The sequence below is a fragment of the Xiphophorus maculatus genome, chromosome 14 (genome assembly GCF_002775205.1).
Source record: "Xiphophorus maculatus strain JP 163 A chromosome 14, X_maculatus-5.0-male, whole genome shotgun sequence".
NCBI lineage: Eukaryota > Metazoa > Chordata > Actinopteri > Cyprinodontiformes > Poeciliidae > Xiphophorus > Xiphophorus maculatus.
The window spans coordinates 27,645,319-27,789,497 of record NC_036456.1 but is presented as its reverse complement, the minus strand read 5'-3'; the positions used below and the strand labels follow the sequence as shown (position 1 = coordinate 27,789,497).

At 39.2% G+C, this 144,179-nt stretch overlaps 6 protein-coding genes across 14 annotated transcripts in view; 4 read left to right on the top strand and 2 right to left on the bottom strand.

Annotated features, from left to right (window-relative positions):
• The first annotated feature begins 38,580 nt into the window (after nt 1–38,580).
• Nucleotides 38,581–49,369, top strand: LOC111611101 (interferon-induced very large GTPase 1-like). 5 transcript variants are annotated; one of them, XM_023346741.1, is made up of 7 exons: nt 38,581–39,100; nt 39,489–39,553; nt 39,818–39,856; nt 39,953–40,064; nt 41,258–41,359; nt 41,442–41,654; nt 43,726–49,369. In XM_023346741.1, exons 3-7 carry the CDS (start codon nt 39,851–39,853, stop codon nt 48,414–48,416), a joined length of 5,124 nt encoding a protein of 1,707 aa, XP_023202509.1. In that variant the 5' UTR covers nt 38,581–39,100; nt 39,489–39,553; nt 39,818–39,850; the 3' UTR covers nt 48,417–49,369. The 5 variants fall into 5 exon arrangements, with proteins under 5 accessions (XP_023202509.1, XP_023202510.1, XP_023202508.1 ...); XM_023346742.1 differs by lacking the exon at nt 39,489–39,553; XM_023346740.1 differs by having other exon boundaries at nt 39,489–39,856.
• A 4,488-nt stretch (nt 49,370–53,857) lies between these two features.
• LOC106700401 (up-regulator of cell proliferation-like) lies at nt 53,858–93,458 on the top strand. 4 transcript variants are annotated; one of them, XR_002753879.1, is made up of 4 exons: nt 53,858–54,073; nt 54,461–54,517; nt 54,610–55,467; nt 55,951–56,871. XR_002753879.1 is itself a non-coding variant. In XM_023346745.1 (4 exons), exons 2-4 carry the CDS (start codon nt 54,512–54,514, stop codon nt 92,788–92,790), a joined length of 4,743 nt encoding a protein of 1,580 aa, XP_023202513.1. In that variant the 5' UTR covers nt 53,890–54,073; nt 54,461–54,511; the 3' UTR covers nt 92,791–93,457. The 4 variants fall into 4 exon arrangements, 2 of the variants coding, with proteins under 2 accessions (XP_023202513.1, XP_023202512.1); XR_002753878.1 differs by lacking the exon at nt 55,951–56,871 and adding an exon at nt 55,552–55,818; XM_023346745.1 differs by lacking the exon at nt 55,951–56,871 and adding an exon at nt 88,127–93,457 and having other exon boundaries at nt 53,890–54,073; nt 54,610–54,682.
• A 3,648-nt stretch (nt 93,459–97,106) lies between these two features.
• Nucleotides 97,107–99,850, bottom strand: LOC111610821 (GTPase IMAP family member 7-like). Its single transcript, XM_023345781.1, has 4 exons — nt 99,699–99,850; nt 99,286–99,336; nt 98,513–98,623; nt 97,107–98,103 (listed from the first exon to the last, which is right to left on the bottom strand). The coding sequence occupies exons 1-4, from the start codon at nt 99,718–99,720 to the stop codon at nt 97,304–97,306; spliced, it is 984 nt and encodes a 327-aa protein (XP_023201549.1). The 5' UTR covers nt 99,721–99,850; the 3' UTR covers nt 97,107–97,303.
• A 411-nt stretch (nt 99,851–100,261) lies between these two features.
• LOC102223872 (up-regulator of cell proliferation-like) lies at nt 100,262–111,039 on the top strand. The gene is made up of 4 exons (XM_023346499.1): nt 100,262–100,374; nt 100,469–100,569; nt 104,077–104,631; nt 105,772–111,039. The coding sequence occupies exons 3-4, from the start codon at nt 104,094–104,096 to the stop codon at nt 109,422–109,424; spliced, it is 4,191 nt and encodes a 1,396-aa protein (XP_023202267.1). The 5' UTR covers nt 100,262–100,374; nt 100,469–100,569; nt 104,077–104,093; the 3' UTR covers nt 109,425–111,039.
• Nucleotides 111,040–121,809: 10,770 nt separating this feature from the next.
• On the top strand, nt 121,810–132,852 carry LOC102233296 (interferon-induced very large GTPase 1-like). Of its 2 annotated transcripts, XM_014475400.2 has the most exons (6): nt 121,810–121,892; nt 122,009–122,088; nt 122,887–122,965; nt 123,063–123,311; nt 123,746–124,006; nt 127,372–132,852. In XM_014475400.2, the coding sequence occupies exons 2-6, from the start codon at nt 122,044–122,046 to the stop codon at nt 132,048–132,050; spliced, it is 5,313 nt and encodes a 1,770-aa protein (XP_014330886.2). In that variant the 5' UTR covers nt 121,810–121,892; nt 122,009–122,043; the 3' UTR covers nt 132,051–132,852. The 2 variants fall into 2 exon arrangements, with proteins under 2 accessions (XP_014330886.2, XP_023202373.1); XM_023346605.1 differs by lacking the exon at nt 123,063–123,311.
• Nucleotides 132,853–142,889: 10,037 nt separating this feature from the next.
• LOC111611243 (GTPase IMAP family member 7-like) overlaps nt 142,890–144,179 on the bottom strand; it is a 17,872-nt gene continuing 16,582 nt past the window's right edge. Inside the window, exon 4 of the mRNA XM_023347137.1 lies at nt 142,890–143,870. Within this exon, the coding sequence (XP_023202905.1) occupies nt 143,104–143,870 (767 nt within the window). The 3' untranslated portion in view covers nt 142,890–143,103. The remainder of the gene's footprint in view (nt 143,871–144,179) is intronic.

Genomic DNA, 144,179 nt, shown 5'->3' with positions numbered 1-144,179 from the left:
CTGTCATAAACATGACATAACATCTGTCTTCCAACTTTTAAAGCAACTTCTCATTAAAAGTGTCATTATTTGCGGAATGACACGCCATGACACCTGTTGGTATGTTTCTAACAGGTGTTATAACATGTTTATAACAGTATCGTGTCAGTCTTATTCACACCCCGTCAAATAAAGTGTCACCCACATTTTTCAGGAGTACATTGCCAATATAACAGAATTGTACTGACTCTTAATACATTTAAAGTTTACAGACAACATGCTTATAAAAATTAGCACAATAAGACAATAGGATCACTTTAGAGGAAATGTGAAAAATATGTCACCAAGGACAGAGTATTGTTTTAATACGATGTCATAGTATCACAGTGTTACTGCAGACAAACTGACATTTCTCCTTCCTAAGAGCAGTTAGACTACAACTAACCACAAGGTAGTTAGTTGCACTTAACTACCTTGTAGTTAGGTACAACTACAAGGTAGTTAGTGTCAAGAAAACTGGCATGGGGTTGTGAGATCTTTCCCGGTACATGCAGAAAAGGCGCATAAAGGCCTGAGCGAGAAAGCAATCTTGTGTTTTGATTAAAATAATAATTAAGTTGAATATATATATATGAAGAACAATTGGTAAAATGAGTATGAGTAATCACTGAATAATTTTCTGTAATGTAATTCTGAACAATGATTTATAACAAGCAAGAGATGTGATTAATTCTGACAATGTAATGGTTAATGATTTACAATAAGTAAAGAGTTGTGATTAAGTCTTAATGAATATCAAAACATGTGATGATTTGAAATTAATTCAAATGTTTGAATGTGTTTAATGGTTGTAATAAGAGAAAATAGTGAGTTATAGCAGAGAGAGGAGAATAAGGTTAAGTCAGCAGGATGGGTGTAGTCCTGCTGGCAGGAGATGTCGCAAGTTGGGGAGAGAAGGGACTTTCCATAAGTGTCAGCGAAAATAGGTTGGGAAACGACGGGGCTTTCCACCAGAATCAGGAGATGGTCAGGAAGTTACGTAGACCAAACTGTCCGCACCCACGTATAGTGGAGAAATGTATAAAAGAGGGCTGAAAAGAGGAAACAACCGTTCTTAGTCCGCGGCGCCGAAGACGGGTTGACACGGAGAAGCCGATTGAGAAACAGCAGAGGACCGCACCTTAGAACCACGGGAAGCCGAGACTTCGCGCCGCTAAGAAGGGACAAGATCCTACTGCCACAGCCCTGGTTCCTGATTTGACCTTCGGTCCTGACTCAGCTCAACGATCTCAAAACTCTGCAACAGACTTGGAGAAAAGACCAAGATCCCTGAGGGATAAAGAGCTGGGTTTTTCAAAGGATTTGAACCCGTTCTGCTTGCGTCTATTCTGAGGAGGATTTTTCCACATAAGGATAAAAGACTCTGACCAAGGACTCTGGACGTCTCTGTTGCCAAAGATCTATTATCACCTGGGTGTGAGTTGAATCTGCTCCCTAAAATTCCATCTCAGAACTTGCGACATAGGTTAGGGAAAAGAGGCAGGGTAGTATGATTATACATGTTGATTTTATTACACTGCTTCTGAATTATATACAATTGATTATTGATTTGTATGTCACATATCCCTGCTTAAGCTTGCTTAATAAATTTATACTATAAAATTATAATGAGGTTGGTGGACAATTGAGATTATTCGAGTCATTTAACTATTTTTCAGTTCTTTTAATTGAGGTAAAACTAATGTACATGATTCCAGTAAATAGGAGGCTTCATAATTTCCTTTGGTGAGGATAAATAATGACCCTGGGACTTATATCCAAGTCACTAAAATTAATCTAGCCGGTTCCAAGTACAAGTTATATATTAGAAGGCGAGCTACCGTTAACAGAAGTGGTTATTGGAATTATGCAGCTGCGAGGGCTACTCAGTTGATTGTTTCTTAACTGTAAAGGGTCGTAGCTTCTGGATTGGAGGTAGTTAGAGCTAGACGAATCGCTTTCGCCACCAGTTTGAATAGATTATCTCTTATAGATCTCTTACAGGGTAATACCCAGGGCTCAGAGATTTTCCGGACCTGTTAGACAGAGAACTGGTCAGTAGTCAGCCCAGAAGAGTTGTGAGCAGTGGGCGGGGCTGGCTATTGCGCAATAACAGACATTAGTTAAAACAGCTTCGTAGTTAATGCCAACATCAGCTGATTTTATTACATGTATCAAACACAGAAACACAATGCAACATAGAATCAACAATCAAAACACAGCATTAAGTCAAGTTCCATCAATAAATTTGTAATTGATTACATTTCAAATACAATCCTAAACAGGTGGGTTTTCAGTTGAGATTTAAAAGAAGTCAGTGTTTCAGCTGTTTTACAGTTTTCTGGAAGTTTGTTCCAAATTTGTGGTGCATAGAAGCTGAAAGCTGCTTCTCCTCATTTGGTTCTGGTTCTGGGGATGCAGAGCAGACCAGAACCGGAAGACCTGAGAGCTCTTTAAGGTTGATACAATAAAAGCATATCTTTAATGTATTGTGGTGCTGAGCCGTTCAGTGATTTATAAACTAACAACTGTAATTTAAAGTCTATTCTTTGAGCTACAGGGAGCCAGTGGAGGGACTTTAAAACTGGTGTTATGTGCTCTATCTTCCTGGTTTTAGTGAGAACGCGAGCAGCAGCATTCTGGATCAGCTGCAGCTGTTTGATTGATTTGTTGGACAGACCTGTGAAGACGCTGTTGCAATAATCAATATGACTGAAGATGAACGCATGGATGAGTTTCTCTAGATCTGGCTGAGACATTAGTCCTTTAATCCTGGAAATGTTCTTCAGGTGATAGAAGGCCAACTTTGTAACTGTCTTTATGTGGCTCTGGAGGTTCAAGTCAGAGTCCATCACTACTCCCAGGTTTCGGGCCTGATCGCTGGTATTCAGTTGTAATAACTGAAGCTGTGCGTTGACTCTAGATCGTTCCTCTTTAGGTCCAAAAATAATAACTTCAGTTTTGTTTCTGTTCAGCTGGAGAAAGTTTTGGCACATCCACACATTTATCTGTTCTAAGCATCTGTTCAGTGATTGGATGGGGTCAAAGGTCACCTGGTGACATCGTAATGTAGAGCTGTGTGTCATCTGCATAGTTATGGTAGCTAATATTATTTCCTGTTATAACCTGGGCTAGTGGGAGCATATAAATATTGAATAAAAGGGGTCCTAGGATTGAACTTTGGGGTACCCCACATGTGACCTTTGACCTCTTTGATGAAAAGTTTTCAATTGAAACAAAGAAATCCCTGTTCTTTATGTAAGATTCAAACCAGTTGAGCCCTGGACCAGAGTCCGACCCAACTCTCCAGTCGATTCAGTAATATGTCATGGTCAACAGTGTCGAAAGCTGCACTGAGGTCCAACAGAACCAGCCCTGTGGTTCTCCCACAGTCTGTATTTATATGGATGTCATTGAACACTTATACGAGGGCGGTCTCTGTGCTGTGGTGAGCACAAAAACCAGACTGGAAGGAGTCAAAGAGGTTGGTTATAGTTAGGAAGCTAGTTAATTGTTTACACACAGCTTTTTCAATAACTTTGCTGATGAATGGGAGGTCGGAGATCGGCCTGTAATTCTGCATTAGTGAATTGTCCAGTGATCCTGGAATATATGTTTTAATTCGTTCCCCTATCAGGATTTTCATTTGGATTATCTTCTGTTATTGTGATTCACTGACAGCATGCATTAGCAAGCTTTTGTTATTCATGATTCTAGTCATTTTAATTTTCCCTATTTCTTCCTCTATTGCTTTGGTCAGCTTTATCGGGTGAATATATCACCTATCTTGCTTGCATTCCACCACGACTTTGAATTCAACTTCTATAGTAAAGCCATCTTGTTCTCATGAACTCGCCTGTTCGTTTGTTTTTGTCGTTTTGCTAATGTATGCTCTTGCCTCACTTTCTTCTGACCAACTTTTTGCCCTTTCTAGTCTCTTCCTAAGTGCTCTTTTCATTCATGATGATCTTGATATCATCCATTTCATCTCTGTTATGTTTGGAAGCTAGGACGAGGTAGAAGCTCAAGCAGACAAAGAACCCCTAACAGCTTTTATTCATAACTCGCTCAGCAGTACAGTAACATCAAGTATTCCTTTCCTCCATCTTATCTCTTCTTCTTCTTCTCTCTATCCTATTCTCGTACACCACCTAGTGGTAGACACAACATTCCCCCCTTACTTGAAAATATTGCATGTACCCATTTAGTACAAGAATGAACATCAACCTCATTTAACAGTTTGTATGTCACAAATATAAATTTAGCTGTAATCAAAGTAGGTAATTACTTAAGTACACACAACCAAACAAATATATTCAGCAACCCTGTACTTTTTAAACTCTAACACTTGAAGTTACTATGGAAAATAATTACCAAATGTAACTATTGTAAACATAAAATCCAGGTATTTGTAACCAGTTTGTACCATGAGAATTAGTTCACCTGAACCCTAAACATGTAACACACAATCATTTATGCATTTAGTCATCTTTTGTTTAACCTGGTTGAAAGTCCTTGAACCACACAGGTCGAGCAGAAGTTCTAGCACTTTTCCTCTGAACCACAGGGTCATGCTTTTCTGGTTTTGTTGTTTCACGTGGAATACCTGCAGAATAGCGTGAAAGTCTGGCAGCATTCCACCTTTTATTGTCACTGAGTACATAAGTACTTCCTCCAATCTGTTTTTCAACAGACAGCGGTGAAGTAAATCTTGATGAGCCTTTGCGAACATGATCAGGTCTTTTTACCCTCAACATGTCTCCAGGTTTGAATGTTGGTGTCTTTGCTCCACGGCGCTTGTCAGTATACTGTTTAGACTTCTCTTGTTTCTGTCTAACTGTTTCTTGGACTGTAGTGCATTTTCTGCTTGTGATGGAGACCACGGGTTCCATCCCATGTTGATTATTGATATTATGTTGTTTTCAGTTCAAATGTGTTTGTATTAGTTCTTTGTTTAGTTATTTTGTGACATTTGGTGAACATTCTTTGTGGGTGGGGAGACTGGCCATCTTTCCTGTTCGGAGAATGTGGGGGGGGAGGAAATGTCAGTTTGTTTTGATTTAGATTAGTTCAATTTGAGTTAATTGAGTATTTGCCTTTCTGGGTGTGTCTCAGCAAGGTGGATCAGAGAGGGAGACGAATGCTCCTGGAGCATACCAACTTCCATTAAGAGGGGGAATACTCTGAGGATTTATATTTAGTTATATTTACTTTTGATTGACTTTAGATTAGTTTAATTTTAATAATTTGCATGCATGTAAATATTTGTTGGATCATTTATTGTTAGGTTTGTGTAAGTATTGTTTGTTTGTCTTTTCTTTTTGGATCACCCCTTTACCTGGTGTAAGTGTTGGAACTTACCTCAGGTATAAATGTCAGCTTCTTTGTTTCACTAAGAGAGGAGGGTGCTGGTGTAATGAAGATTTGGAGCTCCCAAATAAATCCACCTCAAAGACATTTGTTGCCTCACTTCCTTCATTAAACGCAGAGCCTCCGCCGGTCAAAGTGACAAATGGTGTCAGAAGTGTGGCTTTTGGAGGAACAATGAGACGATGATGACAAGAGGTGGTAAAAGAAGTAATGAAACTGAGAATCCAGAGAGTAGTGCTGCTATGAGTGGAGCTGAAGCAGCTACTGGTGCTAGCGCTGATGACAAACTGGATCAGCTGGCTAGCCTCGTCAAGTCACTGATGCAGTCTCAAACTGCCCGAGACCAGCAGATTGAGAAGGAATCAGCACGCCAAGAAGTAAGATGGAAGAATTTACAACAACAGTTTCGACAACTCCAGACTCATGTGGAGGAATTGAAGGAGGAACGGCAACATGAGGGTGACTTTTTGGAGGAGGATCCTCACACTCATGATGACGACGGCGACAGCCATGATGATGGACGAAGTCAGATGTCTTTCCAGCTTCCAGCCACACAGAGGGAGCCAAAGCTGCTTCCATTGGCTTCTGATGATGATGTGGAGCACTTCTTGACAACTTTTGAAAGGATAGCTAAGGTCTGTCATTGGCCTAAAGAGGAGTGGGCAGTCCGACTGGTTCCGCTACTTACTGGGAAAGCACGTAGTGCTTATGTGCTGATGGACATTGCTGATTCTCACATGTATGACAAGGTGAAAGATGCCGTTCTGACCAAATATGAGATAACTGCCGACACCTATAGAAGGAGGTTTCGATCCCTGGACATTCATCAGGGTGAGACGCCGAAAGAACTTTATGTTCGGCTCAAAGACATGTTCTATAAGTGGGTTAAACCAGAGACTTCTACAGTGAAGAACATTTCAGAACTGATGATCATGGAGCAGTTCCTGAGGATGGTGAATCCGGACTTGGAGGTGTGGATCCGGGAACGAGCCCCAACATCTGCAGAGGAGGCGGCAAGTTTGGCAGAAGTCTTCTTGTCAGCGAGGACAGGGACCAGAAGAGCCCACTTTGGCCGTGAAAACTTTCCTACGGGAAGAAGTAAGTCTGATGGGGGTGAAAGGGGTGGTGCGCTAGGTCAGACTAGGAGTTATTCAGCTACAAAGTCATTTTCTGTTGCTAAACCCAACCCTGCTAAGAACTACTCTTCCTCAAGACCAGATGTCAGGTGTTTTCAGTGTAACAGAATGGGTCATACACAGTACACATGTCCTGCCACTATACGAAGTAAGCCCTCTCTTCTCTGTTCGGTTCCCAGACCACCCTCCCCATCCCCTGCCCCTGAATCTGCTCACACAGTCCCTGTGTTGGTTAATGGTCAACGTGAAACAGCTTTGTTGGACACAGGAAGTTTTAAGTCTGTGGTCCTGTCTAGCTTAGTGCCAAGAGAACTGTGGGGTGATGCTAAGACAAAAATAAGTTGTATTCACGGTGATGAAATGGAGTATCCTGTAGCTGAGATTTATCTAACTATAGGCGGTCAGACATTTCTATTACCTGTAGCATTAGCTTCAAGGCTTCCTTATGCTGTCATTTTGGGCTTGGATGTCCCCACTTTGACTGATTTAGTGTCGAACACAGCAGCTGGACATTTGACTCAAACTGATGGCCATGAGGGATCCCAGGTCAGGACTCAGAACACTACACTCTTCCAAAAACATGTCCCCATAGTGGCAGGAGCAGAACTTTCCTCTCCAATCTGTAGCTTGGTCACTACTAGAGCCCAGGCAGTACAGAACTCACTTAAGGAATTACCATTCTATGATGTAGAACTGGAGGTGGGTGGTGTAAAACCATCCAAATCCAGAGCACAAAGAAGAAAGGAGAAGTTTTTGGGTTCGGCCAGAATGGAGGTGGAAGGTAAAATGAAACCTTGCCCTTTATTTGACTTTGATATTCCTTCAGATATTTCTGCCCATCAGAGATCAGACCCAACATTAAAACCATGGTTTGATAAGGTTACAGAAGTAGAGGGAAAGAAGCAGGGTAAACTAAATGCCTTGGAAGATGAAACTTATGTTGTGAAGAATGGTGTCCTTTATCAGGTTAAGGGTAGATCGGAAGCCATTGCTTTACCACAGCAGCTAAGGGGAAAAGTGATGGAACTGGCTCATTCAGTTCCTTGGGCCGGGCACCTGGGATTTCAGAAATCCCTTCATAGAATAGCGAGTCGGTTTGTGTGGCCAGGCATGTACACACAGGTGCAACAGTTCTGCTCTTCCTGTCACACGTGTCAGTTAACTACGAACAGAGGTGTTTCTAAAGCACTTCTACAGCCATTACCTATCATAGAAACACCATTTGAAAGGATAGGAATGGATGTTGTAGGTCCCCTGGGGAGAAGCTCCTCTGGTAACCGTTACATTCTGGTTATCTGTGATTATGCTACAAGATACCCTGAAGCTTTTCCTTTGAGATCAGTGAAAGCTAAACAAGTAGCTAACTGTTTGCTTCATCTGTTTTCACGGGTAGGCATTCCTAGAGAGATCCTTACAGACTGCGGGACTAATTTCCTGTCAAACCTTTTGAAGCAGGTCTATCAGTTGTTGGGTATAAAGGGTATAAACACCACCCCGTACCACCCCCAGTCAGATGGACTGGTTGAACGTTTTAACCAAACACTGAAGAACATGTTGCGCAAGTTTGTTTCAGAGACTGGCACAGAGTGGGACAAATGGTTGCCCTATATGCTTTTTGCATATCGAGAAGTTCCACAAGCGTCAACTGGATTCTCTCCATTCGAGCTGCTGTATGGACGACAAGTACGGGGGCCGTTGGATCTTCTTAAAGAGCAATGGGAAAGCCCAAGTCCATCGGGTGAGCATGTGGTGTCTTATGTGATAAAAATGAGAGAGAGACTTGAACAAATGGCTGTAATGGCACATCAACACATGACAACTGCTCAAGCAAAACAAAAAACCTGGTACGATAAAAAGGCCAGGGAGAGGAGTTTTCATCCTGGACAGAAAGTGGTGTTGTTGCTCCCCACCAGTGATAATAAGCTTCTCACGAAATGGCAGGGACCTTATGAGGTCACACGATGTGTTGGGAAGCTTAATTATGAACTGTATATGCCAGACAGGAAGAAGAAACATCAGACTTTCCATGTTAATCTTTTGAAACAATACCACGATTCACCACAACAGTTTGCAATGCCGTCTGTTTCTCAGTCATCTCAACAGGTCTCAATGCAGAATAAGGAGCATGCAGACACTGTTGTACCGCAACTCTTTGTGCGTGTGGTGGACGATGAGGAGGAAGATGAGCTATTTTTTCCAGCCTGTAGCTCCGCACCTGTTGCAATTTCTCTCTCTCATCTTCAGCCATCCCAACAGCAGGACATGAAACCCCTTTTGGATCCAGAGTTGTTTCAGGAAAAACCTGGGTTTACAAGCCTGATGCAACACAGGGTTCACCTCAGAGACGATGCTGTACCTCGCAGGAAGTTCTACAGGGTTCCGGAACGTCTCGTCCCACAACTCAAGAACGAGATACAGTTCATGTTGGAGCTGGGGGTCATTGAGCCCTCTGTGAGTGAATGGTGCAGTCCAGTAGTGCTAGTACCAAAAAAGGATGGCACTTTAAGGTTTTGTATTGATTTTAGATACCTAAATAGTGTCTCTAAATTTGACCCTTATCCAATGCCTCGCATTGATGAACTGTTGGAGAGAGTTGGGAGATGCAATTTTATTACCACACTTGACCTCAGTAAGGGCTACTGGCAGCTGGCCTTGGCATCAGAGGCAAAAGAACTGACTGCGTTTAAAACACCATGTGGGGTTTTTCAGTTTAGGGTGATGCCCTTTGGCCTGCAGGGGGCACCAGCGACATTTCAGCGCCTCATGGACCAGGTGCTGAGGGAGGCATCGGACTTTGCTGCGGCATACCTGGATGACGTGGTGGTTTTCAGCCAGACGTGGGAGGAGCATGTTCATCATTTGCAGCATGTTTTACAGCTCATTAGATATGCGGGCCTTACCATTAACCCTAATAAATGTAAGTTGGCTCAGAGGCAGGTAGAGTACCTGGGCTATGTGGTGGGACATGGCCAAGTTAGACCTCAAGTGGGAAAAGTAGAAGCGATTCATGCATACCCAGTTCCTACGACTAAAAGGAAGGTCCGTGCCTTTGTTGGGTTAGTGGGGTGGTATAGTAAGTTCATTCCCCATTTCGCAGACAGGGCTGCTGTTCTTACAGATTTAACAAAAGTCTCTGCACCAAATAAAGTACAGTGGACTGAGGGGTGTGACAGAGCTTTCAGGGACCTGAAGTCTGCAATTTCCAGTGACTCTGTTCTCTACAGTCCGGACTTTGATGAACCGTTTATATTGCAAACTGACGCCTCTGGAGTAGGCCTTGGTGCTGTATTGCTGCAGGACATTGATGGTGAGAGACATCCTATTGTTTTCCTCAGTAGGAAGCTTCAAGACAGAGAGACCAGGTATTCCACAGTCGAAAAAGAATGCCTTGCAGTTAAGTGGGCTGTGGAATCACTGCGGTACTATCTGTTGGGCCGCCATTTTACCCTGGAGACAGATCATCGGGCGCTGACATGGCTACACCAAATGAAAGACTCTAATATGCGCATTGCAAGATGGTATCTGTCACTACAACCTTTTGATTTTACAGTGCAGTATCGGTCAGGGAAGTCTAACCTTGTGGCTGACTCTCTGTCCAGGATGTTTGAGGACTGAGTACTGTTGTCCTGGGTGACGGGGGAGGAAATGTGATGGAGACCACGGGTTCCATCCCATGTTGATTATTGATATTATGTTGTTTTCAGTTCAAATGTGTTTGTATTAGTTCTTTGTTTAGTTATTTTGTGACATTTGGTGAACATTCTTTGTGGGTGGGGAGACTGGCCATCTTTCCTGTTCGGAGAATGTGGGGGGGGAGGAAATGTCAGTTTGTTTTGATTTAGATTAGTTCAATTTGAGTTAATTGAGTATTTGCCTTTCTGGGTGTGTCTCAGCAAGGTGGATCAGAGAGGGAGACGAATGCTCCTGGAGCATACCAACTTCCATTAAGAGGGGGAATACTCTGAGGATTTATATTTAGTTATATTTACTTTTGATTGACTTTAGATTAGTTTAATTTTAATAATTTGCATGCATGTAAATATTTGTTGGATCATTTATTGTTAGGTTTGTGTAAGTATTGTTTGTTTGTCTTTTCTTTTTGGATCACCCCTTTACCTGGTGTAAGTGTTGGAACTTACCTCAGGTATAAATGTCAGCTTCTTTGTTTCACTAAGAGAGGAGGGTGCTGGTGTAATGAAGATTTGGAGCTCCCAAATAAATCCACCTCAAAGACATTTGTTGCCTCACTTCCTTCATTAAACGCAGAGCCTCCGCCGGTCAAAGTGACACTGCTTTTCTCTGAACTTGGAAAGATGTTCACTTTTGTTTTCATCTTCCTGTTGTGCAGTAGTTCTGATGGAGATACTCCAGTTGTGTTATGTGGCGTTGGTCTGTAGTTTTGTAGGAAATCAGTCACTGTAGTTTTCCAGTCTTTCTGCATGTGTTCAGCAGTTAGGATTGTCTCCTTAAGAACTCTATTCCATCTTTCAACAGCACCATTGCACTGTGGATGGTACACACTTGTATGCAGATGAGATATTCCCCTTTCTCTGAGAAAATCTGCAAAAGAGCTGGAAAGAAACTGCGGCCCATTATCAGTGACTATGTAGTCAGGGTTCCCCTCTCTGCTGAAAATAGAGCGTAGAAATGTGAGAACAACATCAGTAGTTACAGTGTGAGAAAATGCCACCTCTGGCCATTTACTGTAATAGTCCACTAATGTTATAGCGAATCTACATGAAGAAGCAGCAGTTTCAAAGGGACCCACGATGTACAGAGCCACTTTCTCCCACGGTCTGTTCGGCAGTTCAATGGGTTGGAGAGGAGCAGGAGCAGTTTGAGCAGATTTGTCGTTCATTTGGCAGGTCATACATGAAGAAATAACAGACTGAACCATTTTGTCCATCTGAGGCCACCAGTAGAGGTCACGAAGTCTCTGTTTAGTGCGAACAACACCTTGATGAGTTTCATGTGCCAGATGAATGACAGTAGCACGTAAAGCAACAGGAACGATGTATCGATGTTCACCTCTCATGACCAGATCCTGAGATGCAGAAAGTTCATTCCTGATGTGGAAGTATGGTATTAAGACAGGGTCCACATCCTTCTTGCACTTTGGCCAGCCCTTCTCTATCTGTCCACGGAGGAGAGTGAGTTCATGGCATTGAGAGGAAGCAGAAGTGAACTCAGCAACAGACAGAGCTGACACAATGGATGCAACCATGTCAGGTTCATCTACAGGAGTAGAGTCCATAGGGAGTGGCAACCGTGACAAGCAGTCTGCAGCCTGGTTTTGTGATCCAGGCCTGTATTCCAAATCGTAGGTGAAGCATAGCAAACATGCAGACTAGCGTGCGACTCACATTCCAGCACGCCCAATGCCTTTGGTAGCGAGTAGTGTTGTCAGTGCCTGATGATCAGTTCTTAGTGTGAAACGTCGGCCCCAGAGATAAGACCTCCATTTTTCCACGGCCCACACACAAGCAAGAGCCTCCTTTTCCACTGTAGAGTATTTTCGTTCTGTAGAGGTCAGAGTTCAAGATGCAAATGCAACAGTTCGTTCAGTATTATCTGGGTGTATTTGGGTCAACACACCACCCAGTCCGTAGTCTGAAGCGTCTGTAGTGACAATGGTTGGGAGAGATGGGTCAAAAAGAGCCAGAACAGGACTGTTCAGTAAAAGCTCTTTTAATTCCTTAAAGCTTTGATCAGCCCCTTCAGTCCATATGAAACCAGAGTCAACAGTGTCTCTCAGTACAGCCCGCATTGGTTCCACTACTGTGGCAAAATTAGGAAGGAATTTACTGTACCAGGAGATTAAACCCAGGAAGGAGCGCAGAGATGGTAGATCATGTGGTGGTGGGGCATCACGGACAGCTGCACTATGGTCTGGATCAGGAAGGATGCCATCTTTGGAAATGATGTGGCCAAGAAATCTGAGGCTGGACTGTCTAAATGTACATTTTTGCATGTTGAGTGTCAGACCTGCATCCGTAAGACGCTGGAGCACAGCACGCAGGCGTCTGTCATGTTCCTGTAGAGAAGATCCTGCAACAATTACATCATCCAAGTAATTGTGCACACCAGGTAGCCCTTTAAGCACAGTTTCCATCATTTTTTGGAATGCAGATGGAGCAGAGGCCAACCCGTAGGGGACACGGCAGTAGCGGAAAAGTCCTTTGTGTGTAATGAAAGCCGTGAGGTCCCGACTGTTCTCATGTAGTAGAAGTTGGTGGTATGCAGATGCCAGATCTATGGTGGAGAAAACATAGGCACCCCTGAGCTCACTTAAAAGCTCATCCATGTGGGGCAAAGGATGACTGTCTGCAACAATAGCTTTATTAGGTTCTCTTAAGTCAACACATAGTCTTGGTCTGCCTTCCTTTCTTGTTGTGACCACAATAGGAGAAATCCAGGGAGAAGCATCAATGTGTTCGATAATGCCTTCCTTCAGAAGTAGATCCAGTTCCTGTGACACAGCTTCTCGTACTGCAAATGGAAGTCGTCTGAGTTTTTGCTGAACTGGGACTGCATCCTCACGTACTTTAACTTTGTGCACAAACCCAGCAACACAGCCAATAGAAGCAGAGTCTGTTTTTGTTAGCAACACAGGTGCAGCAGAAGAAGCACGTTCAGGAGGTGGGACATGGATTGAATCATGGCTAAATGTCCATTTCAGTGCTTTTATTAGGTCCATTCCGAGTAATGCAGATCCTCCTTTCACCACATACAAAGAAGCAGGAGCAGTGTGGTTGTCAAGGGTAACTGTGGCTTCCAAACATCCTATTACAGGAATGTCCTCTTTCAAGTAAGTGACTAATTTCACATGAGGTGCAGTTAGATCACTCTCAGGAAAATGTCTGTTGTACAGAGTCTCTGGTATGATAGAAACTGATGATCCTGTATCAATCAGTAATTCACAATCAGTAGACTCCCCTGACACAGCTTTAATGTTCACTTTGCAAAGCAGTCTGTCAGTAGAGTTAACTTCTTTTGCGGTTAACATGAGCACAACCACTTCAGGCATTACTTCTCTAACTTGTTTAGCAGAGCAGCAATGTCCGTAAAATGTCCAGTCTTACCACAGCTGTTGCATTTTGCTGCGGCTGCAGGGCAATCTCGTGCATTTGCCAGGTGATTTGTCGATCCACAGCAATAACAAGCTCGCGCTGTCTGCTGCAAGGTGAGTGTGTGGCTATTTTTAGAAACGCCTTTCCGGTTAATATCCTTGCGTTGACTAAGTCCGCGCTGGGCAACCGTGTGAACAGCAGTAGCTCCACTGAGGAGTTTGGACGACTGAAGAGCATTTTCCACTTGACACGCCAGCGTGATAGCGGTGTCCAACGTAAGTGAAAATTCCAATAAAAGTCTGTTTCTCACCTCCGGTGCATAAGCCTTCTCAATAAGCTGATCCCGTAGCATCTCCTCTTCCATGGTTCCATAAGCACATGTGACAGCCAACTCGCGTAAAGCAGCCATGTATTGAGGCACAGTCTCATCCGCCATTTGCGTTCTCTGTCGGAATTGGTGTCTTGCCACAACAACGTTCACCTTCGGTGCAAACTGTAGTTCCAACGCCGTCATTGCCTCATTATATGAAGTACCAACGTTAGGCAAGGTGTAAAATAAAGGTTGTCCCTCGAAGCCAAGTGCATGAATTAGTAGAGCACGGCGTCTAGCATCGGACCAGGAATTTCCAGTAGCATGAATAGCCGTTAAGTAGTTCTCGAACATCTTCCGCCACGTGGAAAACAGGGCAGGAACGGTGCAGGCATGGGTACAGACGTCATCGTCGCCAATTGTTATGTTTGGAAGCTAGGACGAGGTAGAAGCTCAAGCAGACAAAGAACCCTTAACAGCTTTTATTCATAACTCGCTCAGCAGTACAGTAACATCAAGTATTCCTTTCCTCCATCTTATCTCTTCTTCTTCTTCTCTCTATCCTATTCTCATACACCACCTAGTGGTAGACACAACAATCTCATTTCCACTATTTCCTCCTGATGTAGAAGCCATGTTGCTACATGGCTTCTAAATCCTACTGCCTTCGTTTGTTTGCTACATTCACTCGCTTCTTCTTCCGCCTTTCGCTCCTGCCTCCTCCCAGAACCTTGTTTTTTTTCTGTGTGTTAATTTAGGTTTTTTGTCATTTTCAGTTAATTGAGTCTCCGTGTTGTCCTTTCCACTCCTTGATTGTCACCTGCTGTCCCTTGTTTCTCCTGATTACCCACCTGCGTATTTAATCCCACCTGTGTTCCTTGTTGTGTCCTCGTCTTATCTGCCATCTTGTCTGTCGTTTGGTTTAGTTCTACCTAGGCCTGTCGCGATAAACGGTAAATCAATTAATCGTACGATAAATTAAAACTATCGACGTCATTTTAATTATCGGCATTGTCGTCTCTTCCGGCCTTGTTCTCTTTCTGTTGATGACACCAAATGAAAAAAGGCTCAACTCCAGTGCTCTCCATAGACTCCCCCCTTCCTCATTTCCTTAGTGTAAAGCCAAGCGCACAAGATCTTACGGCCGATTGTCGGCCCATTTTTAAAACCTGACAGACCACACATTAGCCGACAGAAATCCTAGGTATAACAGTTCGGTCCTGCCCTGTGGTGTCCAACAATGGGCACAAAATAATGGCTACAAGTCCAGTGAACTAATTTTAAAACCAGGCATTAATCAATGCTTTACTACAATCTGCCTGCAATGCATGTGGCTAGTGTCAGTCCTGACTGAATGAAAATCATTATAACCTATTTATGTCACATTAACGAAGAACAGCTGAAAAGTTACCGGGTTTATCAACTGCGGTAGTAATTTCGCTCCAACTCCTCCTCTTGTCATTTCTATATTCTTTGCATGTTTTAATGTTAATGTCGTTTCCACATATCTTCTCCGATGTCTGTTGGACTTCGGCTTGCGCCGTGTCAGCTGTTTGGGATTCCCTTCTGTAATTTCCCATCAGAAAACATGGAGGAGAATCCGCGCTTTCTCCTTTGATCTTTGGCATAAATTAGGGGGAGTTCGAAGTTTCTCTGAGTGTCCAAGGTAGCTTCCAGTTGGTCAACCAGAGGTACGCCTTAATTGAATATATTAAAAAGGAAAGACACACCTTCAGTATAAGACTTTGTGCACAGGAGTAATAATTCAGAAAGCTGCCACTATTTTGCTTTTTTGCATCAGCTCTCTCCAAAGACGCGTCTTTGCCTTTTCTTTCTCTATTTTTTCTTGTCTCAGGTAATGAATGTATCTCTGTTCCTCTGCAGTTTGTTGTTAATTCATACGTTGCTTTGTATGGGATTAAATTCTGTAACTCTGTGACGTTAACACGCATTGTTGTTTTTCCTGGTGGCCGCACGTCGCCCGCCGAGAGGACCCGGGAGTTTGAGGAAGAGAGAGAGCCAAACTTTTTTCCAAAGTTAATTTATAAATTATTCTTCCTTAACACTAGCAAACTGAAGCCTTTTTTTCTGGTTAGCCTTACTGATTAGAGGTTTTCTTACGGCTACACAGCTGTTCAATCCCAACCCCTTGAGTTCCCTTCGCATTGTGCGTGTGGAAATGCTTTTGCGTTCACAATTAAACATACTCCTGAGTTCTGCTGTTGTTTTTCTTCGATTTGATTTGACCAAACGTTTAAGTAATCGCTGATCACGATCATTCAGGATTTTTTTCCGACTACATTTCTTCCTGGAAGACATTGGTTCCCCACCATCCTTCCAGTTTTTAATGATGCGTTGGACAGTTCTTAACCCAATTCTAGTAGTTTCTGCAATCTCCTTAGATGTTTTCTCTGCTTGATGCATGCCAATGATTTGACCCTTCTTAAACAGACTAACGTCTTTTCCACGACCACAGGATGTGTCTTTTGCCATGGTTGTTTAAGAAATGAGGAGTTACTCATTGCATCAGCTGGGGTTAAATAACTTGTTGCCAGCTGAAAGATAATCGCCTATGCAGTACTTATCCAATAGGAGGCTTGTACCTATTTGCTTAGTTAAATCCAGGTGGCGACTTTTTTTTGGCCAGGCAGTGTATATAGACTTCATAATCTTTTGGTTGAATGCAGTATTTATTTCCACTTTGGCTTTATGTTTAGTTTATTTTTTCAAGTGAGTTTTTTGTTAATGGAGTCTGAGAATCCATTTTATTTTTGTTTTTGGTTGTTTTGTTTATTTTGTTTATCAGTTCCAGTGTTAAGTGTTCTTTTGAAAATAAAGTGTATCTATCTTTGGCAGGAAATCGCATGCATTATTACGCCATTTCCATTAAATCAGTGTAAAAAGGTCTTCAAACAATATTATCGTTTATCGCAATAATGTTTGAGACAATTAATCATTGAGCAAAATTTGCTATCGTGACAGGCCTAGTTCTACCAGTAGATGAGCTTTAGCCTTCCGCTCATTTCTTTGCTGCCTGGATTTTTGGACTTTGAATTTTGTATTTCTGACCAATACAAAATCAGAAATATTAAAACATTATTCTTTCATTCCAACCTGGGTCCTCAGCGTCATCCTCACCATCCTCTTCACTGCAAATCATGACACCTCCAGTATAAATTGGCACTTATTTTATATTCTATACAAAATGCAGAAAGACTTGAGATTAACCAAACTGTTGGAATATATAGAAGAGTATACTTAAGGTGATATTATTTTCACTGTAGAAGTTACTGCAAGACATAACTAAGATCCATATCTTCCTCTGTCATTTCTTTCCATCCTCAGACTTCAACATTTCTTTGGGGATTTTTCCTTAAAGTCATTTTTCAGTCACACACATAGTTTGCATTGTTTCATTTTAGTTGTCCTTGAACCAAACCCAAACAAACTGGGTGTTTGTTAAACTTAGGACTGAACTGGTTGTTTTCCTGCCTGAGTTTTTCAGTCAGATATTGCAAATGTTTATGTTGTGCTATGTTATGACAGAAATACATTGAAAATAATTTACATATTCTAGGATTGAAGTATTTCATTTTAGTTATATTACTTCAGAAACACTTTTTTAAAATTATTTTAATTTGTTTTAGGATAAGTAGTTTTCATTCCAAGTTTTGAAAGTTTATTTGAAGCTTCAGGACGTCTCCACTTTAGGATTCACGGGCTCATTCCTTGTCCAAGAGAGGTTAAAGGTGAGAGTTGTTGTGCCATACAGCCAGAGATTCGGATAATAGATGAACTGAACACAGAACAAAGGAACTGGAACAAACTCCCCAAATCCAAACTATTAAAACGCTGGCAAGATGATTCTCAGGATGAAGTGCAGGTGCTCATCAGGGAGACGACTCCTGTGTGCAGTTTTGTTAGTCTTCATCACTGAGAACAGCCTCTCACACAGATATGTGCTACCAAACATGCACAAGGTTTGAGCCGTATGTCGACGGAGCTGGGCATTGCTGAGGGAATGGAGTGAATAAACTCTCCGGGCCTTGCAGTGTCGTACTTTGCCTTTAGTGTCCCATTACACTGCAGCTCAATCAGTTCCATCTGAATCTCCAGTCCAGTTTCCACGACGACGACGGCAAATGGTTTGCGAAGCAACTTGAATTTTGTTTTTTGTTCTTCAAAGTCACCAAAGCGCCGTGCGAAGTCAGTGTGCTCAGTTCATCAGCAAAGTGCGTATTTTTAAACACCTTTGTGCTGACTTGGTTCAGCAATACTTGGCAACGGGGAAAGTGTCTCTTAATATCACTTTCTCCTGTGAATGTTCAACTGTGGAGTACGCTGTGGTGATTAATCTTTCTTTACTGTAACTCTCTCAAAGTCGGGTAATAGACACAAGATGTTCTTCATTTTACTGCCGTTTAATTGCATTAGTCTGGCCAAAGCCTTCCTGTGCTATTCTGCTCTATGGCTATAAAGCAGAATAGCTATTGAGCAGAATAGCTACTCTGCTCTATAGCTATATAGCAGTGTAGCTATATTGCTATATATAGCAAAAAATTATTTTTCTGCTCTTTTTCAGAATTGTAGTCTACCTCTAGATTAAACGATGACAGCAGAGGAAGTGAACAAAGCCGTTCAGTGCGTGATGGCCACGCTTCCAAATATTAATTTAACATTAACAACCGCCTCATTCAGATCGGCCCGTCTGTCTTTACAGTGGAAGATGGTTGTCTACAGTGCAGGGAATTTCTGGTAAGCTTCATAGTGTCACAGACAAATGTTAACGATCAGGTAAAATTTATAACTTCAACAGAGTTTACACCTCCAGCAAGCAAATTGTTTCTCAATCTCCAAGAGGTCAGATCAGACTCTCTTTATGAAGCAAAGTGTAGTACACTGGTATTGTTTTCACCAGGATAATTGGACATGTCACCATCGATTCTTTGAGAAAAACAAATCACACTTTCAAAGACATTTATCCCTGATGCTGACCAAATGTATGCAAACTTCTGAGTTCAAAGGAAATTATAAGGAAATCTCTAAAAAATATTCAAAGATTTTTGGCACTAAGCAAATAAAAGTAATGTTTGGTAATTCTGACTCACCTAAACAAAGGGAATCTTGGTCTGATTTAACTCCAGACAGTGAGAAAAGAATGTTATGTCTTTTTATTTGGCATATGTACATTTCTGGTTTGAACTGTATATTTGGAACATTTTGTTTTTATCATTCCAAACAAGTCACAGATTTACCAGACTCAACAAATATGACATTTAATCAAAATTATTTATAAAACATAAGTGGAATTTTTGAAGATTTTACCATTCTGCTGATTTGATAAGATGTAATTCCGCATGTCAATATTGGGGATTGCAACAAAATTGATGCGTTGGAATGAGTTAAATTAAAAGCACTGAAATGACGCATTTTAACGTAACTGTTTTGAATTTGACCTGGTTTGTTATGTTATGCATGTGACCACTGACTTCTAACTAGCCAAATCATAGAAATGGACAGGACACCCCGGTTGTAATTAAAACAGGTTTGCCAGTTTCTGTTCTAAAGTATCTTGATTATAAACTCAGGTTAAGAGTCAAACTGCTTTGAGGCAACAAAAGCCAGAAGCTGGAGTTAATTGCATACGGCTGAGGCAGGTTTCCTGCGAAGTAGCAACATTCTCCAGGCGTAAAGACCGGTCCAACCAGAATTCAACTGACAAGTACTGGAAAACAAAGTTACGAAACAGTGGAATGATCTCAATGAGGAAATAAACTGCCTTCTCAAGTCTGGACACCTGTGAAGAAGAAAGAGCACAAAAGTTCCTGTGTGGGGATTTATCATAGCCACAAGGGGGAAAAGAGATGAACTGAACACAGAACAAAGGAACCGGAACAAACTCCCCAAATCCAAACTATTAAAACGCTGGCAAGATGATTCTCAGGATGAAGTGCAGGTGCTCATCAGGGAGACGACTCCTGTGTGCAGTTTTGTTAGTCTTCATCACTGAGAACAGCCTCTCACACAGATATGTGCTACCAAACATGCACAAGGTTTGAGCCGTATGTCGACGGAGCTGGGCATTGCTGAGGGAATGGAGTGAATAAACTCTCCGGGCCTTGCAGTGTCGTACTTTGCCTTTAGTGTCCCATTACACTGCAGCTCAATCAGTTCCATCTGAATCTCCAGTCCAGTTTCCACGACGACGACGGCAAATGGTTTGCGAAGCAACTTGAATTTTGTTTTTTGTTCTTCAAAGTCACCAAAGCGCCGTGCGAAGTCAGTGTGCTCAGTTCATCAGCAAAGTGCGTATTTTTAAACACCTTTGTGCTGACTTGGTTCAGCAATACTTGGCAACAGGGAAAGTGTCTCTTAATATCACTTTCTCCTGTGAATGTTCAACTGTGGAGTACGCTGTGGTGATTAATCTCTCTTTACTGTAACTCTCTCAAAGTCGGGTAATAGACACAAGATGTTCTTCATTTTACTGCCGTTTAATTGCATTAGTCTGGCCAAAGCCTTCCTGTGCTATTCTGCTCTATGGCTATAAAGCAGAATAGCTATTGAGCAGAATAGCTACTCTGCTCTATAGCTATATAGCAGTGTAGCTATATTGCTATATATAGCAAAAAATTATTTTTCTGCTCTTTTTCAGAATTGTAGTCTACCTCTAGATTAAACGATGACAGCAGAGGAAGTGAACAAAGCCGTTCAGTGCGTGATGGCCACGCTTCCAAATATTAATTTAACATTAACAACCGCCTCATTCAGATCGGCCCGTCTGTCTTTACAGTGGAAGATGGTTGTCTACAGTGCAGGGAATTTCTGGTAAGCTTCATAGTGTCACAGACAAATGTTAACGATCAGGTAAAATTTATAACTTCAACAGAGTTTACACCTCCAGCAAGCAAATTGTTTCTCAATCTCCAAGAGGTCAGATCAGACTCTCTTTATGAAGCAAAGTGTAGTACACTGGTATTGTTTTCACCAGGATAATTGGACATGTCACCATCGATTCTTTGAGAAAAACAAATCACACTTTCAAAGACATTTATCCCTGATGCTGACCAAATGTATGCAAACTTCTGAGTTCAAAGGAAATTATAAGGAAATCTCTAAAAAATATTCAAAGATTTTTGGCACTAAGCAAATAAAAGTAATGTTTGGTAATTCTGACTCACCTAAACAAAGGGAATCTTGGTCTGATTTAACTCCAGACAGTGAGAAAAGAATGTTATGTCTTTTTATTTGGCATATGTACATTTCTGGTTTGAACTGTATATTTGGAACATTTTGTTTTTATCATTCCAAACAAGTCACAGATTTACCAGACTCAACAAATATGACATTTAATCAAAATTATTTATAAAACATAAGTGGAATTTTTGAAGATTTTACCATTCTGCTGATTTGATAAGATGTAATTCCGCATGTCAATATTGGGGATTGCAACAAAATTGATGCGTTGGAATGAGTTAAATTAAAAGCACTGAAATGACGCATTTTAACGTAACTGTTTTGAATTTGACCTGGTTTGTTATGTTATGCATGTGACCACTGACTTCTAACTAGCCAAATCATAGAAATGGACAGGACACCCCGGTTGTAATTAAAACAGGTTTGCCAGTTTCTGTTCTAAAGTATCTTGATTATAAACTCAGGTTAAGAGTCAAACTGCTTTGAGGCAACAAAAGCCAGAAGCTGGAGTTAATTGCATTGGGCTGAGGCAGGTTTCCTGCGAAGTAGCAACATTCTCCAGGCGTAAAGACCGGTCCAACCAGAATTCAACTGACAAGTACAGGAAAACAAAGTTACGAAACAGTAGAATGATCTCAATGAGGAAATAAACTGCCTTCTCAAGTCTGGACACCTGTGAAGAAGAAAGAGCACAAAAGTTCCTGTGTGGGGATTTATCATAGCCACAAGGGGGAAAAGAGATGAACTGAACACAAAACAAAGGAACTGGAACAAACTCCCCAAATCCAAACTATTAAAACGCTGGCAAGATGATTCTCAGGATGAAGTGCAGGTGCTCATCAGGGAGACGACTCCTGTGTGCAGTTTTGTTAGTCTTCATCACTGAGAACAGCCTCTCACACAGATATGTGCTACCAAACATGCACAAGGTTTGAGCCGTATGTCGACGGAGCTGGGCATTGCTGAGGGAATGGAGTGAATAAACTCTCCGGGCCTTGCAGTGTCGTACTTTGCCTTTAGTGTCCCATTACACTGCAGCTCAATCAGTTCCATCTGAATCTCCAGTCCAGTTTCCACGACGACGACGGCAAATGGTTTGCGAAGCAACTTGAATTTTGTTTTTTGTTCTTCAAAGTCACCAAAGCGCCGTGCGAAGTCAGTGTGCTCAGTTCATCAGCAAAGTGCGTATTTTTAAACACCTTTGTGCTGACTTGGTTCAGCAATACTTGGCAACAGGGAAAGTGTCTCTTAATATCACTTTCTCCTGTGAATGTTCAACTGTGGAGTACGCTGTGGTGATTAATCTCTCTTTACTGTAACTCTCTCAAAGTCGGGTAATAGACACAAGATGTTCTTCATTTTACTGCCGTTTAATTGCATTAGTCTGGCCAAAGCCTTCCTGTGCTATTCTGCTCTATGGCTATAAAGCAGAATAGCTACTCTGCTCTATAGCTATATAGCAGTGTAGCTATATTGCTATATATAGCAAAAAATTATTTTTCTGCTCTTTTTCAGAATTGTAGTCTACCTCTAGATTAAACGATGACAGCAGAGGAAGTGAACAAAGCCGTTCAGTGCGTGATGGCCACGCTTCCAAATATTAATTTAACATTAACAACCGCCTCATTCAGATCGGCCCGTCTGTCTTTACAGTGGAAGATGGTTGTCTACAGTGCAGGGAATTTCTGGTAAGCTTCATAGTGTCACAGACAAATGTTAACGATCAGGTAAAATTTATAACTTCAACAGAGTTTACACCTCCAGCAAGCAAATTGTTTCTCAATCTCCAAGAGGTCAGATCAGACTCTCTTTATGAAGCAAAGTGTAGTACACTGGTATTGTTTTCACCAGGATAATTGGACATGTCACCATCGATTCTTTGAGAAAAACAAATCACACTTTCAAAGACATTTATCCCTGATGCTGACCAAATGTATGCAAACTCCTGAGTTCAAAGGAAATTATAAGGAAATCTCTAAAAAATATTCAAAGATTTTTGGCACTAAGCAAATAAAAGTAATGTTTGGTAATTCTGACTCACCTAAACAAAGGGAATCTTGGTCTGATTTAACTCCAGACAGTGAGAAAAGAATGTTATGTCTTTTTATTTGGCATATGTACATTTCTGGTTTGAACTGTATATTTGGAACATTTTGTTTTTATCATTCCAAACAAGTCACAGATTTACCAGACTCAACAAATATGACGTTTTATCAAAATTATTTATAAAAGATAAGTGGAATTTTTGAAGATTTTACCTTTCTGCTGATTTGATAAGATGTAATTCCGCATGTGAATATTGGGGATTGCAACAAAATTGATGCGTTGGAATGAGTTAAATTAAAAGCACTGAAATGACGCATTTTAACGTAACTGTTTTGAATTTGACCTGGTTTGTTATGTTATGCATGTGACCACTGACTTTTAACTAGCCAAATCATAGAAATGGACAGGACACCCCGGTTGTAATTAAAACAGGTTTGCCAGTTTCTGTTCTAAAGTATCTTGATTATAAACTCAGGTTAAGAGTCAAACTGCTTTGAGGCAACAAAAGCCAGAAGCTGGAGTTAATTGCATTGGGCTGAGGCAGGTTTCCTGCGAAGTAGCAACATTCTCCAGGCGTAAAGACCGGTCCAACCAGAATTCAACTGACAAGTACTGGAAAACAAAGTTACGAAACAGTGGAATGATCTCAATGAGGAAATAAACTGCCTTCTCAAGTCTGGACACCTGTGAAGAAGAAAGAGCACAAAAGTTCCTGTGTGGGGATTTATCATAGCCACAAGGGGGAAAAGAGATGAACTGAACACAGAACAAAGGAACTGGAACAAACTCCCCAGATCCAAACTATTAAAACGCTGGCAAGATGATTCTCAGGATGAAGTGCAGGTGCTCATCAGGGAGACGACTCCTGTGTGCAGTTTTGTTAGTCTTCATCACTGAGAACAGCCTCTCACACAGATATGTGCTACCAAACATGCACAAGGTTTGAGCCGTATGTCGACGGAGCTGGGCATTGCTGAGGGAATGGAGTGAATAAACTCTCCGGGCCTTGCAGTGTCGTACTTTGCCTTTAGTGTCCCTTTACACTGCAGCTCAATCAGTTCCATCTGAATCTCCAGTCCAGTTTCCACGACGACGGCAAATGGTTTGCGAAGCAACTTGAATTTTGTTTTGTGTTCTTCAAAGTCACCAAAGCGCCGTGCGAAGTCAGTGTGCTCAGTTCATCAGCAAAGTGCGTATTTTTAAACACCTTTGTGCTGACTTGGTTCAGCAATACTTGGCAAAAGGGAAAGTGTCTCTTAATATCACTTTCTCCTGTGAATGTTCAACTGTGGAGTACGCTGTGGTGATTAATCTCTCTTTACTGTAACTCTCTCAAAGTTGGGTAATAGACACAAGATGTTCTTCGTTTTACTGCCGATTAATTGCATTAGTCTGGCCAAAGCCTTCCTGTGCTATTCTGCTCTATGGCTATAAAGCAGAATAGCTATTGAGCAGAATAGCTACTCTGCTCTATAGCTATATAGCAGTATAGCTATATTGCTATATATAGCAAAAAATTATTTTTCTGCTCTTTTTCAGAATTGTAGTCTACCTCTATATTAAACGATGACAGCAGAGGAAGTGAACAAAGCCGTTCAGTGCGTGATGGCCACGCTTCCAAATATTAATTTAACATTAACAACCGCCTCATTCAGATCGGCCCGTCTGTCTTTACAGTGGAAGATGGTTGTCTACAGTGCAGGGAATTTCTGGTAAGCTTCATAGTGTCACAGACAAATGTTAACGATCAGGTAAAATTTACAACTTCGACAGAGTTTACACCTCCAGCAAGCAAATTGTTTCTCAATCTCCAAGAGGTCAGATCAGACTCTCTTTATGAAGCAAAGTGTAGTACACTGGTATTGTTTTCACCAGGATAATTGGACATGTCACCATCGATTTTTTGAGAAAAACATATCACACTTTCAAAGGCATTTATCCCTGATGCTGACCAAATGTATGCAAACTTCTGAGTTCAAAGGAAATTATAAGGAAAACTCTAAAAAATATTCAAAGATTTTTGGCACTAAGCAAATAAAAGTAATGTTTGGTAATTCTGACTAACCTAAACAAAGGGAATCTTGGTCTGATTTAACTCCAGACAGTGAGAAAAGAATGTTATGTCTTTTTATTTGGCATATGTACATTTCTGGTTTGAACTGTATATTTGGAACATTTTGTTTTTATCATTCCAAACAAGTCACAGATTTACCAGACTCAACAAATATGACGTTTTATCAAAATTATTTAAAAAAGATAAGTGGAATTTTTGAAGATTTTACCATTCTGCTGATTTGATAAGATGTAATTCCGCATGTGAATATTGGGGATTGCAACAAAATTGATGCGTTGGAATGAGTTAAATTAAAAGCCCTGAAATGACGCATTTTAACGTAACTGTTTTGAATTTGACCTGGTTTATTATGTTATGCATGTGACCCCTGACTTCTAACTAGCCAAATCATAGAAATGGACAGGACACCCTGGTTGTAATTAAAACAGGTTTGCCAGTTTCTGTTCTAAAGTATCTTGATTATAAACTCAGGTTAAGAGTCAAACTGCTTTGAGGCAACAAAAGCCACAAGCTGGAGTTAATTGCATTGGGCTGAGGCAGGTTTCCTGCGAAGTAGCAACATTCTCCAGGCGTAAAGACCGGTCCAACCAGAATTCAACTGACAAGTACTGGAAAACAAAGTTACGAAACAGTGGAATGATCTCAATGAGGAAATAAACTGCCTTCTCAAGTCTGGACACCTGTGAAGAAGAAAGAGCACAAAAGTTCCTGTGTGGGGATTTATCATAGCCACAAGGGGGAAAAGAGATGAACTGAACACAGAACAAAGGAACTGGAACAAACTCCCCAAATCCAAACTATTAAAACGCTGGCAAGATGATTCTCAGGATGAAGTGCAGGTGCTCATCAGGGAGACGACTCCTGTGTGCAGTTTTGTTAGTCTTCATCACTGAGAACAGCCTCTCACACAGATATGTGCTACCAAACATGCACAAGGTTTGAGCCGTATGTCGACGGAGCTGGGCATTGCTGAGGGAATGGAGTGAATGAACTCTCCGGGCCTTGCAGTGTCGTACTTTGCCTTTAGTGTCCCATTACACTGCAGCTTAATCAGTTCCATCTGAATCTCCAGTCCAGTTTCCACGACGACGGCAAATGGTTTGCGAAGCAACTTGAATTTTGTTTTTTGTTCTTCAAAGTCACCAAAGCGCCGTGCGAAGTCAGTGTGCTCAGTTCATCAGCAAAGTGCGTATTTTTAAACACCTTTGTGCTGACTTGGTTCAGCAATACTTGGCAACAGGGAAAGTGTCTCTTAATATCACTTTCTCCTGTGAATGTTCAACTGTGGAGTACGCTGTGGTGATTAATCTCTCTTTACTGTAACTCTCTCAAAGTTGGGTAATAGACACAAGATGTTCTTCGTTTTACTGCCGTTTAATTGCATTAGTCTGGCCAAAGCCTTCCTGTGCTATTCTGCTCTATAGCTATAAAGCAGAATAGCTATTGAGCAGAATAGCTACTCTGCTCTATAGCTATATAGCAGTATAGCTATATTGCTATATATAGCAAAAAATTATTTTTCTGCTGTTTTTCAGAATTGTAGTCTACCTCTAGATTAAACAATGACAGCAGAGGAAGTGAACAAAGCCGTTCAGTGCGTGATGGCCACGCTTCCAAATATTAATTTAACATTAACAACCGCCTCATTCAGATCGGCCCGTCTGTCTTTACAGTGGAAGATGGTTGTCTACAGTGCAGGGAATTTCTGGTAAGCTTCATAGTGTCACAGACAAATGTTAACGATCAGGTAAAATTTACAACTTCATCAGAGTTTACACCTCCAGCAAGCAAATTGTTTCTCAATCTCCAAGAGGTCAGATCAGACTCTCTTTATGAAGCAAAGTGTAGTACACTGGTATTGTTTTCACCAGGATAATTGGACATGTCACCATTGATTCTTTGAGAAAAACAAATCACACTTTCAAAGACATTTATCCCTGATGCTGACCAAATGTATGCAAACTTCTGAGTTCAAAGGAAATTATAAGGAAATCTCTAAAAAATATTCAAAGATTTTTGGCACTTAGCAAATAAAAGTAATGTTTGGTAATTCTGACTAACCTAAACAAAGGGAATCTTGGTCTGATTTAACTCCAGACAGTGAGAAAAGAATGTTATGTCTTTTTATTTGGCATATGTACATTTCTGGTTTGAACTGTATATTTGGAACATTTTGTTTTTATCATTCCAAACAAGTCACAGATTTACCAGACTCAACAAATATGACGTTTTATCAAAATTATTTATAAAAGATAAGTGGAATTTTTGAAGATTTTACCATTCTGCTGATTTGATAAGATGTAATTCCGCATGTGAATATTGGGGATTGCAACAAAGTTGATGCGTTGGAATGAGTTAAATTAAAAGCACTGAAATGACGCATTTTAACGTAACTGTTTTGAATTTGACCTGGTTTATTATGTTATGCATGTGACCACTGACTTTTAACTAGCCAAATCATAGAAATGGACAGGACACCCCGGTTGTAATTAAAACAGGTTTGCCAGTTTCTGTTCTAAAGTATCTTGATTATAAACTCAGGTTAAGAGTCAAACTGCTTTGAGGCAACAAAAGCCACAAGCTGGAGTTAATTGCATTGGGCTGAGGCAGGTTTCCTGCGAAGTAGCAACATTCTCCAGGCGTAAAGACCGGTCCAACCAGAATTCAACTGACAAGTACTGGAAAACAAAGTTACGAAACAGTGGAATGATCTCAATGAGGAAATAAACTGCCTTCTCAAGTCTGGACACCTGTGAAGAAGAAAGAGCACAAAAGTTCCTGTGTGGGGATTTATCATAGCCACAAGGGGGAAAAGAGATGAACTGAACACAGAACAAAGGAACCGGAACAAACTCCCCAAATCCAAACTATTAAAACGCTGGCAAGATGATTCTCAGGATGAAGTGCAGGTGCTCATCAGGGAGACGACTCCTGTGTGCAGTTTTGTTAGTCTTCATCACTGAGAACAGCCTCTCACACAGATATGTGCTACCAAACATGCACAAGGTTTGAGCCGTATGTCGACGGAGCTGGGCATTGCTGAGGGAATGGAGTGAATAAACTCTCCGGGCCTTGCAGTGTCGTACTTTGCCTTTAGTGTCCCATTACACTGCAGCTCAATCAGTTCCATCTGAATCTCCAGTCCAGTTTCCACGACGACGGCAAATGGTTTGCGAAGCAACTTGAATTTTGTTTTTTGTTCTTCAAAGTCACCAAAGCGCCGTGCGAAGTCAGTGTGCTCAGTTCATCAGCAAAGTGCGTATTTTTAAACACCTTTGTGCTGACTTGGTTCAGCAATACTTGGCAAAAGGGAAAGTGTCTCTTAATATCACTTTCTCCTGTGAATGTTCAACTGTGGAGTACGCTGTGGTGATTAATCTCTCTTTACTGTAACTCTCTCAAAGTTGGGTAATAGACACAAGATGTTCTTCGTTTTACTGCCGTTTAATTGCATTAGTCTGGCCAAAGCCTTCCTGTGCTATTCTGCTCTATAGCTATAAAGCAGAATAGCTATTGAGCAGAATAGCTACTCTGCTCTATAGCTATATAGCAGTATAGCTATATTGCTATATATAGCAAAAAATTATTTTTCTGCTGTTTTTCAGAATTGTAGTCTACCTCTAGATTAAACAATGACAGCAGAGGAAGTGAACAAAGCCGTTCAGTGCGTGATGGCCACGCTTCCAAATATTAATTTAACATTAACAACCGCCTCATTCAGATCGGCCCGTCTGTCTTTACAGTGGAAGATGGTTGTCTACAGTGCAGGGAATTTCTGGTAAGCTTCATAGTGTCACAGACAAATGTTAACGATCAGGTAAAATTTACAACTTCATCAGAGTTTACACCTCCAGCAAGCAAATTGTTTCTCAATCTCCAAGAGGTCAGATCAGACTCTCTTTATGAAGCAAAGTGTAGTACACTGGTATTGTTTTCACCAGGATAATTGGACATGTCACCATTGATTCTTTGAGAAAAACAAATCACACTTTCAAAGACATTTATCCCTGATGCTGACCAAATGTATGCAAACTTCTGAGTTCAAAGGAAATTATAAGGAAATCTCTAAAAAATATTCAAAGATTTTTGGCACTTAGCAAATAAAAGTAATGTTTGGTAATTCTGACTAACCTAAACAAAGGGAATCTTGGTCTGATTTAACTCCAGACATGAGAAAAGAATGTTATGTCTTTTTATTTGGCATATGTACATTTCTGGTTTGAACTGTATATTTGGAACATTTTGTTTTTATCATTCCAAACAAGTCACAGATTTACCAGACTCAACAAATATGACGTTTTATCAAAATTATTTATAAAAGATAAGTGGAATTTTTGAAGATTTTACCATTCTGCTGATTTGATAAGATGTAATTCCGCATGTGAATATTGGGGATTGCAACAAAGTTGATGCGTTGGAATGAGTTAAATTAAAAGCACTGAAATGACGCATTTTAACGTAACTGTTTTGAATTTGACCTGGTTTATTATGTTATGCATGTGACCACTGACTTTTAACTAGCCAAATCATAGAAATGGACAGGACACCCCGGTTGTAATTAAAACAGGTTTGCCAGTTTCTGTTCTAAAGTATCTTGATTATAAACTCAGGTTAAGAGTCAAACTGCTTTGAGGCAACAAAAGCCAGAAGCTGGAGTTAATTGCATACGGCTGAGGCAGGTTTCCTGCGAAGTAGCAACATTCTCCAGGCGTAAAGACCGGTCCAACCAGAATTCAACTGACAAGTACTGGAAAACAAAGTTACGAAACAGTGGAATGATCTCAATGAGGAAATAAACTGCCTTCTCAAGTCTGGACACCTGTGAAGAAGAAAGAGCACAAAAGTTCCTGTGTGGGGATTTATCATAGCCACAAGGGGGAAAAGAGATGAACTGAACACAGAACAAAGGAACCGGAACAAACTCCCCAAATCCAAACTATTAAAACGCTGGCAAGATGATTCTCAGGATGAAGTGCAGGTGCTCATCAGGGAGACGACTCCTGTGTGCAGTTTTGTTAGTCTTCATCACTGAGAACAGCCTCTCACACAGATATGTGCTACCAAACATGCACAAGGTTTGAGCCGTATGTCGACGGAGCTGGGCATTGCTGAGGGAATGGAGTGAATAAACTCTCCGGGCCTTGCAGTGTCGTACTTTGCCTTTAGTGTCCCATTACACTGCAGCTCAATCAGTTCCATCTGAATCTCCAGTCCAGTTTCCACGACGACGGCAAATGGTTTGCGAAGCAACTTGAATTTTGTTTTTTGTTCTTCAAAGTCACCAAAGCGCCGTGCGAAGTCAGTGTGCTCAGTTCATCAGCAAAGTGCGTATTTTTAAACACCTTTGTGCTGACTTGGTTCAGCAATACTTGGCAAAAGGGAAAGTGTCTCTTAATATCACTTTCTCCTGTGAATGTTCAACTGTGGAGTACGCTGTGGTGATTAATCTCTCTTTACTGTAACTCTCTCAAAGTTGGGTAATAGACACAAGATGTTCTTCGTTTTACTGCCGATTAATTGCATTAGTCTGGCCAAAGCCTTCCTGTGCTATTCTGCTCTATAGCTATAAAGCAGAATAGCTATTGAGCAGAATAGCTACTCTGCTCTATAGCTATATAGCAGTATAGCTATATTGCTATATATAGCAAAAAATTATTTTTCTGCTCTTTTTCAGAATTGTAGTCTACCTCTATATTAAACGATGACAGCAGAGGAAGTGAACAAAGCCGTTCAGTGCGTGATGGCCACGCTTCCAAATATTAATTTAACATTAACAACCGCCTCATTCAGATCGGCCCGTCTGTCTTTACAGTGGAAGATGGTTGTCTACAGTGCAGGGAATTTCTGGTAAGCTTCATAGTGTCACAGACAAATGTTAACGATCAGGTAAAATTTACAACTTCATCAGAGTTTACACCTCCAGCAAGCAAATTGTTTCTCAATCTCCAAGAGGTCAGATCAGACTCTCTTTATGAAGCAAAGTGTAGTACACTGGTATTGTTTTCACCAGGATAATTGGACATGTCACCATTGATTCTTTGAGAAAAACAAATCACACTTTCAAAGACATTTATCCCTGATGCTGACCAAATGTATGCAAACTTCTGAGTTCAAAGGAAATTATAAGGAAATCTCTAAAAAATATTCAAAGATTTTTGGCACTTAGCAAATAAAAGTAATGTTTGGTAATTCTGACTAACCTAAACAAAGGGAATCTTGGTCTGATTTAACTCCAGACAGTGAGAAAAGAATGTTATGTCTTTTTATTTGGCATATGTACATTTCTGGTTTGAACTGTATATTTGGAACATTTTGTTTTTATCATTCCAAACAAGTCACAGATTTACCAGACTCAACAAATATGACGTTTTATCAAAATTATTTATAAAAGATAAGTGGAATTTTTGAAGATTTTACCATTCTGCTGATTTGATAAGATGTAATTCCGCATGTGAATATTGGGGATTGCAACAAAATTGATGCGTTGGAATGAGTTAAATTAAAAGCACTGAAATGACGCATTATAACGTAACTGTTTTGAATTTGACCTGGTTTATTATGTTATGCATGTGACCACTGACTTCTAACTAGCCAAATCATAGAAATGGACAGGACACCCTGGTTGTAATTAAAACAGGTTTGCCAGTTTCTGTTCTAAAGTATCTTGATTATAAACTCAGGTTAAGAGTCAAACTGCTTTGAGGCAACAAAAGCCACAAGCTGGAGTTAATTGCATTGGGCTGAGGCAGGTTTCCTGCGAAGTAGCAACATTCTCCAGGTGTAAAGACCGGTCCAACCAGAATTCAACTGACAAGTACTGGAAAACAAAGTTACGAAACAGTAGAATGATCTCAATGAGGAAATAAACTGCCTTCTCAAGTCTGGACACCTGTGAAGAAGAAAGAGCACAAAAGTTCCTGTGTGGGGATTTATCATAGCCACAAGGGGGAAAAGAGATGAACTGAACACAGAACAAAGGAACCGGAACAAACTCCCCAAATCCAAACTATTAAAACGCTGGCAACATGGGCTGAGGCAGCTTTCCTGCGAAGTAGCAACATTCTCCAGGCGTAAAGACCGGTACAGAGCTGAGGCGTGTGGCTGAACAGGTTGAGCTCGGCTGGAGAGCGAAGGACACTGTCGGTGAAGGTCCTTATCAACTGGGACTTGGACAGTGATTGGATGTGACGAGGCTTGGTCCAGCGTTTATAGGCCGACGTCTGTAGGCGGGTCACTTCAATTAACGGGTCCCGGTGGGGAAAAAAGAGTTTTCCAGTCTGAATTTGCACCTACGCTTCATTTCAATCTGGAGAGACTCAGAAGGAGAAAAGAACACAATTAGAAGAGTTTATTGATATACAGGAATTAAAGTCTTTGGCGCTCGGGCCCTGCTGGGGATAACGGTTATCGCAGCGTTAGCGATAAGCTTCAGATGAGCATTCCCGATGCTGATAGGAACCTCATCCCCCAAAAAGAGGCTGAGGCCGGGAATATAAGACAGAAAGTAAAGGGGGAAGAAGTTGCTGACTATGATTACTAATTAATAACCTAACAGGAGTGACGTGACAGCTAAAGGACAGGGAGAGTGGGAAAGGGAAGTGAAGACTAGCAGGGAATACTGCAGGCCATAAGGTGGTAAAATACACAAAACACAGGACATAGGGATGCTGGAGTGAGAGCCGGCTGGGGAAACAGCAGGGCGAGGGAGAAAGGGATGCTGGAGGGTGACGGCCGGCTGGGGACATAGCAGGGCCTGGGGTAGCAGAACGCAGGGCTTAGGGATGCTGGAGGATAAGCCGGCTGGACATGCTGCAGGGCTAGTGGAAGGGACGCGGGCGGGCGATAGCCAGCTGAGGACGTGGCAGGGCATGGGGTAGCAGGAACACACAAAACGCAGGGCAGGGGGATGCTGATAGAAAAGCCGGCGAGGAATGCGCAGGGCGAAAGTGAAAAGGATACAAGCGGGGCATAGATGAGGGGATGCTGGTTAAAAAACGCCAGCATGAACTAATGCAGGGTATAGGTTAGAGGGAGCGGGTCATGAGATGATGGGAAACTGGTTGAAAAGCCAGCATGACTACAGCAGGGGAAGGAGCAGGACAAGGGATGAGGGGCAGCTGGCTAGAAAAAGAAGCCAGCCGGAAACGCAGCGGGGCATTGAAGGAGAGAGGCAGATGGCTGAAGGACAGCTGGGAATGGTTTGAGGCATAGGGTGATGTGACACTGGGAGAAGAGTGATTGCTGTGGGTGAGCGGGGACACAGCGGGGCATGGGCTGCTGGTAGAAAAAGGCCGGCAGGGGACACAGCAGGGCAAGGGAAGGTGGAATGCTGATAGGTGAAGGCCAGCAGAGGTGATATAATGATACTATGGAGTGATATTACTGATAGAGAATGAAATGCCCCAAAAAGGAGCTGAGGCTGGGGCCGAAGCTCAGAATTAGAGGCAGGAAGTAAGAAAGGCAGGAGGAGCTAGGCTAACTCAAAACTTACAGGCTGTGTCTCGAGGAGTAATTAGAAGATAATATTGCAGAGATAGAGGTAAGTGATGAGAAGCTGGTAGATGAAGGTGAGCAGAGGTGATGTGGATGCTATGAAAAGATATGTTAGCTGGAGGAAGGAAGCTAGCTGTGAGATATTGCGATAGCAAGAAGAGGATGGGAGAATGAATAGACTAGAGTGAGAAAATGACTGTCTGCTACTGGAGATGGGATGCTGACGCTAGGATCAGACTCAGACGTTAGAGGAAAGTGGCGAGAGACAAGATCATTCTGGAATAAACCTGAAAATAAAGGTGTGAAGGACGATGAGGGGAAGGACATGCATCGCGTTTGCTGCATAGGAGTGTGCACTTTTGCATGAGGTTGACCAGCCACCACCAGTGGATCATGCAGTGCTCATCTGGCACTGAGGGAAGCTGCGAATACAGAGGAGAGATACTTACTACATAAAGAGAATGCTGAAGATGAACTGAGGATTTTTATATATACACACCTACTGTATATATAAATTATGTAAAATGTTTGCACTTATTAGATTAAAGGACTAATGACTCAGTCAGATCTAGAAAAACTCATCCGTGTGTTTATCTTGAGTCGCATTGGTTACTGCAACGTAACTTCACGGATCTTTCCAACGAATCAATCGAACGCTGCAGCTGATCAAAAATGCTACTGATCGCGTTCTCACTAAAACCAGGAAGATAGAGCACAAAACACCAGTTTTAAAACCCCCGACACTGGCTCCCTGTTGCTCAAAGAATGGACTTTGAAATACTATTGTTAGTTTGCAAATCACTGAACGACTTGGCACCACAAAACAATGAAGATCTGCTGTAAAGCATCAAACTCTCAAACTCCTGAGGTCTTTCAGTTTGAGTCTGCTCTGCATCCCCGGGACCAGATCAACAAAGAGAAGCAGCATTCAGCATCTAAACCCCACGAAATGGATCAACTCCCAGGAGACCTTAGAACAGCTGAAATGGACTTTGATGAATCTCGACTAAAACCCGCCTGTTTAGAATGTATTAGAAACATGCTCAATTACAAAGTTAATGATGGAATTTGACTTGACGTCATGTTTTGTTTGTTGAGTCCCTATGCATGACCTTGGATCTTGTGCTGTTACGATATTAAAGCACTTGCGCTGAAAATACCTTGCTGCTGAAAAGAGCTATGTTGAGTTAGGTCTTTAAATACTACAGCCGCCATGAGCATCCGGTAAGGGATGAGAGGAGAGATTTCTGGTTCGAAATTTATTTAATAGAGCTGAGAGTGGTCTACAAGAAATACAGAAGAGGAAACAAATGAAAGCTATTATTTTCACTCGCAATGAAGTTTTTTTTTTTTGTACCAGCAGATGGCAGCAAGAGACCACAAATAAACCGCAACAAAGTTATCGTGATGATAACTCTTTAGATTGCCATGTATATATTTAAGTTGCATGGATATACAGATCCTGCTTGAATACGGAGAAAACTTACTTTCATTCGTTTACCCGCTCCCGGTCTCTTGAACAAACAACTCTGAACGGCCTCTAAAGATTACTTCATCAACTTCCTGCTCACCTAACGCTGAACGTGAGCTCTTACAACAACGGCTGTTGCAGCTTGAGAGTACAAGGAACCAATCAAGGTAAACGTGAATCGGACGGTTTCCTGAGCTCTTAAAGCACAGTTATGTTAATCCATTTACGACATGCTATACAATTAGAAATTTGATTGATTTGACTGACTAGTTGAAAAGAGCCATGCAACTACTTGATTTGGACCCAGGCGATGATGAGGGGGTTTGGTTCCTCTATATAAGCCGTGCTTCAGGGCGGCTTGCAAGTGCTGATGGCCATGTTAACGAATCCGTGAGGGAGACCAGAAGGTGCTTTATGATGATTAGTTCAGAAGCGAGACGGAACGAACGCGTCTGAGCGTGGAACCTGAGTGAGCTAGCGAACAGGTTGCTTGAACTAGGAAGTGGCAGAATAATCTGAGAAATAATGGTATGCAGATTTCAGACGATTTTCGGATGAGAGATGAAACGTAAAAGCTCTGGATGGGACATGAGCTTGAAATATGAGAAAATGGGACAGCTTGCTTATTAGCGGAGAACGGCCCTGGCTCCGGATAAAATTTAATGGGTAGGGGGAAATGAATCTACGAGGCTGAACATGTACCACAACAGAGGTAGCCTGCAGGCTACTTGTTAACAAGCTTAAGGTATTACTAGAGTCACCTTTTAGCTATCTGTATTACTAGAGTCGCCTTTTGGCCATCTGTATTACTAGAGTCGTATTAAGGAAGAATAATTTATAATTAACTTTGGACAAAACGTTTGGCTCTCTCTTCCTTAATCTTCCGGGTCCTCAACAGGCGACGTGCAGCCACAGGGAAAACAACAACACTGCGTGTTGACGTCACAGAATCACAGAGTTTAATTCCATACAAAGCAACGCATGAATCAATCAACAAAGCTGCAGAGGAACAGAGATATGCATTCTTTACCTTATACAGACAAAGACAGACAAGACAAAGACAAACAAAAAACAAAACAAAGACACGTCTTTGGAGAGAGCGATGCAAAAAAGCAAAAATAGTGGCAGCTCTCTGAATTTTTTACTCCTGACACTAAGTCTTATACTGAAGGTGTGTCTTGTCTTTTTAATATATTCACTTAAGGCGTTCCTCTAGTTGACCAACTGGAAGCTACCTTGGACCATCAGAAAAACTTAGGAACTCCCCCTAATTTACGGCAAAGATCAAAGGGCCATCTGGTCTCTGGTAAAACAAAAGAGCCAACAGCCGCGTCCCGGCCCCCTGGGCTCCACAGTCATTTGGGTAAAGAAAAACCTGAGATAAGATTTCACAGATACTTGTGAAATCCGAAGTCTCTCCCGTTGTCTCTCCTTACATAGATTCTCAGAAAAAACTTAAATCCAGTAATTTTTTGTTCAAGGAAAGGTTATCTTCAGTAAAACCCCGTTTAGCATAAATCCTGAGCAATTTTCTAATACTACACAAAACATTTTCATTCAAACAATTTCCATTTGATTCTGATATAGTCACAGATAGTACAATTTTCAAATACATTCATCATTTACTAGATTAGTAGTTTTAAAATGAGATAATACAATCTTCAATCAAAACATGGTATTAATACTTAGAAAAATGTCTTCACACCATCCCAGATGTTGGTTTCTGGCAGGCTTTTGATCTGCTGTGAACAAAACAGGCTTCTCTCCCCCAAGCTCCAGTGATTCTGCCCTGCGGGATATGCTAATTTTATGGCCTCCTTTGCTCTGACCGCACAGCGGGAGGCCCCATTGAGAGATCTGCATTTGGTCCCTGTTGTCTGAATGCTTGCTCATCTGGTTTAATTTTGAATGCTTAACACAAACCTGTTCAAAATAAAGAAATTTGCTCAAAATAAGAGTGTTGAATATACCTTTTACACATGCCGTAAGATTAACTGTATTAAGCACTAAAAATAATCATTTTTCCTCAACAGTCGCCTTTTGGCCATCTGTATTACTAGAGTCACCTTTTGGCTATCTGTATTACTAGATTCACCTTTTAGCTAACTGAATTACTAGAGTCGCCTTTTGGCTAAGATTACCTGTATCAAACAGCCCTATTCGCCTCAGTCGGTTGGTTTGGAGAAAAATTGTGCACGGTTCTTTGCATTTGCTTATTGTTGCCGAGGTTCTAACGCGCTCCTGCGCTCTCCTTCGCTGCCCTCGGGTGCAACCCAGCGCGAGCGTCTCGGCATTTATGATGCGTTTAAAGGCGGCTCGGAGAACCAGGTTACAACATGAAAACATCAGATTAAGCAGTTTTAACTGCGAAAGAGAGCGAGAACACATGCATGGGAAGTGCGGAAGCCCCTAATGTAACAAATTGATGTAAGAATAATGAAGTTCGGAACAACCTGAAAGGCGCATGCAAGTAGGGCCTGCGAGTTCAGGAAAGGGATAAACTAATAAAAGTTCCTATGTTTTGTAGCGTTGTAAAAAGTGAATGAGGCACGTGAAGGCTACATCTTTCCCCGAAGCCCGAGGCGAGCGTGGCGTGGGAAGTCCGATGGGAGGTGCTGATGAGCGGGCTGACAGCGGCCATGCGGATTTGAGCCAAAGCGGGGAACCAGTGGGAAGGCGATGAACGCTGGCGGTGGAATGGAAAGATGGTGGACAATGAGCTGGGAGGGAACCGCAGCGTAGATCGAAGCAACGAGACCTTGGCGGCCCCGCCGGGGCGGAGAAAGACTGCGAGGGGACGTATGCAATGTAGATGGTGGGATTATGTGTCTACTTGCCAGAGACGGATCGTGAAGTGGGTGGCATAGGAGCGAGGGCCGGTAGATCCCAGATCGGCGGGCGAAGCTGTTTGGAATGAATGAGGAGGAATTCTTCTTCCATCTGAGGAGCGTCTGAAGAAAAAGAAGGAGCCGAGCACGCGGCTAAGCGGCTTTTATGATGGACATTAGATAAGATAAGATAAGATTTATTTGTCATTGTCATCAACAGATTACAACGAGATTGAGATTTGCTCGACTCGAGTTAAAATGCAGGTTATGTGTATATACAATATACATATCTACATAAAAAAGATAAAGAAATAAATAGTACAAAATGAGAAATAAATAGACATCAGAAGACGGTTGCAGCGCCTGGAGGTGTCGCAACAGAATTTACATTTTTAACAAAGTGGTGTCAAGAGCAGAAGTTCTTTTGCCTTTGAATTTAGTGCCATGATTGCCATAGGGTAAAAACTGTTTTTTAGGCGATTTGTCCTGGTTTTTTTTGCTCTGTATCTCTTGCCTGATGGCAGCAGCTGGAAGAGACCATGGCCAGGGTATGAAGAGTCATTTAAAATGTCCAAAACTTTCTTGTGGAGCCTGGAAGTGTAAATCTGTTCTATAGTGGGGAGGGGGCAGCCTATGGTTCTAGAGGTGGAAGGACGACCAATCACGAAGAAAAGGATCTGGTGAGATGGCTGACTGAGAGCTGAGGCGTGCGGCTGAACAGGTTGAGCTCGGCTGGAGAGCAAAGGACACCGTGGGTGAAGGTCCTTATCAGCTGGGACTTGGACGGTGATTGGACGTGACGAGGCTTGGTCCAGCGTTGACAAGGCCGACATCTGTAGGCGGGTCACTTCAATTAGCAGGTCCCGGTGGGGGAGTGGAGGGGGAAGAGTCTTCCAGTTTGAATTTGCGCCTAGGCTTCATTTTGGGATCTGTAGTTTTTTGTGTTACCAGCATTTCATATCGCCGGGCCATTAGTAACAATAATATAATGATCTTGCGGGCTGGATATAATTGCAAGCCAGGCCTGATGTGACCTGCGGGCCTTGAGTTTGACACATATGGTCTAACAGTCTTCTATTGACTACTGGTTAGTATCTGACTCCTTAAAAGCCAATAACATCATTGTCAATATTCTTCCCACTCTGCTCACAGATCATAAAGCAATATATATTTAGATAAATCTGTCTGGTAACCATTCACAGAATAGGAAAGCCTACTGGATCCTAAACAACTCTTCACTTAAGTTAGGAATTGATCATCTTTTTGACATTGCTGGATTTTACATGCATTATGATTTATGGATTCTTTCATTATAACTATCATCACACTGTCTATAATGATAAAAGTTGATGTTTTAATAAAGGTGCTGTGATGGTCCAAATGTGTGCACTCTGATGTTCAGCTTATTAAGTTGCCATGGCACCAATGCAGTTAAACTTTAAGCTAAATGTTTATTCTTTTCTCTTTACTTTCAGGACTGATAGACAGTTTTTATCTGTAAAACAAAGACAGGCTCAATGGTTCTGCTGCCACGACCCTGGTGGGTAAATGTCCCAGACAGACACCTTATATATATATATATACAGTATGTATATACTGTATATATATATATGCATTATAATAGCAAAAGCTGTAATGCTCTACTTGAGAAAGTGCATCTATTCAGCCTCTCCTTGACAATCATTCAACAATTCTGAGTGCCACACTACCAGACAGGAAAAGAAAAAATAGGAACTGGAAGATAAAGCTGCTACTCTTTCACTTATCAAAACAAATGCTTCAATATTTCATCCTTTTCTTTCAGAGAGAAGCTGAATGGTTTAGAGTTTGACCCACAATGGAGGTACATAGCCACATTATGAATGTCCAACATATAATGAAAATTATATCACCGTCCATCCTTCTACGTGATACTTAAATTATATATTTTTGTTTTAAGGAGCCCAGATCTGACAACTCAGAGGATATTTATGGTGAGGAAGACGAGGGCCCTCCTTCAGCATACACTGACTGTGAGGCTGACTATCAAAAGGCTGCTACAGATGATGAAGGTCAGTGAATTTAATTTGAAAATGACAACCACATTAAGAAGTAGACTCTGTTTTTTCAGGCAGTGGCATTTTTATTATCCTCATCTGTTGTTACTATCACAGCCCCGCTGAGTCGGTACTTTGTAGAACTGCCTTTTGGGGCGGGTCTCTACCAGCATGTTTGTTCACTCAACACTAAAACATGCAAAGGAAGCTTTCTTTGCAGATGTCATAAACAAAAACATTAACAATGCTCGAGCTTTATTTGCAACAGTTGACAGGCTCACAAACCCTCCTGTGACGTTACCACCTGAATTTCAATCTAATGCTGCCTGCAGCAAGTTTTTCAGGTTCTTTGCAGAGAAAATTTTAAAAATCAGAAAATTAATCTGCACATACACTAAAGCCAATACCAATGCTGTGCCCAAACAAAACAAATACAGGAAAAATGATGAGGTAGTTTTACAACCATTCCCACGACCACTAAGGGTAAGTTCTGGCACTGGGTGTAACACAAAAAAAGTATCCTAAACAGTTGGTGTCAGTAGCAAAATATAGTTTAATTTACAATTGAAGTAAAATCTCAATCACAGTAGACAACAAGCACAGGGAAGCTTTAAGCTTCAGGGTCTCCCAGGAAAAAACAACCAACAAAACACCCCCCTTTTAATTATAAAATAAAAACACTTTAGAAAATAAAAACACTTTAGAAGAGAACTGAAAAAGAAAGTACAATACCTGAACTCCCTGACTAACCAAAAAACAGGAGAAAACAGTTAAACAAAATGGCAGAGAACCCCTACCAGCTTCCACTGTGAATAGAAACAAAACTTTAGTTAGACACTTGATGCTTCACAAAAATGCTCACAGCAAAACCATCCAAAGTCTCCACAAACAATCAGCTCACAGACAAGATCACATCAGGAAGGAAAGAAGAAAAGAGATCTGACATCTCTGGTTGTAGCTCTTTATGATGTGGCTGACGAGCTCCAACACATTGCACCTGTGGCAGCCAGGTAAAGCTGAAACACAAAGAAAAAGCTCTCTCATGAAGAGAGCCCCTAGAGGACAGTGACTGTAACAAGTAGTATTAGAGTCATTTTCTACAATGGAGGTGAGCAGCTACTTTGTAGAAAAACGTGATGAAAAATATTGTACCCATTATAAGACTGAAAAATATGTAGTCTTATATTTTTATGTTATTTGTACTGAAGATTCATTTGTGGATCTTTACTGTGAAGAAGAAAAGGACCCAGGATCAACAACATGTGTCGACTGTGAAGCTGATTATCATGAAACGGGTACAGATGGTAAAGGTCAGTGCATTCAATTTGACAAAGAACAATGAGCAGTCTGTGTCTTCAGGTATTATTATGACTGTTGTTATTATCTTCACAGCTGTTTGCCGTCATGTTAAGACAACACAGTATAAGATCAGCCATGAGTTAATTTCTCAGCCTCTGGAGACTCCTGTTGGTGAAATGGAGAACCACATTGTGATCAACTGCAGGGAGGAAGAAACGTTACAAGAGACAACAGAGACAAATGACTGGACAGAAATCAGTGACCTGCCTGGAAAACAAAACCTTGAGGAAGAAAGGAAAACACAAAGTAAGCATTATGTGTCACTTTAGCAACAAAGTTGACTGTGAAACAAAACAAAAAAAATACATAATTTATAAATGTATTTTGAACTAAAACTATTTTTTTGCCTGGTATTAAGAAGGGATTGTTGGTCATCCTGCACACATTTGTTAAAAAGATAACCCTAAAAATTGGAAGTGATCTTGGAAATTTGAAATTTATTTAAACTAAAGGCAGTACATTAAAAACCAACAAAACAGATCAAAACCAATTGCATTTGCATTATTCCAAACCACTGAGAATGCCCTCATGCTTCAGAAACAGGAGCTAAACATGTATTCCCTCCATCTGTGATGCATTTAATAACAAAGATCATATCACAACAATGAACGTTTTTGGATTTGGTTAAATTTGAGGGCGAGAGCATGCAGGTACAGAAAACGTTAGATATGTTCATCTGCTTGATTAATGTGTGATGGGATCTGGATTCTCTGTTCAACTTGTCGAACATTAATTAAACCACATAAAACTTTCATTTAAAATGATTAGCCTCTGTCAATATCATTTAAAAATTCAAAGATAAAAATGGAATATGACGGGATATTTTTGACGACGTCAGTCTAAATAACGGACAAGAAAAAAGTCTAGCGCAACCTCTGCTCTCAGTATTCCTTCAAGATCATTTTTTAAAATTATTTATTTAACTTCTATTTGGAATGTTACTACCACATGAATGAACACATTTTAGAAACAGGGCCTATACATAGGTCAAGAGTTGGCAAAAACTAGCACAAAAATGTCACTGAATGCATTTGGATCATATAGTCCTTAATACAAAAATGGCAAAAACAATGCCAGATTGTTGATGTAATAAGATTATTCAAAACACGCTGTACGGGTTAGGTCAGAGGTCTCAAATTCCAGTCCTCAAGGGCCGCTGTCCTGCAACTTTTAGATGTGCCTCTGCTGCACCACACCTGAATAGAATAATTAGATCATTATCAAGGCTCTGGAGAACTGGTCTACACAAGGAGGAGGTAATTAAGCCATTTAATTCCAGTGTTTTGTACCTGTGGCACATCTAAAAACTGCAGGACAGCGGCCCTTGAGGACTGGAGTTTGAGACCCCTGGGTTAGGTCCTTAAGTAGCTAAGAACATGGCTACTCAAGATAAGTAGTTTGTCTTAAGTAGGTATGTTTATGTTAGCAAGGACACAGCACTAGCATAAACAGAAGGCACAATGTTACTGCAATTAAAACAATGGCTAAGTTGTCATATCAACACGCAATAAATTCTTGGCTAAAATAAAGTTTGTCATTTTAGTGTTATTTGCAGCTTATTGTTTGATGTGTATGTCATTTCCATAGATAGAAGGAACGGATGCCCCAATCAAACAAAGTCTTACTCTGAATCTTTCTTCATGGGAGTGGAGATTGCTGAAGTTCTGGTCCTTCTAGTCCTTAATGCAAACAAAGAGAACTTTCCATACTCTTGTTTGTACATTTCCAAGAAAAATAAATTCAACCAGGCAGTTCATAGAGAATATGATGCTGCTTAATGGTGGAATGTGTGAGTTAATATGCCCAACAACCGAATATTCTCATTTATCCACTTACAGCTTTGGCATCATTGAGCCCTAACCCTAAACCTTGGACTTGAAAATTGATACAAGAAATAAAATTGGCATCTTTACAAAATTGAAAACCATGCTAAACCATAACCTTGTTTAGCAGTTCCTCAAAAACTACTGGGACATAATAGTTCAAAAGATGTAATAGCGAATAGAGAAAAATTAACAAATTGAAAAATAAGACCCTAACAGAATATAAATATATCTATGTTGAGATTAAATTAAACTTTTCTGCAATACTAGAGACTCCAAGTAAAAACTAAATTGTAATTAAATGCTAAAAAAATATTTTGCAAGATATGTCCCTTTTACGTTGGCAGATATAACATCATTAGTTTCAATTGTAGAACAATGTTTCTTTTCTACGATGCAAAAATAAAATCTGCAATGCTGAAGTTAAAAATAGTATTTAATTAGAATTCACACCCATACACATTAAAAACTTGATGTATCTTTATCATTCACAGAGACCAACCTTGAGAGGCTTTTGGAAGATTTGGGCTTGGAGCAGTACCACAGAGAGAAGTTATCATTAAGCAAAATACTTGGGATTGATGAGAAGACGATCACTGATGACCTGGGCGACTGTAAATCAAATATCCCGTTGAATTTTCTCAAGAAATTAGTGATGGTTAATGTGACTGCTAGGAACGTAAAAGGTGTATCATGTGACTTGAGTAATGAATCTTCTGAGTCAAACTGTGATGATGAATCAGAGAGTACAGAGAGCAATTTTGAGGACCTGTTTGAGAGCCCAAATAAGACTGAAACATTTAATCCTCTTGATATAATGACTGCTCTCCTTTTGTGTTCTGATGGGTTTGTTCAGCAAGAGTTAGCTCTAAAAATGTCCATGTGTCAGTTCTCTGTTCCTCTGCTGCTTCCTAACTGTGATACACAGCAGTGCACCCTCATGCTGTGGGCCATGAGAGACATTGTTAAGAAGTACAGACCTTCAAATCTTTCAGAATCAAAAGGTTTCCTAGAAGAAAGAATAGTTCTTTCTGAACTTCCAATGATCTCATTTGTGAGACTGGGTGAGTGCTCTCTGTCCAAATCAGAGATCCTCAATAAACTTCTGAGTAACTCTCAGCAATACCATGACACCTTTGTTCACCGTGACATGGAGTGTGGAGACATTCAGAGAAGAATATCCAATGGACTGACTGAAATGACCTGGTACCTTCCCTGTGGAAACAAAAACATGGACATCTTCAGTGAACCAGTTGCTATAGCTAACCTTCGTGGAGACATTGCTTCATTTGAAACTCAATTCTCCTTTTTGTGTCAGACATCTGCTGCAGTTTTTGTTTTCTTTGAGCAGCTGGACGGTGAACTGCTGATGAACATAAACCATAAAGCTCAAATCTTCTTAGTAGGAAACCAACAGAACAAGAGCCTTACTCCAGATGTTCTGAAGAAACTAGCAACCAGGTTGAACTTGACAAAAAACAATATAATTATAAAAACTGACAAAACAAATGATGCAGATTTTGTCAAATCTTTGAAAAAAGTTGTGAGCAGTGTACTTACCAAACCACAGTTAAAGATGTCAGTAGAGCAGATGGCTGATGTTGCATATGAATTAGGAATTCCAGTTGATGAAGATTCTCCAGAGTGCCAGGCTGGAAAGAAAAATGCAGATGCCATCACTGCAGAGATTAAAGACACTTTTCAATTCAAAGAAAATCAGTTTCCTTTGCAAGGTCAAATATGGAAGGAACTGACATTTTTGGAAAAGGAAGAATTTCATCTCCGAAACATTGGTTCTGAAAATATAGAAAACTATAAGAGCAACCTTAAAAAGAAAAAAGAAGAGCAACGTGAAAAACAAAATTCCTATGCAATGTCAAGTGTAATGACATGCTTCATTAGTGCAATATCCAGGCCACATAGAGAAAGGTGTTATTTTCTTAAATGGATGAGAATGAACCTCGACAATTTATCTCGAACAAAACTTTCTGGCCTTAGGGAGCTTTACAAGGAAAAATGCAAAGATTCTGAAAACAAACAGGAGATCAAAGAAATTGACGAACAACTTTCCAGCAGCTCACTGGGAGTTGAGCACTTCTTCCGTGAAATGGGTCAAATCTATGAAGCTTCTCTTTACCTTCCAGAAACAGATCCATCACGTCAACAGCTGCAACATCTGCCCAAACTCTGTGCTCAGTTGTTGCTGGATGGATTTCCTCTTGAGCTTGTAGATGGAGATGCTTCCAACATTCCTCTCAGATGGGTGAGTGATGTTCTCTCTCAGCTCAATGACTTGGTGTCTCCAAAGAACAAGATCCTGGTCGTCACAGTTCTTGGAGTTCAGAGCACAGGGAAGTCCACTCTCCTTAACACCATGTTTGGAGTTCAGTTTGCAGTCAGCAGTGGTCGATGCACTAGAGGTGCCTTCATGCTGCTCATCAAAGTCAATGAAGACGTCAAGAAAGTTCTCAACTGTGACTTCATGATGATCATCGACACTGAAGGCTTAAAGTCACCAGAGCTAGCACAGCTGGACAACAGCCATGAGCATGACAATGAGCTGGCAACACTAGTTGTTGGTCTGAGTAATATCACCATTATCAATATTGCAATGGAGAATTCAACAGAGATGAAAGACATCCTGCAGATAGTGGTGCATGCTTTCCTCAGGATGAAGGCGGTCGGCAAAAAGCCTCAATGTCAGTTTGTTCACCAGAACGTTTCTGATGTTTCAGCTCATGAGAAGAACCTGAGAGACAGGAAGCTGCTGTTAGAACAGCTGAATGAGATGACCCAGGCTGCAGCTAGAATGGAGAAGAAAGAAAAATACAAGAACTTCACTGATGTGATGGAGTATAATCCAGACACTGGGAACTGCTACATTCCTGGACTCTGGAATGGAAACCCACCAATGGCTCCAGTCAATGCAGGATACAGTGAGACTGTCTATGAACTCAAGAAAAACATCATCCAACAGCTGGGAAAGTGTGGGTCAACTTCTAATAACATCTTGGAGTTCAGAGAGTGGATAACCAGCCTGTGGAACGCAGTAAAACATGAAAACTTCATCTTCAGCTTCAGAAACAGCCTGGTGGCTGATGCTTACATGAGGCTCTGTACAGAATACAACCAATGGGAGTGGGAGTTCAAAAAGGAAATGTACAAATGGGTTACCACAGCAGAGATAAGGATATCCAATTTTGGTACAGCTGCTGCATCATCTGAAATATCTGACATGAATGAATTCATGACCGAGTTGAAAAGTGAAGCAATCACAGAGCTGACCAAGTGGGAGACAAAGATCCTTGAAAACCTGAAGAAATACTTTGATCAGCCAGAAGGTCATGTTTATCTGGTTGAAGGATACAGAGAGGATTTCTCCAACAGCATAAAGAGTCTTCGACGACAAACTGAAAGATCGGTTTTGAACCAGATCACAGTAGCTGCTGATATCAAGCAAGGAATGAAAGAACTCGACAAAATCAAGGCCACTTATACAGAAAAAATTGAGAAAGCAGTTTATGCTTTAATTAATGAATGTCGTGAGAAGAAAGTTCAAATGATGGACAAAGAACTTAATGAATGTTTTGACAAGATGTGGACTGAAGCAATGAACACCTTGTCTTTCTCTGAACAGCAGACTTTAAATGTCTTCACCAGTGTGTCCCTTCAGTTGCAGGCAAATCTTTCACCGAAGGGAAGCCATGCATGTGAACTGCTGAGTAAAAAAAACCTCAAAGACTGTGGACTGGAGCCTTTTAAATATACCCCAAGAGGGGTGCATGAAAACGTCAAAGTTGCCATTAAAGGGATTTTAACCTCGAAGAATCTAGTCAAGGAAAGACAAGAAGTTGCTGACACAATCATATCTGCTTGCAATGACTGTGTTTGGGATCAAATCAAGAGAAAAACCAATTATCATGATACTTACATCCAGGAGATTCTTCACATCATTGATGAGAGGCTGAACAAAGCTGATGTTGACACTGACATTGAGTTTGAAGTGTCTCTGAAACAACACATCTGTGGATCTGCAGCCAGAAAGTTTCAGAAAATGCATGAAGAATTTATCCAAGAAAATGATCCTTACAGATGTCTGCAGAAAAACAAAGAAAAGTTCTGCACAGATTTCAAAGATGTGTTTTATGAAAGAGACCAATGCCAGAAGAAAGCTGAAGAATTCACAAACCAATGTCTGAAACCTGCTGTTGAAAACTTCGTCTATCGTTCTCTTGGTCTTGATATTGTTGATAAAATGATGACAAAAGAGGAGTTCAGCACACGAATGTCCTTCCAGTATTCAATTTTATTGGATCTGATTTCAAAAAGTGAATTTGAAAACTTTAAGAGTTACATTCGCTCATATGCAGATTATGTAAAATTGTGGATATCTGGTAGAATAAAGGAGACATTCTCATTTGGGTCTACTCTATGTGAGTTAGAGGACAAACATCTTAAGTTCTGTGTAAACCACATAAATGATGCCATTACAAAGGTAAAAGCAGAAAACACTGACAGTCTGAGGACATTTGTTGAAAATATCTGCAAAGAAGTTGGAGATAAACTGGTAATTTCCCAGGATTTTCTTGATGCCTTCATGGTTCTGAACAAGTCTGACCAGGAACAGTTTGGTCACTGGCTCAACGAGTGTGTGCAGGAAATGACAGAAGCTCTTAGAGAAAAGTTTAAATCAACTGAGTTTGAAACAAAACTCTCACGACTCCACATAAAACCAGAGAATGAGCTTTTCACCAGAGTGATTGGTTGTTGCAAACAGTGTCCATTCTGCAAAATACCTTGTGATGCAGGTGGAGAAAACCACACTCAACACTTTGCTTCTCTGCATCGACCAAATGGTTTAGGTTTGATCAAGTCGAAAGACTCAAAAAAACTCACGACTGACGTCTGCAATTCTCTTGTTATCAGTAACAAACGTTTTCGCTGCAGTGTCACAAACAATGAATGGTGTCCTTACACAAAATATAAGAATTTTTTCTCAGACTGGGATATTCGTGCAGATGTGAGCCTTGAATCATCAGATTATTGGAAATATGTGATGGCCACATACAATAAGGATTTTGCTGAAGCATATGATGCACAACCTGCTGACATTCCTGATTCTTGGAAGACAATCACAATGGAAAAGGCAAAGAAAAGTCTCAAAGAGTCGTTCAACATCAGCTGAAATATAACTCATGTTGAGTTTTAAGAACACAAGTGGTTTTAAAAACCAGACCAGTTTTAAGAACTAGTTTCTATTCTATTACACTCTTAATAAAAACTGGTATTTCTATTAAAAGTATAATAGAAATGCTTTTGCATGTAGAGTATTTCTATTATTCTTCCCCCTATTTTTGAAAGCCTGGATAATTTACACTTAGGGCTCATCCTTTTCACTAAAGACAAAATAAATCACTTTAAGCCTGTTTTACTTTAGTTCCATGTATTTTTTAATCAATAATCATTTCTAATTAATGCATTTTATTGTTCTGTTTTTTTATAAATTTTGTTTACAAAGTATCTTGTCTTACAGTACAGCGTTGTTAGAAAATGGTCCGAATGTGCAACTACATTGGATGGGTGATTTCTTTGGTCATTGCTGGATTCTGTTGTTCCTGTTCTTGTTATCATGATTGTTCTTCTTGGGTTGTGGTTAATTCTCAATACTTCCACCCTATGGCTGCCTTTATCTTGTTGTACTTTGGTGCAACAGGATAAAGGCAACAGGATAATCAATGCTTTCCAAAGCATTGATTATCAAATGAGACAAACAATCTCTCTCTCTACAATATTCATAAAGGGTGAGTAGCAGACTATAAAGAACTGCTGCAATTAGCTTATCAATCAGTTACAGAAACAGCAGCTCAAATTTCAAGCTCATAATCCTGGCAGAGATAACATGACCTCAATTAGAGTTGGTCATGCAAAGTTTTGCAGAAGCCACCTGAATCTTATTTTTCCCATTTCAACATTTGAGCATTTCTTTTTAGATGTGTTTGGTGTTTTGATTTTGATATATTTAATTTGTCTTATTTTTCATTGCTTGAAAGAAATCTGTAAGAGATGTAGCATGTTATTTGTCCAATACAAACCCAGTTAATGTGTAACCATTATGACTCAATAAATGGTAATAAAAAAGTTGCAGTTTGTTCATGCCTCTATTCTTCTGAATCATTTGAAAAGATTACTGGAAACACCTTCATTGATCATTCTGAATTTGCGATTCTATAACAGAAAGGAGGTCTGCATTTTCATTTATCAGGATAACTACATATTTATACCTTTTAAATAAATTAAAGCAGTTTGTCATACAATATGGCATGAATTAAAGCAGAATTTGTTGTCTGCATATTTGTCACAGAATAAAGAAGTGAAATCTGCATTTTTGCTTTGAGTGTTTAAAATTCTTTGATTTAAGCTGTGTGCTTAAAAACCTGAGATGCAGATGCCTCAATTACAATGCCAAGTCCGGCCCGCCAAAACTTTTTATATTGTTCTGCAGTCTCCAAAGGGATAAATAAATAGAATTGTCAAGATAACAGTTGTGCCTAAATATTTTATCAATAAGAACAAAGTTTTATTTGTTTACTATTGTTTACGCTATGTTGTTTCAATCGCTCCCTTCAGTCTTTTGCAGAAATTCATGCAGGATCAACAGATGCACTATTTCACGCTAATACATAATTGTGTTTATTACAAATTTTTTTGCAAAAGTGATCTAAAACAGTAAGTAGTGAGCCTAACTCCCACCTCATTTGATAACATTTATTTCCTCTATTTCTTTTCGGTGTCAGGCTTATTTGATGTCAAGCTTATGTATGAAGCATGAATTGTACAAAGTGGCAAAGCAGAATAATAAATTACATTAGGTAACTAAAAAGTGTACTTCATTAGCAATTACAATAAACCAAAAGTGTAATTGTAGCATACTGTAACTACTAATATATAAAATATGTAATTCTAATATACTGAAAATACATTCTAAACATATTTTAAATGTAATTCAATCACATAAATAGTACACTCAATATATACTAATCAAGCACATTTATATTACATAAAAAGCAATATACTTAAAGTACACTAGGTTTAACTAAAGTTGTCCTTAAAAAGTATGTTGAAGTACACTTAGTACACTTTAAATTGTGCTTTAAAACAATTTAAATATTATTAAAATACTGTTATGGCCCTGAACCTTAAGGGCTGGACTGCAGGTGTTGCTTTGGTCTGTCTTTGTGCTCCTCCCCTTTGCAGGTGTTTCTGATCCGTTGATTTGGAGCACAGAGTTTTGAAAGTGGCCATCTCCACCTTCTGGGTCGCCTTCAGCGTCCACTCTGGCTCTTGATGCTTGTGGTGCTCTGCTGCCAGGCCTCAGCTCCCCTCCTTGTGCACATTTGAGTTTGTCTTTGATTTTGCACTTCAACACTCCCATATGCACTCATACAACACATTCAAGCATTTGCATTACACCACTGATACTGACATCCACAATCTATTGTTGTTTTTGTTAATATTCCTTTTTAATGCACTTTTACCACTGCATGATCTCCCGTTTTTGTTATGACCTTGAGCAAGTCGTAACAACACAACACCAAAAGGTCATATCACTGCTTTACCAAGTGTTCAGGATTCTCCTCATCACATATGGCCAAACAGGGAGAGCCACACCCACAACAACCCCAGCACCATACTCTCATGGGATTCCAACAAAACGTGGGCCAACTCCTCCACCAGAAAGGTCATCTCACATACACATCCAGGCTCAAAGCACACTTTTTCCTTACACTGAACTTAAAGCTTAAACACACCAACCTCAAACAAATTTAAAATTTCTTAAAGTGCTGATCACATTTCCACGTGACACTCAAAGCAAGATCGGAGTGCTCTGCCATCATTATAATTGCTCTTAACACATGTCTACAAGATGGTTTTAACCATTAAAAGCCTCAACCTGATCCATGTTTATAACAGACGAGACAATTTAATGCACAATAAAAACTCTAAAAACAACAAACGCAGTGTGTTCTCGCTAACTGCCTAGCGAAGAAGATTACAAACTCATCCCTAGTCTTCGTGAGGCGTGGCGATGGGTTGTTATGCATTTAAAAACCAGTGGCACGATAAAGGCGACCAGCAGGCTGTCACCCCCTCGAAACCATGGAATGCTCCCGAGCCGATGAAGGGAAAGGGGATAGGGAAGCTCTTCCCGCCGTACCTCCACACTGGGAAATAACGCCGTGAAACCCCTGTTGGGAAACGCCGCTAAAACTTGCAAGGGGGCACCTGCTCAAAAACGTTTTATTAGTGCACATTAAAAACTCGACACTTACCTATATCGTTAAAATTAAAGCCATGGAACAAGCATCCCGCTCCAATATGACAAAAGTGCACCGCACATAATCCAAACCACCTGCATATCCCCCAAGAGCGCACAAGTCCAAATAAGGACAATTATGTCACGGGCTTCCCCAGTCAAAAATTAAACGCACGGAAAATGGGCTCTTTTCACCTCAGCTTCCGCATTCGGGGAAAAGCGGCTCAATCGTTTCCGATCTATTGAAAACGTCTCTTTACACTCAGTATTTGCAGGGCTTGTCCAAGGTAACAATTAATGATGTACATCGATCCGAAGCCCCGACAAGTTGGATAAAGGTTTTAAGATGTTCGCCTCGTTATACACAGATAGGAAGGTAAGTTTTACTTTCTTTAAACTTTGTGGCTAACATTAGCTTTAGCTTATGCTAGACATTTTTCTTGTAAAAATGTGCTTGTTGGTTTACGATCCAAAATCAGACAAGTCCAGCCGTTATAGAGCTCTAAAACTTTTCTTTATCCCAGTTCTTTGCACATTACACTACCATTTTCACACTGACAAACATTCCAAAGAAGAGGGAGCCACCCCTCTGATTCAAACCACCTGGCTTTTAAAGCATGGCCAGGACTAATTAAGAGGCGGAGACAACAATTACATTTCCAGGTAAACAAAAGAACAAACATTTGTGCTAAACAATATTCCTAAACAAATATTCACAGAATTACAACTAACAATTTAACACAAACAAAAATAAGCTGGTACCAAACAAAAAATAAAACAAACATCTCTCCTTCTCAAAGAATGGACCTTCCCAGTAAGGTAAATTGGAAACACCAGGTCCTAGGCATCACTGCTCATGGGTGCGCCTCCATGGCAAAACATGACCTCAAAAGGAAAGAGAGGATGATCAAAACAAAATATTAAATAAAGCAACAATACAGGAAGCACAAAAAAACAACAACACCTGTTGAGGGGGGGTAAATCCCTCACAGTGCTATTTAAGTATCTAAACATTTTTCATCCATTCTAACGGACAATGTTTTTACCTTGTTTTCAAGTATATTACCTGCGTTTATTTTCATTATTGTCAGAGACCAAGTAATGGGGGATTTCACGGTACAGGGTTTTTGCTTCTGAGGAACAACAAGCCCATAGCTTAACAGTAGAGCAGCTCTGGTGTCAGAGTTCTAGTTCAGCTGGCTGTTCAGATTCAGAGTTGTTGCTTTTAGAAAAATATGGCCGTGTTCCTTAAGGTCTCCGTGTTATTTCGCTTTATTAGTTTTTCATGCTTCTTGTGAAGCAGGACGGTGTTTACAGCAGTGTGTACAGGCGGATCAGTTGCTCGGCTGTCTGGCTCTGGTCTGCTCTCTGGTTCCCATAAACTCTCTTTCAGGCTGAATACAGAAGTGATTCCATGGAAATAACAAAGGAGGCTCCTTTACCTTCTTCTTTAGGCTGAAGAAGCTGATCCAGAGTGAAGTGAAGGCTGTAAACGTTGCTGTGCGGCGTTAGCTTTAACTGGTAGCCACGAATATTTACAAGCCACCGTCTTCTTAATTCAGGATCGTTTGGAAATCCATGAAAACGTAAAAGCCCATTATATTAGGAAGACAGCAATGTTCATAGTATTGTTTTATTTGCGTCTGAAATACGACTTTGTCTTTTCTAGCTGTCATGGTAACTCAAAGCGGAAAAAAGAGAGCCACATTTGCGCATGCGGTTGTGACGTCAGCGCGGCAGGTGCAAACAGCAACCAATAGCGTCCCAGAGCCGAATGATAACAAGCTAGAAATCCAACGCAAAACAATCGCGCAAACAACAACGTAATTCAATCAAAACGGTAAGGAAAGCCAACTTACCAAACCAAACATAACTCAGAACCGTTTGAACGAGCCTCCACGACTTGCTCAATGTCATAACAAAAACTGGAGATCATGCAGTGGTTAAAGTGTATAAAAGGAATATTTATTAACAAAAACAACAATAGATTGTGGATGTCAGTATCAGTGGTGTAATGCAAATGTTTGGATGTGTTGTATGAGTGCATATGGGAGTGTTGAAGTGCAAAAACAAAGACAAACTCCAATGTGCACAAGGAGGGGAGCTGAGGCCTGATAACAAAACACCACAAGCATCAAGAGCCAGAGTGGACGCTGAAGGCGACCCAGAAAGTGGAGATGGCCACTTTCAAAACTCTGTGCTCCAAATCAACGGATCAGAAACACCTGCAAAGGGGAGGAGAACAAAGACAGACAAAAGCAACACCTGCAGCCCAGCCCTTAAGGCCCAGGTCCGTAATAATACACTAAACACAACGCTGCTCATATCATAATGCTTGGTCATATCATAAAAACCATGTGATTTCTTGTAAAGAGCAGGGAGGGAAAAGGAAAGTGAAAAAGGTTTTCAGCAGAATATAAAAGAACATCTGAACAGCTGCAGTTCTCCAGTCATCTTTAGGAGAGCGAAGAGAGAGTAAAAACATTTTTGTGAAAGACAGTCGGTCCTCGGGCAGATCTTCTGCAAAGGTATGATATTTATTCTATGTAGTTCAGCAACTCTTAAAAAATATTCAGAACCCAGCTGCTCTAAGTAATTATAGGACTATCTCAAAAATGTATTGATTTTACACAGATGATAATGTACTGCATGTTTCAAGTGTCTCAGTAGAATAGAAGAAGAGCACCTATTCCAACAGATTATATTTCTCTGGTCTTGGAGGATTTGTTGCCATTCTCTGATTTGATGTCAAAACAAATATTATTTCTTTTTTGTATTTTAAACATTTTTAATTAAATGGTAAAAATCTTTTTGTGTTATCAGGTATCTGGCTATGGGAGGATGAATGTTGTTCTGTAGATGAGAGTGAAGAGGAAACAATAGTAATCAAAACGCTTATGTCATTTTTCTTTCAGACAAACTTAAACAATCAGCACAAGTGTGATGCTAAAGAGTCTGCTAGCACAATGGAGGTACACAGTAACATTCATAAAATAATGAAAGTAATGCGACCATCAGTTTATCTATATGTGAGACTTATATATTTTTTGTTAATCTTCTTAAGGGGCGGAGACTTAAACGTGCATCTGTGCCAAATATCGAGGGTGAGAAAGAAGAGGTTCGTACATCAACATCTGGTGAGTCTCATGCTGACAATCAACAAGTTGGTACAAATAATAAAGGTCAGATAAACAAATCTGACATTGAAAATGAATGTAATAAGTGCTCTCTGTTTTTTCAGGCAACATTATTACTATTCTTATTTCTGTACTTACTGTCACAGCCAGTCACCAACTTAATGGTATTGTGTACAAAGTGTCTATGATTAACCCAGTTCAGGAAAAGCTCCTACAACATTCCAGCTGTTATAACAGCACTTAGTGGGCTGCAAGAAGAAATCAGGCTTTCCTTTTCTTCAGGATGTCCTCTCTGAAGATGAGGAGTTTTCATCCATCCAGCAATTGTTGCTGCCCACAAACTCAGGTGGAAAACTGAGTTTGACCTTACTTTTCACGCTCCCACCAGATCTTTACATTACACACAACACGACAATCCCACAACGGACGATGAGTTATCATGGTATGAATACTCCTGATAATGAGTATTCATACCAAAACATGGACAGGTGTCAAGTTATGCCTGACATAATTTTTAAGTAGCCTACTTAAATAATGTGTCTGCTGGAGCTGATCATTTTCAGAAAAACACAACTTTAACAAACAAAATTAGCTGCAAGAAATATGTCTGTTATATGGCTGGTAGCGTTACCTGGGCGTGGGTGTTCGACGCCGCAGGTAGGTTTTATACATTGGTCTTTTTAAGCCGAATGAATTGTGTGTTTATATATTGTTTTATTTGCTAGGGTTGCACCAGATTGGATACACCAAGATTTGATTTGGAAGTGTTGATTTATGCAATGCAGGTAGGCAGTGTTTTAATGTGTTTTAGGTTGATTTGATTAAAATGATTTAATATGCATTTAGTAATTTTTGTTTTTGTTTCACAGTTTTTGTATTGCCTCCTGCTGTCCTTTTTAGCGTTTGTTTTTTTTTCTTTTTGTTAGTCCGCCCAGTTAGGATTGTTTTTTGCTTGTAGTACTTGTGAGGGCGGGCTGACCACTTTTCCATTCATTTTGTTTTTTGTTTATTTTGTGGCACTTCCCTGAATATTTACATTCTGTTTGGTGTGATCCCCATGTTGGGTTGACAACGAACGGATAAAGCTAGCGGGAATCCTTCATGTATTTAATAATAAATATCAATAATTAACTTAATTCCTGTTGTTGATTATTACGCCTTGGCTGGTCTATGCTATAACATTTACTACATCTGTTCCTATGAAGATTATTTAAATTCCCAGATATCTGACAGAATAAAGAAGCATTTTTCTGATGGGTCTATTCTAGGTGAAATTGAAGACAGACATCTGCAGTCGAGTATTAGCAGCATCAATGGTGCCATCAAAAAGACCATAGCAACTGACAGCCTGAAGACATTTGTTGAAGAGATCTGCAAAGAACTTGGTGACAAACTGGTGATTTCCCAGAATGCTCTTGGTGCCTTCCTGGTCCTAAACAATGCTGATCAGAAACAGTTCGCTCACTGGCTCACAGTGTCTGTGAAGGACATGGCAGAAGCTCTGGGGACAGATATTCAGAACAGACCCTTTGAAACCAAACTCAGTCATCTCCATGTAAAACCCCATGTTGAGCTTTTCAACAGAGTGATTGGTTGCGGCCAGCAGTGTCCATTCTGTGCCGTACCCTGTGATGCAGGAGGAAAATTACACACTGAACATTTTGCTTCATTGCATCGTCCACAGGGCTTGGGTGAGCATAGATGGGAGGGAACAGAGCAGCTTATGACTGACATCTGCTCTTCTCTGGTTGTCAGTGGAAAGATTTTTTGTTGCAGTGCCACAAAGGATGAATGGCACCTTTACAAAAACTATAAGGAAATCTACCCACACTGGGACATTCGTCCAGATGTCAGCCTGGAGGCATCAGACTACTGGAAATATGTGATGGCCAAGTACAACCAGGAATTTGCTAAAACATACATGGCAAAACCAGCAGACAAAAAAAACAGTGAAGTCCATCTTGATCCTTCCCACATGAAAAAAAAGAAGAGCGAAGTGGGAGAGAGCCAAATACAACTTATGTAGGACCTACGTTTGTGACCTCAACATTTCTCTCCACAAGACTTTGTCTCATTTGTACGAGCAAAACCATCCTGGTGAAAAACAAATATACTAAGACAGACATCTTACTAAAATGTTAAATTTTAGTATACTAGTATAATTTTAGTATACTTAAGCATACTTTAAGTCAGACTAATCATGTGTATACTTCAAGTTCACTTAGGATTAGTTAACTTAAAGTGTGACATTTTGGAACAACTAATTTTGTGCTTATTGTATTTTAATAGTATTTAAATTGTATTAAAGAACAATTTAAAATGTACTTTTATGTACTTTTTTGGAACAACTTAAGTTACACTTAGTATACTTTACGTATATTGCTTTTTATGTAATATAAACGTTCACAATTAGTATATTTTGAGTGTACTATTTTTGTGATTGAATTACATTTAAAATATATTTAGATTAGAATGCATTTTAAGTATATTGGCATTACATATTTTATATATTAGTGTGACACTGTCATAAACATGACATAACACCTATTGGGGCATGCTGTGGTGGCGCAGCGGGTTAACACGCCCCACGTTTGGAGGCCTTAGACCCGCGGACGTCGTGGGTTCGACTCCCGGCCCCGACGACCTCTGCCGCATGTCCTCCTTCACATACTACCGGCTCAGCTGGCTGCCTGCAGACACAGCTCCTGTCGTGTGCTGTAACTGCGAAATAATTTCCCTGCTGGGATGAATAAAGTAAAAAAAAAAATTATTATTAGGAACATACTAACAGGTGTCATGTTAGTATGTTCAGTAAATAATGACACTTTTAATGAGAAGTTTCTTTAAAAGTTGGATTAGAAGTCCATTAAATGTGCCAACTTTGGGTGGCGCCATGTTGTAAAAGGCAGGAGAAAAGGCTGCTGTTATCATGAATAAATCCAGGTTGTGTCCGGCCGGGTGTGTCCCCGCAGGACAACAGGGCTCTCCTGTGCCCAGTCTTCCCGTCAAGAAAATTTGATCAATTGCATTGAGAGACCAATTGACCAGATCCATAATTTGTAGATTTGCAAATTTGTAGATTTGCAAAGAAAGGCTCCAAAAATATAGAAAAAGACAAGACAAAAACAGAGCAAGCAGGGCAGGGAGGGAGTAGGAGAGGAAAAGTCATACTGAAAATACATTCTAAATATATTTTAAATGTAATTCAATATATTTTAAATGTAATTCAATCACAAAAATAGTGCACTCAAAATATACTAATCAATCATGTTTATATTACATAAAAAGCAATATACCTCAAGTATACCAAGTGTAACTTAAGTTGCTCCAAAAAAAGTACGTGAAAGTACACTTACTACACTTTAAATTCTGCTTTAATACAATTTAAATACTATTAAAATACACTAAGCACATAATTAGTTGTTCCAAAATGTCACACTTAAATTAACTAATCCTAAGTGAACTTGAAGTATACTCATGATTAGTCTGACTTAAAGTATGCTCAAGTATACTAATATTTAACATACTTAGTATATTTATTTTTCACCAGGGTAGCAATGAAAAAAACAACACCTCTACTACTCAAAATCCAAGTCACTAAATTTTAACCTGGGCGAATTCCAAGAGCACGTAGTGAAAAAGAGGAGAGTGACGGTGAATGAGTGTGGTCTGTGGGACCCAACTTCACTCTGGCCGCTAGCCTATGGAATGAAGCAAGGTGTGTCACTCGGATGAAGGTCATCCATCCCAAGTGAATCTCGTCATATAAATCCACTTAAAACTATGTTGAACTCTGAACTCTGTTGTGGGCTGCAGCTGTATTGGGTATTAACTCTCCTCTCACAAGAGGCAAGGAGTTACCTGTGATAACGACACATGCATCAAGTAGAAGAGCAACCACGTAGGGACAGGAATCGTTCACAACGTGATCTGACATAACTTGGGCTGATAAAATCAATAACATTAGCTGTGAACATCGATAGTTACGATATATCTTGATCTTCTTGGTGGGACGGGGCGCCTCCTCTTGATAATAGTAGAGGAAACGCTGGATTGACAAGTAGTTAGCATGATGAGTTAAGCAGACTCACAGCTCCACCAGGTGTTTACTAACTACTGCTGACAATAGACAGGAGGAGCTTAGAAGTGCGTTAAAAACAGGAGGCTTGCACAAGAAGTTTGCATGGTGTATCATCTTGCAGCACAGTTAGACAGGAAGTCAGCACAGGATGCTTGTGGTCTGTGTGCAGGTTCAACATCATTTGCATTTGAAAAACTGTCAAGCGACAAAAAACACCCATTGGCTCAGTGACAAATCAAATACTATGTGCATAGTATGAAACTGAAACTTGAAACGAGGTTCAGCATTCAAACAAATATTTGGCAATTTCATTTTGATGCTAACTGCATTTCATGAAGAAAAACACATGTAGTGCATGTATTTGCCTTTACGACAGGGTATTAGGGTCATACTGAAAACAAAAATGAAAATATACAGTGATGAGAACAAAGTCTAAATTACAGGATTAAAGCCATAATATTCATTTATTAGTTTACTTAATTCTCATTCTCATCATTTTAGAATTGAGGATTTGTGAATAAATGACAAACTCCAAACCTGACATGCCTTAAAATCAATTGAAGTCTGAGCTGAAGGTCTTACAGCAGCATTATAAAAGCCTTAGAGAGTGGTGTGTCTTATTTTATTGATCGGATAGTCAAAGATATTGAGTATGATGGATCAAAGTCTAATTGTCTAACACTACAAAGTACAAAATATTAAAAAAAATACATGCTGTTATGCACTTTTAAGGATGTACTGGGAGGTCAGAAGTGATGTGCACAGGCAAACTTCATGATGTAAATGTGAAAAAGAACTTAAGTCCATCTTGAAGAAAATGGATCCATTCTGGCAACAACATTTCATGGCACTCAGTCCAGTGGATCATAAATCTTGCTGGATTCTATCATCAAGGAGGAAAACACATCTCTCAGGAAGACAAAAAGACCTTTTCATGATTTCAACAGTAGGGTTTGTCAGCCAGTGATGGCATAGTTACTTTGAAAAAGTAACTTTAATCGGATTACTGATTACTCCTTGAAAAGGTAACTCAGATCACTGACTACTTGATTTGGAAAGTAACTAAGTTACATTAAAAGTAACTTTTTTAGTTACTTTCAGCAGCTGCTAACAACAACGCTGTGAAAATTACATTGATTTTTGCCACTACTTAATTGTTAGCTATTTTATATAATGGTAACATCAACAATGTGTCTCCACTTATAAGGTTGAACTGAAGGGGAGATTTTTTTCAATGGTTACAGTACAAAAAAAAAAACTTTAGTAATTTGTGCATGTTTTTGTGTGGTCCACTATTTTCTGGAAAACTCTAAGAAGGATTTTAACCCTAATCTTGATATTAATAATTATAATGGCGTTTAGTTGCACAACTTTACGGACTCGTTCGTTCGTGGCTGTTTTCAAGTTTATTGTGCTGTTCATATTAGTCTCGATGTTTCCAATTTTCTGGATAGCTCAACGTTATTGACAGGTAATATATTAACTTGACATTAACAAAGACACAGTGGGACGGATTATCCGGGAAATGATGGACAGGGAGAGCCTGACTAAAAGTAATTGGAGGTCAGACACATACTGGGGTTTATGTCTTTAAAAAAAAAAAAAAAAAAAAGCCCACAGCCACTTATAATAATTGGACTTGGCGACAGAAACCCAAAGTACAGTAGTTCCTGTTTTTCTACCAACAAAATGTGCATCTCTCTCTCTTTTCCCTCCATTGTTTACATTTCTGTCACTGCTGATAGAGGAAATACAATTTTTTAAAAAATGTGCTTATCTTGTAAAGTGGCTAAATTTATTTCATCAACATTAGACAAATCTGAGGGACTTTTTTTGGAGAACCTCATAATTTTGTTAATTATTTTATTTCTTTCAATTGTCCTAGACTTTTTTTAAAAATTAGAACCAGTTTGCAGGGGTGGGAAGTAAATAACCTACTTTGTTACTGTAATTAAGTACAATTTTCGTGTATCTGTACATAAGTAGATTTAATAATGGATACTTTTGACTTTTACTCCACTACATTTTACAGTAAGTATCTGTACTTTCTACAGACTGATGCTCTGAGGAGGAGCTTTGTGGAAATAGGCGGGGCTTTGTGTGAGCAAGCGCTTAGGCATCCATTTTTCAAACTGTGCTGGTGAAAAGACCTGTTCTTACACCCATGAAAATGTGAAAGACAGAATAATCAGAGTACTTCTCTCATGCTGCAGTTTAATGCAATGAGAACGGTGCCTTAAAGGATGGAGCCACTACCAATCAATCCCAGAATAGGCTTACTAGCTGATTGCTGATGGAGCATTATTTACTTGAATAAGAGGACAGAAACATTATGCTGGGAAAATTATTATCTAAGTTCATTTAAATTATGAGTTTATCTGAAAGGTTATGTTTTTATATTATTATTCTTTCGTGTGTTTTACTAGGCTCCTTTTCCTTTTGGCACATTATTAACTGTTCCAGGAAATGGGGAGATACAGGAAACAATACCATGACAACAGTCACTCTCAGACTTAAAGAAAAGAGCTTGTATTTAAATGCTGTGTAATCAATTAGGCTACGTTGCAGCTGTTTAGAGCTACAATGTTCATGTGATTAGGTCATACTCTGTTTCAATAAAAGGTAGTTGAGTACTGAGAGCCGGCGAAGTTGATCCCAGACAGTGTTTGACTGAGGGTTCCCTGTGTCTGGCATCTCTTCCCTCTTCTGCAGAAAAGCAACTTGTGTTTTTGGTTGATTCCTTGCAGGTTGGGAGCCAAAATAGACCCAACACATTGATCCTTGAAAGATAAACTTTCAACAATATTCTAACTCTATGTACATTGTTATTTTTGCTTATATAAACTAATATGAATTAATATTTATTGTAAACGTTTTTGCTGTCAACTCTTGTAATATGAAATCAAACAACTTAATAAAATCTTTTAGTTCTGTCCTGGGGCTATAATAGCAGTGTTTCATCCCATCTAGCTCCAAAATACTACAGCAAATGTGATTTGGAGTTGCAGCCCTGCACAGTGAACCTGACAGAGAAGGCCCAACGCACAGAGCTGTGACTATGATGAAGGAGGTCCTGAAATATTATCATACATGTCATGTTTTCATTAGCTGTAAGTCAGGGGTGTCAAACTCCAGTCCTCGAGGGCCGCAGTCCTGCAACTTTTAGATGTGCCTCTGCTGCACCACACCTGAACAGAATAATTAGGTCATTAAGGCTCTGGAAAACTGATCTACACAAGGAGGGTAGAGGTTTAAGTCATTTCATTCCAGTGTTTTGTACCTGTGGCACATCTAAAAACTGCAGGACTGTGGCCCTCGAGGACTGGAGTTTGAGACCCCTGCTGATAGGTTTATTTTGTCACAACCTGCAAAGAATCAGCCAGAGACAGAGATTAGGTTTCTTTTGATTTCTTTTCTGCAGAATAGGAGAATTGAGAACAGACGCGACGAATCGCTGTCAAACACTGTCTGGACTCAATTCTGCCAGTTCTTTCTTTGCATTTCTCTTTATTGTATAGAAAAAGGAGGTTGGGCTTCTCTTCACACAGTCACACAGAGAATTGACCAACCGTCTTTACATTCTGAAACCTCCTATGGACATGCCCTTATAAGGGCATGTGGCTGACCACAACTAATCAGTTACAGATGGAACTAATAACACATGAATGTTTAACGTTTTTAGCTTCTAAGCAAACATCCTAAACAAAGTTAATAATATACTACAAAAGAAAGAAAAGTTAAGTAAATAAAAGAAGAATAATATGAGAGTAATAATATAAAAGAATAATATGAAAGAATAATATGAAAACATAACTTGTAAAATAAACTCATGAGTAAATGAACAGGAGGATAATTTTCCTAACACCTGCTGTAAGTGGAAAATCATCATAATAGAAATCAAATCTTTATAATGTGTTTTACTTGGTGAATTAAGTTACTGAATTAAATTAACTTTAAATTATAGTGCAATATATTGAATGTTTCTATATGTTAGCTAATAAACTGATTTGAATTTCATTTAATTCAGATTTTTTTGTGAAACAGACCAAAACATGAGTAACTTTTTCCATCTACAGATTCAAGCATTTTAAGTTTTGCAAGTTGTGCTCAAAGTGGAGAAAAATAATAATGATGCTAAGAGTTTCCCTAAAATATAGAATAGTGATAAGTGCTTTCTAGACTTGGACTTTGCAGTATTAGACCTGACCTTAACAGCCCACGTCACATTAGCACTATTAGCTTACGTTAAAAACAGGAGGCTTGCAGAAGAAGCTTGCATGGTGTATCATCTTGCAGCCGTTAGACAGGAAGTCAGCACAGGAAGCTTGCGGCCTGTGTGCAGTTTCAACATCATTTGCATTTGAAAAGCTATCAAGCGACAAAAAGCACCAAGTGGCTCAGTGACAAATCAAATACTATGTGGATAGTATTTAACTGAAACTTGAAACAAGGTTCAGCATTCAAACAAATATTTGGTAATTTCATTTTGATACTAAGTGCATATCATGGAAAAAAAAACAAGTAGTGCATGTATTCGCCCTTATGACAGGGTATTAGGGTCATACTGAAAACAAAAATGAAAATATACAGTGATGAAAATTAAGTCAAAATTTCAGGAATAAAGTCATATGCATTTATTTTGACTTAATTCTCATGCAACTTTATTCTCTTAATATTATTTTATGTTTTTAGCGTAGTGTCAAGTTAAACAGCAAATGGTGTATTTGTATGAGTGCAATACCATCTCCACCCAGCTGGCACATGGCTCACAGAAAATCAAGCACACCCGTCTCTCCCACTCAGGCCTTCAGGGACCTATAAAGCAACTCAGCACACCTGTGTTTGAGATAATCTCTACAAACAAAGACCTCATCTTCAAGCTCCTGCAGAAACACCACTGGTAGGAACTGAACTTTAAATCTGTATTCAGAGGATCTTGCTGGCTTTACAAAATGGATTTATGAAGTAGTTCATTTTGTTTATTTTCTTTTGATGACTTAAAAAGTAATTTGTACTTTGTGTGTTTGTAGGTTTTCAACCTGCTCAGGTGTCATGTATTGGAAAGAACAGTGATTTAAAGAAAAGAAAAGAAAAGAGAAATAAAATAAAAAGATGACACTGAGGAGAGTTGGTCCTGGATTTCTTTGATGGGAGCAAGCCTTGTCAAGTTTGGGCAGAAGCTAAGGTGTTTTGTAGAGACTAAAAACTTGACAGTTGAAAACCACTTTGAAGATCAGATGAAAGAGAAGTCCTGAGGAAAGAGCTTTGACGAATCAACTCAAGGAGGAACATCAGGTCATCTCATCTATGTTTGAAAAGTCAGTGAAACAATTAAAGCTGGATCGCACGATGGCAAAGTCTTCCTTCACCAAGCAAGCAAACTTCTTGAGCAGAAAAGCTTTCAACATGACAGAGATGGAACTGCGAGAGGAGTTTAAAAAGCTAACTTTTGATGCCAGACATGTAAGTGATTTAAATGATGATTACAAAGCTGGACTATTGGCAGAGGTGGGAGATGAAGCTGATGAACTTGATAAACAGCAAAAAACTGATTTGGAAAAGACTATTAATGACTGTGAATTAAGGTTAGAAGAAGTCACACAAATAGTTCAGTCTAATTTGTGGAAAAAATATGGTCAGGATGAACTCTATACTGCAATTCAAGAGGCTGAGAAGGCATGTAATGATGCTTCTGACATAAAAGTTTTAACTGTGAACAAAAGTGGATATGAAGTGCAGCTGTCCTTTGTGGAGAATGTGATCCAGGAATCTATTAAAAGTTTTTTGACCTGGGAAATGTGGATTCCAGTAGAAGAAAGGGACAATATAGAAGACAGAGTAAAACAAATGAAATTGATGAAAAATAAACTTCAAAGAAGAAAATCACAGTTTGCCATAGCACAAACAATTGCAGAGGAGAAGAAGAAATCGATGATGCGCAATCAGACCTTACGTCTTTTTCTATACGAGCTCAACCTGCACCCAGTGTAAAGATTATACCCATTTGTCTACCAAAATTTCATGGCTGTAAAAGAAACTTTCACAGATGGAGAAAAGACTGGGAAAGCCTGCAGAAGCAGGGAGAACCAAGTGGCTCAGTGGAAGTGAAAAAGTTTCAGTTGTTGGATAGTGTGGATGAAAGAATCTGTAATGAATTACATCTGTCTGCTTATGATACTGCTGCAGATATGTTCCGAGTGATGGAAAATAGGTATGGCGACAAGTTAAGCGTTGCTTTAGAAATTATTGAAGAGCTTGAGTAGACTCCACCCCTGAAAGCAAACCAGCCAAGGAAAGTGATAGATCTTATTCAAGCAATTGAAAAGGCTCTAGCTGACTTAACAGAGTTAGGTAACATTGGAGCAATGAAAAATCCTCTGGTTATTAAATCTCTAGAGAGTAAACTACCTGATGTTATAAAGAGAGACTGGCTAGTTTTTATGGTTAATCCTGCCAATGCAGTTACACCAGATAACCATTTTGATAGTCTTCTCAAATTTTTAAAAACACAGGAGGAAGTTCTAGAGAAATTGGAGCAACTTGGAGTGAGTGAAAAGGTTGAGAAGAAGTTTGAGAAAAGACATGCTTTTACTCGATCCACAAGAAAGAATCATGTCTGTATTGTGTGTGGAGACGCAAGACATGGAGATAAAATATTCTTCTGCAAACAGTTCAAAGCAATAAATTTACCTGAAAAGCTCAACATTGTAAAGACGTTGGACACATGTAAAAAGTGTTTGAGAAAGCATGGAGATGCTGATTGCATCAATACTTACCTTTGTAGAAATAAAGATTGTAAGAAATGAAGCTTTTCAGATCACCATTTCCTCCTTTGCCCAAAGGGTGAGCTTACAAAGGTTGAGACTGTTAAACCAAGAAGGGAAAATAGACTGACAGAAGAGCAGGAAAAATTCATAGCTGGACTTTCACCAGAACTAGCAGAAGAATGCAGAAAAGCCTTTTCAAATGTGACTGCTTCAACAAAAAACACAAAGTGTGAAGCCTCTGGGCTTATGGAGTCATATGGACTAAAAGAGCAACCTGTCATTCTAATGCTATTGGAAGTCACTACGAACGTAGGCCAGAAAATAGGCACTTTGATTGACTTGGCTTCTGATACTAATTACATTACTCATCAAGCAGCTAAAAGGTTGAGCCTAGAAGGTGAAAACATAACATTAGTTGTTCATGGTGTTGGGGGGAATGTCAGTCAAAGTTAGAACAAAGAGATACCTGTTAAGAGTGAGAGTTAAGACCCCCAAAGGGACAGTGAAAGCTCACCAACTCATTTGTTATGGACTTAGTGAAATTGCTAAAGTGCATAAAGTCATTCAACCACTGCAGCTGCAAAAGTTTTTCCCAGATGTTGGCCTGGAAGACCTTAAAAGACCAGATACCATTGAGCTGCTAATAAGCCACAGAGAAGGCAGACTGGCCCCTCAAAGAGTCAAGGTTGTTGGAGACCTGGTCCTGTGGAACAGTCCACTCGGCATGACCGTGGGAGGAGCTCATCCGGATCTTTGTGAAGACGTCGACGTGGCAGCACACAGGTCAGAAACGCACTTTGCTCGTTCTATGCGCATTGCTGCTGTAAAGTATAAAGAAGTCTGCAGTTTCGAAGAAGTTAAAGCAGAAAGCAAAAACACAACTACCAATAAAGAGTTCATTGATTGGTGGAAGTGGGAGAGCATAGGAGCAGCTTGTGAACCAAAGTGTGGTGGATGTCGCTGTGGAACATGTCAACCAGGTGGGAAAGATATGACATTAATGGAGGAGAAAGAACTTGAAATAATTAAACAAGGTCTTACCTATGTGCAAGCAGATAACCACAGTGATGCTCCCCACTGGGATGCAAAGTATCCTTGGATTGTAGAACCCGCTTGTCTTCCCAATAACAGGAAAAGTGTTGAATCAACTTTCTTAAGAACAGAAAGACGATTAAATAAAGAGCCTGAATGGAAAACTGTCTATGCAAACCAGGTGCATGAAATGGTGGTGTCAGGATCTGTGTTTTCTGTGTTCATTTAGAGTTTTTAGTGTCCTTGCGTCTCTTCGTTGTCCTGTCCTCCCCTTGATTGTTCCCAGGTGTGTCTCGTCTCTGTGATTACCCTCCCGTGTATTTAACTCCACCTGTGTTCTTTGTTCCTCGTCGGGTCCTCGTCTATGTGCGTTCGTGTTGTTCCGTTGTCCATTCCTTTTTACGGTTGCTACCGGTGTCGAGCCCTGGTTTCCGCTCGGCCGTGCTGCCCGTTATTTTGGACTGTGTTTTGCTGGACATTCATCATTAAAACCATTAATTTACCACATCCTGGGTCTACAGCATCTGCCTCACCACCTCAACACACCACACCCCATGACAGAAGGACCCGACCAGAAAGTACGGTGAGGCACGCTTTCTTTTCACCATGGACCCGGAGGAGTTTAAGGAGCTGACGGACACGATCAGGGAGTACGAGGAAGCAATGGCCAAGCCGTACGCTGCCGGCCGACGCCTCGGTTTCGCCATCCGCTTGGGACTCCTGCTGGACTACTGGGTTCCTCGTTTTCCGCACCCGGGGTTGGTGGAGTTGCAGAGGGAGGCAGAGTGGGAGCGTATGGCGGCTCTAGCCGTCATGGCTGGCGAACCTCTGCCTCCCAAGCCGCACAGTTTCTCCGCCAGCCCGGATCCTGCTCCAGTTCCGGGACCAGCACCTTCAGCCGGCGCACCCGAGGCCGTTTCTGCCGGCGTTTCAGCCGGCGCACCCGAGGCCGTTCCAGCCGGCGCACCCGAGGCCGTTCCAGCCGGCGCACCCGAGGCCGTTCCAGCCGGCGCACCCGAGGCCGTTTCTGCCGGCGTTCCAGCCGGCGCACCCGAGGCCGAATCAGCCGGCGTTCCAGCCGGCGCACCCGAGACTGAGACTCCCTGTGTTCCTACCGAGACTCCCTGTGTTCCTACCGAGACTCCCGGTGTTCCTTCCGAGACCCCCAGCGTTCCTTCCGAGACTCCCTGCGTTCCGACTCAGACTCTCTGCGTTCCTCCTGAGACCCTGACCTTCTGCGTTCCTCCTGAGACTCTGACCTTCTGCGTTCCTCCTGAGACCCTGACCTTCTGCGTTCCTCCTGAGACCCTGACCTTCTGCGTTCCTCCTGAGACCCTGACCTTCTGCGTTCCTCCTGAGACGCTGACCTCCTGCGTTCCTCCTGAGACCCTGACCTCCTGCGTTCCACCCGAGACCGAGACCCCCAGTGTTCCACCCGAGACCGAGACCCCCAGTGTTCCACCCGAGACCGAGACCCCCAGTGTTCCGACCGAGACCCCCAGTGTTCCACCCGAGACCGAGACTCCCTGCGTTCCACCCGAGACCGAGACTCCCTGCGTTCCACCCGAGACCGAGACCCCCAGTGTTCCACCCGAGACCGAGACCCCCAGTGTTCCACCCGAGACCGAGACTCCCTGCGTTCCACCCGAGACCGAGACCCCCAGCGTTCCGACCGAGACCCCCTGTGCTCCACCAGAGACCCTGCCTCGGGGGGCTCGTCGTCGCCGTCTGTGGGCGGCCCCCGGGACTCATCGCCACCTCCAGCGCCGCGGACGGCCGCCGGACCGCCTCCGTGGTTCCCGCCTCCAGCGCCGCGGACGGCCGCCGGACCGCCTCCGTGGTTCCCGCCTCCAGCGCCGCGGACGGCCGCCGGACCGCCTCCGTGGTTCCCGCCTCCAGCGCCGCGGACGGCCGCCGGGCTGCCTCCGTGGTTCCCGCCTCCGTGGTTCCCGTCTCCGTGGTTCCCGCCTCCAGCGCCGCGGACGGCCGCCGGACCACCTCCGTGGTTCCCGCCTCCTTTGCCTCCGCCCACCCTGTGGGTAGTTTTTTGTTTATGGACTCTTGGCCCTTCTTGTGTTTCCGCCCACGATGGTGGGTAGTTTTTTGTTTTTCTGGACTCTGGCCCCCCGTCCAGCGCCCCTCCGCCCACCCTTGTTGTGTTTTTGTTTTTTCTGGACTCTGGCCCCCCATCCGGCGCCCCTCCACCCACCCTTGTTGTGGTTTTTTTTTTGGGCGTCTGGTAGCCGCCCTTGAGGGGGGGGTACTGTCAGGATCTGTGTTTTCTGTGTTCATTTAGAGTTTTTTGTGTCCTTGCGTCTCTTCGTTGTCCTGTCCTCCCCTTGATTGTTCCCAGGTGTGTCTCGTCTCTGTGATTACCCTCCCGTGTATTTAACTCCACCTGTGTTCTTTGTTCCTCGTCGGGTCCTCGTCTATGTGCGTTCGTGTTGTTCCGTTGTCCATTCCTTTTTACGGTTGCTACCGGTGTCGAGCCCTGGTTTCCGCTCGGCCGTGCTGCCCGTTATTTTGGACTGTGTTTTGCTGGACATTCATCATTAAAACCATTAATTTACCACATCCTGGGTCTACAGCGTCTGCCTCACCACCTCAACACACCACACCCCATGACAGGTGGAGAGAAAAGCAGCAATAAAACTAACAGAAGACACTCTAAACAACTGGAAAGGACCAGTATGGTATGTAAACCATCAGGTGGCGCCAAATCCTCATTCTGTGACCACTCCTGTGCGTTTAGTATGGAACAGCAGTCAAAGATTTGAAGGTCTAAGTATGAATGATATTCTGCTGAAAGGTCCTGATGTTTTAAATCCCATTCGTGCTGTTCTACTCAGGTTCAGAAGGGGACTGCATGCTGCCCTGGGAGACATTAAAAAAATGTATAACTCTGTTTGGCTAGAGGACCTGGAGAGACATCTACACAGGTTCCTCTGGAGAGACGGCTCAGAAGAGGAGATCGGTGAGTTTGCCATTACCAGAGTTAACATTGGGGATCAACCTGCTGGATGTATTGCCCAAGTAGCAATGCGAGAGACGGCAAAACTGCCCATGTTTGACAGCTGTAAAGAGGAGCGTAGGATCCTGGAAGAAGACTGTTATGTCGATGATATTTTAACATCTGACAATGACCCAGAACTTTCCACCTTACAAGAAGAGATCTTACAAGCTGGGGGATTCTGTTTGAAACCATGGGTCCACGTAGGCTCAAATAATCTTTTGTCCAAAGAAGTTTGAACACCGTTATGCCATTTAGAATATAATTACCCTTTGTGATTTCAGTCTGCTTAGGATTCATACAGAGCACAGAACATAGAAATAGAAGTTGTTATGATGTAATTTTCAGGTTTACAGTATAGATACTTTAAATATGTTCTGGTCATTCAGATTAGTGCAAGGCATGCAGTGAAAGGGTGCGTTGTTTTGGTTTTCTTGCAAGTTTTTGGTCCCTACTAAAAAAAAAAGGTCATACACAAAGCATACTATAAGCACCTTGAATATAATGTTTACTGTTAAAAACTCTCTAAAATAATATTATATTTTACTTCTAAAACTGATGACCATACATTAAAATAGCATTTACACAAGCAAAATGAAGCAATCTATGTACTCCATAAGATGTGCTGAATGACACTGAAGTACTACAGAACAATAATGGTCACAATATGACTTTTAATATTTTCTTCATAGTTATAAGCGGTGACTTTAAATTTAGAGTCATGATAGGTTTATTACACCGCATGAAAAAGGGGACTTACGCTGCCGTGTGCTTTGATATTGAGGGCTATCAGCAGGAGTTTTTTGTCAGAATGGGAAACTGTATTGTACTGACTTTTTGTGTCAGTGTTGCCCCATCACCCCACCCCTTGAGCTTAGGAGTGGCTTTCACTTTCGTTCCATGCAGTTTTTTCAAATTCAAATTAAATTCTAATTCAAAAATACTTTATTAATTCCAAAGGGAAATTAAATGTAACTTGTTAATTCTTCAAAGAGTTAGTATAGATGGTGATGGTTGTTGGAAGAAAAGATCTTCTGCAGCTGTCTGTGTTGCACTGAATCTGAAGAAGCCTCTGACTGAAAACACTCTGTCTTCCCAAGACAGTCTTGTGACAGTGGGTTTGTTGAAGCAGGTGTATGATGGCATCCAATTCCACTGCAATAAGCAAACTGCAGAGTGTCTTCATATATACTTGTCTGCTTATTCAGGTGGGACAACAGGAGTTTCTCCAGGACCTTCATGTTGTGAAATATTAGTGTCATAAAATGCGGTGTAGAGGTGAGTGGTGAGGCAGACGCTGTAGACCCAGGATGCGATAAATGAAGGTTTTTAATGAGGAATACTCCAGGAAAACAGAACACAACAATGATCACACAAGTCCAAATCCCTGGCAACACTGCTGAGCGGAAGCTGAGGCTCAACACAGGTAGCAACAGAGAACACAAATGGACTGACCACACACACGGCAGAACAGATGTCAAATGAGACGAGGACCCGACAGAGACACAGGTGACACTAAATACACAGGAGGTAATCAGGGAACGAGAAACACCTGGGAACTAATCAAAGGGAGACAGGACAACACGGAGACACAGATACATAGGAAACTCAAAATAAACACACAGAAAAACACAGATCACGACAATTAGGGCTAAATTTGTCTTAAAATTGAAAGTCATCTCAGTGAGGAAGTATCAGTTTACTAGTTCACTAGTTGTCTGGAGGCCACACACACTACTGAGCCTCATTTAGACTGAGGAATATTGACTGAATCAATCTGTCATGTTATTTTAAACTTTCATATTAAGAATGAATCCAAATCCAGATTTCCAAAATGAAATAATGTTGATTTACAATGATCATTTTTGTGTTATTTTCTGTATTCACCATGATAATAATAAAGATTTTCAATTAAAATATTTAATCAATTGAGTTCTGGAATGTTGTTTTAATGTTCACTTTAATTTTGTGTGCAGTGTATAAAATTGTGTTTGCATAGTTCCAAACATTTTCTTTGTACATTCTCATCATTTTATAATTGAGGATTTGTGAATAAATGACAAACTCCAAACTTTTCATGCCTTAAAATCAATTGAAGTCTGAGCTGAAGGTGTTAGAGCAGCATTATAAAAGTCTTAGAGAGTGGTGTGTCTTTTATTGATCACATGGCCAAAGATAATGAGTATGATGGATCAACATCTAGTTTGTCTAAAACTACAAAGTACAAAATATTTTTTTTAAAATACAAGCTGTTATGCACTTTTAAAGATGTACTAGGAAGTGACACAGGCAAATCTTCGTCATGTAAATGTAAAAAAGAACTTAAGTCCATCTTGAAGAAAATGGATCCATGCTGGCAGCAACATTTCATGGCACTCAGTCCAGTGGATCATAAATCCTGCTGGACTCTATGGCTGCACATCAAGGAGGAAAACACATCTCTCAGCAAGACAAAAAGACCTTTGACCTTTTCATGATCTCAACAGTAGGGTTTGTCAGCAAAGACAAATTGTCAAAATGGGAGTGATAGTGTTGTTAAGTAAATAATGTCAGTGTGAATATGTTGAGTTTTATTAAGTCAGAGAATAAAAGTCAAAAGGTGAAAACTGATTGGAGTCAGAGATGGAGGAGTTAAAGGATTATTGCAAAGCCTTAGAGAGAGGAGTTGTTGTACAGACGGCCAGAGAGGATGAATATTATTACAATGATAATAATAATTAGTCTACTAATAAAAGGATCTCAAAATGTGTCAGACTGTTGGGGATAAAAAACAACAAAATTAAAGTTTTAGTGCAGCTGGTTTGAATTGGACAATGTATATTTTAATAATCATGTACAAACAAAGCTCTTCTGTAAATTAATTAAGTTTACCTGTTTTAATTATGAATTACCTTGATGATAGAGTCAGGTAGAGTCAATTAAAGAACAAAAACCAAAAGCTAATGCTGATGGTATTGAATTGATGCAGGTTTCCTGCTTTGCGTTACAAACCTCAGGCGAAAGCATCGATATGACAAGTAGTGGAAACCAGAGTTACAAATGAATAGAATAATTTCAATGAGGAAGCCTGCATTCTTGAGTTAGGAAAGCTGTTAAAAATGAAGATCATACCATTGATTGTGTTGGGATTTACCCAAGACCCATGGAGGAAAAGGACTGAACTGAACACAGAACAAGGAACTGGTAAAAAATTCAAGAAAAACATTTTGCAGTAAGTAAGATAAAACAATGGTAACCTCGCTAAAGCTGCTATAAGAAATATTATGTGACATGTCTCATTCTTAATATTTCTTCGCTTGACATTTTGTTGCAATAATGATTTTGTTTGTACTTTTTTTTTGTTCTTTTCGCCTTTTTTGTCTTGACCTCTGATTTCTGAAAACTGTCATCAAATTCTGACATAATAAAACAACTCGACGCTATAAGTGATGATCATGTCCTTAACTGTAAACAGATTAGATAAAGTTGTTTCACTTAAAACCAAAAGTGAAAGTAGAATCAAGGATATAAAAGGAGTTGGCTGCTGTTCAGCTCTCAGACAGAACTGCTGCTCTACAGAGTCGCTGCACTACAGAACTTCTTTCAAGGTGAGTGTTTTGATTATATTAATAAAGCATCTCTTTAGAATAGAATTCAACTTTATTGTCATTGCACTGTCACAAGTACAAGCAACGAGACGTAGTTTGCATCTATCCAGAAGTGCTCTACGAGATATAAATATTTATTTACTGATGTACAAGACTATGTATGTATGGACTATAAGGGGTTATAGCAAGAGATATAGATATTGTGTATACATATAAATATAAATATGGGAGCTATATGCATAGATTATACAGAATATACAAGAATGTTAGGGAATGGATTATATATGTATATAATATGATACAAGATAAATAATGGCAGATAAAATTTACAGGTTGTATGTGTGTGTGAAGAAAACAGTCCGTGATGTGTGTGTGTGTGAGGATAGTCCATGTGTTATTGTTGTATGAGAGGATAGGGGAGTAGAGTCCTTATAGTTTATGTTTTATGTCAGGAGGCGTTCAAAAGCGTGACAGCTGTGGGAAAGAAGCTGTTCCGGTGCCTGGTGGTTCTGGTCCGTAGGCTTCTGTAACGCCTCCCAGAGGGCAGGAGGGAAAAGAGTGTGTGTGCTGGGTGAGTGGAGTCCTTTGTGATTTTCCCGGCCCTTTTCAAACACCTCTTCCTGTAGATGTCCTTGATGGCAGGGAGCGGTGCCCCGGCGATATACTGGGCAGTTTTCACCACCCTCTGCAGCGTCTGCCGGTCGGAGACAGAGCAGTTCCCGTACCAAGCTGTAATACAGTTGGTGAGGATGCTCTCAATGGTGCAGCGGTAGAAGTTCGTGAGGATCTCTGAGGACAGGTGGTTCTTCCTCAGGGTCCTCATGAAGAAGAGGCGCTGATGCGCCTTCTTAATGAGTTTGGAGCAGCTGGTCGTCCAAGTCAGGTCCTTGGAGATGTGGACTCCCAGGAACTTAAAGGTGTCCACACGCTCCACCACTGTCCCCTTAATGTGGATGGGTGGATGTGGGTCAGTGTTCCTCCTGAAGTCCACGATAAGCTCCTTGGTCTTCTCGGTGTTCAGCTGCAGGTTGTTTTTGTCGCACCACTCAGCCAGACGGTCTACCTCCTCCCTGTAAGCGGCCTCATCATTATCTCTGATGAGGCCGATCACCGTGGTGTCGTCTGCGAACTTGATGATGGCGTTAGAGCCATGGACAAGTCTGCAGTCGTAGGTGAAGAGGGAGTAGAGGAAGGGACTCATCACACAGCCTTGTGTCACTCCGGTGTTTATGATGATGGTGGATGAGAAGTGGTTGTCCAGCCGGACATGTTGAGGTCGACTGGTCAGGAAGTCGAGCAACCAGTTACACATGAGCGAACTGATGCCGAGGTCTGTGAGTTTGGTAATGAGTTGTGATGGGATGACAGTGTTGAATGCTGAACTAAAATCTAAGAACAGCAGTCTGGCGTAAGTGTTCTTACTGTCCAGGTGAGAAAGGACAGAGTGCAGCGCTATAGAGACTGCATCCTCTGTGCTCCTGTTCTGCCTGTATGCAAATTGGTGGGGGTCTAGTGTGGGGGGGAGACAGGATCTGAGGTGTGCTAGGACCAGCTGCTCCAAGCACTTGGTAATGATGGGGGTAAGGGCTACCGGGCGGTAGTCATTGAGTCTGGTTGGGTTGGGATTCTTGGGGATTGGGACGATGGAGGTAGACTTGAAGCAGGTCGGTACCACAGCGCGGGCCAGGGACAGGTTGAAAATGTCCGTCAGCACTCCTGCCAGCTCCCCAAAGCACGTTCTGAGGACACGTCCAGGTATGCCATCAGGACCCGCAGCCTTGTGGGATTTAATCCTGCTCAGAGCTGCTCCTACGTCAGTGGGGAGCAAAGTCAGTGGCTGTTGGCCTGGGGTGGTAGCTGCTTTGGTTGCAGTTGTGGTATTCCCTCTCTCAAAACGAGCATAGAAGTTGTTAAGTTCGTTGAGGAAGGAGACATCAGTAGAAGCGGGGGTGGCATTGGTGTTCTTGTAATCTGTGAGAATCTGAAGGCCTTGCCACATACGTCGGGGGTTGGAGTTAGAAAAATGATCCTCCACCTTCCTTTTGTAGTGGTGTTTGGCCTTCTTGATTCCCTTCTTCAGCTCAGCCCTGGCTGCACTGTAAGTCTGTGCATTCCCTGACCTGAAGGCGATGTTGCGGGCCTTCAGCAGGAGACGAACGTCTCGGTTCATCCAGGGTTTCTGGTTGGGGTACATGGTAATGCGTTTGCAGGTTGATTCACTTATATTACTGAATATCATTTTTTTTATTTAAATATATCTATATGTATGTTAGAGATGCTACGATCAGGTTTTTGCTGCCGATTATAATCACCCATGAGGGACGATCACCGATCAATGCTGATCACCTGGATTGGATGTTAATTTTTCGCTTTAGGTCTAAATGCTACTACAGTGGTTTGACAGGTGGATTCTATTCATCCTCATCAATCATTTAGAAAATGATTGATTTACCTAATTTAAACAAAACAAGCAAAATACTTGCAGGCACAATACAGCAGACACTCAGTCAAAATGACAACTGAAAAACCTGCAATCAGTTAAATAATATTTGACAGTAATGTTCACAGTGCCCCAAGTTATGCATGAGTCAAATCAATCTCAAAACACTGCCTATATTAAATTCTGTCAAAGTAAAATGCAGGTTGCATCTAAATAAACAATCCAAAATTACTAAATCAAAACTTCCTGAGAGCATGGCTAGCTGATTAATGCTGGTTCTGATTGTTTGTTTCTGACCTAGCTGAGTAAGAGCAGAGGAAATATTTTTTTTATTTTTCATTTCAGAGATTATCTGTTTAATGTTAGGACATAACAAAAGTTTATGTAAAATCTTTTTTGCTTAAGTTACATTCTGCAGCTTGAAGCAGATGTTCGGTGTGAGCGTTCACTGCTGGGTGGAGTTTAAACGGTGCTACATCTGTGAAATATTACTACCAATCCTAACTCGTTGACTTAAATTATTTTTCGGGTTACTTGCTTAGCTTTCTGACCATCATGCTCTTCCAGGTGAATATTTGCAGTTGTGTGCTGTTTTACCTTTTGTCTGGCCGCTCCGGATGTCTTTTTTTTCCTGCATCGAGCCTCAATGTAGCCATACACTTTGTCAAGTGTTTGTTTTTTAATGTCATATTAGATTTGTTGTGTTAATGCATTTTGACCTGCTTCGCCCCCGAGGTATTCTCTGTCACAACATGCACGCTTCCCCATTCACTCTGAGTGTTGAAGTTCCTCATCACATTGCTTAGGATTTGGTTGCCATGCGCTTGCGCAGTGTGAAGGAAAGAGGAGATAAGCTGCATTGGCAGGTTGCGAAGTGACATATAAGTGATCAGTTTTAGTGATCAGCATACCTGTCAAGTCTCCCATTTTGGCCGAGAGACTACCTTAGAAGTTGGGAATTTTTTCTGCAATCTTACATTGTTTCTCCACCATTAACACGACTGCATCACACAATAATCTTGAGCTTTAGTACAAACTGTGCAAGGTAAGGGTGTGAGCAACGCACGGACATCTAGATTGACAGTGCTAAAATCTTCCTCCTGGATTTGATTGGTGGTTTCTGACTGTGCATTTCTGCAGTAGGACCACTGGAGGGAGCCAGAGGACTTTGATGTTTCCAGAGATTTTCTGTTGCTTGTTTGACAGTTTTAACAAATATGCAATAAATACATTTTTATCAAGGTTACTGCAGCTTTGAATGTCCCTGCAGCGATAATACACCAAAATGTCTTAAAGGGTGTCAGAATATTTTAGAGACGTCAGAAGCCAGAAAGACATTAACATGTTTTAAACCTTGCAGTGACCTCTATGACCTCTTAGAATTGAAGATGATCAGCTTTTAAAGAAAGGTGGTGACGACACACCTTAAATGGGAGGTTTGTTGGGTCTAGAAAGTCATTTAGGCGTTAAGCGTTTTAATAAAGATTAATGGATTTTCTACAGGCAGTTAGTACCTAAAAAAAACCACAACATTCAAATGGTCATCAATAAATATTACATAAATATTAGGGAAGTTATTAATGCTGAGTTTTTATTTTTTGTTTTTTTCCCGCACAGCCTGATCCATTCATGTGGAGACAGTAGAGCACAAAATCTGCAGTCAACCTTCGTATCTTCCCAACACCTGATGGCAAAATGGACGACTTGACTCTGATCTCTATCTGTATGGTCTGCATCGCATTACTACTGATAGGCCTATTCAAATTCTGTAAACCCCTGCATCGAACCTGTCAGAATCCAGAAGAAAGCCCAACAGAAATAGCAGGTATGTCTGCTGCAACACCTGCACACATTTGTGAATACAGTAGACAAAAGTCAAAGAAGAGTACAACATATTTAAAACCAACTGTAAACAAACATACATTAAAATGGAAACAAATGAACTTTGATTTATAAAGGCTTTTTAAAATTATGATTAGCTGAAAGAGTTGAATTATAAATGCTGAGGAAACTGGAAGTAATAAATTAGTAATTTCTTAGTGTGAATTAATTTCTGTATTTTTGGCAAAAATTACAGTCTGGATGTACAAAACTGGTGGAGGCTTACCCTAAAATATTTTTTGCTGTAAATGCAGCAAAATATGCCTGATGAAAGTACTGACTTGGGATCCTTAATGTCAGTAAAAGGAGAATTTTTCAGATTTATATTTATGAATAATTAAACATTGTTATTGTACGAGGTGCTCTGCCCTCCACTTCAGAGAGGCTAACACTCTCTCCCTCTGCAGTAATCAGCCATCCTCTCTTAAATCCTCCTGAATCTGAGACTCTTAATGGAAAGACAAGAAAGGAACCTTCATCAACATCTGCTGAGTCTGATGACAAGCCAAAGGATGGAACAGATGGTGAAGGTCAGTAAAATAAAATGAAAATGAAATCAGAGTGCAAGAATGTTTGAAAAACAATGTCTGACATTCATTTGTTCATTTTCATAGAATTTTTATTCATCATTTCCTTTGTCAGATTCAAGTTATTTCTGTCACCATTGTGGTTTTTATTATATTAACAAAGGAGTTCCAACAATTTTGTCAGTGTGTATGTTTATGTTATTTCAGATGTAAACACAGTGATCAGGGAAAATTTGGGGATTTTTAGGATCAACTATGGATTTCATATAAATATTTGAATTTGAGTCCACATTAGAAAAATTTGAAATCAAGGTTTATAGTTTTTTGAAATGAAGAAAGCCTGAATAAACTCAGAGTGCTCAACAGAATTATTTAATTTAGAAGATAAACTCATGAAACAGGCCTGGACAAAATGATGGTTCTCTTAGCTTATGTTGCTCAATGTTTTGAGGCAATAACTGCAATCAAGCGATTCCTATAAAGGCCAATTATACCTCTGCACCTCTCAGCAGGTACAGAGCCTTGTGAAAGTATTCGACCTCCTTGAACTTTTCAACCTTTTGCCGCTTTTCAGGCTTCAAACATAAAGATCCAAATTTTTTATTATTTTGTGAAGAATCAACAAGTGGGACACAATAATCAGGTGGAATGAAACTTATTAGATATTTCAAACTTTAGGGCTGCACAGTGGTGCAGTTGGTAGCACTGTTGCCTTACAGCAAGAAGGTCCTGGGTTTGATTCTTTCTGCACGGAGTTTGCATGTTCTCCCTGTGCATGGTGGGTTCTCTCCGGGTACTCCGGCTTCCTCCCACAGTCCAAAAACATGAATGTTAGGTTAATTGGTCTCTCTAAATTCTCCCTAGGTGTGAGTGTGTGTGTGCTTGGTTGTTTGTCCTGTCTGTCTCTGTGTTGCCCTGCGACAGACTGGCGACCTGTCCAGGATGACCCCGCCTCTCACCTGGAATGTTAGCTGGAGATAGGCACCAGCACCTCCTGACCCCACTAGGGACAAGGGTGTTAGAAAATGGATGGATGTATGTAGTGATCAGGGAATATTTAGGGATTTTTATTATCAACTATGGATTTCATATAAATTTTTGAATTTGAGTCCACATTATAAACATTTGACATCAAGGTTCATAGTTTTTTGAAATGAAGAAAGCTTGAATAAACTCAGAGTGCTCAACAGAATTATTTATTTAAAAAATAAACTCATGAAACAGACCTGGACATAATGATGGTTCTTTTAGCTTATGTTGCTCAACGTTTTGAGGCAATCACTGCCATCAAACGATTCCTATAAAAAGTCATTTATATTTCTGCACCTCTCAGCAGGTACAGAGCCTTGTGAAAGTATTCGACCTCCTTGAACTTTTCAACCTTTTGCCGCTTTTCAGGCTTCAAACATAAAGATCTAAATTTTTTATTATTTTGTGAAGAATCAACAAGTGGGACACAATCGTGAGGTGGAATGAAACTTATTAGATATTTTAAACTTTAGGGCTGCACAGTGATGCAGTTGGTAGCACTGTTGCCTTACAGCAAGAAGGTCCTGGGTTTGATTCTTTCTGCACGGAGTTTGCATGTTCTCCCTGTGCATGGTGGGTTCTCTCCGGGTACTCCGGCTTCCTTCCACAGTCCAAAAACATGAATGTTAGGTTAATTGGTCTCTCTAAATTCTCCCTAGGTGTGAGTGTGTATGTGCTTGGTTGTTTGTCCTGTCTGTCTCTGTGTTGCCCTGCGACAGACTGGCGACCTGTCCAGTAGGAACCCTGCCTCTCGCCTGAAACATTTGATGGAGATAGGCACCAGCACTCCTTCTGACCCCACTAGGGACAAGGGTGTTAGAAAACAAATGGATGGATTTTAAACTTTTTAAACTTTAACAAATAAAAAAACCGCAAAGTGGGGAATGCAATATTATTCGGCCCCCTTGCATTAATACTTTGTAGCTCCACCTTTTGCTGTGATTACAGCTACAAGTTGCTTGGGGTCTCTATCAGTTTTGCACATCGAGAAACTGAAATTCTTGCCCATTCTTCATTGCAAAACAGCTCAAGCTCAGTGAGGTTGGATGGAGAGAGCTTGTGAAGAGCAGGTTTTAACTCTTTCCACAGATTCTCAATTGGATTCAGGTCTGGACTTTGACTTGGCCATTCTAACACCTGGATATGTTAATTTGTGAAACCATGATGCTGTCACCACCATGTTTGACAGTGGGAATGGTGTGTTCAGGGTGATGAGCTGTGTTGCTTTTACGCCAAATATTGTTTTGCATTGTGGCCAAAAGGTTTGATTTTGGTTTCATCTGACCAGAACATCTTCTTCCACATGTTTGGTGCGTCTCCTAGGTAGCTTGTTGCAAACTAAACAAGACTTTTTATGGCTATATTTGAGAAATGGTGTTCTTCTTGCCACTCTTCCAATAAGGGCCAGATTTGTGCAGTGTACCCTCTGACTGTTGTCCTATGGACAGACTCCCACCTCAGCTACAGATCATCCAGAGTGATCATGGGCCTCTTGGCTGCATATCTGATCAGTTTTCTCCTTGTTCGAGATGAAAGTTTAGAGGGACGGCCGGGTCTTGGAGGATTTGCAGTGGTCTGATACTCCTTCCATTTCAATGTGATCACTTGCACAGTGATCCTTGAGATGTTTAAAGCTTTGGAAATCTTTTTGTATTAATATCCAACTTTAAACTTCTCCACAACAGTATCTTGGACCTACCTGGTTTGCTCCTTGGGCTGAATGATGAGCTTTAAATACAACCCTGAGACTATCACAGAACAGTTGCTTTTATACGGGGACTTAATTACACACAGGTGGATTCTATTTATCATCATCATCAGTCATTTAGGACAACATTGGATCATTCAGAGATCCTCACTGAACGTTTGGAGTGAATTTCCTGCACAGAAAGTAAAGGGTTTGAATAATATTGCACGCCCCACATTGCAGTTTTTTATTTATTAAAAAAAGTTTAAAATATCCAATAAATTTCGTTCCACATCACAATTGTGTCCCACTTGTTGTTGATTCTTCACAAAATAATAAAAAATGTGATCTTTATATTTGAAGCCTGAAAAGTGACAAAAGGTTGAAAAGTTCAAGGAAGCTGAATACTTTCGTAAAGCTCTATATTTTTGTCCACTGATCATGAGTTCAGATCTCTCAGGTTTGAAGACGCCTTTTCCAGACTGCAGGTTTCAGCTCCTTACAAAGATGCTCAATAAGATTTAGGTCAGAAGGCCACTTCAAAATAGTCCAATATTTTCCTCTTAGCCTTTCTTTGGTGTTTTGGGTCATTATCCTGTTGCAAGACCTGCAACTGAGAATCAAGCTGTCTGACACTGGGCAGCACATTTCTCTCTAGAATCCATTGATAGTATTGAGATTTCATTATAGTCTGCACATATTTACCCTCCTGTTATGTTCTGGGTCAAATTGACCCATTTTAAAGTTTAAATTTTTTTTTAAACTTTAAAGTCTAGTAGAACAATTTCACACTGATTTTGACTCAATAGGTCACATGACCTAGAAGCTACTGAAGAAAAAAACTAAATTTAAACTAAAACAATAGGTTACAAAAATAAAAAATGAGTTAAAATGGAATGAAAATGTGTGTCCCTCATATATACAGCTTAGTAGAAGAATTGCACACTGATTTCTAGTCAATGTGGCACACAATATGGAAGCTATAATAGAAAACATTATATTATTTAATATTAAAATTATTTAAAATATTGAATATGACTTGACGTTTTAATAGAGGGTAGTGTGTCTCACGTAGAAGCATGAATTACCACTTTGTATCAGTTGGTCACAAGGCAAGGCATTTATTAACATTTGTTTGACAGGAGTGTTTGGAGTCAGAACTTAAGTTTTACCTGCAGGGAGAACACAGCTGAAACCCAGTTACAGATTTCTGCCTATGCTCTGAAGCTTCAACTGAGTCTTACCCTGCTTTTATTAGAATTAGGAACTCCCTAGTTACATGACAGTGTGCAGCCCTGAAGGGAGGGGGAGCAAAAAACAGCTGCACACTCACATGAACACAACTCATTCATACAATCTTCAAAAGCATATTTCATAAGATAAGAATGCCAGTTTGCAGTTTCTCTAGGCCACAGGTGTCAAACTCCAGTCCTCAAGGGCCACTGTCCTGCAGTTGTTAGATGTGCCACAGGTACAAAACACTGGAATGAAATTATTTAATTACCTCCTCCTTGTGTAGATCAGTTCTCCAGACCCTTGCAATGACCTAATTATTCTATTCAGGTGTGGTGCAGCAGAGGCACATCTAAAAGTAGCAGGACAGTGGCCCTTGAGGACTGGAGTTTGACACCCCTGCTCTAGGCCATCACTGCTGGAACGTCTCGTTCATGGTACCCTCCTCTTCACTCCTCAGCAGGCCGCTTCCCACAGTTTCCTGCAGACATCTCTCACAAAACAGACATAGATTCTAACAGTCCTCAAACATAATGATTAGTAACAGCTTCCGAAACAGCTTTTTCCCACTTGCCATCAGACTGCTGAACTCTTAACTGGACTGCACTCAAAAACTGGTCTCCACTTCATACCTTGCACATATACATAGCTAAATAACTTCCATTTTACTGTCAGTCCTGCACTTTATATTTTATATTCATATTTATATTCATATTTTATTCTGTATTTTATTTTATTCTGCAGTAACCTCACAACATTGGAACCTCCAAACATTGTCCTGAGCCGTATGCAACGAAATTTCGTTCTGCATACACCCTGTGCATGCAAAATGACAATAAAGTCAGTCTAAGTCTAAGTATTTATATAGGTTATTATTTTAATTCTATCATTTCCCCCTTGAATAACATATATAAATACCCAAATTCTCGTACCACTTCTCTTTAGATTTTCAACTGAAAGATCATAGTTGAGAGCTCAAACATTAGTACATTCAGAGAAAAAAATGCTATGTAAAACACATGTAATCATTTACTGTTCAGGATACATTTCAGACAAGCAAACATTCTTCACAGTGTAGTTATCATCATCATTAGCGTCAGTGTCACAAAACAATTGTTAGCCTAACAGGAGTACATTTGGGCTCTGCGGTCTTCCACGGGAAATTGCAATCTGTTTAGCAAACAACGCAGACATGGAATACAACAACATCCACATAAAGTAAGAACAGCAGCAAATACTGCAATGGAAAACAGGAACAGAGGAAACTAGAGTGTGATATTTCCAAAGGCATCCATCCACGAGTCCCACATGGACATGGGATTTTCATTTTCCCATTCCAGGGTACAAGCCTCTCACTTGCCTCCGTTAGGCTACTGACTGTGGGTATTATTGTGTTGGGATAAATGTGGAGCTGTTTCACCAAACAGTATACACATTTATTTTTCCTCTTCTTAGGCAGCAGTGTATCAAGGGCAATTCTGCTCTAGAATGCCATGAGAGGTAACAGCAACACTTGTCATACACAGCCTTACAACCTGCCTGTCTAGTTTCCTAATTTCTGCACATCATAGTGGATGTAATTCATTCTGTCTACATTTTATGTATAGTACACCACCAACAAATGGAAGACTTAGAAACCCTGTAGATTCACAAACTTATTGACATGGTTCAAAGTTTATATTTTCTTTTAAAATCAGCTTTTTTACTTCTGCTTTTATCTCAGCTTTATTTTAAGCAGATCTTGTAGTAGAAAATCAAAAACAAAACAAAAAAGGTTTAAAATATCAATGTAGTTGGATAAATCACATTTGACATCAATCAAACAGTGAATATCAGTGTGAATTAACAGCCCACTCTAAATTACCTTTATAGAACAAACTGAATATTATTAGTTGTTTAACTAAAATATTCTATACAATTTCTTCAAAAAGAACTAGATCTGGGTTAATTATAATGTTAATGTATAACTTAACAAATCCAGACATTTTCTAGATATCCCATTTCTTCTCTAGGCCTTTTACTGGTAAGTTTTATTCACAGTCATTTTAAATGGATGTAAACCAAAACAAAATGTAGATTAGAAAAATCATCATAATCCTGCATCTCGGACCCCACCTGGGTGTCATTTTACTGCTTCATTAACTTTTTTTTTTTTTTTTTTTTTTACAAGTTGGTTAACACATGTACCCCATTATCACTATAAATTGGTTCAGGTATACCATATCTGGGAATTATCTCTTTGCAAAGTGCTTTAGCCACCGTCAGAGCATCTTTTAGTGGAGAACAACTCTATCCATTTAGAGTAGCCATCTATTATAACCAAACAATATTTTTCCCTTCATTCTGATTTAGTTCTATGAAATTCATATAAATCACTTGAAAATGATTTTTAGGTTCTGGAAACTTTATTCTTCTTGGTCTTAAGTTTCCCTGTTTCACTCTGGGTTATGTTTAGCACAGATCAGAACATGTCATATAAGTTCCAGTAGTCTAATTAAGTAATATAAAAGGTAAATCCATAATTTATTATCCGTCCCCCCACTCCCCTGATGATGCATTACATGCTAATGTATCACAATTTCTACTACTTTAAATAGATATTTCAATGCTGCCCTTTTATTTATCCACAATCATTTTTCCAATTCAGGCCTTTGCTGTTGTATGTCTCTAAATATCTTTTTGTGCATAATAGTTTGTTTCTCTATATCTAACACTTTTATTTCTGCTGATGCTGCCACTTCTGCTTATTCAAATCAGCTTAACCTATTTCCATTAAAGACTTTATTGATACCTGCTGTGTGTGCTACACACTTACAAATTACTAGGTTAGCTTGCAGTTGTTTTGCTTATAGAAAATCTATTAGCAAAGGGGCATTTTGTTACAGATTTACCTGTGAATATTGTCAAATTTATTAAGGTAAAACACCATTAGATGGCCACAGTTATCTCTTCTTGCTTATTTAAAATGACCATCCTGAAATTAAACCAAAACCTCAGATCCTCTAATTTAATATAAATTTTAATGACCATCAATCAATTAATCCTAGATTAAAAGTTCTAAACTTTAGTTCAGAAATATTACTTTCATTTACTTTTATCAATTTGGAGTAACTAGTTACTTAAAATATCAAAATCTCACATAGCTTTGTATTTCAGATAAACTGGCAATGTAATTCTGGCCACAGTCTTCTGATGTCCGTCCCTCCCGTTGGAAACCGCAGGCTTGTTGGATTCCGGCTCTCGAAGGACCAATTTATGTTAGATCTAAATTCACTCACATGAACACAACTCATTCATACAATCTTCTAAAGCGTATTTCATAAGACAAGAATGCCAATTTGCAGTTTCTCTAGGCCATCACTGCTGGAACGTCTCGTTCATGGTACCCTCCTCTTCACTCCTCAGCAGGCCGCTTCCCACAGTTTCTTGCAGACATCTCTCACAAAACAGACATAGATTCTAACAGTCCTCAAATATAATGATTAGTATTTATATAGGTTATTATTTTAATTCTATCATCTAGTCAGTGTGGAAATACTGGATATCCTGAGTGACGTAAAGAAAAATCAAAGGGAGTCAACAAAATATTCACAAAATACTTTAATTCCTTGTAGGTATCATTATTTATTCTCAGTGAAAAATACAATATAGGCTGCGAGGCTGAGTGTGTGCAAGAGGAATGTTTACTGAAAAATGAGATCAACTCTGGATGAATTGAAACCACAGAAGGAAGCAAAAGATGCTTCTATAAAACACCAACTCGGGCTGAATATAAAATCACACCACACTTCTGTTATGACTGGGCTCAAAGGTCACAACAAGAAGAAACACACACCATGTTTAAGAGTATCTGTAAAACACATTTATTTAGAACAAACTAACCTTAAACTTAAAGATTCTATGAAATTTGACAATCAGTTTGGTATGAGGACAACCAAACTTGCTTGGTGTGCATGAGTGAAAGCTAAATGTGAAAGTGTTCAAATGTGCAATCAAAATAATCCATAATGAACCCAAACTGATATATATATATATATATATATATATATATATATATATATATATACACAGCCATGCGTAACAGACAATAACACATAAAATAAAGGGCGTTTTGATGCTCATTTTTGAGTGTGGTGAACAACAGAAAAAATATTCAGCGTCAGATTTGTTTTGTCGATCTACAATATACTCTTATATATTTGTAATATAATATTCCGAGGCAGCTTAAGTATTGTATTAACAATAAGTCCTGATGAGACTTTAACATAGTTATTTGGTTTGTTTTGTACTGTTTCAGCAATAGCTGTTGCAAAGAAAAGGTAGATGCCTAACCTACAGCTTGACTCTGGAGGAGTTTAGCAGGGGGGGCATTGACTTATTTTGGGGGCAGGAGATGTAAACTAGCTTTTACATCAACATAAATACATAAACAAACTTTTATATAACCTTTCAAATAAAATGAACATGTTTATTAGTACAAAATAAACAATAAGAATTTAAACAGCAACATGTATGAAATGTTGAGTAAATGGGCTCAAATTTGCATACACAGGTTATATATTGCAGAAATCTAACAATGTTTCCAATCTGTGGAGTGCATTTCTTTAAATGCAAACTCAATCTACTTAAGTAAAAGTAGCAATAATAATATTATTCAAGTGGTGGACCGCTTTGTGGCATGGTAGGGGAACAATTATCTCCTCTGGAATGTACGCAAAAAAAGGAGATGATTGTTGATTTCAGGAAAGACACGGTCAGATCAAACCCCATTTTCATCATGGGAGAAAAAGAAAATAAATACCTCGGTGTTCTCCTTGACGACAGACTGGACTGAGATTCAATAGTGAAGCCTCTATAATTAGGGACAGAGCAGACTGGACTTCTTGAGGAAGCTAAGATCCTTCAAGGTTTGCAGCAAGATGCTGCAGATCCTTTATAAGTCTGTTGTTGAGAGCACCACCTCTTCTACCATCATCTGTTGGGGCAGCAGCATCAGAGCCAAGGACCTAAAAAGGCTCAACAGCGTCATAAAGAAGGCTGGTTCTGGTCTGGGGACAGCTGTACAACCTCTAGAGATGATTATGCAAAGAAGATAAAATCAAGAAAATTATGGACAATCCTGACTATCCTCTTCATCAGTCTGTCTTGGGAAGGCAAAGCATCTTCAGTCAAAGGCTTCTTCAGATTTAGTGCAGCACAGACAGTTGCAGAAACTCTTTCCTGCCAACAACCATCACAATCTTCAATAACGATTTGAAGAATCTGAATTAATGACTTACTACAACATTTAATTTCCCTTTGGGGTTAATAGTATTTTTGAATTTGAAGTAAAAGTAAAAAGTGCAGTGCAGTAAAACTACTCTTATTAGTACCTTTTTTATCTCAGAAAGTTTCTCAAGTAAATGTAACCACTACTAGCCACTTTTGAACATTAATAACAAAATTAGTAGACAATACTTGTTAAAAAGCATAACATGATATATTAGCATTAGCTAGTCATCATTTATCTAACATTATCTGCATCCAACAGCATTACTGAACTATTCATGGTTAGTTTGAAAACCTGTGCAAGGTTCTGTGGCTTTTGCTGGTTTGCTGCCATGATTCTAACACACACTGCACAGTTCTGCATGTGTGTGTCTGTTGCACAGGTGTCATAACGGAAAAACACGTTACGACATATTAACTATTGATTAAATTGTTGTAATGGCTGAAAAATGTGTAGAAGCCCCTACTGTGTCAAATCAAGATGGGAATAATAGAAAGTTGGCACCTCTGAAGTAAATTTAAAAATAAACAGCTTCCAGTTCAGGGGAGGACAAGGCTGACTCTGTGGGCAGGCAATGCCCCACAATGTCCTCCTATGCCGCCGGGCCTGTTAATATGAATTGCTCATATGAATTATGATATAGATTTAGTAATTATTTAAAAAACATTTATTATTTTAGTTCTACTTCAGAATTGTGTTATTTTGTGTTGGTTTGTCTATACTTGAAAAGTTGTGGTTGGACTGTGATTTTTTTAAGAGATAAGGGATATAAATAATTTTGCAGGGCACATCATGTACCTTTTGGACTTAATGAAAAACATTTATTATTGGCATTAACAGTTAAAAAACAATGATTTAAGTTTATTGACTAAAGTAATATATTTGGCTTTATTTTAAACAGGGACCAAGCTGAAGACATTTTTGGAGGATCTGGGATTGGATCAGTTCTACAGGGAGAAGCTGTCACTCAACAAGATACTGGAGATCAATAAGAAGACCATCAATGATGAGCCTCCAAAGTTTAAATCTGATCTTTCATGGCATTTTCTCAAGAAACTGATGATGGTGAATGTAACAGCTAGAAAGATAAAATCAGTTTCTATGTCTAACCAAGATGATGAATTAGAACCTGATGAGCTCAGTTTGGATGATCTGCTTGCTTGTACAAATGAGGGTGACTCTGTAAATCCTCTTGATTTAATCACTGCTCTCTTCCTGTGTTCTGATGGGTTTGTTCGTCAAGAATTAGCTCTAAAAATGTCCATGTGTCAGTTCTCTGTTCCTCTGCTGCTTCCTAACTGTGATACACAGCAGTGCACCCTCATGCTGTGGGCCATGAAAGACATTGTTAAGAAGTACAGACCTTCAGATCTTTCAGAATCAAAAGGCTTCATAGAAGACAGAATAGCTCTTTCTGAACTTCCAATGATCTCATTTGTGAGGCTGGGTGAGTGCTCTCTGTCCAAATCAGAGATCCTCAATAAACTTTTAAACAACCCAGATGACACCTTTGTTCACCGTGACATGGAGTCTGGAGACATTCAGAGAAGAATATCCAATGGACTGACTGAAATGACCTGGTACCTTCCCTGTGGAAACAAAAACATGGACATCTTCAGTGAACCAGTTGCTATAGCTAACCTTCGTGGAGACATTGCTTCATTTGAAACTCAATTCTCCTTTTTGTGTCAGACATCTGCTGCAGTTTTTGTTTTCTTTGACCAGCTGGACTCTGAGTGTGAACTGCTGATGAACAAAAACCATAAAGCTCAAATCTTCTTAGTGGGAAACCAACAGAGCAAAAACTTCAGATTTGATTTAGTTAAAAAACTGGCAACCAGTCTGGCCTTGACTCAAAACAACATTCTAATAAAGACAAAACAAACAAATGGTGCAGATTTTGTTAAACTACTGAGGAAAAGAGTCAGTGATGTAATTAATAACCCCCAGAGTAAAATGTCTGTAGAGCAGATGGCTGATGTTGCACATAAACTGGGAATCATAGTTGATGAAGATTCTCCAGAGTGCCAGGCTGGAAAGATGAAAGCTGATAAAATCACTGCAGAGATTGAAGACATACTGAAATACAAAAAAGATCAACTTCCTTTACAAGATAAAATATGGAAGGAACGGACTTGTTTAGAAAAGGAAGAATTTCGTCTCCGAAAAGTTGGTTCTGAAAACATTGAAAATTACAAAAGCAAACTTCAGAGCGAGAGAAAAGAACTGAGGAAAAAGCAAAATGTTTCTGCAATGTCCAATGCAATGACATGTTTCATTAGTGCAATATCCAGCCCACATAGAGAAAGGTATTACTTTCTGAAATGGATGAGAATGAACCTCGACAACTTGTCTCAAACAAAGCTTTCTGGCCTCAGGGAGCTTTACAAGGAAAAATGCAAAGATTCTGAAAACAAACAGGAGATCAAAGAAATCGACCAACAACTTTCCAGCAGCTCACTGGGAGTTGAGCACTTCTTCCGTGAAATGGGTCAGATCTATGAAGCTTCTCTTTACCTTCCAGAAACAGATCCATCACGTCAACAACTGCAACATCTGCCCAAACTCTGTGCTCAGTTGTTGCTGGATGGATTTCCTCTTGAGCTTGTAGATGGAGATGCTTCCAACATTCCTCTCAGATGGGTGAGTGATGTTCTCTCTCAGCTCAATGACTTGGTGTCTCCAAAGAACAAGATCCTGGTCGTCACAGTTCTTGGAGTTCAGAGCACAGGGAAGTCCACTCTCCTTAACACCATGTTTGGAGTTCAGTTTGCAGTCAGCAGTGGTCGATGCACTAGAGGTGCCTTCATGCTGCTCATCAAAGTCAATGAAGACTTCAAGAAAGTTCTCAACTGTGACTTCATGATGATCATCGACACTGAAGGCTTAAAGTCACCAGAGCTAGCACAGCTGGACAACAGCCATGAGCATGACAATGAGCTGGCAACACTTGTTGTTGGTCTGAGTGACATCACCATTATCAATATTGCAATGGAGAATTCAACAGAGATGAAAGACATCCTGCAGATAGTGGTGCATGCTTTCCTCAGGATGAAGGAGGTCGGCAAAAAGCATCAATGTCAGTTTGTTCACCAGAACGTTTCTGATGTTTCAGCTCATGAGAAGAACCTGAGAGACAGGAAGCTGCTGTTAGAACAGCTGAATGAGATGACCCAGGCAGCAGCTAGAATGGAGAAGAAAGAGAAGAACAAGAGCTTCACTGATGTGATGGAGTATAATCCAGACACTGGGAACTGCTACATTCCTGGACTCTGGAATGGAAACCCACCAATGGCTCCAGTCAATGCAGGATACAGTGAGACTGTCTATGAACTCAAGAAAAACATCATCCAACAGCTGGGAAAGTGTGAGTCAACTTCTAATAACATCTTGGAGTTCAGAGAGTGGATAACCAGCCTGTGGAATGCAGTAAAACATGAAAACTTCATCTTCAGCTTCAGAAACAGCCTGGTGGCTGATGCTTACACGAGGCTCTGCACAGAGTACAACCAATGGGAGTGGGAGTTCAAAAAGGAAATGTACAAATGGGTAACCAATGCAGAAATTAGAATTTCCAATTTTGGTTCATTTGCTGCAACATCTGAAATATCTGACATGAATGAATTCATCACCGAGTTGAAAAGTGAAGCAATCACAGAGCTGACCAAGTGGGAAACAAAGATCCTTGACAATCTGAAGAAATACTTTGATCAGCCAGAAGGTCATGTTTATCTGATTGAAGGATACAGAGAGGATTTCTCCAACAGCATAAAGAGTCTTCGACGAGAAACTGAAAGATCAGTGTTCAACCAGATCACAGCAGCAGCTGACATTAAGAAGGGATTGAAAGAACTCGACAAAATCAGGGCCACTTATACAGAAAAAATTGAGAAAGCAGTTTGTGATTTAATTGATGAATGTCGTAAAAGCAAAGTTAAAATGACTGATAGAGAGCTTGATGAAAGTTTTGATAAGATGTGGACTGAAACTCTGAACACCTTGTCTTTCTACGAACAGCAGACTTCAAATATCTTCACCAATGTGTCCCTTCAGTTACAAACAAATCTTTCACCCAAGGGAAGCCATGCATGTGAACTGTTGAGTAAAAAATCTCTGACAGACTGTGGACTGGAGCCTTTTACATACAAACCTATAGGAATGAAGGAAACAGTCAAAACTTTTTTTAAAGGACTTTGGACCTGGACGGATCTAATAAAGGCAAGACAAGAAATTGCTGAGAGGATTATTTCAGATTGTGATGACCATATTAGTGATAAAGTCAGGAGAAAAACTAATTATCATGATACTTATATCCAGGAGATTCTTCACATCATTGATGAAAAGCTGAACAATGCTGATGTTGACATAGACATAGAGTTTGAGGTGCCTCTGAAACAACACATCTGTGGATCTGCAGCCAGAAAGTTTCAGAAAATGCATGAAGAATTTATACAAGAAAATGATCCTTATAAATGTCTGCAGAAAAACAAGGAAAGGTTTTGCACAGATTTCAAAGATGTCTTCCACAAACGAGATCAATGCCAGAAAAAAGCTGAAGAATTCACAAACCAAAGTCTGAAACCTGCTGTTGAAAACTTCATCTATCGTTCTCTTGGTGTTGATATTGTTGATAAAATGATGACAAGAGAGGAGTTCAGCACACGAATGTCCTTCCAGTATTCAATTTTATTGGATCTGATTTCAAAGGGTGAATTTGTAAGCTTTAAGGAGTACAATTGTTCATATGAATCTTACGTAAAATCATGGACATCTAAAAGAATTAAGGAGCATTTCTCCTCTGGGTTGATAATTTGTGAGTTAGAGGACAAACATCTTAAGTCCTGCATCAACCACATAAATGCTGCCATTAAAAAGGCAACAGCAGAAAACACTGACAGTCTGAGGACATTTGTTGTCAAGATCTGCACAGAACTTCGTGACAAACTGGTAATTTCCCAGGATGCTCTTGATGCCTTCATGGTTCTGAACAAGTCTGACCAGGAACAGTTTATTCACTGGCTCAGCAAGTGTGTGGAGGAAATGACAGAAGCTCTTAGAGAAAAGTTTAAATCAACTGAGTTAGAAACAAAACTTTCAGTTCTCCATATGAAACCAGAGAATGAGCTTTTCACCAGAGTGATTGGTTGTGGCAAACTGTGTCCATTCTGCAAAATATCCTGTGATGCTGGTGGAGAAGACCACACTCAACACTTTGCTAATTTGCATCGACCAAATGGATTAGGTCGGTACAGGTTTGTAAGCACTGGGAAACTCGTAACTGACATCTGCTCTTCTCTTGTTATCAGTGACAGTCGTTTTCGCTGCAGTGACACAAAGGGTGAATACCATCCTTACAAAGAATATAGGGAGATTTACCCAGACTGGAATATTCCTCCAGATGTGAGCCTTGAGGCATCAGATTATTGGAAATATGTGATGGCCACATACAACGAGAAATTTGCTAAAGCATATCATGCAGAGCCTGCTGACATTCCTGATGCTTGGAAGGAAATCACAAAAGAACAGGCAGTGGAAAGCCTCAAGAAATCATTCAACATCAAGTGAAACTATAATTAATGTTTAGTTGTAAGAACAAAACTGGTTCTTGCATGTAGATTTTTTTGTCCTTTTTTTGAAAGGCCCAATTTACACGTTGGGTTCACCCCTTTCATGAAAGTCAAAATAAACAGCTTAAGCCTAATTTACTGTAGCTCTTTATTTTCTTCATTGATCATTTAATATTTTAGCATTTTGTCATTTTATTATTTTATTAACTTTTGTTTGCAACATATCTTGTCTGAAAATATCTAAACTCTTGTTGAAAGAATGTATGTTTGCTACTACATTAGATGGATAATTGGAGAGTTTCAGTACAAATTTATTGTTCATTGTTAACGACTCAATGAAATCAATTCTCCATTGTCATTACATCATTCAGTGGGTGATTGCTGCAAAGTCAATCACTGGATGCATTTACTGAGTTTCCTTAGATAGAAAAAGTTTCACCAAATGAAATACCAATCTGAACGCAGCTGATTGGGTCAAATTAGAATATATTTAATTTTAAATCTGTCGATTTGTTGTGGTTGAACTGATTATGTATTTCTGTATATTGTATTAAATTTATCTGTTTTGTATTCCAAATTATCTTGAGATTACATTTGCTATGAATTAGTGCTAGAATAATAAACTTAATTGAATTAAGATTGATGTCAAATTATTTTTGTTTTGGTTATTTTTGCTGTATGGGTGCAGGAATGTTATGAAATAAATGTTCTTATATATATTTAATTTGTGTTTTAGTTGTAATAACTGAAGCTGTGCGTTGACTCTAGATCTATAACTTTAGATCTATAACTCTAGATCGTTCCTCTTTAGGTCCAAAAATAATAACTTCCGTTTTAGTTTCTGTTCAGCTGGAGAAAGTTTTGGCACATCCACACATTTATCTGTTCTAAGCATCTGTTCAGTGATTGGATGGGGTCAAAGGTCACCTGGTGACATCATAATGTAGAGCTGTGTGTCATCTGCATAGTTATGGTAGCTAATATTATTTCCTGTTATAACCTGAGCTAGTGGGAGCATATAAATATTGAATAAAAGGGGTCCTAGGATTGAACTTTGGGGTACCCCACATGTGACCTTTGACCTCTTTGATGAGAAGTTTCCAATTGAAACAAAGAAATCCCTGTTCTTTATGTAGGATTCAAACCAGTTAAGCACTGGACCGGAGAGTCCGACCCAACTCTCCAGTCGATTCAGTAATATATCGTGGTCAACAGTGTCAAAAGCTGCACTGAGGTCCAACAGAACCAGCACTGTGGTTTTGCCACAGTCCGTATTTATATGGATGTCATTGAACACTTTTACGAGGGCGGTCTCTGTGCTGTGGTGAGCACGAAAACCAGACTGGAAGGAGTCAAAGAGGTTGGTTATCGTTAGGAAGCTAGTTAATTGTTTACACACAGCTTTTTCAATAACTTTGCTGATGAATGGGAGGTTGGAGGTCAGAGGTCGGCCTGTAATTCTGCATTAGTGATTTGTCCAGATTGTTCTTTTTTATAAGTGGTTTGATTACTGCTGTTTTCAGAGCCTGGGGGAAAACGCCTGATGAGAGCGATGAGTTTACTATTTGGATCAGATCAGCAGCAATAACAGGCAGGACTTTCTTAAAGAAATGTGTGGGTAAAACATCCAGACAGCAGGAACTGGAGCTTATTTGACTTATAATTTCCTGTAGGGTTTTATAATTAAGTAGTTGAAATTGGGTCATTTTTCCTGTATTTGTTTTATTTGGGCACAGCATTGGCATTGGTACTGACTTTATAGTGGATGTACAGATTAATCCTCTGATTTTTTGAATTTTCTCTGAAAAGAAGCTGGAAAACTGGTTGCAGGCGGCAATACATTGAAATTCAGGCGGTAACGTCACAGGAGGGTTTGTGATTCTGTCAACTGTTGCAAATAAACCTCGAGCATTGTTAATGTTTTTGTTTATGACATCTGCAAAGAAAGCCTCTCTTGCATGTTTTAGTGTTAAATGATAGTTACGTAGTCTCTGGTGTTAGTTACGTAGTCTCACCAAGTCTTCAACCAGTCCCTAGCCCTGTCTACAGTCCCATCCTGCCTGAAATCTTCCACCATAGTCCCCATACCCAAGAAACCTCACATCTCTTGCCTCAACGACTACCGGCCAGTGGCACTAACCCCTGTGGAAAACCAGCGATCAGGCCCAAAACCTGGGAGTAGTGATGGACTCTGACCTGAACCTCCAAAACCACATAAAGACAGTTACAAAGTCGGCCTTCTATCACCTGAAGAACATTTCCAGGATTAAAGGACTAATGTCTCAGCCAGATCTAGAGAAACTCGTCCATGCGTTCATCTTCAGTCGTATTGATTATTGCAACAGCGTCTTCACAGGTCTGTCCAACAAATTAATCAAACAGCTGCAGCTGATCCAGAATGCTGCTGCTCGCGTTCTCACTAAAACCAGGAAGATAGAGCACATAACACCAGTTTTAAAGTCCCTCCACTGGCTCCCTGTAGCTCAAAGAACAGACTTTAAAATACTGTTGTTAGTTTACAAATCACTGAACGGCTTAGCACCACAATACATTAAAGATCTGCTGTTGTTGTATCAACCTTCCAGACCTCTCAGGTCTTCCGGTTCTGGTCTGCTCTGCATCCCCAGAACCAGAACCAAACGAGGAGAAGCAGCTTTCAGCATCTATGCACCACGAATTTGGAACAAACTTCCAGAAAACTGTAAAACAGCTGAAACACTGACTTCCTTTAAATCTCAACTGAAAACCCACCTGTTTAGAATTGTATTTGAAATGTAATCAATTACAAATTTATTGATGGAACTTGACTTAATGATTGATTCTATATTGCATTGTGATTCTGTGTTTGTTATGATGTAAAGCACTTTGAAATGCCTTGCTGCTGAAATGTGCTATACAAATAAAATTTGATTGATTGATTGATTGATTTGAAGTAAAGATGTTGTCAGAGTAGTGGAAGTTATCAGCTAGTATGCACAGTCTTTACCTGACTTCAGCAGTTTCAGAATGCCATGTCAGTGGATATTAATCTAATATTTTAACAGTTTGTTTAGTGCAGTTTTGTTTAGACTCAATATCACTGTTTCTCTGTGGAGGTGATTTGGTTGAGCCTGCTGGCTTGATTGATCAGCTGATGTTGAGTCCCTAAAGATAATTTTCAAATTATGGACACTGGATTGCACAAGAATACATGTTTGATGCTTCTGCACAAAATATGCAGTTTGACACAAAATCTAGTTCTGTTGTACAGGACAAGGAACAGCAGTATTTTATACATACAGTGTGTCGTTGGAGCGAGTCACTATGAGACTTTCAACAAACCTGTAAGCCACTCATTGCTCAAATAAGTGAAAGAATCCTGAACTTAAGTACTTGGAAATGTAGAAAATTCTTCATAACAATACAAAGTTAACAACAAGAACGTTTTAGAACAAAGTGTGCTCTTACACATAAAATGTTGAGTAAATATTTAAAAAATCACTTTAGGTTCATGGAATTGTGATCAAGTGATGCAAAGTGTCAAGTTCACCATACTTACAGTATTTTTTTAAACTCTGATTAAAGGAAAAGGAATAAATACTTAAAAGATGCCGCAAAGAAAATGGAAGCCAATGCTAAAAAATGAGTAAGAACTTTAATTACAGAAGAAATTAACACTCAAAGCATGAATTATGAGAATGACATTTTTCCTTTCTGTCTAAACAAGTTATATAACATCTAAATAGTATCTTGTGACATTTTGTTGGGTAAATTGTATTGTTTTTAATAATTATCAAATATTCGTTGTATCATGTAGCCTTGTAGTTACATTTAGATAATTTTACTTATATGTTTTTTCTCTTTTACTCCTAATTTAAGTATAGGTAATGTTTCTGTGTGTTAAATAACTTTGATTCCTTCCTAAGGCCTCCCTGGGAAATAGAGGTGACAGCTACTCTCAGCAGTTGTTGCCCTGCAGGACTTCCTACAAGACAGAGGTGCTAGTTGCTCCCAGCTGAGTTTAACAGTCCTACAATAAACTCTGCTTTGTTCTTCTTTGTGCTACAAGCCGTTGCTTTGAAGCTATACAACGTGTCCTATTCGACGCCGTGCCTGGAGCAGAAGGATCTAGAGTGTAGATAACATGTGTCTAGATAGTGAATGTCATTAGCGCTGCAACTATGTGATGAATTGTTTTCCCCGCCCTTTGAGAGTTGCAGCGCTCAGTGTGAGAGGGTTCCTAAAAGCAATAAAAGCGAGGAGGGGACAAATGTGTTTCAGAGCGGTTGGAGATTTGTAACTGTAAGCACATTTCTGTCTGCTCTCCTCGCGAGAACAAAGAATCTAACTCTCTTGTCTTTCCTGTGTTTGTTTAAATTGTCTTTAATAGGTATTTAGACCTGACACATTTGCATGTACATAATACACATTACACCAATATTTACAGGCAAAGATTACTCTGATTTACAAAGCTGGATCACCAATAATTCACTATTAAAAGGTGTCCAACAAACCAGTCATTCATATGTTTTTCAGTTCAGTTTCAAGACTTCATGAAACCTCTTCAGAAGTTGGTCATCATCATCTTTGGCCAGCTGCTCTACAACGTGACGGACTCCGTTCTCCAAGGCAGAGTAGTAACGCTTCAACTCCTTCAGCTCAGCTTCCATCCTTTTCTCTAGCTTCTCTTTATCCTCTCTAGCTTCTTTTAGCAGCCGCTCATACTCTGCCCTCACAGCTTCCACTTCCTCCTCCAGTTTTTTCTCATAGAACAGTTTGAGTTCAAGCTCTTTCTGACCCAGCATATCTGCTGCCTTTTCATATGTGTCACTAGAGTAAAACTTTCCTTCTTTCTTCTGCACCATGTCCTCAAACTTTCCTTCTTTCTTCTGCACCATGTCCTCAACCTTCTCTAGCAAACCAAGAACTTGTAGACGATTGTTAGCTCTGAGGTTATTGAAGACATGGTATCTATTTCCAGCCTTCTCTAAGATCTCCTTCAATTCGGGTCCAGCCTCCTTTAACATCTCGTCAAAGTCTGACTTTTCCACCTTATCACCATGTGTGAAGAGGATCATGGAGTACTTCCAGGCTTCCTCTCCAAAAATGTCCTTCACCTTCATCACAGCATCTCTCTCCTCTTTAGAGAATGGTCCAATTCTGATCACCAGCAGAAAGGCGTGGGGACCAGGAGCCGACATGTTGATGCATTTTGAGATTTCTCTCTTCACTTTTTCGTCAGACTGAGACGTGTCAAAGAGGCCGGGAGTGTCGACAACAGAAACCATCCAGTTGAACACTTCTTCTCGTTGTTTGGAGCATTCAGCGGTCTCTAAAGAACAAAAATTCAAATATAGTTCGTAAAGGTACAGAGAGATTTACAAAGCAGATGTTATGGCACACACACATAGCATGAAAGCAGTCTTTATGATGGCCCTGTGACTTTTGATTGGTTTTGAACCAATAACATTATTTAACAATTCAGATAAACTAAAACTATGTCCCTGCTCCTTGGAGGATGAAGAGTCACATACACCAAGAATGAGCTGTTTATTAAAAATAATTTTGTGAAGCAAATATAAGATTAACCACAAGGCAAACAAAGAGCAACAAGTCATCCAAACTGATGTAAGGTTGCTTATGTGCTGCAAGAACTGCACAGTAATGTAGATTTTTTTCCTGTTTATTAAAAATAAAGCACTTGGACAGTATTGGTCCATCTGTGTGTTTCAGAGTTTTACCTGAGGAGTGTTTGGTCGCTGCTCTGAAAGCTTCTCTTCCTAATATGGTGTTTCCACTGGAACTCTTTCCTACACCAGTCTTCCCAACAAGCACCAGCCTTAAGTCAGATACTGGAACACAGAAAAGGAGATACAGAAAATTTATACAACAAGCGTCCAGTCCCGTCCAGTATGGACATAGATTTGCTAGCAGTAGACAGTCTAAAACAGAACTTAATCTGAGTATGAATGTCTTTTCCTCATTCTGAACTGTTTCTGAACTGTCTGTGCTGGAGCCTCTATCCCCCACGGAGCTCAAAGCTTTCAACAGCCAGCCATCAAAATGTTCACCCCTATGTTTAACGTCTGTCTACTTTCTAAAAAATGTCTCAATTAAAAGCAAATAGAGATTCTAGTTGTGTTTTATTAAATTAAACCAACACAGCACACCTAAAAAAAAAAAAACTGCTTATACGCTTATCACCGGAGATTTCACTTGCATTACAGCATCGTCTACTTTCCAAAGACAGTGATTGCTAAGGGGGTTGGTGCATTTGATTTAAAAGCCTGGTCCCAGTACTAAGTGCAGAAATACAACACTTGGTCAGACACAACCAGAGCCAGGAGGAGGATTTTAGTGCTGTCAATTTTAAAAGATATCAGCAAAATAATTGTAATGGGACTTTAATTTAAAAAGGCACATGTTTTAAAATTATGGGAAAGTTGTTTGAAATGATTTGATCCCAGATTTACATGAAGACAAACACACACTGGTACTGAGATAGAAATCTGACCTGTTGGAGGAACGTCCATGCTGCTTTTTCTGCCCCGTCCTTTCTCTGCTCCTACACAGAAACAGGAAGACCAGAACAAATGTTGTAATTAATGCACAATAGAATAAATCTTATACATCACGTTAGAGGCGAACAGTTACCCAGTGACATTTATTTATGCCAGCTGTAACTAGTGAAAAATGAAAGTGAAAGGAACATTGAATAAAAGGTGCGTGACAAGCAAATCTTTCGTTGAAAAGGACAATTTATTCACAAATGGCTCTAAAACCTAAACATATGTTTATTCTACGATTAATTGTCCTATAAATAAACATATTTATGGCTACAAATCCGGTAGAAAACCTAGTTTAAATGCGCCATGTTTTACTAAATGTTTAACATCTAAACTCATAAAAAACCTTTAATAAACTCACCAACTGCTCCGCTTTCTGCCATCCCGATGATCTGAGTCAACTTATGATCCTATAATTTAACTTACCGCATTAAATTATTAAAAAATTAGAACGTCAAACCGAAGTGACCGAATCTTACAAATCATCGTTTAGGGCAGCAACACAGTTTTTATCCGGCTACACCTTCAAAATAAAACATTTCTGCTAATATTTAAAACAAAGTGAATCGCGTGAACAAGACCTTTGTTCAGTTTAGACTGATTTCATCTCCACGATGACAGGATTCATGTCTAAATCTCTTTCCTTAACTTAGGCTACTAAATGTGGTTACATAATTAATAGCAGCTGCTGTACAAACTTCTTCTTGCCCTACGTTTTTTTTATAAACGATTTTTATTATTGAAACTGAAACGTGGCTATGATCTGTAGTTATCTAATTAGACAACTATGGTTAGAATAAATATTTAGCCAATCAAATCTTTTTATGATTATATTCAATAATTATTGTCAGATTAGAACTCTGCTGTGCTTTTACTTTGAAAACGTGCTTCTGGATGAGTATTGTATTCGTCAGTAACCGGTTACACCCTTAAACAACTGTTTGACGCAGCAGCGCAAAACCGAAAGTAAATGAAAGAAGCAGAACTTAATATTCGGTCTCGTTTCTTCCAGTGAAGGTTAACTTTCCCCCTAAGAGGTGAGTCCAGCTGTCAGAGGAACGAGTTTGATCACCCGAGAAAATAAACATCTATTTTCTGATACTAACACTAAGTACTTGTTTGTATAAATAGGCCACCGAGGAGCAGACAGGCCGCAGGATGGTGGATGTTGGTTCAGCGTCTGGGTGCATGAATTCATCTGGAGGCCTCAGTGCGGCGAGCTGTGCGGAGCAGTAAGTAATGTACCGAAAGCTTTTCTCGTTTTGATCGGAGCATTGGCTGTTAGTTTTCTCCATTGGTCAAAGAGTTGGTACATTTTTCACACTTAAAAGTTAAATTTGCATAAAAGAAGCAACGTAGCGCCGAAGGCCAAATGTGTCAAACTGGAGTCCAGCAACTTTTAGCTGCTTCTATGTAAGCTCACCTGAATCACATAAGTTAACACATTAGCAGGATCCTGACCACCACCTTATTTGCCTCTATGAAGGTTTATTCTCTGTTGGGCTTACTGTGTATTGCTTAATGTGTAAATTATGTAATCTTTTTTTTTTCTAAAACATGTGCGCTGAATGAAAGGATTCAGTCCTTTCATTCATGTGTTTTGGACTTGGGGAAACAACAAAAAGTTGCAGGACACCAGCCCTCCAGGGGTGTCAAACTGCAGTTTGATGGCTCATAGGCTGTTGCGTAGGGCAGGGGTTCCCAAAGTATAGTTTGCAAAACTCAAGGTCTTGAAATGATTTTCTGCATCATGGTGATGTGACCTCTGAGCATAGGCACCGGAACAGGGGGAGCCAAGGGGCCATTGGCCCCCCGCCATACTTTACGGCCCTGCCCCCCTGCTGGTCCCGCCAGACATTTATACAGGCTGCATGTCAGTCTGACAATCTGTGACTGACATCTCTCTGTGTTTATATGCAGACAGAGGTACAGATAAAACCTACAGCACTGAGATCTGGACCAAATCTAAGGCTCCAGATCATAACAGTCACGCAGCTCCGGGTCGGATTGGGATCATGAACCGGTCTGACATCTGAAAAAAAACGTTGACTCTGACCCGGTCCAGTTCTGAACCAATTCTGCTAAACATTAAATGAGATTTCTGTATTTGTCATCATTTATAGGACTGTGACAATGTTTTCTTTCTAATGGCGTTGGGATGAAAAAAAAAAAGACATCGGCCCCATGTCCTTTACGGGTCCGGACCAAATGCTCACCACACTTTGCCCAGAGCAGATCATTTTTGCTGAGGTCAAAAAATAATTGTGTGAATTTGTTTTGTTTTGTTTTGTTTCCTCTTTGCTCTTCCAAAAGCCAATCAGCCATCGGTAGCCATAAATATCGATGGCTACTGATGGTTTTCAGGTCTCTGTTGAAATTAATTTTTGTCCACTGAATAACAAGCACATTAAAGTTTATTTATGGTGTTTTTCATTTTGTTTTTAATGCAAAAAGAGTCAGCAGTCTGGCTGGTTGTTTGTCCCACTCAGAAATCTCTTTCCCGCACAATTTGTTTAACATGCAGCAAATAATCTGCGCTGCCTTTTGGTTTTAGACCCAGAGCATCCAGATGGCGCTGCTGCGCCGCAACAAGATGATGAGCTGGAACCGTTAGATTGTCCTGCTGCTCTAAATTGGCATTTCTGGAGGATATTTGACATCTTTTTTTTTTTTTTAATCTTCCACATATTTGACCAGTCGTGATTTTTGTCAGATCTATCTGTACTCGGCATAGTTGCATCGTGCATATTTTGGACTTGTAATAAGTAGCTACACAGGGCCCTGCAGCTGTACGCACTGTGTGTACCTTGAGATTTTCCTTTAAGTAAAACAGAAAAGAATAATTTTTGAATATTTTTTTATTATTATTATTATTTAACCCTCTTTACTATTAACAACAATAAGGAGAAAAAAAGATCTATTATGTCAAAACATCTTGTACGTAGCGAGTCTGTGTGAGTCTGTCGATGTCCGCGCGCCAAATCCTAAATGTTATTGGTCAGTTTACCTTTGTAAATTTGGCGGCTTGGTGCTTTTTCTGTAAGCTAAAAATGAATGAATGGAGTTTGAATCCTCCCGTAGATCTAAGAGCGGTCATTTGGATCCTGCCAGAGCTTTTTATCGTGTGTGCTGTTCTGGTGGGTCGCCGCTTTATGAGCTTTTTGTGTGTGTGTGTGGTTTGGCGAACTGAAGAGCTCACGGGTCACCCGGTTGGACAACTGAACTGTTTAACCCGCTACTGGTGCGTTCACACCAATGATGTAATGATGACAAAACCTTCATACAAACACAGTGTATTAATACCATCAATCTCTGTATTCAGCTGTTCTTAGGTCAGCTGCAGGCATTTATCCGTCTTTTACGTTTTTCCAGACTCCAGCTTTGAAAATGGAATAAAGTTCATTCCGCCATCTAAATGCTCTGTGTAAAGCTGTCAGTTCCCCACTGACAACTTTTAAAAAATTTTTTCTGATTATTTTCCACCAAATTTCTATGACCGCAGCGCATTTAATAGCAAACAATCATCAAATCTAGCCAGACCGCACCCCATGGTAGACCCAAAAATGTTGTCCTCCAGGTAAGGGATGTTTACTTCAGGACAGATTGCGACAAAAACCCACTGAATTGATTGACAGGTGCCATCACCTCAATTGAACAAGTGCGCGCCTGACATTCAAAGTGCGTAACAGAAGTGACAAAACACCCCAAGACCTTCCACCTCAAAAATGAATCTGGTGCTGCTGCCTCTAAGGTGAATGTAGAGTCAAATTGAACAAAATTCAAATAAATATATCATGAAATAAATGTCTCACTGCATAATGTACATTAATATGCCCTTTAATCGTTTTTATAAAAGAAATTTATTTTAAAATATGTATAATAATTTGGCTATATATCTTTAAATAAATTGGAGAATTATATGTATTTTTAGATGGTCACCAGGTTGCCAGTCGGGGGTTGCCAGTCTCTATCACTGTTATTTTGTGGGGTTACAGGTTGAAAAGTTTGGGAACCCCTGGCGTAGGGCACCATCTGCTGAGTTGCCACTGCTACTGCAGCTCAAATAAATAAATCTCATAGAACATAATGAATAATACCAACAATGTGCAACTCTAACTAGCATCGTTTTCTCAACCTCTGTCTTAGTGGCAGTTCTTGAAACCTTTACATCGGGGGACAAGGGAAAGGCAAGAGGCAGGGTGGCAATGTTGGATTGTGAAGTATGTGCAAAATCACCTGTATGTAAATCAAGTCATCAAAATACCAAAATAAATAAGCTCAATGTTAAGTGACTTTATCCACCCTAAAATAATTTTTTAAGTGGTGCTTGGGGATCTTCATCTTGTTGAAACAACCAGTTACGCCCAGGTTTTAACCATCTAACTGTTGTTATAATAAGAAATTGAAAAGTTGGAGACACTCCTATTTCTTTGTCATTCCCCTTGGCTTGTGCATTGCACCAGCATCATTAGCAGCAAAATATTAAATTAAAACCAGAAAATGAAAAAGATTTTAAATATATGTTGAGTGACCACTGGGAACCTCTGGCGTAGGGCACCATCTGCTGAGTTGCCACTGCTGCTGCAGCTCAAATAAATAAATCACATAGAACATAATGAATAATACCATGAATGATGACCTCTCATTTTGATGTTTTATGCAGTTACTATTATGCATGAACTGTGTATCTTTAATCTCAGTTCTGAAAATGTTGTAATTCTTTCTGTTGCATTTCACAGGTTTCTAATGTTCCATCATGGATGATCGTCTCTCCATTGTCCTTCTGGGAAAAGTTGGAGTCGGCAAAAGTGCTTCAGCAAACACCATTTTAGGACGAGAAGCATTTGAATCCAGAACATCATTTGGAAGAGTCACCAAACACGTCTCAATGGAAACAGGAACGGTGTTTGGGAAATCTGTTACAGTCATTGACACCCCAGACATATCAGGATCAGAGGAACAGATTAAAAACTTCTGTCAGTATTTCCTCCAGGAGTCCATCCCTACTCTTTTCCTACTGGTTTTTAAAATTGATCGGTTCACCGATGAAGACCAGGAGACTGTAGAGGCAACAACCAGAGTTCTTGGGCCTCAGAGGATGAAAAACTGTTTCCTGCTCTTTACAGCAGGAGATACAATTACGTCATTATCAAACTACATTTCAGACTATAAATCAAGTTTACTTCCAGAGGTAGTCAAAAGTTTTTCATCAAGAATTCATCTTTTCAACAATAAAGATGAGGGACGGAGACAGGTCAGGGAGCTACTGTTGAAGTCTGGACACATCACAACAGGTAAGGTCTGATTACTGTCGTATCTTTAACTGTTCTAACTCATTACACCCCAAAAGAACCAAAAAGTAAGATGGATAGACTTACTGAAGACAAATTAAGGTACTAAAGGCTGGCAAATTAAATTTATAATTTCATTTGAAAACCCTAAAATGACTCTTTGACAGGATTCAATTTGATAACAATAGATTAAACCCATGAAGAGCTTTTTTACTCATATTGGCCCTACTACCACGATTTTATACTTGAAAGCAAATAATTTAATTCCCATAAGCTTTTCTCTTCATAGTTCAGCAATATGTATTAATATTAATAACCCCATAAATACTCATTTAAATTTACAGTTAATTGAATTATATATAATTTTCTGATCATTTTAAACTATAGCTTGCTTACCTGGGCCAATTGACTTTTAAAAAATGATTATGATTATGATACCTGATCAAATCAAAATAAATGACAGACCTTCTGCTTTTGGAGCAAACTGGTGGAATTAATGTAAAATTTACATCAAATAAACCATGAAGGGGCATCATGTGGTGCAGTGGTTAGAGGAAAAGCCAAAGACCTCGACATGGTTGTCCTGAGTTTGACTCTAGTCCTCGCTGCATGTCTGTCCCCCTTCTCCATGCCCTTTTACTGTAAGACTACAATATAATAAAGGAAACTAGTGTCTAAATAATTCTCTAAAAAAAACAAGAGGAGATTTTAAAACTGGTTTGAATAACTGACCATGAGACCATTGACAAAATGACTTTACATTGTCTGAAAATAGGGAGCTTGTGGACAAATCCAATTTCAAGCAAACCCAAAAGACCAGCAAATGTGTTAAAAGGCAAAAGTAGGAAGTGTGAAGATTTCCATACTTAAAATTACAATAATAAAGAACAATGATAATCTGATGAGCAAATGACAACTTAAAATACTAGACTATCAAATATTACTACAGGTCTAAAATATTAATTGCTTTTGAATCTACATTAATACATTCATTTTATATTTTTGCTTTATATTATCTAATATGTATTTTTTGTAAAACTACAAAAGAAAGCATTTTTACATATTTTTTTTTCATCGTGATTTAGAAACACTATTTTTAGTTTTAGCTTACAAAAAAAGTCACAACCTGTTTTTATTCCACAGGAACCAACCTGGAGACGGTTTTGGAGGATCTGGGATTGGATCAGTTCTACAAGGAGAAACTGTCACTCAGCAAGATACTGGAGATCAATGAGAAGACCATCAATGATGAGCCTCCAAAGCGTAAATCAGATGTTCCATGGTATTTTCTTAAGAAACTGATGATGGTGAATGTAACAGTTAGAGAGATAAAATGCACATCAGCTTCTGAGTCTAACAGTGATGATACATTAAGTGATTATTTTGATTTTGATGATCTTCTTGCTTGTCCAAATAAGGATGACTCCATAAATCCTCTTGATTTAATCACTGCTCTCTTTTTGTGTTCTGATGGGTTTGTTCATCAAGAATTGGCTCTAAAAATGTCCATGTGTCAGTTCTCTGTTCCTCTGCTGCTTCCTAACTGTGATACACAGCAGTGCACCCTCATGCTGTGGGCCATGAGAGACATTGTTAAGAAGTACAGACCTTCAAATCTTTCAGAATCAAAAGGCTTCATAGAAGACAGAATAGTTCTTTCTGAACTTCCAATGATCTCATTTGTGAGACTGAGTGAGTGCTCTCTGTCCAAATCAGAGATCCTCAATAAACTTTTGAGTAACTCTCAGCAATACCATGACACCTTTGTTCACCACAACATGGAGTCTGGAGACATTCAGAGAAGAATATCCAATGGACTGACTGAAATGACCTGGTACCTTCCCTGTGGAAACAAAAACATGGACATCTTCAGTGAACCAGTTGCTATAGCTAACCTTCGTGGAGACATTGCTTCATTTGAAACTCAATTCTTCTTTTTGTGTCAGACATCTGCTGCAGTTTTTGTTTTCATCGATCAGCTGGACTCTGAATGTGAACAGCTGATGTACAAAAACCACAAAGCTCAAATCTTCTTAGTGGGAAACCAACAGAACAAAAACTTCAGATTTGATTTAGTTAAAAAACTGGCAACCAGTCTGGCCTTGACTAAAAATAATATTCTAATAAAGACAAAACAAACAAATGATGCAGATTTTGTTAAACTACTGAGGAAAAGAGTCAGTGATGTAATTAATAACCCACAGAGGAAAATGTCTGTAGAGCAGATGGCTGATGTTGCACATGAACTGGGAATCATAGTTGATGAAGATTCTTCAGAGTGCCAAGATGGAAAGATGAAAGCTGATGAAATCACTGCAGAGATTAAAGACATCATGAAATACAAAGATCAACTTCCTTTACAAGATAAAATATGGAAGGAACTGACTTGTTTAGAAAAAGAAGAATTTCGTCTTCGAAAAGTTGGTTCTGAAAACATAGAACATTACAAATGTAAACTTCAGAGCGAGAGACAAAAACTGAGGAAAAAGCAAAATGCTTATGGGATGTCCAGAGCAATGACATGCTTTATTAGTGCAATATCCAGCCCACATAGAGAAAGGTGTTATTTTCTTAAATGGATGAGAATGAACCTCGACAACTTGTCTCGAATCAAATTTTCTGGCCTTAGGGAGCTTTACAAGGAAAAATGCAAAGATTCTGAAAACAAACAGGAGATCAAAGAAATTGACCAACAACTTTCCAGCAGCTCACTGGGAGTTGAGCACTTCTTCCGTGAAATGGGTCAGATCTACGAAGCTTCTCTTTACCTTCCAGAAACAGATCCATCACGTCAACAGCTGCAACATCTGCCCAAACTCTGTGCTCAGTTGTTGCTGGATGGATTTCCTCTTGAGCTTGTAGATGGAGATGCTTCCAACATTCCTCTCAGATGGGTGAGTGATGTTCTCTCTCAGCTCAATGACTTGGTGTCTCCAAAGAACAAGATCCTGGTCGTCACAGTTCTTGGAGTTCAGAGAACAGGGAAGTCCACTCTCCTTAACACCATGTTTGGAGTTCAGTTTGCAGTCAGCAGTGGTCGATGCACTAGAGGTGCCTTCATGCTGCTCATCAAAGTCAATGAAGACTTCAAGAAAGTTCTCAACTGTGACTTCATGATGATCATCGACACTGAAGGCTTAAAGTCACCAGAGCTAGCACAGCTGGACAACAGCCATGAGCATGACAATGAGCTGGCAACACTTGTTGTTGGTCTGAGTGACATCACCATTATCAATATTGCAATGGAGAATTCAACAGACATGAAAGACATCCTGCAGATAGTGGTGCATGCTTTCCTCAGGATGAAGGAAGTCGGCAAAAAGCCTCAATGTCAGTTTGTTCACCAGAACATTTCTGATGTTTCAGCTCATGAGAAGAACCTGAGAGACAGGAAGCTGCTGTTAGAACAGCTGAATGAGATGACCCAGGCAGCAGCTAAAATGGAGAAGAAAGAGGAAAACAAGAACTTCACTGATGTGATGGAGTATAATCCAGACACTGGAAACTGCTATATTCCTGGACTCTGGAATGGAAACCCACCAATGGCTCCAGTCAATGCAGGATACAGTGAGACTGTCTATGAACTCAAGAAAAACATCATCCAACAGCTGGGAAAGTGTGAGTCAACTTCTAATAACATCTTGGAGTTCAGAGAGTGGATAACCAGCCTGTGGAAAGCAGTAAAACATGAAAACTTCATCTTCAGCTTCAGAAACAGCCTGGTGGCTGATGCTTACATGAGGCTCTGCACAGAATATAACAAATGGGAGTGGGAGTTCAAAAAGGAAATGTACAGCTGGGTTACCAATGCAGAGACAAGAATTTCCAATTTTGGTTCGTTTGCTGCAACATCTGAAATATCTGACATGAATGAATTCATGATCGAGTTGAAAAGTGAAGCAATCACAGAGCTGGACAAGTTGGAGACAAAGATTCTTGACAATCTGAAGAAATACTTTGAGCAGCCAGAAGGTCATGTTTATCTGGATGAAGGATACAGAGAGGATTTCTCCAACAGCATAAAGAGTCTTCGACGACAAACTGAAAGATCAGTGTTCAACCAGATCACAACAACAGCTGATATTAAGAAGGGATTGAAAGAACTCGACAAAATCAGGGCCACTTATACAGAAAAAATTGAGAAAGCAGTTTGTGCTTTGATTGTTAAATGTCGAGAGAAAAAAGTTAAAATGACTGACAGAGAACTTGATGAAAATTTTGATAAGATGTGGACTGAAACACTGAGAACCTTGGCCTTCTCCGAACAGCAGACTTCAAATATCTTCACCAGTGTGTCCCATCAGTTACAAACAAATCTTTCTCCTAAGGGAAGCCATGCATGTGAACTGCTGAGTAAAAAAAGTCTCAAAGACTGTGGACTGGAGCCTTTTACATACAAACCTAAAGGAGTGGGTGAAAACCTCAGAACTGCTTTGAGACAAATTTTTACATGGACGGATCTAATAAGGGCAAGACAAAAAATTGCTGACAGGATCACATCTGCTTGCAATGATCATATTAGTGATAAAGTCAAGAGAAAAACTAATTATCATGATACTTACATCCAGGAGATTCTTCACTTCATTGATGAGAAGCTGAACAAAGCTGATGTTGACATAGACATGGAGTTTGAGGTGTCTCTGAAACAACATATCTGTGGATCTGCAGCCAGAAAGTTTCAGAAAATGCATGAAGAATTTATACAAGAAAATGATCCTTACAGATGTCTGCAGAAAAACAAGGAAAGGTTTTGCACAGATTTCAAAGATGTCTTCCACAAACGATATCAATGCTAGAAAAAAGCTGAAGAGTTCACAAACCAAAGTTTGAAACCTGCTGTTGAAAACTTCGTCTACCGTTCTCTTGGTCCTGATATTGTTGATAAAATGAAGACAAAAGAGGAGTTCAGCACACGAATGTCCTTCCAGTATTCAATTTTACTGGATGTGATTTCAAAAAGTCACTCCAAAAGCTTTAAGAGTTACATTCGCTCATATGAAGATCATGTAAAATCATGGATATCTGGTAGAATAGAGGAGACATTCTCGTCTGGGTCTACTCTATGTGAGTTAGAGGACAAGCATCTTAAGTCCTGCATCAACCACATAAATGCTGCTATTAAAAAGGCAACAGCAGAAAAGTCTGACAGCCTGAAGACATTTGTTGTCAAGATCTGCACAGAACTTTGTGATAAACTGGTAATTTCCCAGGATGCTCTTGATGCCTTCATGGTTCTGAACAATGCTGACCAGGAACAGTTTATTCACTGGCTCAGCAAGTGTGTGGAGGAAATGACAGAAGCTCTTAGAGAAAATTTAAATTAGCAATGTTTGAAACAAAACTCTCACTTCTCCATTTGAAACCAGAGAATGAGCTTTTCACCAGAGTGATTGGTTGTGGCAAACAGTGTCCATTCTGCAAAATATCCTGTGATGCAGGTGGAGAAGCCCACACTCAACACTTTGCTTCTGTGCATCGACCAGAGGGTTTAGGTTGGTACAGGTATGAAGACTCTAGGAAACTCATGACTGACATCTGCTCTTCTCTTGTTACAAGAGGCAATCGTTTCAGCTGCAGTGCCACAAAGAATGAATATCATCCTTACAAAAAATATAGGGAGATTTTCCCAGACTGGAATATTCCTCCAGATGTGAGCCTTGAGGCATCAGATTATTGGAAATATGTGATGAAAACATATAACAAGAAATTTGCTGAAGCATATGACGCACTGCCTGCTGACATTCCTGATGCTTGGAAGAGAATCACAAAAGAACAGGCAGAGGAAAGCCTCAAGAAATCATTCAACATCAAGTGAAACCATAATTCATGTTTAGTTGTAAGAACAAAACTGGTTCTTGCATGTAGAGTTTTTTTGTCCTTTTTTTGAAAGGCCAATTTACACGTTGGTTCACCCCTTTCATGAAAGCCAAAATAAACAGCTTCAGCCTAATTTACTGTAGCTCCTTATTTTCTTCATTGATCATTTATAATTTTAGCATTTCGTAATTCTATTATTTTATTAACTTTTGTTTGCAACATATGTTGTCTGAAAATATTTACACTCTTGTTGAAAGAATGTATCTTTGCTACTACATTAGATGGATAATTGGAGAGTTTCAGTACAAATTTATTGTTCATTGTTAACGACTCAATGAAATCAATTCTCCATTGTCTTTACATCATTCAGTGGGTGATTGCTGCAAAGTCAATCACTGGATGCATTTACTGAGTTTCCTTAGATAGAAAAAGTTTCACCAAATGAAATACCAATCTGAATGCAGCTGATTGGGTCAAATTAGAATATATTTAATTTTAAATCTGTCGATTTGATGTGGTTGAACTGATTATGTATTTCTGTATATTAAATGGATCTGTTTTGTAATAAATAAATGAAATAAATGTTCTTATACATATTTAGTTTGTTTTATTGACATATTCAGTGTCATTTCCAGATATAGTGTTTTGTTTGCATAAAAATGTCATTTATTTTTTCCCTTTGCGTCAGTTTGCCACATTCATAAGGATTTAGGGTTTATAAACATCTAGTTCTGGGTTTTATCTTGAGTTTATCTCAGACTTCATTCAAATGTATTTAGGTTTTCATCCTCAGCATTTATCATCAAATGTAACAGAAAAATTCAGTTCAACTCAATTCAAAGTTTTTACATGACTTGCTTGAGTTACAATCCCTCCCCAAGACAATTAAGGGTAAATTCTGGCACTGGGTGTAACACAAAATCCGTTAACAGTTGATGTCAGTAGAAAGAGTTCATTTTGTTTATTTTACAGTTCAGGTAAAACGTCAATCACAAAAGGCAGAAAACACAGGGAAGCTTTAAGCTTTAGGGTCTCCTAGGCCAAAACAATAAACAAAACACCCCATTTTAACTATAACACCCTGAAGCTTCAAATAAACAGACCGGCAGTAGAGGAAATTAATTTGAATGTAAACTATTTAATCTGGTGACATAGGATGGAAAGAAATGACTCAGAGGAAGATATGGATCTTAGCACTTACAGTGGGGAGAACAAGTATTTGATACACTGTTGATTTTTCAGGTTTTCCCACTTGCAAAGCATGTAGAAGACTGTAATTTTTATCATAGATACTCTTCAACTGTGAGTGATGGAATCTAAAACAAAAAATCCAGAAAAATGCAATGTATGATTTTTAAATAATTAATTTCCATTTTATTGTGTGAAATAAGTATTTGATACACCAGAAAAATGAAACTTAATATTTGGTACAGAAACCTTTGTTTGCAATTACAGAGATCAGACGTTTCCTGTAGTTCTTGACCAGGTTTGCACACACTGCAGCAGGGATTTTGGCCCACTCCTCCATACAGATCTCCTCCAGAGCCTTCAGGTTTCGGGGCTGTCGCTGGGCCACACGGACTTTAAGCTCCCTCCAAAGATTTTCTATTGGATTCAGGTCTGGAGACTGGCTAGGCCACTCCAGGACCTTAAGATGTTTCCTACGGAGCCACTCTTTAGTTGCCCTGGCTGTGTGTTTTGGGTTGTTATCATGCTGGAAGACCCAGCCACGACCCATCTTCAGTGCTCTTACTGAGGGAAGGAGGTTGTTGGCCAAAATCTCACGATACATGGCCCCATCCATCCTTCCCACAATATGGTGCAGTCGTCCTGTCCCCTTTGCAGAAAAGCATCCCCAAAGAATGATGTTTCCACCGCCATGCTTCACGGTTGGGATGGTGTTCTTGGGGTTGTACTCATCATTCTTCTTCCTCCAAACATGACGAGTGGAGTTTAAACCAAAAAGTTCTATTTTTGTCTCATCAGACCACATGACCTTCTCCCATTCCTCCTCTGGATCATTCAGATGGTCATTTGCAAACATCAGACGGGCTTTGACATGCGTTGGCTTCAGGAAGGGCACCTTGCGTGCACTGCAGGATTTTAATCCTTGACGGCGTAGAGTGTTACTGATTGTTTTCTTTGAGACTGTGGTCCCAGCTCTATTCAGGTCATTGACCAGGTCCTGCCGTGTAGTTCTGGGCTCATTCCTCACCTTCCTCAAGATCAATGATGCTCCACGAGGTGAGATCTTGCATGGCGCCCCAGACCGAGGGAGATTTTCCGTTATTTTGTATTTCTTCCATTTTCTAATAATTGCACCAACTGTTGTTGCCTTCTCACCAAGCTGCTTGCCTACTGTCCTGTAGCCCATCCCAGCCTTCTTCTTCTTCTTCTTTTCTATTATGGCGGATCACAAGCAACTTTAAGGTGCATACCGCCACCTACTGTACATGAGTGTGTAGAAGCATTACTTCACATCTATTAAATTCTATTTTTTAATTTTGTGTTCTTAAGATACATAAACAATGCTTTCCTTAATTTGTGAATATCTGTTATGTTTCCTTCATTTCCTAATATACCTTTAAGATTCCATTCATGCCCTATATTTCTAACTATTCTCTTTAATTCTTCCCTTTCGAGTTCATATGACTTACAGTTCATCAATATGTGTTCTACATTTTCTTTCTCTCCACATCTTTCACATTTATCATTATTTTTCCTCCCTATTGTATAAAGCATGTCATTTAAGTAGGTATGACCTACTCTTAATCTACTAATTATTATTTCTTCTCTTCTGTTTCTTTCATTAATGCTTCGAATTCGAACTGACTTTTGTACTTCATATAATCTTCTTCCTTTCTTATCTTCATTCCACATTTTTTGCCATTTCTCCATTTCTTTACTTTTAATAAGTGATTTCCCTTCCCCTTTCCCAAAAGGAATTGAAATTGTTATTTCCCCCTCTAAAGCCCTTTTAGCTAATTTATCTGCCTTTTCATTGCCTTTTACTCCTTCATGTGCTGGCACCCAACAAAACCAAACATCAATGCCACCCCTATATAATCTAAATAAAATATGATGAATTTCTAATACTAAATCTTTTCTATCGTTTCCTTCTCCCTTAATACTTTCTACTACTGCTTTGGAATCTGTGCACACCACCACCCTGTCTGGTCGGACCTCCTCCACCCATTGCAAGCTTAATATAACTGAAACCATTTCTGCTGTAAAAACCGACAATTGATCTGATATTCTTTTATAAATAAATTTTTTAAACTCTGATATATATATTCCTATTCCCACATATCCTTTTAGATTCTTAGAACCATCTGTATAAATTTTAAGATAATTGTTATATGTATTTCTTAAGTAAATATCAGTCTTGATCCCTATTTCATTTAAATTCCAATCATTTTTCATTGTATTAATTTTCAAATCTACATTAACCTCTGGTATTAACCATGGAGGAATAACGCTAATTGGATTAAAATGAGCTATTTCCTTGTCCTCTAATCCATACATTTTAATCCATTTCCTAACCATCCATCCAAATCCATTACTTTGGAACTTCAAATATTCCCAACAATTCTGTAAAATAATTGAATTCACATTATCATCTTTATTGCTTTTAATTTTCATCCAATATGCTAAAGCTAATTTAATTCTCCTCATTTCCAGTGGAGTTTCCCCAGTTTCAATTAAAAGAGCATTACTAGGTGTTGTTTTTACTGCTCCTGTACATATACGTAAAGCCCTACACTGTAATCTTTCTATTTTTTGTAATGATGTTTTAGCTGCTGCTCCATATATTATACTGCCATAATCTATTACTGATCTCATGAGAGCCCTGTGCTTAATAATGACTGTCTATCTGCACCCCAATTATTTCCAGCCACAGCCTTTAATAGATTAATAAGTTTTTTACACTTGGTTTCTAAGTTATCTAAATGTGTTTTCCATGAATAAGAACTATCCAACCATAAACCTAGATATTTATATTCTGTTACTCTTTCTAACGTTTGTCCATATAATGTTATTGTTTCTATATTAATATTTCTCTTCTTTGTGACAACCATATAACAAGACTTGCTTGCTGATAATTTAAAACCCCATTCATAAGACCATTTTTTTACTTTACTAATTGCTTTTTTAATATTTCCTACCACATATTTAATATTTTTCCCCTTCATCCATATGACCCCATCATCTGCATATAGTGCAGATTTTACACATTTATCAGTATCATAGAAAATATCATTGATCATAATATTAAATAAAATTGGACTAATTGCACTACCTTGAGGTATTCCATTTTCAACATTAAATTCTTTTGAATAATCATTCCCAATTTTTACTCTTATTTTTCTATCTAGCAGAAAATTTGCTATCCAATTATACATTCTCCCTCCTATTCCCATCTGTTTCATTTGTATAAGTAATCCTTCTTTCCATAGTGAGTCATACGCTTTTTCTATATCAAAAAATACTATAATCATTAGTTCCTTCATTTTTAAAGCGTTCTCTATTTCATTACTGACTCTAGTTAGAGCATCCATTGTTGATCTTCCTGTTCTGAATCCACATTGATATCCATTAATTAGATTATTCTCCTCAAGAAAGTATCCAAGTCTATTTACTATTATTTTCTCCATCCATTTACTGAAATGAGAAGTTAGAGCAATTGGTCTGTAATTATTTGGACAGGTAGGATCTTTACCTGGCTTATTAAATGGTAATATTATTGCCCTTTTCCAACTATTTGGTATCGATCCTTCTTTCCATATTTTATTAAATAATTTTAATATTAATTTCAGTGTTACTTCCGGAATCTGTCGAAACATAGCATAACATAACTGATCCTCCCCTGGAGCTGAATATCCTGTCCCTTTTAATACTGTTTTTATTTCTTTCATGGTTATATTCATATCTAATGTTGACATATATTTTTGATATTTTTCTAGTGAACTTTTATGATTTCCAATTTTTTGAATCATCTGCCTTCTATGAGTATCTGTCAACTGATCACCACTATGATCTGCCGCAAATGTCTCACCTAACAACTCTGCCTTATCTTTATTTAAAACCAATACCTCCTGTCCTCTTACTAAGGATGGAATATTAACATTATTCTTTTTCCCCATCATTTTTCTAAACATTAACCAAACATTCTTTAAATTTATTTCTGAACCTATTGATGAACAATAATCTCTCCATGTTTTCTTTTTTGCATCCTTTATAGTTTTCCGAGCCTTTGCTCTTTTCCTTTTATAATCAATAAGGTTTTCGATTGTTACATTTTTCTGTAATATTTTAAAAGCTTTATTACGATCTTTAATTGTTTTACTACATTCATTATTCCACCAAGGAACTACTTTCTTCTGACCTTTCACTTTTATTTTTGGTATACTATAATTTGCAGCATTTAAGATATGTTCTGTTATTTGATTTGTACATTCTTCAATATTACCTTTTAATGTTACTATATGACTTGTTTCTTCACATTTTGTTTTAAATTTAAACCAATTAGCTTTATTAAAGCACCATCTTATTAATGTTAACTCTTCTTGTCTATTTATATTGTCATCAATTATTGTACTTACTGGAAAATGATCACTCCCTACTGTAGACTCCCAATTAACATCCCATTCACATGCATTAACAAGACAGTCTGATATTAATGTAATATCAAGACATGAAACTGCATTTTTATGTATATTTACTCTTGTACCTTTTCCATTATTAAGACAAACTAATGACTTTTCATCCATTAATTCTTCCACTATTTCACCATTATGATCTGTCTTCTTGCTACCCCATAGACTATTGTGAGCATTAAAATCTCCACACCAAACTTCTCTTCTATGTATTTTCCCTATTTCCTTAAATATTTCACTATCAAGATTTTTACATGGATTATAATAATTTATAATTTTAATATTTCCATATTTCCTTAAATTAAATATTTCTATATTAACACATTCTAATTTTTTATTTAATGAGTTTTTCTTATAAGCAATTACTTCCTTAATTAAGGTGGCACATCCTCCTCCACTACCATTACTTCTATCCTGTCTTTCTATGTTATATCCAGGAATTTTAAAATCTAAATTTGAATTTAACCATGTTTCTTGTATGCATATTATATCTGGTATTATTTCTAATTCATAAACATACTTTTTAAATTCTTGTCCATTGGCTATTAAACTTCTGGCATTCCATTGAAGAATATGAAGAACCATCTTGTATCCTAATCCTGACCATTTTCTGTTGTTTCAGTGGCACTCAAAATGGTATGAATCTGATCTGCTTGAATTTCTTTCATATCTAGGAACCTCCCTGCTGCTGTTACTATTGCTTTTATTTTATCACTTTTCTTCTTCATTTGGACTGTAACATTAATAATATGACATATAAATGCTACAAAGTTTTCTTTTTTCACCATCATTGTATTTTCCTCTACTTTACATTTATGCACACATGTATTATATGTATTTGTTGTTGGCATTAGTATTTGTCTCTGATCATTCTGTCCTTCATTTTTGTTCCGAGAAGTGTAACTTTGGTCTGTTTCTCCCAGCCTCATTCCTCTTGTACTATCTTTCTTTACTCTTTTTAATGCTTCTGCATATGAAACTTTTTCTGTTATCTTGATTTTCTGGGCTTCTTTAGCTTCCCTTTGAACTATACATCCACCATAGGCTGCACTGTGATCACCTCCACAGTTACAGCATTTGATTTTAGCATCTTTGTCACACTTTCCAAATTCATGTGGACCTCCACATCTTGCACATCTAATTTTTCCCTTACATTCTTTTGCAACGTGTCCCATTCTTTGACAGGTAAAACATCTGAGCGGTTTCGGAATGTACTCTCTAACTTTATAGTTCATGAATCATAGCTGAATATTTTCTGCCATTTTGTTTTCAAACTGTAATATCACAGCCATAGTATCTTTGAGTTCCCCTTCTCTTCTACTTTTAATCCTGATGGTATTTGTTATTTTCCCTCCTTTGATTTCATTCTTCACCTCCTCCATTGTCATTTCAAGTGGAACTCCTGAAATTACTCCTCTCAACCTTGCCATATAACCTGGTATATATGATTTAATTCTTTCTCCCATCAGAGTTTTCATTTTGATTATCTTCTGTTGTTGTGCCTCACTGATAGCTTGAATTATCACTTTTCTGTTGTTCATGATTCTGGCCGTTTTAATTTCCCCTATCTCTTCCTCTATTGCTTTGGTTATCTTTATCGGATGAATATAACCCCTTTCTTGCTGAAATTCCACCACAACTTTGTATTCCACTTCTGATTTACTGTTATCTTGTACCCGTGAACTCACTCTTTGATTTATTTTTGTCCTTTTACTGCCTTCCGCTCCTGGCTCACTTTCATCCGACCAACTTCTTGCCCTTTCATGTCTCTTTCTGATTGCTCTTTTCATTTTTGCTGACCTCGATATCATCCACTCCATTTCCTTTCCACTATTTCCTCCTGATGTAGAAGCCATGCTACTACAGTCAATGCACAGCTTATGTGATCCACCAAATCAGCTCCTACCACCTTCTTTGTTTGTGTTCAGTTGTCCGCCTTTCCTCCTCCACTCTTAATCATTGAACAAATTACTGCTTCATATTTCAACAACTTATCCAGTACAAACCCAGTTAATGTGTAAGCATTATGACTCAATAAATGGTAATAAAAAAGTTGCAGTTTGTTCATGCCTCTATTCTTCTGAATCATTTGAAAAGATTACTGGAAACACCTTCATTAATCATTCTGAATTTGCGATTCTATAACAGAAAGGAGGCCTGCATTTTCATTTTTCAGGATAACTACATATTTATACCTTTTAAATAAATTAAAGCAGTTTGTCATACAATATGGCATAAATTAAAGCAGAATTTGTTGTCTGCATATTTGTCACAGAATAAAGAAGTGAAATCTGCATTTTTGCTTTGAGTGTTTAAATTTCGTTGACTTAAGCCATCTACTTAAAAACATGAGATCCAGATGCCCCAATCTCAAGGCCCAGGGGCCAAATCCGGCCCGCCATAACTTTTTATATTGCGCTGTAGACTCCAAAGGGACGAATTGTCAAGATAACAGTTGTGGTTATAACAAAGTTTTTATTTGTTTTACTATTGTTTATTTGTTTCAATCAGTCCCTTCAGTTTTTTGCAGAAATTCATGCAGAATCAACAAATGAAGATGAAAGAATCAATAATTGTGTTTATTACTAATTGCTTTGCAAAGGTGGTCTAAAACAGTAAGTAGTGAGCCTAACTCCCACCTCAGGGGATAACATTTATTTCCTCTACTTCTTTTCTGTGTCAGGCTTATTTGATGTCAAGCTTTACTCCGTGGCTGATGTAGAGAACAAAAAGTTACATTTACCATCTTATGCAAATATCTCAAAATTCCTTGTAAATATTTTAAAATTAGCTCTTCAAAATCTGTGATTTATATTGCAAAAAGTTCCAACGATTATGAAATCTTGGAGCGACTGATCAGTGTGAGAAGATGTTCAATATTTAATTTGAATATTTACTCATCCAGCACAGCTGTTTATTAATGAATTTTGAATGTTAGAGACCAACAAAGCGTTTTCTCAGCGAGAGAAGTAAAAAAGTGACAATATGTGAATTTTCAGCTCTGCGTTCAATTTTCAGCCTTATTAGATTTGGAACAGCATAGAAATGCTGAGATGCAATAGTTCTGGTGGTTTGAACAGCTTCAAACCAAACCAGCTTTAGAACCAAGTCTAAATTTTGAGATTCATGAGTTTTGAATTTTAGCGACCAAAAAAGCATTTTCTCGGTGAGAGAAGTGAAAATGTGACAATATGTGAATTTTCAGCACTACACTCAATATTCAGCCTTATTAGCTTTGGAACAGCATAGAAATGCTGAGATGCAGTCGTTGTGGTGGTTTGAAGCTGGAACCAAGTCTAAATTTTGAGATTCATGAGTTTTGGATTTTAGAGACCAAAAACGCTTTATCTCAGCGAGAAGTGAAAAAGTGACAATATGTGAATTTTCAGCTCTGCGTTCAATTTTCAGCCTTATTAGATTTGGAACAGCATAGAAATGCTGAGATGCAGTAGTTCTGGTGGTTTGAAGCTGGAACCAAGTCTAAATTTTGAGTTTTATAGGTTTTGAATTATAGCGACCAGAAAAGCGTTTTCTCAGCGAGAGAAGTGAAAAAGTGACAATATGTGAATTTTCAGCACTGCACTCAATATTCAGCCTTATTAGCTTTGGAACAGCATAGAAATGCTGAGATGCAGTAGTTCTGGTGGTTTGAACAGCTTCAAACCAAACCAGCTTTAGAACCAAGTCTAAATTTTGAGTTTCATGAATTTTGAATGTTAGAGACCAAAAAGCGTTTTCTCAGCGAGAAGTGAAAAAGTGACAATATGTGAATTTTCAGCTCTGCGTTCAATTTTCAGCCTTATTAGATTTGGATCAGCATAGAAATGCTGAGATGCAGTAGTTCTGGTGGTTTGAAGCTGGTACCAAATCTAAATTCTGAGTTTAATATTATAACAGTTTGTTCATGTGTTTATCAATATACTGTATTATTGGACGACTGGCCCCTGAAGAACATTTATCATCTGTATATATCTGTATCTGTAAATATCAGATCAGAGTCCTGATAAAGTCAATATTGGTATCTGCCTAATTTTAATTCTACATTCCTTTTGTTTATGTAATGTCTGTGCTTTTAGGTCCACTGCACCACAAGTGTTAACCAGTCAGTTGTGTGGTCATGTTTTGGATTATTTTAAAAACATATAATTTCTCAATACATGACTTGCAGAACTGCTTGAAAGGCCATACACATTTTGTGGTTAATCTAATAAATTGTGATTTTCCCATACAACCTTGGAGTAAAAAAGGCTAATGGATCCATTGTTTTGCTTTTATTCTTTACACCAATGTTCCTTAATTCCATTCGTTGGGGACCACACGACATCTTTTTGGCGTTTCCCTTCTACCACACACCTGACTTGAGTAAGTCAGGCTTCTGCAGCACTTGATTGCACGCAATCATTTGAATCATGTGTTGTGAATCAGGGTAGTGGTCCCTGAGGACTGGAATTGAGTAACACCACTTTACACCCAACAATGAAGACTAATTAGTAGACAAATACAAAATGCTTAGAAAATGGATGAAATCAATAATGCTTTCAAATCATGTTTCCTCCTGCAAAAACTTGCTCCATGCATCTGTTTTTGTTTCTGTTAGAATGTATAACTTCTCTTGCTGCTGACATCTTGTCATAGCCTGCTCCTTCCTTGCTACAATTCCCGCCCCACACATTTATTTTTTCAATCACAGTACACATGTCCTATTTTAGGTCAGTTAGGATAACCAAAATTATTCCTACTGGCTAAATACCAGTCTATACATCTAAGCATTTTAAGCACAAGTTAATTCACAACATTCAAGTCAAATAGAGACACGTCAGTGGATGTATTCTGTGGCACACTATACATTTCCTGTCTTATTTTTGTGTTATATTTTGTATTTTCTTATTGTGTGCACTCTGTCCCATGATGGAGGCTTAACCACTGCCACAAGATGCTTGCTCTCGTTAGATTTCTGAGTTTTTAGTTTTCCAGGAAAATAAAAACCTTCCCATTTAAATTAGGATATTTCAGCAGTGCAGACCACAGAGTTCATATTTTTAGAATCCAGTAACTTTAATGTAACTGCATGTCTTTAATGTAGTAGTTTTGGGCTACTGGACAAAATGAAAAATACGGTATTTCCAATAAATCTGGTAATGCTCAGATATTCAAGCTTTTCTTCTGCCTTGAATGCAGCTTTGCAATTCTGATTCTCAGATATCCCAGCTTTTCACTAGCCTCATCATTTGTGAATCCCATGTGGTAAGAAAGTTCGGCTAAAATCATTAACACAGGCAAGTTGATTTGTTCGCATTTGTTGATTTGTATGCAATCTATACCTCTGTAATGGATATCACAAATTAGATTAAAGTAAACAGTATGTGGCACTAAAAAATAGTCCAAAAATACAAAATGTAAAAAAATAACCTTTTATTTAAGTCATTACATTTTTTTTTTTTATTTAGCTACAATTTATCATCTGGTCCGTTTTGTGTTATATTCACTAAACCTATAAATGATCATTTTTAGGTCAAAATTTTGCCAGAAGACACTCAGAAAATTATGGAACATAACACAGTTTTCCACTGCCTCTGAATCCCTTTGGGTCTGTAGTTAAGTTTCATTTTCTCACAGCCCAGCCACATTCGTTTCATGGATAAGGAGTGATCATGACTCCACCCACCTGGATAAAAGGAGCAGCTGAAGCATTACTCCTCTATTTGCAAGAGAATTTGGTTTCTCTGCTTTCACCTTGTTTCTATTCTGTAGAGTTTCCATTAAAAACTTTAAGAAGGAAGTCTTTAACAGGTAGGTTGCTTTTCCTTTATATGAACACAGTTTCTTTCATCAAGCTACAGCTCAGTGTACCTCATGGTATGCTATCCTAATTGCATGTTGTTTTCTTTTTACTGCTATTTCCCTAGAAGTAGGAGCGTTCTGTAAGTGGTGTGAGGTGTTGATGAATGTTTCTACAACAATGGCAAACTTGAAGGAGGAGGAAGAGGTAAGCAAGGATAAGAACCGAACTCAGATGTCTAAAAATAATAAGTTACAACAATTTGATCTAAATGGTGTTTAGATACTTATATGTGGTATTTTTCTGCAACATCGTGATTTTTGTGATCATTTTCAGTGAAGGAATAATTTTGATTGCAACTCCTAGTTTATAATTTCCTAAAGAAACAGTTGGGTACAGTAAACTTTAGCATATGACCACAAAAATATTTGTGTCAGAGTGTATTCACTCATTAACTAAAGCAAACAACAAAACTATTATGGAGCCTTTCAGGACATCTATCCTTGAAATAAAACAATGACAGAGGGAATGAGTCATTTAAGCTGAAAGCTGTAAATTTAAGGACCAGTCAGACCAGAAAAATTCATCTAACTGCAAAAAATACATTCTGGTCCATTATGTACTTGATTATTTTAGTGATTTGTTTTTTTTCTTTTTGAACTTTGTCCACTCAGATACAGCAAATCTGGAAAATATGATTTGGATGCAAATTCCATTTTTATGTATGTAAATGCCTTAATCCAAACTGTAATTTGACTATGGAAACCTTGAAATTATCCTTTTTTACTATGCATAAAATGATTATAGCTCACAACACTGTGTTCAGCCACACTTCTTGGGTTGAGGAGTTAAGTTTTGTTTTCATGTTCTTTTCACAGGAAATGAAACTTTGTGTTACTGCATCAAATGAAGGAGGGGCTGGGTTAATGTTTGACAAGACAGTCTACACTTGTGTTACTAGCAAGTTGCTGTTAATGAATAAATATTTTCTCATTTAAATTGCAGTTCTTTGATGCAGCAGGTGCCTTTACTGAACCTGACTGTAATCCAGAGGGAGGCTCCACTGTGTCACTGCAGTCTAACAGTATGTATGGAAAAAAATAAGTTTGAAACTATGGTTTTAATTTCTTCTTTTTTAAATATATTCATAAATCACAAATATTTCCTTTCTTTTCTGCCAGATGTTTCTCCACCTGTAGCTATTCACTGGGTTGGGACCAACATAGTTTCTTTTGGTTTAGCACCAATTGTTTCCCCAGTTAGGTATAAATTTCTAATAAATTACACCAGTGACACACATTCTGGGAGCATGGAGACTAGAGACTGCAGCACTGTTGAAATTGTGGGACTCAAACCTGGGACAGAGTACAGCTTTAGCATCACAAGGATTGCAGAAACAGAGGAAATAGCTACTCTGTCTGTAGTTACAGGTATGTTTGAGTTGGAAATGAGTTGGGACACAGTGAAGAATTGATGATGGGTGTGGAAATGAATGTGGGGTGACTGTGGCTCTGTGGGTAGAGTAGTCGTTGTTGTAGGTTTGATTCTAGCTTCCCCCTGCCACATATCGATGTGCCTGTGGGCAAGGCACTTGACTCCAAATTGCCTACCACTCTGCGTATCACTGTATGAATGCGTGAGCATTTGTGTGTGAAAATGGGTGAATGTTACTCCAGTGTAAAGCGCTTTGACTGGTCAAAATGATTGGAAAAGCGCTAAATATGTTCAGTCCATTTAACATTTGATAAATAGTGGCTAATTTTGATATTACCGTAGTCAAAGAAGAAAACATTTATTAAGATTGCAACTTAATAAAAAAAAATTATTCTTGCAAAACACATGTTTGTTCATGCTTCTTTAACAGACCCTGTTCCTCCCATGGCAATACAAGTCTCAGAGGTCAGCAATGAGTCGCTTTCTCTCCAGTGGGACAAACCCTCTGGAGAAGTGGAGTCTTTCATTGTTACCTGCTGCAGTGATGGTGAACGTGTGCAAGAGTTAAAAACAGAGACAAACAGTGTGACGTTCAACAGCCTGAGGCCTGGGGTTAGTTACTCCCTCCATGTTTCAACACAACTAAGGAATGGAACAATCAGCAAGCCAGCTGTAACATCGGCCAAAACAAGTGAGTAAAAAAAAAAAGAAAAACATAACCCTACGGAGATCAATAGGGAGATATGTGAATTTCAGGTGTAATTTAATCTTTGCCAATTTTTGGGAAAATAAAATGCCAACTTCAAGAAGTTGTGAACATAGACTTAATGCCACAAAAACAAGGTTTAATGTATTTTATATAATTAATTATGAGGTATAAAGATTGCTTCATTGAAAACTCTGGCCTCTGTGTATGGGGCAATATCCATATGAACAATTTTAGTCTTAACTGCATTTTACTTTAACCATACAGTTGGAATACTCAATAAATTCATTCCTTGATCCTTCTGGTAATGTTTACATCTGGGAGATGTTGTTGTGGTGGTCTGTTTTGATGGTTTGCAATTTGGTTCATGACTTTCAACTAATCCAGGTCAGAAAAAAGTTATAAAAAATGTTCTCTTGCTCCATCAATGTAGAACTTTGCTATTGATGTCTTAACATTTAATGGCTAGTGTTTTTGCTGTGTTCTTGTTTTGTTTGTTTGTTTGTTTTTTAATGCAGCTAGCAGAACAGGTCACCACACAGATACAGATGTGCAGTCTGCTCATCTTTCTCTTCCACTGCCAATATCACAGCATAGGGCAAAGAGGCTCATATACCAAACAGAAACCCAAAATAGATTAAAAAAACAAAACAACAACAATATGTTTAAGAACTACTTGCAAGCTATGTTCAAGAAAATATGTTGTGATTGTGAAGAGATAGCTGTGTTCTCTTGAGGATGTGGTTGACATAATCACAGACAACAGGTATCAGGGTCTACGTTTTGTGAAGGACAACACATACTTTTACAGAACATGAATAATGGCAGACCAAAGCTACCTCTAACAGTTGCCCTGGACTATCAAATAAGATTTTGCCAGGTACCATCATCAAAAATTTTGTGTTGAACCATAATTTAGTTTTGCTCTTACCAATGTAAAAATGCTGTATCCCAAAGGGCGAATAAAATGTTCAAGCTCATAAAAACCCAGGTTTCTTCAAAAGTCAGCTTATTTGGCAATGGCCTTGGAAAGTTACATAGACCAGCACTCTGGTGCCCTCTACTGGATGCAACGTGCATAAATCACACAGTTAAGTTAACCCCTTAACTCCCATCCATGGGACAAATCTAGTTTGTCTGAATTCCAGGACCGTGCAGAGACATTTGGAGGGGCAGGGGCTCAAAGTTAAAAAAGGGCACATTGAACAAGATCTTGAAACACAATACAACAACATAGCAACAACCCATATTAATGAAGAATTTAATTGGATCCTACTATATCATTGCCATCATGTGGGGACAATGCAAAGCAAATGTAGTCTATATTTTCCCCAACAGGTATAAAGTTGCTGTTTCTGCTGCTGACAGTCCTGGAGGGCTGAGATGATCTGAGACTGTAGCTGTTAAACAGACCATTGGAGAGAAGGTCGCTGGTTATGAAATAACTTGCTGCCATTTTACTAATTAAGCCCTAATAATATCTATTTAACCTCTACAATAACTTGGCTGCAGACTGATTTATAGATCAAAAAAGCTCAAAGGGGGCGCGCTGTGGTGGCGTAGGGAATAGCGCGACCCATGTTTGAAGGCCTTGAGTCCTCGACGCAGCCATCGCGGGTTCGATTCCCGGACCCGGCGACATTTGCCGCATGTCTTCCCCCTTGAATTGTGTTTGTTCATAAATATATCACAGCAAATAACCAATAATGAGTGATCGGTTTTAAACTCTGCCAATAAACCTGGTCTCCCTCTCACAGACTTCACCTTATCAATATTTAAACATGTTAGTGATGCTGAGGTTCTTAGTAGGAAGAACCTACTAACCTAAGGGGGTTGGAGATTCTGTCTAAGGCCTCCTATTACCTCGGGTCGGCCCTGCATGAACAGCCTGGAATCTCCTGGTTTCATGTTTTCTCTGCAGCCAAAGCATTTCTGTATTTAGGGGCGAGGCAAGTTTTGTCCCGCTATTGCGAGGACAATTACGAAAATGTGTGGGGGGACCTTCTCCTGCTTTCAGCTAAGGATGAAGAGGTGCTGCAGAATCCAATAGCTGGTCTGCATATGACATCAGGACTGATACTATTGACCTGTTGCTTGTTCTGATTCAGTCTCTCCAGTTACCTCTTCACCTGAATTCTAGAGACAGATAGGTGTAAGGAATAGATGGGTAAATGGATAACCCTATTTTTCCTGATTTGGTGGCAGACAATAATGGAGGAGTTGCAAGATCCATGACTGAGGTGGAAGACAATATACAAGAAAACCTATGGGTCCAAGGAGATTGGGAGCTGGGGAGTGTGTAGGGAGATAAGAGGAGGATATTGACATTGTTTGTAAACTGAACCTGATTAAAACCTATTTAACTTATTTAAAATTATTAGTTGTCAGATTCACTCTATGAAGATCTCAATCTGAAGTCCCTTTTACTTGAAGGGACTTCAAGTAAAAGTTTTACTTTTACTTGAAGTCCTTTTACTTTTACTTTTACACATTTTTGGATTGTTCAGCTGGAGTTTGCTCTCTAACTTCTTCATGTACATCTCCTTGCTGTTTCTTATCCTGACTTTAAGTTGCTTTTGTTTGCTGCTAATTAATTCTTTCCCATCCCGAAGGCTCCTCTTCTTGCATAGTACGTCCAACAGCAGACAGCAACTGGTGAAACACTAACGTAGCAGAGACATTGTAGATGTTGCCGCAAATGCTTTGAGGTGGCAACATCTCAAAATGAGTTGATGACATCATATGAAGCGTTCAAATAGAGCTGATGCTCTGAAGCATGTTGTTGTTAACACCGGAGAAGAAATAATATGGGTAAAGCCTACCGTTAACCATTTTCTGGGACGCTTAGAAATTTCCATGGATTACATCTATTATTGAGAAGCACTACACATCATTCCCTCTTACTTTCCCCAGTCTTGTTGAAATCTTTCTTCTCGTGTTGCCAGAAAGGCAGGCTAAGAGAATTACAGTTTTGGAAATGATGCTTCTCAAAAATGGGGTAGCAGTTTTATATAACTGAGGGTTGAGATGTCATGCAACTATTCCAGGCTGCAAAAGACAAAACACCAAAAATCTTTCCAGCTGCAAAACTAGAATGACAAATATTTTAAAACTCAGGGTTTAACCAGAAGCAGGATAGTTTTAAAACATATAGAGGTGATGTTACAATTGACCTTGTGCAGCTTGATATTTTAGATTAATTGTGAAGGTGTCTATACAGGATGCACTTTAATGTGACAGTCTGCAGAGAAATTAAATGCCAGGCTTATGGGCAGGAAATGTAATTTTATTTAGCATGTTTTTTCTTCTTGTAAAAATATAAACTGTTAATGTTTTATTTATATTCACAGTGACTGATCTGGAGTTCCAGTTAGAGGATCTTGGGTTGAAGAAATATAAAAGAGAGAAAATATCATTGAGCAAGATTCTTGAAATCGATGAGAAGACCATTACGGATCAACCTGTAAAGTGTAAATCTGAAATTCCTTGGTATTTTCTAAAAAAACAGATGATGGTTAATGTAACTGCAAGAAATGTGAAATTCACTTCTGGATGTGACTTAGTCTGCAAGGATGCAGTAGGAACAGCAAAATTAGATCTGAGAAATTTGCTTAACATTCCAGACACGGATGATACATTAAACCCTCTTGATTTAATCACTGCTCTCTTTCTGTGTTCTGATGGGTTTGTTCAGCAAGAGTTAGCTCTCAAACTGTCCATGTGTCAGTTCTCTGTTCCTCTGCTGCTTCCTAACTGTGATACACAGCAGTGCACCCTCATGCTGTGGGCCATGAGAGACATTGTAAAAAGGTACAGACCTCCAGCTCTTTCAGAATCAAAAGGCTTCATAGAAGAAAGAATTGTAAATTCTGAACTTCCAATGATCTCATTTGTGAGACTGGGTGAGTGCTCTCTGTCCAAATCAGAGATCCTCAATAAACTTCTGAGTAACTCTCAGCAATACCATGACACCTTTGTTCACCGTGACATGGAGTGTGGAGACAGTCCAAGAAGAATATCCAATGGACTGACTGAAATGACCTGGTACCTTCCCTGTGGAAACAAAAACATTGACATTTTCAGTGAACCAGTTGCTATAGCTAACCTTCGTGGAGACATTGCTTCATTTGAAACCCAATTCTCCTTTTTGTGTCAGACATCTGCAGCAGTTTTTGTGTTTTTTGAGAGTGAACATTCTGGGTTAGAATTTCTAACCCAGCAAAACTGCAAAGCTCAGATCTTCCTGGTTGGCAATGTTCGAAGTAAAACCTTCAGTCTGGATGCTTTAGAAGAAGTTGCAACGAAGTTGTGCTTGACTAATAACAACATTATTCTAAAAACCAAGAGCATGAATGATGCAGATTTTGTCAAATGTTTGAGAAAAACGGTCAATGATGTTGTTCATAGCCAGCATATAAAGATTTCAGTTGAGAACATGGTAAGTGTTGCCCATGAACTGGGAGTCTTAGTAGAAGAAGATGCTCCCGACTGCCAGGCTGGGAAAATAAATGCAGATGCCATCACTGCAGAGATTGAAAACATTCCTCAGTACAAAGAAGAACATCTACCCCTACAAGGACAAATATGGAGGGAACTTACTTGTTTAGAAAAGGAAGAATTTCGCCTCCAAAAGGTGGGTTCACAAAACATCGAACATTATAGGAGTAATCTTCATGAGCAAAAAACAGAGCTACGTAAAAGGCAAAACTCCTATGCAATGTCACCGGCAATGAGATGCTTCATCAATGCTATCTCCACCAAAGGTATGGAGAGGTGCTATTTTCTTAAATGGATGCAAATGAACCTTGACAACCTGTCTCGGATAAAACTGTCTGGTCTCAGGGAGCTTTACAAAGAAAAAAGCAAAGATTCTGAGAACAAAGAAGAGATCAAAGAAATCGACCGACAACTTTCCAGCAGCTCACTGGGAGTTGAGCACTTCTTTCGTGAAATGGGTCAGATCTACGAAGCTTCTCTTTACCTTCCAGAAACAGATCCATCACGTCAACAGCTGCAACATCTGCCCAAACTCTGTGCTCAGTTGTTGCTGGATGGATTTCCTCTTGAGCTTGTAGATGGAGATGCTTCCAACATTCCTCTCAGATGGGTGAGTGATGTTCTCTCTCAGCTCAATGACTTGGTGTCTCCAAAGAACAAGATCCTGGTCGTCACAGTTCTTGGAGTTCAGAGCACAGGGAAGTCCACTCTCCTTAACACCATGTTTGGAGTTCAGTTTGCAGTCAGCAGTGGTCGATGCACTAGAGGTGCCTTCATGCTGCTCATCAAAGTCAATGAAGACTTCAAGAAAGTTCTCAACTGTGACTTCATGATGATCATCGACACTGAAGGCTTAAAGTCACCAGAGCTAGCACAGCTGGACAACAGCCATGAGCATGACAATGAGCTGGCAACACTTGTTGTTGGTCTGAGTGACATCACCATTATCAATATTGCAATGGAGAATTCAACAGAGATGAAAGACATCCTGCAGATAGTGGTGCATGCTTTCCTCAGGATGAAGGAGGTCGGCAAAAAGCCTCAATGTCAGTTTGTTCACCAGAACGTTTCTGATGTTTCAGCTCATGAGAAGAACCTGAGAGACAGGAAGCTGCTGTTAGAACAGCTGAATGAGATGACCCAGGCTGCAGCTAAAATGGAGAAGAAAGAGGAATACAAGAGCTTCACTGATGTGATGGAGTATAATCCAGACACTGGGAACTGCTACATTCCTGGACTCTGGAATGGAAACCCACCAATGGCTCCAGTCAATGCAGGATACAGTGAGACTGTCTATGAACTCAAGAAAAACATCATCCAACAGCTGGGAAAGTGTGAGTCAACTTCTAATAACATCTTGGAGTTCACAGAGTGGATAACCAGCCTGTGGAACGCAGTAAAACATGAAAACTTCATCTTCAGCTTCAGAAACAGCCTGGTGGCTGATGCTTACATGAGGCTCTGCACAGAGTACAACCAATGGGAGTGGGAGTTCAAAAAGGAAATGTACAAATGGGTTACCACAGCAGAGACAAGAATTTCCAATTTTGGTACCGCTGCTGCAAAATCTGAAATATCTGACATGAATGAATTCATCATTGTGTTGAAAAGTGAAGCAACCACAGAGCTGACCAAGTGGGAGACAAAGCTGCTCGAAAACTTGAAAAATTACTTTGAGCAGTCAGAGGGTCATGTTTATCTGGTTGAAGGATACAGAGAAGATTTTGCAAACAGTACGAAGAGCCTTCGACGAGAAATAGAAAACTCTGTTGTTAATCAGGTGATAGCAGCAGTTGACATAAGACGAGGAATGGCAGAACTCGATAAAATCAAGGAGAACCATACAAAAAAATTAGAAAATCAGGTGCATCAGCTCATTGAAAAATGTCGCAGGAAGTCCATTCAAATGACTGAAGAAGAACTGGATGATGAATTTGCCAAGATTTGGAGTGAGACTGAAAATGAATTATCTTTTTCAAAATTAAGTGTCAAGGACATCAGCAGCAGTGTCCTCCACCATCTGGCAGCCAATCTCTCAATGAAAGGAGGTTATGCAAGGGAATTACTAAATGCAAAAAAATTGCAAGATTGTGGAAGAGAGCCATTCAAATACAATCCTGAAGCCTTTATGGACAGAGCAAGACACAAAGTGAAGAAGTTTCTTTTCCGTAAGGATTACTTGTTGGAAATTCAGAAATTGGCAGACAACATCATAGATGCTTGCACTCAGTTTGTAACTGAGAAAATTGAAAAAAAAACTAATTACCATGACACTTACACTGAGGAGATTCTTCATATCATTGATGAAATGCTCAAAATGAAAACGGTGAACACAAATGTTGACTTTGAAGTTTCTCTTAAACAGCACATCTGTGGATTTGCAGCAAGAGAGTTTCAGACAATGCATGAGCATTTTCTACATGAGAATGATCCTGCGACATGTTTTGATCAAAACAAGGAAAAGTTTTGTGCTGATTTCAAAGATGTTTTCCAGAAAAAAGACCAATGTGAGAAAAAGGCTCAAGAATTCACCGACAAATGTTTGAAACCAGCAGTTGAAGATTATGTCAACCGTTCCCTGGGACCAGACATCATTGATGAAATGTTAACAAACCAAAAGTTCAGCACAAGAATATTCTTCCAGTATTCCATTTTATTGGATTTGCTATTAAAGGATAAATTTGAGCGCTATTTGAGATTCATTCTCTCATATGAAAAATATGTAAAAGATTGGATCCTCAATGAAATGTTGGAACATTTCTCAAATGAAGCTACAACAAATGCATTTGAGGAGCAGCATATAAAATCAAGCATCATCTGGATAACTGACGCAGTCGACAAGGCAAAACAGAAAGACTGTGTCAACTTGAGGAAATTTGTTGAGGATATCTGCAAAGAACTGGGAGATAAACTAATCATTCCCCAGGATGCTCTTGGTGCCTTTATGATCCTAAACAATGCTGACTGGGAGCAGTTTGCTCTGTCACTCAAAGAATCTGTTACTGAGATGGGACACAGTCTTACAAAAATATTTAAGAAAAAACAATTCTTTGAAAAACTGCAAAGTCTCCATTTAAAGCCACAGAATGAGCTTTTCACCAAACTAATTGGCTGTGGCAGACAGTGTCCATTTTGTAAATCTCCCTGTGAGGCAGGAGGAAAGGAACACACTGAACATTGGGCTTCACTGCATCGGCCAACAGGTTTGGGTAGCTACAGGTTTGTTTCCTCAAGTAAACTTGTAACCAATATCTGCTCTTCTCTTGTAATCACTGACAGGAATTTCCGTTGTCATGAGACTAATTATACATCTCACCCTTATAAGCTTTATAAAAAAATATTCCGAGCCTGGAAAATTGTACCAGATGTCAGTCTTGAGGCTTCAAACTACTGGAAATATGTAATGACAAAGTACAATGATGACTTTGCTAAAGCATATAAAGCCAAATCTGCTAAAATTCCTGAGGCATGGAAAAATGTCACCTATAAACAAGCAGCAGAAAGTCTCAAAGAGTCATTTAGCATCAAGTGAGATAACAGAATCCATGTTGACAGATTTACACATGTTGTTAATAAATATTTAAATATAAACTCAGCTGAATTGTTGTGTTTAACTAAATTTAGAGTCATTGGTCTTCCTCACTAAAATGCAGTTTTACCAGTATCAAGTAGGTAGAAGTCACTTTTAGTCATGACTTTTTAATTTTGTCTTGTTACCTAATTTTAAAAATCTCAAACCAATCATGACCTGGTCTTATCTGATGGTGCATATTTTTCTTATTTACTTTAATGTGTGTTTTTTTTCTTTTGCAAATATACTAATGTGATTTAATTGCTAAATCTTCCTGGATATTTTTAAAGTTATGGAAATAAACCAGGTTGTTCAAAATGAGCTGAAGACATGTCTCTGGAGAGACAGCTAAGGTGATTTTATTTTGTGATGTATGGAGAAAATATATCATTTCATTTCTAAAATATCTAAGTCGTTGACAATTTTATGTGCTATAACATATATTATCTGCTTTGTATTCATTCTTTATGTTGTAATGGTATATCATGCTTATTGATTAGAATTTAGATAGATGAACATGTTATTTACTCTGCCACTTTGAAGTGTTTGTTTCTCTGCACTAGTGACGTATATTTTCCTTGTGCCAAGATAAAATGGGAGAGTTATAAAAAGACAATGTTAAATAGTTATCTGTTGAGTAATTAAAATATGTGACTCCCTTGAACAACTTTGTTTTGTATTTTATATAAAGGCATTAGCAATTATGGATATGTAACATTATATATTAGTTGCATTGTTCTGTTAAAAGACTAAATAAACAGAATCTCTGAAATGGCTGTGTTTAATTTCAGAATTATAATATGTAGAATATAACTTGTAAACTGAAAAAAAATTAATGATTTGGACATGTTTAGTATGACTTTTGAGTTTCTAAATTCAACAAAGAAAAATTCAAGGTGCTTTTAAGGTGCATCTTACCAAATCCAATAATGATTTTTTTAATTTACTTACAAATCACTTAATAATTTCCTGTATTACTGAATGTTAATATTTTTTAATGTATCAATGCAGCTTTTAAGCACTATCACATATACCATGTTTTAGTCTGTGGGATGTTAATGACTACGTCAAAAAATGTAAGTACAATGTTTCCAGCAAATATGCAAGTAGGTTGTTTATTTAATATAGTCCTCATAACTAGTATGTTCTATATACCATTTCTACTAAGGAAAACTGCATGACTTTAAACATCTTCATTTACACTAAATTTGGATCGCCCACTTCTTCTAGGGGAAAATGAAATAGAGTGACCTTCCTTAAATATATATATAAAAAATGTTCATACCCCACATTTCTTTGACAATAAAACTTTTTTATTATCAAAGAGTTTGACAATCAAAGCAAACATGAAAATAAGCAATTTGCTTATTTGACAAGATGGTGCTGCAGAACAGATGTACCAGAAATAACTTCGTTCCTGTTCTATATTAGGGAGTCCGACCTTTGTGTGCGATTTTTAAAAACATTTTTTTAATTCCACACATCAAAAGAACCCTTTTTTAGTCATTTAACAGGTTTTCATCTGGTTAAAAAAGATGGATCTTGGCCAAACAAACAAGGTGTCATATTTATTTTTCTGCAAAAAAGTTCTTCAAAGAACAATAAGATTTATTGAAAAGAATAATGAAAATAATGGGATGGTCTGAAGCAGTGGTTTCCAAAGATTTTCTGGGCCCCCCTATGGATTACAATAAAATCCCCCACAAAAAAGAAAAAAAAATCAACTGGGCACACACATCGTTCCAGACATAAACCTATACACATATTTTGTTTCACTGAAGTTTATTTCACACTTCAGGTTGCAACAAAACACATTACAAACCATCTTTACAGTAAAACACATTTGTGTAACTGTTTTGTTTCCCATTCATCCATACTGCTTCCCCCACACTTTGGGAACCACTGGTCTGGAAAAGTCCTGTAGCTCAGGACTGTTGCTTCGCTGCATAAAGATATGAGCGGTGTGGAGATCCACCTTTCAGGTACTTCTGTTATGACGCCCTCTGGTGGAAATCTGGAAGAAAGCATTACCACCCAGAGGACAACCAGGTTTTAACTGCCAGAATCCATTAAATGACAAATAATATATGAATAATGCATGCTACAGTCTGACTATACATCTTTCTAACCTAAATCTGATAAAGTGAAGGTGCTAGATTTATGTCACATATTGCAGAAATGTTTAAATTTTTGTAATCATATAGTTGAAAATATGAGTAACAACTACTGTATTTGTTTCAAGTTAGTCAGTCAGTGTTATTCTGCTATGTAGAGGTCAAGGCCATCACCATAATTATTTACTACATTAACAACATATGTTGATAAAATCGTGTACAATAGAATACATACATGCCTAATCTGATGCTAATATATATATATATAAATGACTTAAAATGCGAACCCACCCACAGGCAGAACTTGGCACCTTAACACACCTGATCTTCACTTACATAATGAGGCAGAAATAAATAAAGGAAAAACAGAAGGCACAAAAATATAAAAAACACATGGAAGTAAAGAGGCTTATGGGAAAAACAATCTAGAAAAGATAAAAACTTAAAGCTAAATAAATGCATCTATGAGCAAAACAAAAAGTGTACAAAAACCCCATAGTTATTAATTACACCAGGGCTTAGAACTGAGCTGAAAAAATATGGATGTCAAATTATAAAAAATTATAAAGCTGTTCTTAAATTAACTGGTACTTTTAATGTACTTTATTATTTTATGAAATATCCAGACAGCTTTCAAATTTGTTCCAGTTTTGCATTATGTCAAAAAAAGAGACACAGACTGCAGTCTGGCTATGAATGTCTTTAATGTTCCCAGATCAGAATCACAGCATACAGTGTATAATAACTTCTAAAGTAACAGAAATATCATCACCTCATTTATTTATATGATTTCACTTTCCTTTTTTAATCTTTTTTTATTTTCCATTATTTAACAGATTTGTTCATCTCAAGTCTTGGGTTTCTGAATTCAACATAGAATATAAAATGCAAGACAACAGGTGCAGATTATTTATGGAGACCCAGTTTGCATCACTTGAATATTTGTTGAAAGATTTGATTTGATGCCCATCTGAACTGATATAAGGTCCAATCTGATACAATGTCCATTTTCTCATCAACCTTTCTGCTGCATCACTTCACTATAGGAGGAACTTTAACTAGAACAAACCAACACAAATCAAAAAGTTGGACCACCTCTGTGATCTCATGAGGCATCAGATGGTGTTAAAGCCCTAACATGTTTCCCACACATAAATAAGCAGCTACATGAAACACCGCTACATGACAATATTATATTTCATAAAGTGAATTTGTTGCTATAGGACTGTTTGAAATGGGATCAAATTAGTGAAAAAAGGTTAAATTTATAGGCGCTGTTTGACTTTAAAGTTGTAGTAATTCAGTAGTTAAAATGGTTACGTGGTTATGAAAAGAATATTTAACAATGAAAAGTTTCATAAATAAAAAAAATCCCATGCAGATAATTCAGACTTGGACTATTTTGTCATGTTTTCAGGATTTTGGGGTTTTTGTTGTGTGAGGCTTTTAGTAAAATTCTGCTACAGAAACTTTCCTGATTCAGGTTGAATCATGATGCTACAGCATATCTACATGACGATGGTCTGTCAAAAGTTTAAAAACTAAATCTTTTCCTGTTGATTATGAGTGAATACTCATTTCCTTGCTTTGATTTGTTTTCATTGCAAACTGCACCTGTTGTCTTTTGTCGTCACCAAATAAGCATATCATTCATCCACCCCCCCAAAAAAACCAAAACAAAACAAAACAAGAAACTTAATATTTACAAATATTTCATCTGTTTGATTCTTACACTTAAAAATGTACAGTTTTGATCCTGATCCAGATGTTGTGTATCTCCATCGATCCTCCCACCAGGACTGTTTGTCTTCCGTTCCTCTGGACTGAATGAAATCTGCCACAATGGCGCCCTCTAGTGCTAACATATAAAACAAACCACCACACCCAGGACTAATGTTTTCTTCCCAGCTGCTGTGATCGGATCGACTTCACAACCTGTTACCACCTCCTTAGTCCACAGGAGTGAGAACAAAAGAGTTCATATTTTGACAGATTAGCAGGTCGTCCTCCTGGCTAATAATTCAGACAGAAAGAGTCTTTGTATGTTTTTAATCTTCTTTTGATCAGCTTGTTTTCTCTTCTGGTTCAAATTTCAACATTTAAGGCTGTGCGAGTTTTTCCTTCATCCTCCTCTTGGCCACAGCATGTCCGTTTATCTTGTTGGGTCCTGATCTGCAGACTTTGTCCACTCATGTGATTTGCATTGTGCACATTTCCCGTTCAGTATGTAACACGGGGGGAAAGCACCCCGGATCATGCCCGAGGGCGTGGCCCTAAAGCCAACTAGTAGACCTCTCAAATCTATTTAAGTAGTCTAGGGTTTCCCAATTAAAAATACTCAAGTAAGTCTGGCTCGAAATGATGAAACGAATAGCATACAAAAATATATTTTATTTATACTCCCCTTCACAATATTAAAATATACTTTATTATTCTAATTAAGACCTAATTTAGCACAGAGAGCAATCTAAGACACACAAAACACTGCAAACCAAACTAATAGAACCCAAATTAATCACACAAAATAATATTACACAAAAGAAAAGAATAAACCTCCCATTAGCTAATTCATTAAAAGAAGGAATATAAACTCTGGTTTTGGTTCTGTGGTGCTTTGCTACACCTCCAGCTCTAGAGGATAATCTAGTTAGCCACTTAACTGAAACACCGAGAAAAATCGCGCCTTGGTGAGAGCATAATATGCAATGTCAGCCTCCTGCAATACCAATGACAATAAGGTATCTGCTGACAATAATACAGCGATATAAGGTAAGATGAAAAAGTAGTACCTTAATCGGCCTCCCAACAGCTACTTTCAAATGCTTACAGTGAAACAGCCACTAAAATGAATCCTAAAAAGCAGTTAAAAAGGTCAGTGTCAACATTATAAAAAGCAACTCAACATTACCCAGAACCAGACAAAGGTGACAAAAATCCATTTACCACAATGTGCAAACCCTGGTGTAGCAGCTCATCGAGCACGGCGCCAGCCAACGGATCAAACTGCTGCCACAATGGACCCGACTCCTGTCTTTGGCTGGCACACCTGGTGCCTATATATGCTAATGAGCCCAACACCGCTGCGACATGAAAGTGGAGGCGGGGACACGGGGCATGATGCGTTCAAAGACCCGCCTTCTATGGGAATTTACAACCATTCTATGTAAGCACAATTTAAACTAATAATCCACCCGGTTACAAGTAGTTTATAAAATCTCAGCCTGGAGCAGCTGCTTGGCCTATTAACCCGTTTCCAGCCCTCCCCAACCACCAGGCGGTAAGAAAATGAAAAATAAAAACAAGCTAAAGCTAGCGCATGTTCAAAGACAGCAACGGTGACTCCTGTCAGCCATGTTAGCTACCACGTGTTCCTGCTCTGCTAACGGACCCATAATGAAATTTTCTTTAGACTGGAAACTGTGCACCCTCCTGGGAAAAGGTATGTCTGAAAGATCGACGTCACCTCCTAGCTGATCATCTGCTCCAATGCAGTTCATTTTAGTTCATTATGTCTCCTGCTAAGCTGTACAGCACATGATGGAGGAGGTGGAGTCCCTTTTTGAGAAACAAGTGAATGTAAGAACAGAATGAAGGCCCTCAACCACAGGCCTCCCTTCTAGATCAGTAGGAGATCCAGTACTCCCTGTCTTTAGGTGGTGCTGGGTGGGCCAGTCCCTACTATACCCTTGTGGTGGAGTGGGGGTGTGGCAGGGTGTTGTTGTGGCCGGTGGAGGGGAAGGTGTTGAAGGCATGAAGAGGCTGCATGCTGGTGATGGTGCTTGGGATCATAGTGATGGTGTTGGGCATCATCAAAGGCACATCGTCCGGAGCCCGGCGCAGCGCCAGCGTGTAGTCGGGCGGGCAGGCGGGTCGCAGGATGTCATGTGGTCGAAGGGGCTCCAGGTCGTGGTGAGCGTCGTGCTCAGAGTGCTTCATCTGCAGGGACATGATTTCCTCCTCCTGGCTGTGAGCGAGGTCATTGGCGGGTACGCCGCGCTGAGGAGACAGTCGGTGCCGTCGCATCTCGTGTCGCTTGTTATTTTATGAAGCGTTCAGTAACCTGTCTCTGGATGGCCGTGATTCTTCACTCCAGCCAGTCCTGAGCAGTCAGTGTTGCAGCATTCACACAGAGCGCTGTCTCCCTCTATTGACCACCATCTGAATAACAGAAAAAAAAAATCTCCAAAAGCATCTTTCAACAAAATACATATACACTGGCAGATTTTAGGCTGAACTGAGAAAGAATAAAGAAGTTAGACTAAACTAAATATTATAAACAGCTCAGTGACCTGAATGTGGGTTTGTGGAAGAAACAGGCTTTATTATGACAGCTTGGAGACTTTTGTTTCAAAGTGGCTCTAAGATGGCAGCTTATGAACATCTAGGGGGTGTAAAAAAAGAGGATAATTTAATGCTAGCTTTGGACAAAACGTTTGGCTCTTTTCCTCTTTAATTTTCCCGGATCCTCGGCGAGTGGCGGCGTGCTCTAAAGTGAAAGCAACAACAAAGCGTGTTGACGTCACAGATCACAGAGTTTAATCTCATACAAAGCAATGAACAACAAAGCTGCAGAGGAACAGAGATATGCATTTTTCTCATAAAAATAAAGACACACAAGGGGAGACAAACAAACACGAAACAAAGACAAACAAACAGCAAAGACGTCTTTGGAGAGAGAGCCAATGCAAAAAAAGCAAAAAAATGGCAACTTTCTGCAAATTCAGTGGTGACACTAAATTTTATACTGAGTGGGTGTTTTTCTATTTAATTTATGCATTCTAGGCGTTCCTCTTGTTGACCAACTGGAAGCTCCCAGAGAAACTTGGAACTCCCCTCAATCTACGGCCAAGATCAAAGGAACATCTGTCTTCTGACGAGACAAAAGAGCGGATAGCTGGCCCTGACCCCCTGTGGCTCCCACGGTCATTCTGAGTACAGAACGACCTGAGATAAGACCTCACAGATACCTGAGAAATCTAAAGTCTCTGTCTCCCAAGGAAAATGCTAATTTTATGGCTTCGCCTGTGGCCTGGCCTCACAGTGGGGGTCCCATTGAGAGATCTCCCTTAATCTGCATTTGGTTCCTGTGTCTCTGAATGCTTACCCCTCTGGTTTAGTTTTAAATGCTCAACACAAACCTGTTCAAAATAAGAGTGTTCCATATATCTTTTAAGATTAACTGTATTAAGCACTAAAATAATCATATTTCCTTAACAGGGGAAAAAGACATGTTTGCTATATATGTTCACATTATTATTACAACAGCAAATGTTTATCTACCTGCTCTGGAGATGTTTGGTTGAAATTAAACATTTTGAAGCTAAAGCAAAGTCTGTTAGCTTGATCCCGAGGCAGGAATCTGGAGGACGAATCTGGCAGTAAACTGTCCATCATGCATCTGTAACAGAGCAGCTCACATTACAGAAACATACCAGCTTACAAGAATGATCAAGTCTTCCTCTAAAATTTCAAAATTGTTTGTTGGAAAATACTTGCTTTGTAGTACTGTGTAACGGAAAACAAGCAGCTACACAGTAACTTTATCCTACATATAGAGCAAAGGTGTTAAAATTTATTTGGTTTATAAAGTTCTAGCAAAAAGTACAAATATCCTCATTAGAGTGAATGTCAAAGTTTGGACTTTTAATGATTTAATCTATTTCATGGAACATTAAACCCAAAAACAAGTTTAGACTTCAAAAGAATATCATAAAAAGATTTGGGTCCACATATGGGATTTAAATATCCATCCGCATTAATATCTGGTTAAATTATTAAGCTAACTAAATGGTTAACTCTACAAAGCTAAGAACATAAAGATTAAGCCTGTATGTCCCTTGTTTTTGTTAGTTTTCATTATAAAATGAAAACCACAACAAATAGAATCAATTCAAATGCAATATGTTACATAAAAGACAATCATTTCACATTCAGAGAGTAGAAATAACCTTCATTGTCCCTCAGTGGGTCATAGCTGGCAAGTTTAGATTTTTAAATTTAGCTATTATATTGTAATGTTGCTTTGATTTATGTAAACTGACCCATGGTTGGAGATAAACTTGTATCTCGGCCGTGAGAGAAGGTCTGGCTTCAGTGTAGCAACACAGGAGTCAACATAAAGAGTGAGGGAAGGATGCAGCGGCGCCTCTACACGGGCCTCCAAAAACCCTGCTTCCCCCTGCTGGTAAACTGAGGAACTGCGATATATGACGCCTTGGGAGTGAGAATGGGTTGTATATTCCTCTCCTGAATTGTGTTCTGCTTGTGGGTCTGAAATCCAACATGACATTATGTCATGTTTATGACAGTCATGTCAGTCTTATGCACATCCCATCAAATAAAGTGTTACCCAAAGTTGTAAGCAGGTCACCTTTTAAAAAAAAAACAACAACACATGTATTGTTAATGAGTCTTACTGCAGGACATCATGAATGCATTGCTGTTTCAGGTGTTTCTCATTTTCCTCTTAACAACATAGATTCTCTTTGGGTTTAACATCAAATATGTTTGTGATTCCAAAGATGTGAAAGATATTTCAGAACTACTGATTCTGGAACAGCTCCTGAGAACTGTTGAACTGGAGATGGAAAGGGACCCCAAGTCTGGAGGAAGATTTGATATCTAAAAATATAACATTCATGAATTTAAACCCAGATTCCCCTAACCAAATGCCAAGAGACGTGTTCTTTGGCAAGACAGCAAAACCAAGATTGCTAACAAAGATATTTGCATATATCAGATACTGTTTTCTGATTTCTAATTTGTGTAAGCGCTTCAATTTTCTTTGAATCAAACTGGATTCTGTTCGTTTATTTGACTGACAAATGTTCAAAAATGAAATTAATATCTGACTAAAGAGTGTGAGAATTAAAGGTAATTATCCATAAACTACAGCTCCTACCACTTTTTCATAACATGGACTTTAGTTTTCTTTTAGTACTCATACAATGCTGTAGTAATTATTAGTCCTTTAACAACATGGTGATACATTTGTTGAGATACAGACTAGATGTAGAAACCAAGGAATCAAGATGTGGAGTTCAGACAGAGTACCTGTGATACAAAGGAAAAACAAAACAAAACAAATGCCGGTCTAACCAGTAATAAATGAAAATAAAGGCAAACACAAGTAGTTTTCATGAAATGTGGATGGTCGTTGCTTCCGATGCTCCATCTTATATTGCAGCAGCAGGCAGATGTTAAATTTTACTGTTCATCTGATAAAAGTCTTACTGTGGTCAGTGTTAGAGGGGTTGTTTAACAAAGGTTTGATCTCACTATGAATAACTATTAAATGCCAAGGTAAACTATTAATGAAGTCAGTGATTTTTATTCAAAATGACCAGGACAGAGCACCAGATGATCATTAGATAGTAATAACCCAATAGCTCCCAGTCTCTGTCAGTCTTACCTGGTGTGGCTTTAGACAACAGTAGGAGTGGATCCACACTCTGGCCTTGTCATTATCAACCACTGCACACATTTACAGAAGTAACACAAACAACTTCTCTCCAAAACTTTAGAATTTAACACAATACTTTAACTTGTGTACACCTTAAAGTTCCACTATTCTAATATGTATTTAAGCCAATGTATTACAGCTGATAGTGGTGCGAGCAGAACAACAGTGTACCAAACAGAGCTAAGGGTTGCTAATGCTAGCTTTAGCAGCTGGAAGAAACAACTACCATTTAGTATGACTCTGGATCTTTTCAAGATTATCTCTAAAGAGGAAGAATCCTCTGTCTATGGGTATGAGTGGCTCAGCCTTGTAGAAATTCCTCCCTCCATAGGATCTCATCTTGCCAGTGGTTTAATAGTTTGGATTTTGGGATTTGGGAGTTTGTTCCAGTTCCTTCGTTCTGTGTTCAGTTCATTCCTTTTCCCCTTGTGCCTATGATAAATCCCCACACAGGAAATCTTATGCTCTTTCTTCTTCACAGGTGTCCAGACTTGAGAAGGCAGTTTATTTCCTCATTGAGATCATTCTACTGTTTCGTAACTTTGTTTTCCAGTACTTGTCAGTTCAGTTCTGGTTGGACCGGTCTTTACGCCTGGAGCCTGTTGCTACAGAGCAGGAAACCTGCCTCAGTCCAATGCAATCAACTCCAGCTTCTGGTTTTTGTTGCCTCAAAGCAGTTTGACTCTTAACCTGAGTTTATAATCAAGGTACTTTAGAGCAGAAACTGGCAAACCTGCTTTAATTACAACCAGGGTGTCCTGTCCGTTTGTATGTTGTTGCTAGTTAAAAGTCAGTGATCACATGCATAATATAATGTGACCACAAATTCAAACCGGTTACGTTAAAAAGCTTTATTTCAGTGTTTTTAATTTAACTCATTCTAATGCATCAGTTTTGTTGCAATCACCAATAGTCACATGCAGAATTATATCTTATCAAATCAGCATTTTAACTGCTGTGAAGAACATTGCTGCTGTTTTTTTCTTCCAAAGTCAGTGATTAAAAATCATGAGAAATTATGGCCACTAAAATCAGAAGGAATTTATGCTAAATAAAAGTAATAATTTTCAGAGTTTCCTTCAATGAATTAAGCATAGTGAGCCGCCAGACTTAACCCCACCGAAGAAATAAATATTTAAATTATGCCAAACAGAAAATGGAAACAGTGGGTAAAACAAGGTTAAGAACTCTAATTAAAGAAAAAAATTATACTTCGAGGATGAATTACAAAGAATTACATTTTCTTTTTATTTCTGTCAAAACATGTTATATAACATCTAAGTAGTTATATATCTAAATTCTGTGACTTTCAAATACACACCCGATACACATTACACCAATACCTACAGTTAAAGATTTTATTTACAAAGATAAATAATCTGAATTAAGGATTCAGATTCTGAAAAGGTGTCCAACAAACCAGTCATTCATATGTTTTTCAGTTCAGTTTCAAGACTTCATGAAACCTCTTCAGAAGTTGGTCATCATCATCTTTGGCCAGCTGCTCTACAACGTGACGGACTCCGTTCTCCAAGGCAGAGTAGTAACGCTTCAACTCCTTCAGCTCAGCTTCCATCCTTTTCTTTAGCTTCTCTTTATCCTCTCTAGCTTCTTTTAGCAGCCACTCATACTCTGCCCTCACAGCTTCCACTTCCTCCTCCAGTTTTTTCTCATAGAACAGTTTGCGTTCACGCTCTTTCTGATCCAGCATATCTACTGCCTTTTCATATGTGTCACTAGAGTAAAACTTTCCTTCTTTCTTCTGCACCATGTCCTCAACCTTCTCTAGCAGACCAAGAACTTGTCGACGATTGTTAGCTCTGAGGTTATTGAAGACATGGTATCTATTTCCAGCCTTCTCTAAGATCTCCTTCAATTCGGCTCCAGCCTCCTTTAACATCTCGTCAAAGTCCAACTTCTCCACCACATCACCATGTGTGAAGAGGATCATGGAGTACTTCCAGGCTTCCTCTCCAAAAATTTCCATCACCTTCATCACAGCATCTCTCTCCTCTTTAGAGAATGGTCCAATTCTGATTACCAGCAGAAAGGCGTGGGGACCAGGAGCCGACATGTTGATGCATTTTGAGATTTCTCTCTTCACTTTTTCGTCAGACTGAGACGTGTCAAAGAGGCCGGGAGTGTCGACAACAGAAACCATCCAGTTGAACACTTCTTCTCGTTGTTTGGAGCATTCAGCGGTCTCTAAAGAACAAAAATTCAAATATAGTTCGTAAAGGTACAGAGAGATTTACAAAGCAGATGTTATGGCACACACACATAGCATGAAAGCAGTCTTTATGATGGCCCTGTGGCTTTTGATTGGTTTTGAACCAATAACATTATTTAACAATTCAGATAAACTAAAACTACAGTAGAGACCAAAAGTTTGGACACACCTTTTAGTTCAATGAGTTTCCTTTATTTTCATGACTATTGACATTGTAGATTCACACTGAAGGCATCAAAACTATGAATAACACATGTGGAAATATGCACTAAACAAAAAAGTGT

Bases quoted from the DNA above. Each gene is read 5' to 3' on its own strand.
- LOC102233296 (XM_014475400.2), top strand. From the start codon at position 122,044: ATGAATGTTTCTACAACAATGGCAAACTTGAAGGAGGAGGAAGAG. The intron at 123,312-123,745 runs GTATGTTTGAGT...CTTCTTTAACAG, and splicing joins TACTCTGTCTGTAGTTACAG to ACCCTGTTCCTCCCATGGCA. The intron at 124,007-127,371 runs GTGAGTAAAAAA...TTATATTCACAG, and splicing joins TGTAACATCGGCCAAAACAA to TGACTGATCTGGAGTTCCAG.
- LOC111611101 (XM_023346742.1), top strand. The intron at 40,065-41,257 runs GTCAGTGAATTT...TTTGTACTGAAG, and splicing joins GGCTGCTACAGATGATGAAG to ATTCATTTGTGGATCTTTAC. The intron at 41,360-41,441 runs GTCAGTGCATTC...TTATCTTCACAG, and splicing joins AACGGGTACAGATGGTAAAG to CTGTTTGCCGTCATGTTAAG.
- LOC106700401 (XM_023346744.1), top strand. From the start codon at position 77,295: ATGGACGACTTGACTCTGATCTCTATCTGTATGGTCTGCATCGCATTA. The intron at 77,425-77,887 runs GTATGTCTGCTG...CTCCCTCTGCAG, and splicing joins AAGCCCAACAGAAATAGCAG to TAATCAGCCATCCTCTCTTA. The intron at 78,011-88,126 runs GTCAGTAAAATA...TATTTTAAACAG, and splicing joins GGATGGAACAGATGGTGAAG to GGACCAAGCTGAAGACATTT.
- LOC102223872 (XM_023346499.1), top strand. From the start codon at position 104,094: ATGGATGATCGTCTCTCCATTGTCCTTCTGGGAAAAGTTGGAGTCGGC. The intron at 104,632-105,771 runs GTAAGGTCTGAT...TTTATTCCACAG, and splicing joins GTCTGGACACATCACAACAG to GAACCAACCTGGAGACGGTT.
- LOC111610821 (XM_023345781.1), bottom strand. From the start codon at position 99,720: ATGGCAGAAAGCGGAGCAGTTG. The intron at 99,337-99,698 runs GTGAGTTTATTA...GTTTCTGTGTAG, and splicing joins GGCAGAAAGCGGAGCAGTTG to GAGCAGAGAAAGGACGGGGC. The intron at 98,104-98,512 runs GTAAAACTCTGA...TTTGTTCTTTAG, and splicing joins AGCGACCAAACACTCCTCAG to AGACCGCTGAATGCTCCAAA.